Source organism: Salmo salar, chromosome ssa12 (assembly GCF_905237065.1).
Source record: "Salmo salar chromosome ssa12, Ssal_v3.1, whole genome shotgun sequence".
Classification (NCBI taxonomy): Eukaryota; Metazoa; Chordata; class Actinopteri; order Salmoniformes; family Salmonidae; genus Salmo; species Salmo salar.
The window spans coordinates 5688502-5810397 of NC_059453.1; the positions used below are offsets into that span (position 1 = coordinate 5688502).

General features: G+C 41.4%; 7 protein-coding genes, 1 long non-coding RNA gene and 1 other non-coding gene across 14 annotated transcripts; 2 read left to right on the forward strand and 7 right to left on the reverse strand.

Moving 5' to 3' along the window:
- Positions 1–14333: 14333 nt before the first annotated feature.
- Positions 14334–24911, reverse strand: LOC106564509 (zinc finger protein 2 homolog). Its single transcript, XM_045690543.1, has 2 exons — positions 24031–24911; positions 14334–16174 (listed from the first exon to the last, which is right to left on the reverse strand). Exons 1-2 carry the CDS (start codon positions 24668–24670, stop codon positions 15051–15053), a joined length of 1764 nt encoding a protein of 587 aa, XP_045546499.1. The 5' UTR covers positions 24671–24911; the 3' UTR covers positions 14334–15050.
- Positions 24912–26944: 2033 nt separating this feature from the next.
- On the reverse strand, positions 26945–38559 carry LOC106564490 (gastrula zinc finger protein XlCGF57.1). The gene is made up of 3 exons (XM_014130609.2): positions 38334–38559; positions 29917–30070; positions 26945–29593 (listed from the first exon to the last, which is right to left on the reverse strand). Exons 1-3 carry the CDS (start codon positions 38340–38342, stop codon positions 27774–27776), a joined length of 1983 nt encoding a protein of 660 aa, XP_013986084.1. The 5' UTR covers positions 38343–38559; the 3' UTR covers positions 26945–27773.
- A 1070-nt stretch (positions 38560–39629) lies between these two features.
- LOC106564495 (uncharacterized) lies at positions 39630–40275 on the forward strand. Its single transcript, XR_001319494.2, has 2 exons — positions 39630–39892; positions 40212–40275. It is a non-coding gene; the product is annotated as an uncharacterized lncRNA (long non-coding RNA).
- Positions 40276–42031: 1756 nt separating this feature from the next.
- On the forward strand, positions 42032–50998 carry LOC123725386 (uncharacterized). Of its 5 annotated transcripts, XR_006757835.1 has the most exons (9): positions 42058–42828; positions 43113–43184; positions 46955–47056; positions 47145–47272; positions 47811–48040; positions 48213–48317; positions 48436–48595; positions 48732–48905; positions 49018–50998. XR_006757835.1 is itself a non-coding variant. In XM_045690574.1 (7 exons), exons 1-6 carry the CDS (start codon positions 42191–42193, stop codon positions 47999–48001), a joined length of 570 nt encoding a protein of 189 aa, XP_045546530.1. In that variant the 5' UTR covers positions 42032–42190; the 3' UTR covers positions 48002–48040; positions 48213–48317. The 5 variants fall into 5 exon arrangements, 1 of the variants encoding a protein (XP_045546530.1); XR_006757836.1 differs by lacking the exons at positions 42058–42828; positions 43113–43184 and adding an exon at positions 45115–46865; XM_045690574.1 differs by lacking the exons at positions 48436–48595; positions 48732–48905; positions 49018–50998 and having other exon boundaries at positions 42032–42274; positions 42717–42828; positions 47930–48040.
- A 10976-nt stretch (positions 50999–61974) lies between these two features.
- Positions 61975–62056, reverse strand: trnal-aag (transfer RNA leucine (anticodon AAG)). Its single transcript has one exon. It is a non-coding gene; the product is annotated as a tRNA-Leu (tRNA).
- Positions 62057–68748: 6692 nt separating this feature from the next.
- Positions 68749–75113, reverse strand: LOC123725385 (zinc finger protein 239-like). Its single transcript, XM_045690573.1, has 2 exons — positions 74784–75113; positions 68749–70679 (listed from the first exon to the last, which is right to left on the reverse strand). The coding sequence occupies exons 1-2, from the start codon at positions 74851–74853 to the stop codon at positions 69847–69849; spliced, it is 903 nt and encodes a 300-aa protein (XP_045546529.1). The 5' UTR covers positions 74854–75113; the 3' UTR covers positions 68749–69846.
- An 849-nt stretch (positions 75114–75962) lies between these two features.
- LOC106593114 (zinc finger protein 79-like) lies at positions 75963–78092 on the reverse strand (the record flags this gene model as incomplete). Its single annotated transcript, XM_045690576.1, has 1 exon — positions 75963–78092. A coding segment is annotated over one exon (1089 nt), but the record flags the coding sequence as incomplete, so codon positions are not given.
- An 11190-nt stretch (positions 78093–89282) lies between these two features.
- On the reverse strand, positions 89283–94418 carry LOC106563997 (zinc finger protein 501-like). The gene is made up of 2 exons (XM_014129958.2): positions 93680–94418; positions 89283–91038 (listed from the first exon to the last, which is right to left on the reverse strand). Exons 1-2 carry the CDS (start codon positions 94182–94184, stop codon positions 90116–90118), a joined length of 1428 nt encoding a protein of 475 aa, XP_013985433.2. The 5' UTR covers positions 94185–94418; the 3' UTR covers positions 89283–90115.
- Positions 94419–102410: 7992 nt separating this feature from the next.
- Positions 102411–121016, reverse strand: LOC106564017 (oocyte zinc finger protein XlCOF6-like). 2 transcript variants are annotated; one of them, XM_045690541.1, is made up of 2 exons: positions 119707–121006; positions 102411–104423 (listed from the first exon to the last, which is right to left on the reverse strand). In XM_045690541.1, exons 1-2 carry the CDS (start codon positions 120323–120325, stop codon positions 102997–102999), a joined length of 2046 nt encoding a protein of 681 aa, XP_045546497.1. In that variant the 5' UTR covers positions 120326–121006; the 3' UTR covers positions 102411–102996. The 2 variants fall into 2 exon arrangements, with proteins under 2 accessions (XP_045546497.1, XP_045546498.1); XM_045690542.1 differs by lacking the exon at positions 102411–104423 and adding an exon at positions 116684–116953 and having other exon boundaries at positions 119707–121016.
- Between the last annotated feature and the right edge of the window lie 880 nt (positions 121017–121896).

Below are 121896 nucleotides of genomic sequence, written 5' to 3' on the forward strand. Positions count from 1 at the left end.
TGCAGAGATGGTTGTCCATCTGGAAGGTTCTCCCATCTCCACAGAGAACTCTGGAGCTCTGTCAGAGTGACCATCGGGTTCTTGGTCACCTCCCCTGACCAAGGCCCTTCTCCCCTGATTCTCAGTTTGGCCGGGCGGCCAGCTCAGGAAGAGTCTTGGTGGTTCCAAACTTCTTCCATTTAAGAATGATGGAGGCCACTGTGTTCTTGGGGACATTCAATGCCGCATATTTTTTTTTTTACCCTTCCTCAGATCTGTGCCTCGACACAATCCTGTCTCGGAGCTCTACGGACAATTCCTTCGACCTCATGGCTTGGTTTTTGCTCTGACATGCACTGTCAACTGTGTGACCTTATATAGACAGGTGTGTGCCTTTCCAAATCATGTCCAATCAATTTAATTTACTACAGGTGGACTCCAATCAAGTTGTAGAAACATCACAAGGATGATCAATGGAAACAGGATGCACCTGAGCTCAATTTCAAGTCTCATAGCAAAGGGTCTGAATACTTATATAAATAAAGTATTTCTGTTTTTTATTTTTAATACATTTGCTAACGTTTCTAAAAAACAGTTTTTGTTTTGTCATTATGGGGTATTGTGATTTCATTATGGGGTATTGTGATGTCAATATGGGGTATTGTGTGTAGATTGATGAGGCGGGAAAAAATTTGATTTAATCCATTTTAGAATAAGGCTGTAACGTAACAAAATGTGGAAAAGGTCAAAGGGTCTGAATACTTACCGAAGACACTGTATATTGTGTTTATGAATTATTAAGTGATTAATCTGTATCAGTATAAGGATCTCCATCATGCAGCAGCTTCCTGGAGTCCAGCAACATTAAGGCTGTTATATACAATTTAAAATATTTCATGACATTACATTTGATAAAACTTTACCCAATACATATTTTTTTAACCTTTATTTAACTAGGCAAGTCAGTTAAGAACAAATTCTTATTTTCAATGACTGCCTAGGAACAGTGGGTAACCTCTAGAGGACCCCTTCCCGCTCTGATCCCGGTACCAGGATTTATTGACAAGATACCATGGCGGGAAATTCAAAACTGCAAGAATCTAATAATTTCAATTTCTCAAACAATCAACTATTTTTCACCATTTGAAAGATAAACATCTCCTAAATCCAACCACATTGTCCGATTTCAAAGAGGCTTTACGGCGAAAGCATAAAGTTAGGTGAGTACATTGAAAATAGCTGTGTGTAATGTTTTGTCAATTCAAAGACAGGCGTCACCAAAAGCAGAAAACCAGCTAAAATGATGCACTAACCTTTGACAATCTTCATCAGATGACACTCCTAGGACATTATGTTATACAATACATGCCTTTTTTGTTCCATCAAGTTCATATTTATATCCAAAAACAGCATTTTACAGTGGCGGTGAAATTCAGAATTTTTTTTCCCCCTCAAATGCTTCCGGTGAATCAGCGTTACAATTTACAAAATTACTATTCGAAAACATTGGTAAATTATAATATTGTCATTCAAAGAATTATAGATTAACATCTCGTAAATGCTACCGCATTGCCAGATTTCAAAATAACTTTACTGGGAAATCACACTCTGCAATAAACGGGGTGCTATGCTAAGAACAATAGGCTAGGATATACAGGTTAGCACCATCTTGTAACCATCTAATATCAATAATACTATTGTAAATAATCCCTTACCTTTGATTATCTTCATCAGAAGGCACTTCCAGGAATCCCAGGTCCACAACAAATGTGGTTTCTTTCGACAAAGTTCATAATTTATGTCCAAATAACTCCAAGTTGTTCCATGTTGTTAGCGCGTTCAGTAGGCTCCTCAAAATGTAGAGCGGGGGGGGGGGGAAAGTCACGACGAAAAGTAAAAAAAAAAAATCTATTTACGTTTGTTCAAACATGTCAAACGTTGTTTAGCATTAATCTTTAGGGCCATTTTTAACGTGAAACATCAGTAATATTTCAACCCGACCTCTCCTGTGTCTTGAAAAACGTTTTGAAAAATGTCTCACCTCACATGAACGTGCAGGTGCGCAGAATAATGAAGTGACGACATCCCAGGGACGTCAACTTCTCTTCCTTCTCATTCGTTCTCTGTTCATCATAGACGCTTCAAACAACTTTATAAAGATCGTTGACATCTAGTGGAAGCCGTAGGAAGTGCGAAATGAATCCTTTGTCACTGTGTGATCTATTAGCAATGACTTGAAAATAGTACAGCCACAAAATTCTCATTTCCTGCTTGTATCTTTCTCAGGTTTTTGCCTGCCATATGAGTTTTGTTATACTTACAGACACCATTCAAACAGTTTTAGAAAATTCAGAGTGTTTTCTATCCAAATCTGTTAATAACATGCATATCCTAGCTTCTGAGTTGGTGTAGGAGGCAGTTAAAAATGGGCACATATTTTTTTCAAAATTCTCAATACTGCCCCCTAGTCCCAACAGGTTGTTAACTTCCTTGTTCAGGGGTAGAATGACAGATGTTTACCTTGTCAGCTCGGGGATTTGATTTTGCAACCTTTCGGTTACTAGTCCAACGCTTTAACCACTAGTCTACCTGCCACCCCAGGTAGCCTAGTACATTTAATGTGTTCCCTCAGGCCACTACTCCACTATCACATATTTACAATACAACATCCATGTGTACGTGTGTGTAGAGTGTGTGTCTTATCATGTGTATATGTGTGTCTGAGTGAGTGTCTCTTCACAGTCCCCGCTGTTCCATAAGGTGTATTTTATACCTGCAAGCAGATTCTACTGCTTGCATCAATTACCTGATGTGGAATAGAGTTCCATGTAGTCATGGTTCTATGTAGTACTGTGCACCTCCCATAGTCTGTTCTGGACTTGGGGACTGTGAAGAGACCTTTAGTGGCATGTCTTGTGGGGTATGCATGGGTGACTAAGCTGTGTGCTAGTCGTTTAAAACAGACACCTCGGTGCATTCAGCTTGTTAACATTTCTTACAAAAACAAGCAGTGATGAAGTCAAATCTCTCTTCCACTTTGAGCCAGGAGAGATTGACATGCATATTATTAATGTTAGCTCTCCGGGTACATTTAAGGGTCAGCCGTGCTGCCCTGTTCTGAGCAAATTGCAATTTTCCTAAGTCCCTCTTGGTGGTTCCTGACCACACGACTGAACAGTAGTCCAGGTGCGACAAAACTAGGGCCTGTAGGACCTGCCTTGTTGATAGTGTTGTTAAGAAGGCAGAGCATTATTATGGACAGACTTCTCCCCATCTTAGCTACTGTTGTATCAATATGTTTTGACCATGACAGTTTACAATCCAGGGTTACTCCAAGCAGTTTAGTCACCTCAACCTGCTCAATTTCCACATTAGTAATTACAAGATTTCTTTGAGGTCTAGAGTTTAGTGAATGATTTGTCCAAAAATACAATTATTTTAGGTTTTGAAATATTTAGGACTAACTTCTTCCTTGCCACCCATTCTGAAGCAGTGATTTCACTCTCTGTAGTAGTTGACGTGTATAGTGTTGAGTCATCCGCATACATAGACACACTGGTTTTACTCAAGGCCAGTGGCATGTCATTAGTAAAGATTACTTTTTTCAATGTTGCCTAGACAGCTGCCCTGGGGAATTCCTGATTCTACCTGGATTATGTTGGAGAAGCTTCCATTAAAGAACACCCTCTGTGTTCTGTTAGACATGTAACTCTTTATCCACAATATAGCAGGGGGTGTAAAGCCATAACATGATGCTACCACCCCCGTGCTTCACGGTTGGGATGGTGTTCTTCGGCTAGCAAGTCTCCCCCTTTTTCCTCCAAACATGACTATGGTCATTATGGCCAAACAGTTCTATTTTTGTTTCATCAGACTAGAGGAAAATTTCTACAAAAAGTACAATCTTTGTCCCCATGTGCAGTTGCAAACCGTAGTCTGGCTTTTTTTATGGCGGTTTTGGAGCAGTGGCTTCTTTCTTGCTGAGCGGCCTTTCAGGTTATGTCGATATAGGACTCGTTTTACTGTGGATATAGATACTTTTGTACCTGTTTCCTCCAGCATTTTCACACAGTCCTTTGCCGTTGTTCTAGGATTGATTTGCACTTTCACTCCAAAGTACGTTCATCTCTAGGAGACAGAACGTGTCTCCTTCCTGAGCGGTATGACGGCTGCGTGTTCCCATGGTGTTTACACTTGCATAATATTGTTTGTACAGATGAGCGTGGTACCTTCAGGTGTTTGGAAATTGTTCCCAAGGATGAACCAGATTTGTAAAATTTTTGTTTCTGAGGTCTTGGCTGATTTCTTAACATTTTCCCATGATGTCAAGCAAAGAGGCACTGAGTTTGAAGGTAGGCCTTGAAATACATCCACAGGTACACCTCCAATTGACTCAAATGATGTCAAATAGCCTATCAGAAGCTTCTAAAGCCATGACATCATTTTCTGGAATTTTCCAAGCTGTTTAATGGCACCATCAACTTAGTGTATGTAAACTTCTGACCCACTGGAATTGTGATATAGTGAATTATAAGTGAAATAATCTGTCTGTAAACAATTGTTGGAAAGATTACTTGTGTCATGCACAAAGTAGATGTCCTAACCGACTTGCCAAAACTATAGTTTGTTAACAAGAAATGTGTGGAGTGGTTGAAAAACGAGTTTTAATGACGCCAACCTAAGTGTCTGTAAACTTCCGGCTTCAACTGTACGTCAGCAGACTATGATCGATAATGTCAAAAGCCGCTCTGAAGTCTAACAGCCCCCACAATCTTTTTATCATCAATTTCTCTCAGCCAATCATCAGTCATTTGTGTACATGCTGTGCTTGTTGAATGTTTTTCCCTATAAGCGTGCTGAAAGTCTGTTGTCAATTTGTTTACAGTAAAATAGCATTGTATCTGGTCAAACACCATTTTTTCCAAAACTTTACTAAGGGTTGGTAACAGGCTGATTGGTTGGCTATTCCAGCCAGTAAAGGGGGCTTTAATATTCTTAGGTAGGGTAATAAAGTTTGCATCCCTCCAGGCCTGAGGGAACACACTTTCTAGTAGGCTTAGACTGAATATATGGCAAATAGGAGTGGCAATATTGTCCGCTATTATCCTCAGTAATGTTCCATCCAAGTTGTCAGACCCCGGTGGCTTGTCATTGTGGACAGACAACAAAACATTTTTCAATTCTTCCACACTCACTTTACGGAATTCAAAATCCCATCGCTTGTCTTTCATAATCTGATCAGTTCAACTTGGATGTGTGGTGTCGGTGTCAGTTTCAGAATTACCCCTTTTACTTCCATTTACTGTAACCTCTCACCCACTGAGCACCGATAGACACCAGACGTCTGTGGACGTTGAAAAGTAGTTTAAGTACAATGCACTAGAGTAGAGTATCATTTACTGTATTGTACTGTACTATACAGTAATGAGCTATACAGTAATGAACTATACAGTACTGAACTATACAGTATTCTATTGTACTGAACTATACTGCACTCTACAGTCCTCTACTGTACTCTACTGAACTGAACTCTACTGTACTGTACTCTACTCTACTGTACTGGGCCATACTCTACTGTACTGGGCCATACTCTACTGTACTGGGCCATACTCTACTGTACTGAACTATGCTTTATTCTACTGAACAATACTTTACTATACTGAACTCTACTGTAGAGTAGAAGGTTGGTTATCTGTAAGAGGCTTTAAGACTATCTGGAAATGCAGCCAAATCGTTCATTTAAAAATAAAATAAAACATACGTACCAATGGCAGATTGAACCTTTAACAATTCCTACAGCACTGAACAACATATTCAATAGGATATCAAAGTGAAACAGTTCTCTAAAGACACAGGAGACAATAATACAAGAAACAACACTTCTGTAGCTTGTCACCTATGTGTCTGTCTATCCCTGTTCTCTCCTCTCTGCACAGGCCATACAAACGCTTCACACCGCGTGGCCGCTGCCACTCTAACCTGGTGGTCCCAGCGCGCACGACCCACGTGGAGTTCCAGGTCTCCGGCAGCCTCTGGAACTGCCGGTCTGCAGCCAACAAGGCTGAGTTCATCTCAGCCTATGCTACCCTCCAGTCCCTAGACTTCCTGGCGCTGACGGAAACATGGATTACCACAGATAACACTGCTACTCCTACTGCTCTCTCTTCGTCTGCCCACGTGTTCTCGCATACCCCTAGAGCATCGAGCCAGCGGGGTGGTGGCACTGGAATCCTCATCTCTCCCAAGTGGACATTCTCTCTTTCTCCCCTGACCCATCTGTCTATCTCCTCATTTGAATTCCATGCTGTCACAGTTACCAGCCCTTTCAAGCTTAACATCCTTATCATTTATCGCCCTCCAGGTTCCCTTGGAGAGTTCATCAATGAGCTTGACGCCTTGATAAGTTCCTTTCCTGAGGATGGCTCACCTCTCACAGTTCTGGGTGACTTTAACCTCCCCACGTCTACCTTTGACTCATTCCTCTCTGCCTCCTTCTTTCCACTCCTCTCCTCTTTTGACCTCACCCTCTCACCTTCCCCCCCTACTCACAAGGCAGGCAATACGCTTGACCTCATCTTTACTAGATGCTGTTCTTCCACTAATCTCATTGCAACTCCCCTCCAAATCTCCGACCACTACCTTGTATCCTTTTCCCTCTTGCTCTCATCCAACACTTCTCACTCTGCCCCTACTCGGATGGTATTGCGCCGTCCCAACCTTCGCTCTCTCTCTCCCGCTACTCTCTCCTCTTCCATCCTATCATCTCTTCCCTCTGCTCAAACCTTCTCCAACCTATCTCCTGATTCTGCCTCCTCAACCCTCCTCTCCTCCCTTTCTGCATCCTTTGATTTTCTCTGTCCCCTATCCTCCAGGCCGGCTCGGTCCTCCCCTCCTGCTCCGTGGCTCGACGACTCACTACGAGCTCACAGAACAAGGCTCCGGGCAGCCGAGCGGAAATGGAGGAAAACTCGCCTCCCCTGCGGACCTGGCATCCTTTCACTCACTCCTCTCTACATTCTCCTCTTCTGTCTCTGCTGCTAAAGCCACTTTCTACCACTCTAAATTCCAAGCATCTGCCTCTAACCCTAGGAAGCTCTTTGCTACCTTCTCCTCCCTCCTGAATCCTCCTCCCCCTCCCCCCCTCCTCCCTCTCTGCGGATGACTTCGTCAACCATTTTGAAAAGAAGGTTGACGATATCCGATCCTCGTTTGCTAAGTCAAACGACACCGCTGGTCCTGCTCACACTGCCCTACCCTGTGCTTTGACCTCTTTCTCCCCTCTCTCTCCAGATGAAATCTCGTGTCTTGTGACGGCCGGCCGCCCAACAACCTGCCCACTTGACCCTATCCCCTCCTCTCTTCTCCAGACCATTTCCGGAGACCTTCTCCCCTTCCTCACCTCGCTCATCAACTCATCCTTGACCGCTGGCTACGTCCCTTCCGTCTTCAAGAGAGCGAGAGTTGCACCCCTTCTGAAAAAACCTACACTCGATCCCTCCGATGTCAACAACTACAGACCAGTATCCCTTCTTTCTTTTCTCTCCAAAACTCTTGAACGTGCCGTCCTTGGCCAGCTCTCCTGCTATCTCTCTCAGAATGACCTTCTTGATCCTAATCAGTCAGGTTTCAAGACTGGGCATTCAACTGAGACTGCTCTTCTCTGTGTCACGGAGGCTCTCCGCACTGCTAAAGCTAACTCTCTCTCCTCTGCTCTCATCCTTCTAGACCTATCTGCTGCCTTTGATACTGTGAACCATCAGATCCTCCTCTCCACCCTCTCCGAGTTGGGCATCTCCGGCGCGGCCCACGCTTGGATTGCGTCCTACCTGACAGGTCGCTCCTACCAGGTGGCATGGCGAGAATCTGTCTCCGCACCATGCGCTCTCACCACTGGTGTCCCCCAGGGCTCTGTTCTAGGCCCTCTCCTATTCTCGCTATACACCAAGTCACTTGGCTCTGTCATATCCTCACATGGTCTCTCCTATCATTGCTATGCAGACGACACACAATTAATCTTCTCCTTTCCCCCTTCTGATAACCAGGCGGCGAATCGCATCTCTGCATGTCTGTCAGACATATCAGTGTGGATGACGGATCACCAGCTCAAGCTGAACCTCGGCAAGACGGAGCTGCTCTTCCTCCCGGGGAAGGACTGCCCCTTCCATGATCTCGCCATCACGGTTGACAACTCCCTTGTGTCCTCCTCCCAGAGTGCTAAGAACCTTGGCGTGATCCTGGACAACACCCTGTCGTTCTCCACTAACATCAAGGCGGTGACCCGATCCTGTAGGTTCATGCTCTACAACATTCGCAGAGTACGACCCTGCCTCACACAGGAAGCGGCGCAGGTCCTAATCCAGGCACTTGTCATCTCCCGTCTGGATTACTGCAACTCGCTGTTGGCTGGGCTCCCTGCCTGTGCCATTAAACCCCTACAACTCATCCAGAACGCCGCAGCCCGTCTGGTGTTCAACCTTCCCAAGTTCTCTCACGTCACCCCGCTCCTCCGCTCTCTCCACTGGCTTCCAGTTGAAGCTCGCATCCGCTACAAGACCATGGTGATTGCCTACGGAGCTGTGAAGGGAACGGCACCTCCATACCTTCAGGCTCTGATCAGGCCCTACACCCAAACAAGGGCACTGCGTTCATCCACCACTGGCCTGCTGGCCCCCCTACCTCTGAGGAAGCACAGTTCCCGCTCAGCCCATTCAAAACTGTTTGCTGCTCTGGCACCCCAATGGTGGAACAAGCTCCCTCACGACGCCAGGACAGCGGAGTCAATCACCACCTTCCGGAGACACCTGAAACCCCACCTCTTTAAGGAATACCTAGGATAGGATAAAGTAATCCTTCTACCCCCCCCTTAAAAGATTTAGATGCACTATTGTAAAGTGGTTGTTCCACTGGATATCATAAGGTGAATGCACCATTTTGTAAGTCGCTCTGGATAAGAGCGTCTGCTAAATGACTTAAATGTAATGTAAATGTAATATTCAAGTGTTGAACTTCAGTAGAATGCCCCTTTAAAACCACACATTAGTTCAACAACTGCAGAGTTGTGCCCTTGTTTTTTAAGACAATACTCACTGTAGCTGCTTTTAGCAATGCTGGTGTATTTACACTAGTGTTGCAAAACAAAACTCAACCGTCTGCAGGAAGCCAGAAATGAAATGAAATTATATTTTAACTTACTGAGTTGGTGAGCTGGACTGTTAGTCCTTAAAATGGGAGGAATTTGAGACAAAAATATCTAAAGGAACATATTATTAGACAGACCTACTTTCTCTCTGCTTACCTCATGTCAAAATAAAATCCCCCACAAGTTATTCCTTTTTTGTGCACATATGGCACATGTGCAGGACTTTTATTTTAACAAAAGCAGCTGTACTCACTGGTGTTAATCAGATCTTATTCAGTCTCCTCCTCCTTCACTCCCAAAACGTCTTTCTCCTTCTCTTTTATTGAGATACCCTCCTCTTCCTCTTTCACTCTAGAAGGTTCTTTTTTCACTATATCATCCTCCTCCTTGATTCTCAAAGCTTCTACTTTGTCCTCTTCCACTGTGACAGCCTCTAACCTTTCTTCCTCTTTAACTCCAAAAGTTTCGTTATCTTCGATATCCTCCTCTTCCTCCTTTTTAATTCGGAAAGCTTCTACCTCCTCCTCTTCCTCCTTTTTCATTCTGAAAGCTTCTACCTCCTCTTCCACTGTGACAGCCTCTATCCCCTCTTCCACTTTCACTCCAAAAGGTTCTTTCTCTTCTTTCACTGTATCATCCTCTTCTTCTTCTTTCAGTGTGATAGCCTCCTCTTCCACTTTTATCATTCTGAAAGCTTCTTCTTCTTCTTTCACCCTGAGCTTCTTTCTCCGTCTAGCAGGGGGGGAGTATCTTAGTGAGTTCATAGTGCGTCTGGGCGCATGGCTAGCGAGTTAACGTCAGTTAGTTAGCGACTAGCTTAGTGCTAGGCTGAGTACCAATCTCAACTAAATACATTCGGTTTAAGTTAACTAGTAGACACGTAAACAGAATTGTGTTGAAAACACTGAGATTAATCAACCCTAAAGGATCAAAAGAGCTTCAATGTTTCGGTTTTATGTTGGCTGGCAAACTTCCCGAAGTGGTTGAAAAAGTAGCTTTGTTGTTGTTGAAGAAGTGTCCAGTCCCGTCCCGTCCACTACATATATACGTCACGCAAGACGCTCCAACTGAAAATACTCACATTGCCATCTACTGACCGGAGTGGGTTTCACAGTTTATAAAGAAATATTATATTCACAATGTCATAAAGAAAAGAACATTTCAAAATGTGCACTGTTATGTCTGACTTCTTAGAGCCAATACTTTCCTCTATGCAGACGTATTCCTGTGAATATGTATATTATGTTTAAATACTGGAATAGTAATTGTTAAAGCAGTTCTCTGTTCTTTTCCCATCTAGATCAGATCACATCACAATGTATTTAACAAAGTCACAACGCTTTACAGAGGTAGAGACAGATCAATCAAATCAAAATACAGTGAAAACAGAGAAATCAACAACACAGAGACAGCATTCAGACAGACAGTCAAACATATCACATTGTATTTAACAAAGTCACAACACTTTACAGAGGTAGAGACAGATCAATCAAATCAAAATACAGTGAAAACAGAGAAATCAACAACACAGAGACAGCATTCAGACAGACAGTCAAACATATCACATTGTATTTAACAAAGTCACAACGCTTTACAGAGGTCGGACAGATCAAATAAAATCACAATGCATTTAACATTTAAATAAACTGTTTATTTACCTTTAACAAAGTCACAAAACGCTTTACAGAGAAACAATAAGACAGAAAGCTATAGTAATAAACCCAATCAAAATACAGCGAAGACAGAGAAATCAACAATACAGCAACAGCATGCAGACAGACAGTATGGACATACTGTACTGCACTATACTTTACTCTACTGAACTATACTTTACTGTACTGAACTACACTATTCTGAACTCTACTATACTGAACTACACTTTACTGTACTGAACGATACTATTCTGAACTCTACTATACTGAACTACACTTTACTGAACTATACTATTCTGAACTCTACTATACTGAACTACACTTTACTCTACTGAACTATACTATTCTGAACTCTACTATACTGAACTACACTTTACTCTACCGAACTATACTTTACTGTACTGAACTATACTTTACTGTACTGAACTATACTGAACTATACTTTACTGTACTGAACTACACTGTTCTGAACTCTACTGTACTGATCTATACTTTACTGTACTGAACTATACTTTATTGTACTCTACTGTAGTGAACTATACTTTACTGTACTGAACTACACTTTACTCTACTGAACTATACTTTACTGTACTGAACTATACTTTATTGTACTCTACTGTAGTGAACTATACTTTACTGGACTGAACTACACTGTTCTGAACTCTACTGATCTATACTTTACTCTACTGAACTATACTTTATTGTACTCTACTGTAGTGAACTATACTTTACTGAATTCTACTTTAGAGTAGAAGCAGGTGGTTTGGTTGTTTAGCTATCTGTAACGTCTAGCAACCCAAAGATAGCGTGTAGGAATCTCATTATGGACAACTTTAGCATTTGAACTAATTAGCAACTTTGCAACTACTTACTACATTTTAGCTACTTTGCAACTACTTAGCATGCTAGCTAACCTTTCCCCTACCCCTTTAACCTAACTCCTAACCCCTAATCTGAACCCATAGCCTAGCTAATGTTAGCCACAACAAATACAAAATTCGTAACATATCATACGAAATGGATGATGGACATCCACAAATTAATACATACCATACAATTGGTAACATATCATATTAAATGGAGTGTCTCGGATTTACACGTAATTTCAATGAAAATTACATTGAACCAAAGTGGAATAGACGTTGAATTGACGTCTGTGCCCAGTGGGTTGCTAGTTATAAATATCTTTGATAGTCTAGTGTCAGGCTACCTAAGCAAGCCAGCTAGCTACTAGCAAAGTAAATATGACATTAAATGGGACAACTAGCCATATCCGAGAGAAGTGTGTTTAAAACACAGCGGCAAATATACACAGAAAGCGCTGTAGCCATTTCCTGCAGTCAATTACCAATTACCAATATCAATTACTTAAGGGTGGAATTTATTTCAGAATTTCATTGTAAATAAAGGTTAATTCAAACATCCCGACAAAAATCTGGTGTTTCTATTTCAAACAGTTTTGTTATATTTTTTCTGTGATGTACATAAAGTGTAATAAACAAACCCAAAACAACACGTCTTCTTTTTTTTTTTGCCCATAAACCATGTGTGTGAGATGTATACTTTTCTTTCAAATGTAGATTTGTTTAAGACTACCAAGAATCACTCTGTGTGACCCTGATTTAGCCCACTGCAGAAAAAGGTTAAGAGCTTCAATGTTTCGGCTATGTTCGTTACCAAGGTGACTGACTAGCTGTTGTTGAAGAAGCGTCCCGTCCACTAGATTATATGTCACACTTGCCACATCACTTCTACCGACTGAAGTTGGTAATGCACTGAACTAGGAAACTCAAACATTTCTGACTTGCTGAACGCAAGTTTCCTAGTTCCGACTATCACGTGAATGTGGTAAAATCTTTCTTTTTATTTTCAGACAAAACTTTTATTTTTAATACATTTTTATTAAAAATGATATGGATACGTACAAAGAGAAGCATGTGTTGATCAGAACAGATTTTTAATGAGCACGCTTTTAAAACATAGGCTACTATACTGCACATCTGCATTTAGGAAATCAATCAAACAGAATCTCACAATACGCAGCTAGGTCTATATTGTGATTAAACAGTGAAATAAGACGTGTACATGTGAAGTTGTTTGTTACCTCAAATGAAACTACAAAGTACAGTCGTGGCCAAAAGTTGAGAATGACGCAAATATTAATTTTCACAAAGTCTGCTGCCTCAGTTTGTATGATGGCAATTTGCATATACTCCAGAATGTTATGAAGAGTGATTAATTGCAAAGTCCCTCTTTGCCATGAAAATGAACTGATTCCCCCCAAAAACATTTCCACTGCATTTCAGCCCTGCCACAAAAGGAACAGCTGACATCACGTCAGTGATTCTCTTATTAACACAGGTGTGAGTGTTGACGAAGACAAGGCTGGAGATTACACTGTCATGCTGATTGAGTTCGAATAACAGACTGGAAGCTTCAAAAGGAGGGTGGTGATTGGAATCATTGTTCTTCCTCTGTCAACCATGGTTACCTGCAAGGAAACACGTGCCGTCATCATTGCTTTGCACAAAAAGGGTTTCACAGGCAAGGATATTGCTGCCAGTAAGATTGCACCTAAATCAACCATTTATCGGATCATCAAGAACTTCAAGGAGAGCGGTTCAATTGTTGTGAAGAAGGCTTCAGGGTGCCCAAAAAAGTCCAGCAAGCGCCAGGACCGTCTCCTAAAGTTGATTCAGTTGCGGGATCGGGGCACCACCAGTACAGAGCTTGCTCAGGAATGGCAGCAGGCAGGTGTGAGTGCATCTGCACGCACAGTGAGGCAAAGACTTTTGGAGGATGGCCTGGTGTCAAGAAGGGCAGCAAAGAAGCCACTTCTCTCCAGGAAAAACATCAGAGACAGACTGATATTCTGCAAAAGGTACAGGAATTGGACTGCTGAGGACTGGGATAAAGTCATTTTCTCTGATGAATCCCCTTTCCGATTGTTTGAGGCATCCGGAAAAAAGCTTGTCCGGAGAAGACAAGGTGAGTGCTATCATCAGTCCTGTGTCACGCCAACAGTAAAGCATCCTGAGACCATTCATGTGTGGGTTTGCTTCTCAGCTAAGGGAGTGGGCTCACTCACAATTTTGCCTAAGAACACAGCCATGAATGAAGAATGGTACCAACACATCCTCCGAGAGCAACTTCTCCCAACCATCCAGGAACAGTTTGGTGACGAACAATGCCATCTGCAGCATGATGGAGCACCTTGCCATAAGGCAAAAGTGATAACTAAGTGGCTCGGGGAACAAAACATCGATATTTTGGGTCCATGGACAGGAAACTCCCCAGACCTTAATCTCATTGAGAACTTGTGGTCAATCCTCAAGAGGCGGGTGGACAAACAAAAACCCACAAATTCTGACAAACTCCAAGCATTGATTATGCAAGAATGGGCTGCCATCAGTCAGGATGTGGCCCAGAAGTTAATTGACAGCATGCCAGGGCGGATTGCAGAGGTCTTGAAAAAGAAGGGTCAACACTGTAAATATTGACACTTTGCATCAACTTCATGTAATTGTCAATAAAAGCCTTTGACACTTATGAAATGCTTGTAATTATGCTTCAGTATTCCATAGTAACATCTGACAAAAATATCTAAAGACACTGAGGCAGCAAACTTTGTGGAAATTAATATTTGTGTCATTCTCAAAACCTTTGGCCATGACTGTACATTCACAACTATTTTAAATAAATCCAAATTATTCTAATATTTATTATACTGTCTTTCAAATTCATAATATGATATGTAGTTGAAGTAATTGTAAATACATGCCAATACTTTCCAAATGGTATTTTCAAATACATTCCAATATTCAACTCGTTATTTTTTCATATAAAGGTGATGTAAATACTGGTTTTGAATTGAATGAAGCCCTGCTCCTATGGCGTCTTCTACTGTGTGTAATCTCTCATGGTCTTTCAGGCCCCTTAACTGAAGAAAACCCTTTCCACACTGGGAGCACAGGTGAGGCTACACTCCTGTGTGTGTCCTCTCGTGTGTTTTTAGGTGCACTAACTGAACAAAACCATTTCCACACTGGGAACAGAGGTGAGGCTTCTCTCCTGAGTGTGTCCTCTCGTGCATTTTCAGATTCCTTAAATGGGTAAAACTTTTTCCACACTGGGAGCAGTGGAAAGGCTTCTCTCCTGTGTGTGTCATTTTATGTGTTTTTAAGTTCCCTAACCGGGTAAAACTTTTTCCACATTGAGAGCATTGGAAAGGCTTCTCTCTCATGTGTGTCATCTCATGTATTTTCAGGCTCGCTACCCAGTTAAACCCCTTTCCACACTGAAAGCACTGGAATGGTCGTTCTCATGTGTATTCTCTTATGCTCTTTCAGATGCCATGAGTGAATAAATCTCTTTCCACACTGAGAGCATTGGAAAGGCCTCTCTACTAAGTGCGTTCTCTCATGTGATTTCAGGTCCCCTGATGAGAAAAATTTCTTTTCACATTGGGAGCATTGATATGGCTTCTCTCCAGTGTGTGTTCTTTCATGCACTTTTAGATGCCCTGACTGTCCAAAACCCTTTCCACACTGAGAGCAGTGATGAGGCTTCTCCCCTGTATGTGTTCTTTCATGATCTTTCAGCTTCCCTCTCTGGGTAAAACTCTTTCCACACTGGGAGCATTGGAATGGCTTCTCTCCTGTGTGTATTCTTTCATGCTCTTTCAGATGTGATGACTGGATAAATCTCTTTCCACACTGAGAGCATTGGAAAGGCCTCTCTACTAAGTGTGTTCTCTCATGTGATTTCAGGTCCCCTGATGAGAAATATTTATTTTCACACTGGGAGCATTGATACGGCTTCTCTCCAGTGTGTGTTCTTTCATGCACTTTTAGATGCCCTGACTGTCCAAAACCCTTTCCACACTGAGAGCAGTGATGAGGCTTCTCCCCTGTATGTGTTCTTTCATGATCTTTCAGCTTCCCTCTCTGGGTAAAACTCTTTCCACACTGGGAACATTGGAATGGCTTCTCTCCTGTGTGTATTCTTTCATGCTCTTTCAGATGCGATGACTGGATAAATCTCTTTCCACACTGAGAGCATTGGAAAGGCCTCTCTACTAAGTGTGTTCTCTCATGTGATTTCAGGTCCCCTGATGAGAAACATTTATTTTCACACTGGGAGCATTGATACAGCTTCTCTCCAGTGTGTGTTCTTTCATGCACTTTTAGATGCCCTGACTGTCCAAAACCCTTTCCACACTGAGAGCAGTGATGAGGCTTCTCCCCTGTATGTGTTCTCTTATGTTCTTTCAGGTGCCCTAACCGGATAAATCTTTTTCCACACTGGGAACAGTGGTGGGGTCTTGCTGGTTTGGATGTCACTGGGTCTGATTCCCCTGTAGGACTCTTCCTGGTGTCAGAAGAGTGATAGTCTGGTCTCTCTCCTGTCAAAGACAAACACAGTATTTGGTTAAAACAGAGACCTGAATGAAACCTACACATGATAAAAATGTCTTCTTATGAGGTTTAATCAAGTCTAGATCCCTCATTATAAAATGGGTAGTTTGGATCCTGAATGCTGATTGATTGATAGGCGTTACCCATTTGCAATAATCCACTGGTAATACCTGTTAACCTGTTAGGGCTAGGGGGCAGTATTTGCACGGCTGGATAAAAAAAATGTACCCGATTTAATCTGGTTACTAATCCTACCCAGTAACTAGAATATGCATATACTTATTATATATGGGTAGAAAACACTCTAAAGTTTCTAAAACTGTTTGAATGGTGTCTGTGAGTATAACAGAACTCATTTGGCAGGCAAAACCCTGAGACATTTTCTGACAGGAAGTGGATACCTGATGTGTTGTATTACCTTTAAACCTATCCCATTGAAAAACACAGGGGCTGAGGAATATTTTGGCACTTCCTATTGCTTCCACTAGATGTCACCAGCCTTTACAAAGTGTTTTGAGTCTTCTGGAGGGAGATCTGACCGAACAAGAGCCATGGAACGATGATGGCCCATTAGACACCTGGCGCGCGAGTTCATGTTGGGTACCCTCGTTCCAATACGTTATAAAAGAGTATGCATTCGTCCACCTTGAATATTATTCATGTTCTGGTTAAAAAGGCCCTAATGATTTATGCTATACAACGTTTGACATGTTTGAACGAACGTAAATATATTTTTTCCCCCTCGTTCATGACGAGAAGTCCGGCTGGCTTAGATCATGTGCTAACAAGACGGAGATTTTTGGACATAAATGATGAGCTTTTTTGAACAAAACTACATTCGTTATGGACCTGTGATACCTGGAAGTGACATCTGATGAAGAGAATCAAAGGTAATGGATTATTTACATAGTATTTTCGATTTTAGATCTCCCCAACATGACGCTCTAGTCTGTATCGCAACGCGTATTTTTCTGGGCGCAGTGCTCAGATTATTGCAAAGTGTGATTTCCCAGTAAGGTTATTTTTAAATCTGGCAAGTTGATTGCGTTCAAGAGATGTAAATCTATAATTCTTTAAATGACAATATAATATTTTACCAATGTTTTCTAATTTTAATTATTTAATTTGTGGTGTTGACTTGACTGCCGGTTATTGGAGGGAAACGATTTCCTCAACATCAATGCCATAGTAAAACGCTGTTTTTGGATATAAATATGAACTTGATAGAACTAAAAATGCATGCATTGTCTAACATAATGTCCTAGGAGTGTCATCTGATGGAGATTGTAAAAGGTTAGTGCATCATTTTAGCTGGTTTTATGGTTTTGGTGACCCTGTCTTTGAATTGACAAAACATTACACACAACTCTTGTAAATGTACTGTCCTAACATACTCTAAATTTATGCTTTCGAAGTAAAACCTTTTTGAAATCGTAAAACGTGGTTAGATTAAGGAGATGTTTATCTTTCAAAGGGTGTAAAATAGTTGTATGTTTGAAAAATTTGAATTTTGACATTTATTTGGATTCAAATTTGCCGCTCTTGAAATGCACCTGCTGTTGATGGAGTGCACCACGGGGGGGACGCTAGCGTCCCACCTAGCCCATAGAGGTTAACAGTTCCATTTGAATTATCCCTAAACATCCACTGTCCCACAGCTCAGCCAGGAAAGTCATAAAATAATCTCCACTGTCCCACAGCCCAGCCAGGAAAGTCATAAAATAATCGCCACTGTCCCACAGCCCAGCCAGGTAATGCATCAACTAATCTCCACTGTCCCACAGCCCAGCCAGGCTATTTATAAACTAATCTCCACTGTCCCACAGCCCTGCCAGGCCATTTATAAACCAATCTCCACTGTCCCACAGCCCTGCCAGGCCATTTATAAACTAATCTCCACTGGAAGAAAAGCATATCAGCATACGGACATATTTAACCCATGGCTACTAGCCTAACATTTGGTTAGGAACAGAGGGACATCATTAACCCATGGCTACTAGCCTAACATTTGGTTAGGAACAGAGGGACATCATTAACCCATGGCTACTAGCCTAACATTTGGTTAGGAACAGAGGGACATCATTAACCCATGGCTACTAGCCTAACATTTGGTTAGGAACAGAGGTACATCATTAACCCATGGCTACTAGCCTAACATTTGGTTTGTAACAGAGGGACATCATTAACCCATGGCTACTAGCCTAACATTTGGTTTGGAACAGAGGGACATCATTAACCCATGGCTACTAGCCTAACATTTGGTTAGGAACAGAGGGACATCATTAACCCATGGCTACTAGCCTAACATTTGGTTTGGAACAGAGGAACATCATTAACCCATGGCTACTAGCCTAACATTTAGTTAGGAACAGAGGGACATCATTAACCCATGGCTACTAGCCTAACATTTGGTTTAGAACAGAGGGACATCATTAACCCATGGCTACTAGCCTAACATTTGGTTTGGAACAGAGGGACATCATTAACCCATGGCTACTAGCCTAACATTTAGTTAGGAACAGAGGGACATCAGTAACCCATGGCTACTAGCCTAACATTTGGTTTAGAACAGAGGTACATCATTAACCCATGGCTACTAGCCTAACATTTGGTTTAGAACAGAGGTACATCATTAACCCATGGCTACTAGCCTAACATTTGGTTAGGAACAGAGGTACATCATTAACCCATGGCTACTAGCCTAACATTTGGTTAGGAACAGAGGTACATCATTAACCCATGGCTACTAGCCTAACATTTGGTTAGGAACAGAGGTACATCATTAACCCATGGCTACTAGCCTAACATTTGGTTTGTAACAGAGGGACATCATTAACCCATGGCTACTAGCCTAACATTTGGTTTGGAACAGAGGGACATCATTAACCCATGGCTACTAGCCTAACATTTGGTTTGGAACAGAGGAACATCATTAACCCATGGCTACTAGCCTAACATTTAGTTAGGAACAGAGGGACATCATTAACCCATGGCTACTAGCCTAACATTTGGTTAGGAACAGAGGGACATCATTAACCCATGGCTACTAGCCTAACATTTGGTTAGGAACAGAGGGACATCATTAACCCATGGCTACTAGCCTAACATTTGGTTAGGAACAGAGGGACATCATTAACCCATGGCTACTAGCCTAACATTTGGTTTGTAACAGAGGTACATCATTAACCCATGGCTACTAGCCTAACATTTGGTTAGGAACAGAGGGACATCATTAACCCATGGCTACTAGCCTAACATTTGGTTAGGAACAGAGGGACATCATTAACCCATGGCTACTAGCCTAACATTTGGTTAGGAACAGAGGTACATCATTAACCCATGGCTACTAGCCTAACATTTGGTTTGGAACAGAGGGACATCATTAACCCATGGCTACTAGCCTAACATTTAGTTAGGAACAGAGGGACATCATTAACCCATGGCTACTAGCCTAACATTTGGTTTGTAACAGAGGGACATCATTAACCCATGGCTACTAGCCTAACATTTGGTTAGGAACAGAGGGACATCATTAACCCATGGCTACTAGCCTAACATTTGGTTTGGAACAGAGGGACATCATTAACCCATGGCTACTAGCCTAACATTTGGTTAGGAACAGAGGGACATCATTAACCCATGGCTACTAGCCTAACATTTGGTTAGGAACAGAGGGACATCATTAACCCATGGCTACTAGCCTAACATTTAGTTAGGAACAGAGGGACATCATTAACCCATGGCTACTAGCCTAACATTTGGTTTGGAACAGAGGGACATCATTAACCCATGGCTACTAGCCTAACATTTAGTTAGGAACAGAGGGACATCAGTAACCCATGGCTACTAGTCTAACATTTGGTTTGTAACAGAGGGACATCATTAACCCATGGCTACTAGCCTAACATTTGGTTAGGAACAGAGGGACATCATTAACCCATGGCTACTAGCCTAACATTTGGTTTGGAACAGAGGGACATCATTAACCCATGGCTACTAGCCTAACATTTGGTTAGGAACAGAGGTACATCATTAACCCATGGCTACTAGCCTAACATTTGGTTAGGAACAGAGGGACATCATTAACCCATGGCTACTAGCCTAACATTTAGTTAGGAACAGAGGGACATCATTAACCCATGGCTACTAGCCTAACATTTGGTTAGGAACAGAGGGACATCATTAACCCATGGCTACTAGCCTAACATTTGGTTTAGAACAGAGGGACATCATTAACCCATGGCTACTAGCCTAACATTTGGTTAGGAACAGAGGGACATCATTAACCCATGGCTACTAGCCTAACATTTGGTTAGGAACAGAGGGACATCATTAACCCATGGCTACTAGCCTAACATTTGGTTAGGAACAGAGGTACATCATTAACCCATGGCTACTAGCCTAACATTTGGTTAGGAACAGAGGGACATCATTAACCCATGGCTACTAGCCTAACATTTGGTTTAGAACAGAGGGACATCATTAACCCATGGCTACTAGCCTAACATTTAGTTAGGAACAGAGGGACATCATTAACCCATGGCTACTAGCCTAACATTTGGTTTAGAACAGAGGGACATCATTAACCCATGGCTACTAGCCTAACATTTGGTTTGGAACAGAGGGACATCATTAACCCATGGCTACTAGCCTAACATTTGGTTAGGAACAGAGGGACATCATTAACCCATGGCTACTAGCCTAACATTTGGTTTAGAACAGAGGGACATCATTAACCCATGGCTACTAGCCTAACATTTGGTTAGGAACAGAGGGACATCATTAACCCATGGCTACTAGCCTAACATTTGGTTTAGAACAGAGGTACATCATTAACCCATGGCTACTAGCCTAACATTTGGTTAGGAACAGAGGGACATCATTAACCCATGGCTACTAGCCTAACATTTGGTTTGGAACAGAGGGACATCATTAACCCATGGCTACTAGCCTAACATTTGGTTAGGAACAGAGGGACATCATTAACCCATGGCTACTAGCCTAACATTTGGTTAGGAACAGAGGGACATCATTAACCCATGGCTACTAGCCTAACATTTGGTTAGGAACAGAGGGACATCATTAACCCATGGCTACTAGCCTAACATTTGGTTAGGAACAGAGGGACATCATTAACCCATGGCTACTAGCCTAACATTTGGTTTGGAACAGACGGACATCATTAACCCATGGCTACTAGCCTAACATTTGGTTAGGAACAGAGGGACATCATTAACCCATGGCTACTAGCCTAACATTTGGTTTGGAACAGAGGGGTGTTGTATAAACATACATTATTATCAACAACACACTATTTAGGACTGTTTCAACCCTGTGGATTGTTATCAATACACTATTAAGGACTGTTTCAACCCTGTGGATTGTTATCAACACACTATTAAGGACTGTTTCAACCCTGTGGATTGTTATCAATACACTATAAAGGACTGTTTCAACTAGAGGTCGACCGATTAATCGGAATGGCCGATTAATCGGAATGGCCGATTAATTGGGCCGATTTCAAGTTTTCATAACAATCGGTAATCGGTATTTTTGGACACCGATTTGCCAATTATTTTTTATTTTTTATACACCTTTATTTAACTAGGCAAGTCAGTTAAGAACACATTCTTATTTTCAATGACGGCCTAGGAACCCGTGGGTTAACTGCCTTGTTCAGGGGCAGAATGACAGATTTTTACCTTGTCAGCTCGGGGATTCGTTTTTGCAACCTTCCGGTTACTAGTCCAACGCTCTAACCACCTGCCTTACATTGCACTCCACGAGGAGCCTGCGTGGCAGGCTGACTACCTGTTACGCGAGGGCAGCAAGAAGCCAAGGTAAGTTGCTAGCTAAGAGCGTCTGCTAAATGACGTAAATGTAAATGCATTAAACTTATCTTACAAAAAACAATCAATCTTAACATAATCACTAGTTAAACTAGTAATATCATCAACCATGTGTAGTTATCTAGCGTGTCCTGCGTTGCATATAATCGATGCGGTGCCTGTTCATTTCTCATTGAATCACAGCCTACTTCGACAAACGGGTGATGATTTAACAAGCGCATTTGCGAAAATGTACCTAACCATAAACATCAATGCCTTTCTTTAAAATCAACACACAAGTATATATTTTTAAACCTGCATATTTAGTTAATATTGCCTGCTATCATGAATTTCTTATAACTACGGAAATTGTGTCACTTCTCTTGCATTTCGTGCAAGCAGTCAGGGTATATGCAGCAGTTTGGGCCACCTGGATCATTGCGAACTGTGTGAAGTCCATTTATTCCTAACAAAGGCCGTAATTAATTATGACATAACAATGAAGGTTGTGCAATGTAACAGGAATATTTAGACTTCGGGATGCCATCCGTTAGATAAAATACTGAACGGTTCCGTATTTCACTGAAAGAATAAACGTTTTGTTTTCGAAATTATAGTTTCCAGATTCGACCATTTTAATGACCAAAGGCTCGTATTTCTGTGTGTTATGTTATAATTAAGTCTATGATTTGATAGAGCAGTCTGACAGAGGTGGTAGGCAGCAGCAGGCTCGTAAGCATTCATTCAAACAGCACTTTCGTGCATTTGCCAGCAGCTCTTCGCAATGCTTCTACCATTGCACTGTTTATGACTTCAAGCCTATCAACTCCCGAGATTAGGCTGGTGTAACCGATGTGAAATGGCTAGCTAGTTAGCGGGGTGCGCGCTAATAGCGTTTCAAATGTCAGGCGCTCTGAGACTTGGAGTAGTTGTTCCCCTTGCTCTGCATGGGTAACGCTGCTTCGAGGGTGGCTGTTGTCGATGTGTTGTTCGAGCCCAGGTAAGAGCGAGGAGAGGGACGGAAGCTATACTGTTACACTGGCAATACTAAAGTGCCTATAAGAACATCCAATAGTCAAAGGTATATGAAATACAAATCGTATAGAGAGAAATAGTCCTATAATTCCTATAACTACAACCTAAAACTTCTTACCTGGGAATATTGAAGACTCATGTTAAAAGGAACCACCAGCTTTCATATTTTCTCATGTTCTGAGCAAGGAACTTAAACGTTAGCTTGCTTACATGGCACATATTGCACTTTTACTTTCTTCTCCAACACTTTGTTTTTGCATTATTTAAACCAAATTGAACATGTTTCATTATTTATTTGAGGCTAAATTGATTTTATTGATGTATTATATTAAGTTAAAATAAGTGTTGATTCAGTATTGTTGTAATTGTCATTATTACAAATAAATAAAAATAAACATTGGGCCGATTAATTGGTATCGTCTTTTTTTGGTCCTCCAATAATCGGTATCGGGGTTTGAAAAATCATAATCGATCGACCTCTAATTTCAACCCTGAGGATTATTATCAACAGACTATAAAGGATTGTTTCCCGCCGCTCCTCTTCACGTCATGTTAAAGAACAGCCTTTAGTTGTTCACAATAATCCACAGGGTTGAGTGCCTTGTTGTTTCAATTCAATAACGCCATAGAGATTTCAATCAGATCAGTCTGTTTTACCTCATAGGCTTAACTCAAATACTACGGACCTAATAACGACATAGAGATTTCAATCGGATCGGCCTGTCTTACCTTATAGGCCTAACTCAAATACTACGGACCTAAGGCCTTTTCTCCAATCTGGGCTTTCTTTCTCTCCCTATAGCGATGCTCTTTTTCAATGTTAACGTTTTGTTGACGGCCCTCAGAATTGTAGCTTTATCAATTCCTACAATACAGAATAAATTATTCAAGTGTAGAACTTCAATACAATGCCCCTTAAAAAAACACGTTTTTTTAAACAACTGCAGAGTTTGTGCCCCTGTTTTTAAGACAGTACTCACTGGTGTTAATCAGATCTCCAGTCTCCTCCTCTTCACCTTTCTTCTCCTCCTCTTTCACCGTGACAGTCATATCTTCCTCCTCTTTCACTCTAAAAACGTCCTCTTCCTCCCCTTTCCATGTGACAGTTATCTCCCCCTCCTCTTCCTCCTTCACTAACACAGCTTCTTCCTCCCCTTTCCCTGTGACAGTTATCTCCCCCTCCTCTTCCTCCTCCACTAACACAGCTTCTTCCTCCCCTTTCCCTGTGACAGTTATCTCCCCCTCCTCTTCCTCCTTCACTAACACAGCTTCTTCCTCCCCTTTCCCTGTGACAGTTATCTCCCCCTCCTCTTCCTCCTTCACTAACACAGCTTCTTCCTCCCCTTTCCCTGTGACAGTTATCTCCCCCTCCTCTTCCTCCTTCACTAACACAGCTTCTTCCTCCCCTTTCCCTGTGACAGTTATCTCCCCCTCCTCTTCCTCCTTCACTAACACAGCTTCTTCCTCCCCTTTCCCTGTGACAGTTATCTCCGGATCCTCGCCTTTCACGGTGATATCATCCTCCTCTTCCTCTTTCACGACAATGTTCAGCCCCAGAGCTTCTTTCTCCGACCAGCAGCCCTCTTCTTCAGCAGGGGGCGAGTAGCTTATTGAGTTCATGGTGGTGGATGTTAGTTGGCTAGCTAGTTAATTAGCGACTAGCGTAGTGCTAGGCTATCTTAACAAGCTAGCTGACTAACAACATATATATGACATTTAATAACTAGTAAGCAGACAGAATGTGTTTAAAACCCTGCTGTTAATATACATAAAATTGTGAAAAGAGCTCCGATGTTTGGTTTGTATGTTTGCTAGCAAGCTACCGAGGCGGTTGATGAGTCCGTGTTGTTGTTTAAAAAGCGTCCCGTCCCGTCCACTAGATTATACGTCACGCAAGAAACATTACTTGAAAGACTCACATCGCCATCTGTTGACTTGAGTGGGTAACGAAGTTTGGGAAAATACTCACTACACCGTGTTTATTCTGCCAAACAATATCATGTCATACCAAAATAACCAGATATTTGTTCCCTTAATTCTTACCACTCCCATATGAGGCCTCTTGCCAGGCCGTCATTATAAACAACAATGTTCTTATTTGACCTGCCTTGTACATTACATGTTTAAATTAAAGTAACAGCTAATACTCTCTCCTCTACGCAGATTCTGTCCGTACAACCAGGGTTCTAAAGTGCATACCAATATTTTGCCGCAACACGATTCTCAAAACTGCTCGAAACAAGACAGACTGAAGCAGAGCATTAGTAATTCTCTTCCATTTTCACATCTATTATGTTCAGTTGGTCCTCGATTCCGTTGACAGCGGCAATATGGAACACTGCGGCTTGTTCGTGTCTGCTTCCTGGTCACATGACCACCATGCATGGAGAGAGTGCGAGCGCAGATCAACATATTTCCTGCTGGACGAAGCCTTAGGCATCTTCTTAAAAATATATATATATATATATGTTTTTACTCTATAACCCAATGCAATTACTTTCTGTCCTTAGTCTTAGGGTTCCACAAATACAGGAAGTTACCTTTCACAGTATACAGGTGAGTTAAGTGGAAGCTGCTCCTACTCAGAATAATCAGTTATAACTTCTACTGACACTCCACTGCTCAGACTGTTAGTTTGTGTATCAACAGAGGCCTTGGACTTGATCAGGTGTTCATCTGTCTGGAGCTACTGCAGTGACTATTTCCTGTGATCAGGTCTGTCTGGAGCTACTGAAGTGACTATTTCCTGTGATCAGGTCTGTCTGGAGCTACTGCAGTGACTATTTCCTGTGATCAGGTCTGTCTGGAGCTACTGCAGTGACTATTTCCTGTGATCAGGTGTGCATCTGTCTGGGGCTACTGCAGTGACTATTCCCTGTGATCAGGTCTGTCTGGAGCTACTGCAGTGACTATTTCCTGTGATCAGGTCTGTCTGGAGCTACTGCAGTGACTATTTCCTGTGATCAGGTCTGTCTGGAGCTACTGCAGTGACTATTTCCTGTGATCAGGTGTGCATCTGTCTGGGGCTACTGCAGTGACTATTCCCTGTGATCAGGTCTGTCTGGAGCTACTGCAGTGACTATTTCCTGTGATCAGGTCTGTCTGAAGCTACTGCAGTGACTATTTCCTGTGATCAGGTCTGTCTGGAGCTACTGCAGTGACTATTTCCTGTGATCAGGTCTGTCTGGAGCTACTGCAGTGACTATTTCCTGTGATCAGGTGTTCATCTGTCTGGAGCTACTGCAGTGACTACTTCCTGTGATCAGGTGTTCATCTGTCTGAAACCACTGCAGTGACTACTTCCTGTGGACACAGCTACTGTATAAATGGCTGCTTGGAGGTTTCCTAGCGATCACCAGAGTTTCTGTCTGCTGTGTTAGATGGATGGACATGAAGGCCATGATACGGTCTCAACAGAATCGACTGAGAAACAGGTAAGGCTGAGAACTCCATTGACAGCTGTCACATTTATATTTCAACATATGACATGTCTTTACCCTCATATTGTCAATATGTCTCACATCAAATGGAAGTGTTTTTTTATGTTTAAGGTAGCTGGAAGAGTTAGAAAAATCTGCCAATGGCGAGAAATGTCAAACTACACAAACAATCTAAGATGACAGAAAAGTGAACAATCAAATATGATCACTTGTCTTAAAGGGATAGTTTTTCACTTGTCTTAAAGGGATAGTTTTATGGTTTTAGCTTTTCATCCAAACCAAGTTTTACTACGCTGGTTATTTAGCAACAACTCTAATCTCCTGGCTCTTTGTTGCAATATAGTTGAGATGGATGGAACCAGTTTGAGATGCATTTACAATGAGGAAGGAGCGAGAAGGGCAGACCTCTTGTCCCATACTTTAAAACATTCAATTAACCTTCTTTACACACACATGGTTATATCAAAGCTTTATTAGTTAGGCTGTCTCATACACATGGTTATATCAAAGCTTTATTAGTTAATCTGTCTCATACACATGGTTATATCAAAGCTTTATTAGTTAGGCTGTCTCATACACATGGTTATATCAAAGCTTTATTAGTTAGGCTGTCTCATACACATGGTTATATCAAAGCTTTATTAGTTAGGCTGTCTCATACACATGGTTATATCAAAGCTTTATTGTGATTGGTTAGGCTGTCTCATACACATGGCTATATCAAAGGCTGTCTCATTGACAGGTAAAATATGAACTGCAGTATACAGACAAGAGAAGGAAAGAAGAGAACATCTATTCTGATAGCAGCCAAGTTGGATGGTAGACAGGCTTGACCATGGTAGACAGGCTTGATCATGGTGAGTTGGATGGTAGACAGGGGTGATCATGGTGATGGTGAGTTGGATGGTAGACAGGGTTGAACATTTTAAAAACGGACCCATGCCTTATCCCAAAGGACAGACTTGCCTGAAACTTGCAGAGAGAGGGGGAGGAGCTACCTCCCTGCTTTCTCTGAGCTGACCAATCCACTGTTAACTTGTCATGAATCATTTTAATGACCGGTATACGCCCACACCATTCTGTTGTTGGGGTACGCCCACACCATTCAAACACAGACTATTTCACTCATATTGTAATTAATATAAATGTGGAATTAAATGGACAGTTATTTAAAGTTTCCTTGTTACACCAAGCATGGCCACATTTAAGAAAGCTCACCCTGCACAGCTACTCTCTGCCAGTCTACCATTAACTGTTTTGAGCTAAAAACAAAAATGGAAAGGTTACCCACCAGTGTGGTGTTTTCTCTTGTGTCCAGCCAGGGTTCCTGACTGACTGAACCTCTTCCCACACTGATCACAGCCAAAAGGCTTCTCTCCAGTGTGTGTTCTCTTGTGTCCAACCAGGCTTCCTGACTGAGCGAACCTCTTCCCACACTGATCACAGCCAAAAGGCTTCTCTCCAGTGTGTGTTCGCAGGTGCACTTTTAAATCCCCTGAAGTAGTACAACGCAGCCCACAGTCTGAGCAGTGGTAAGGCTTTTCGCCAGTGTGTATTCGCTGGTGTAAAATCAACTGCCCAGACTGAGCAAATCTTTTCCCACAGTCAGAGCAGTGGAATGGTTTCTCTCCTGTGTGTGTTCTCTTGTGTCTTTTAAGTCCGCCTGAAGTGGTTAAGCTCATTCCGCAGTCAGAGCAGGGGTAAGGCTTCTCTCCTGTGTGTGTTCTCTGGTGTAATTTTAAACCGCCTGACCCGGCAAAGCTTTTCCCACAGTCGGCACAATGGTAAGGCTTCTCTCCTGTGTGTGTTTTCTGGTGCGATTTTAAATGGTATGACCTGCCAAAGCTTGTCCCACAGTCGGTACAATGGTAAGGCCTCTCTCCAGTGTGGGTTCGAAGGTGTGAAGCCAGACTTCCTGATGTAACAAAACTTTTGCCACATACATCACAGTTATAAGGCTTCTCTCCTGTGTGTACTCTCTGATGTACCTTCAGGTGACTTGAATTAATAAAGCTCATTCCACAGTCTGAGCAATGGTATGGTTTCTCTCCAGTGTGTGTTCTCCGGTGTACAGTCAAGTGTGCTGACTGAGCAAATCTCTTCCCACACTGATCACAGCTAAAAGGCTTCTCGCCTGTGTGTGTCCGCTGGTGCACTATCAGTCCATCTAATCTAGCAAAACTCTTACTACAGCTGAAGCAGTAGTAAGGTTTCTCACCTGTGTGTGTTCGCTGGTGCAGCTCTAAACCCCTTGATGCTGAAAAGTTACTTCCACAATCTGAACAGTGGTGAAGCTTCTGGCCTAGGTGTCTGCGCTGGTGTGTTTTCAGGTTGCTTGCCTGAGTAAAATTCTTCCCGCAGTCCGAACAATGGTAAGGCTTCTCTCCAGTGTGTATTCTCTGGTGTTGTATCAGGGAGTCTAAGCTAGTAAATCTCTTCCCACATTGATCACAGCTGTACGGTTTCTCTCCTGTGTGTATGCGCTGGTGCTTTATCAGATTTCTTGAATGAGAAAAACTCTTCCCACAGTCAGAGCAGTGGTAAGGCTTCTCTCCGGTGTGTGTTCTCTGGTGCACCTTATTACCCTGTGATGTTGAAAAGCTCTTCTCACAGACAAAGCAGTGATAAGGCTTCTCTTGTGTGTGTGTCCGCAGATGAATTTTCAGGTTGCCTAATTGAACAAAACTCTTCCCACAGTCTGTGCAGTGAAACGGTTTTGCTCCTGTGTGTATTCGTTGGTGAATTGTCAGGGCTCCTGACTTTGTGAATCTCCCCCCACATTGATCACAGCTAAAAGGTTTCTCTCCTGTGTCGGTCAGCTGGTGTTTTGTTAGGTTTCCTACTTGCGAAATACTTATCCTGCAGTCTGAAGAGCTATAAGGTTTCTCTCCAGTATGAATTCTCTGGTGTGTTTTAAGTTTTGCTGAAGAGGTGAAACTCTTTCCACAGTCAGAGCAGTGGTAAGGTTTCTTCCCTGTAAATCTCTGCTGGTGTTTGAGGTGTTCTGATCTGGAGAGACTGTTCTCTGCCTCGTCAGCATCATGTTGGTTAGCCTCCCCAGATATGCCTCTTCTACTGAGAGAGCGACGGTTACGGCTGTCCCCTGTGAAACAACGACAGACAGTTAGGGTTCCTTCTTCATATCGAAGACAGACCAAGGCCCAGCTTTTCAAACTCTTGTGATCGGATTTTAGCATTTCGGATCGGTTAAAATCGTCAATGTAACCAATGGGGTAGAAGTGCTTCTAATGATTCTACATTTTAAGAAGGTTAGTGATTGTATTGAATGGTAATTAAGAACATCTAGGGAGTGTCCCAAAATAGAACATCTAGGGAGTGTCCCAAAATAGAACATCTAGGGAGTGTCCCAAAATAGAACATCTAGGGAGTGTCCCAAAATAAATGTATGTAAGAGCATAAACCCACTCAGCACTGTTCTTTTCCTGCAGTCCACCAGCAGCACAGACAACCTCTTCATACCCAGCAGTAAGGCGCTACCGGGAGAGGCACGACACGGGGACTCCAGGAGGGTGGAGGGGGAGGAGGGTTGGAGGGAGGAGGGGGGTGCGATAGGTGTTTCCTGTAAATCCAAAAAAAGAGGACAGTGAAGTTCTCATGTTAGTTCACTGAAGGGTAAAACACAATAATGATCTAATCTTAGATCTGACTGATCTTTGCTCAGTTTAGATTATATTGGTGGCGGCGCCATAGTATTAATACACACACACACACACACACACACACATATATATATATATACACACACATACATACATACATACATACATACATACATACATATACACATATATATATATATATATATACTGCTCAAAAAAATAAAGGGAACACTTAAACAACACATCCTAGATCTGAATGAAAGAAATAATCTTATTAAATACTTTTTTCTTTACATAGTTGAATGTGCTGACAACAAAATCACACAAAAATAATCAATGGAAATCCAATGTATCAACCCATGGAGGTCTGGATTTGGAGTCACACTCAAAATTAAAGTGGAAAACCACACTACAGCCTGATCCAACTTTGATGTAATGTCCTTAAAACAAGTCAAAATGAGGCTCAGTAGTGTGTGTGTGGCCTCCACGTGCCTGTATGACCTCCCTACAACGCCTGGGCATGCTCCTGATGAGGTGGCGGATGGTCTCCTGAGGGATCTCCTCCCAGACCTGGACTAAAGCATCCGCCAACTCCTGGACAGTCTGTGGTGCAACGTGGCGTTGGTGGATGGAGCGAGACATGATGTCCCAGATGTGCTCAATTGGATTCAGGTCTGGGGAACGGGCGGGCCAGTCCATAGCATCAATGCCTTCCTCTTGCAGGAACTGCTGACACACTCCAGCCACATGAGGTCTAGCATTGTCTTGCATTAGGAGGAACCCAGGGCCAACCGCACCAGCATATGGTCTCACAAGGGGTCTGAGGATCTCATCTCGGTACCTAATGGCAGTCAGGCTACCTCTGGCGAGCACATGGAGGGCTGTGCGGCCCCCCAAAGAAATGCCACCCCACACCATGACTGACCCAACGCCAAACCGGTCATGCTGGAGGATGTTGCAGGCAGCAGAACGTTCTCCACGGCATCTCCAGACTCTGTCACGTCTGTCACGTGCTCAGTGTGAACCTGCTTTCATCTGTGAAGAGCACAGGGCGCCAGTGGCGAATTTGCCAATCTTGGTGTTCTCTGGCAAATGCCAAACGTCTTGCACGGTGTTGGGCTGTAAGCACAACCCCCACCTGTGGACGTCGGGCCCTCATACCACCCTCATGGAGTCTGTTTCTGACCGTTTGAGCAGACACATGCACATTTGTGGCCTGCTGGAGGTCATTTTGCAGGGCTCTGGCAGTGCTCCTCCTGCTCCTCCTTGCACAAAGGCGGGGGTAGCGGTCCTGCTGCTGGGTTGTTGCCCTCCTACGGCCTCCTCCACGTCTCCTGATGTACTGGCCTGTCTCCTGGTAGCGCCTCCATGCTCTGGACACTACGCTGACAGACACAGCAAACCTTCTTGCCACAGCTCGCATTGATGTGCTATCCTGGATGAGCTGCACTACCTGAGCCACTTGTGTGGGTTGTAGACTCCGTCTCATGCTACCACTAGAGTGAAAGCACCGCCAGCATTCAAAAGTGACCAAAACATCAGCCAGGAAGCATAGGAACTGAGAAGTGGTCTGTGGTCTCCACCTGCAGAACCACTCCTTTATTGGGGGTGTCTTGCTTATTGACTATAATTTCCACCTGTTGTCTATTCCATTTGCACAACAGCATGTGAAATTTATTGTCAATCAGTGTTGCTTCCTAAGTGGACAGTTTGATTTCACAGAAGTGTGATTGACTTGGAGTTACATTGTGTTGTTTAAGTGTTCCCTTTATTTTTTTGAGCAGTGTATTTAGATAGATAGATAGATACACACAGACTTTCCTAATATAAGTGCTTTTATAATAATACTTGATTAGTACAAACACTTCTTATTACAGATACATGGCTTTTGGTGCCTATATTAATTTAACTAAAAAGGTACACATTTTCTGCTTACGTTCTGTTTTTACATGTCCAGTGATTAACTCCATGTTGACCCAGCTCTGTACACTCCCATGGATTCTGCTTACGTTCTGTTTTTACATGTCCAGTGATTAACTCCATGTTGACCCAGCTCTGTACACTCCCATGGATTCTGCTTACGTTCTGTTTTTACATGTCCAGTGATTAACTCCATGTTGACCCAGCTCTGTACACTCCCATGGATTCTGCTTACGTTCTGTTTTTACATGTCCAGTGATTAACTCCATGTTGACCCAGCTCTGTACACTCCCATGGATTCTGCTTACGTTCTGTTTTTACATGTCCAATGGTTAACTCTGTTGATCCAGCTCTGTACACTCCCATGGATTCTGCTTACGGTCTGTTTTTACATGTCCAATGGTTAACTCTGTTGATCCAGCTCTGTACATTCACCAGAGCTCAGCCTTTATTCTGCTTATACATGTCTATTAATTAACCCTATGTTGATTCTGCTCACTACTTCTGGGAGAACAGTCTAGATACTGGAAAATCCCCATAGTACTGGAAATTCTCCAACACTGTTCCCCTAGGTCAGGGATGCCAGAGACCAATTATAATATGCTTTACCCAGGCCACGTGCTGTTCCCCTAGGTCAGGGATGCCAGAGACAAATTATAATATGCTACAGTAGGCCTCTGCAACAAGTACCAAAATAAAATAGATTTTAAGCAAATGTCTGGTTCCAACAACTTGAGCCATCGGTTATAAAAACCCATTTGTCAGTCATGAATATAAGGAATCCGTAATGTGTTTGTTTACATTGATAATCATGCGTCAAATGAATCATCATTTTTATAAAAACATCACGATTAGTCATTTGATTATAAACCAATGTACTGACACTGCTAGCTTGCCTGCCCCGGTCTACTAACCCCGGTCTGCCAACTGCTTGCTTGCTAACCCGGTCTGCTAACTGCTAGCGCTAACTGCTAGTGCTAACTGCTAGCGCTAACTGCTAGCTTACCAGCCCCGTTCTGCTAACTGCTAGCTTGTTTAGCCCCGGCCTACTAACTGTTAGCTTGTTAGCATCGGCCTGCTAACTGTCTGAATCGCCATGTCCCCAGTCAGCCCAACCACTCACTGGACCCATATGTTCACTTGGCTACGCATGCGTCTCTCTAATATCAATATGCCTCGTCCATTACTGTCCTGGTTAGTGATTACTGTCTTATCTCACTGTAGAGCCTCTAGCCCTGCTCAATATGCCTTAAACAACCATGTTGTTCCACCTCCTACATATGCGATGACATCACCTGGTTTAAACGTCTCTAGAGACTATATCTCTCTCATCATTACTCAATGCCTAGGTTTACCTCCAATGTACTCACATCCTACCTTACCTTTGTCTGTACACCATGCCTTGAATCTATGCTATCGTGCCCAGAAACCTGCTCCTTTTACTCTCTGTTCCGAACGTGCTAGACGGCCAGTTCTTATAGCCTTTAGCCGTACCCCTTATCCTACTCCTCCTCTGTTCCTCTGGTGATGTGGAGGTTAATCCAGGTACTGCAGTGCCTAGCTCCACTCCCTCTCATTTGTTGACTTCTGTAACCATAAAAGCCTTGGTTTCATGCATGTTAACATTAGAAGCCTACTCCCTAAGTTTGTTTTACTCACTCCTTTAGCACACTCGTGTCTGAATCCTGGCTTAGGAAAACCACCAAAAACCCTGAAATCTCCATCGCTAACTATAACATTTTCCGCCAAGACAGAACTGCCAAAGGGGGCGGTGTTGCAATCTACTGCAAAGATAGCCTGCAGAGTTCTGTATTACTATCCGAGTCTGTACCCAAACAATTCGAGCTTCTACTTCTAAAAATTCACCTTTCCAGAAACAAGTCTCTCACTATTGCCGCTTGCTATAGACCTCCCTCTGCCCCCAGCTGTGCCCTCGATACCATATGTGAATTGATTGCCCCCCCATCTATCTTCTGAGCTCGTGCTATTAGGTGACCTAAACTGGGACATGCTTAACACCCCGGCCATCCTACAATCTAAGCTTGATACCCTCAATCTCACACAAATTATCAACGAACCTACCAGGTACAACCCCAAATGCGTAAACACGGGCACCCTTATAGATGTCATCCTAACTAACTCGCCCTCCAAATACACCTCTGCGATCATTGCCTCAATGCCTGCATCCATGCCTGCATCCGTAATGGGTCTGCGACCAAACGACCACACCTCATCACTGTCAAACGCTCCCTAAAACCCTTCTGCGAGCAGGCCTTTCTAATCGACCTGGCCGGGGTATCCTGGAATGACATTGACCTCATCCCGTCAGTAGATGATGCCTGGCTATTCTTTAAAAGTGCCTTCCTCACCATCTTAAATAAGCATGCCCCACTCAAAAAATGTAGAACTAGGAATATATATAGTCCTTGGTTCACTCCAGACCTGTCTGCCCTTGACCAGCACAAAAACATCCTGTGGCATTCTGCATTAGCATTGAATAGCCCCCGTGATATGCAACATTTCAGGGAAGTTAGGAACAAATATACACAGGCAGTTAGAAAAGCTAAGGCTAGCTTTTTCAAACAGAAATTTGCATCCTGTAGTACTAACTCAAAACAGTTCTGGGACACTGTAAAGTTCAGGAGAAGTTAGCCAGATGATAAGGTTTATGTCTAGTCTACTGACCTTGTAGATTAGGGAGGTAGAGGACCGAGACGTTACATTTCAACACGTTACTCTCTGCCTAACACCATGCCCAGACCGGACGCGCGTGCAAATAGATTTTGTCCCCACACACTAAAAGCAATCACGACATGCAGGTTGAAATATCAAAAACTCTGAACCAATTATAATAATTTGGGCGACAGGTCGAAAAGCATTAAACATTTATGGCAATTTAAATTAGCTAGCTTGCAGTTGCTAGCTAATTTGTCCTGGGATATACATTGAGTTATTTTATCTGAAATGCACAAGGTCCTCTACTCCGAATTAATCCACACACATAAACCGGTCAACCGAATAGTTTCTCGTCATCTCTCCTCCTTCCAGGCTTTTTCTTCCCGATCTCAGTTCATCTTTCAATCACCCACGTGGGTATAACCAATGAGATGGCACGTGGGTATCTGCTTCTATATACCAATGAGGAGATGGGAGAGGCAGGACTTGCACTGGCGTTCAGTGTCACAAATAGAACTGACTTCTATTTTGGCGCTTGGCAACGCAGACGCTCGTTGGCGCGAGCGAGCAGTGTGGGTGCAATGATTAAATAACATGCACGTTGTACATTTATTTTGCAACGCTCGCGTCAGTGTGGTCAGCAATGTAAAGTCACAAGAGAAAAATGGAGAATAGAGACGGACTCCACTTTCACTGCCGTTCGACTGAAAAATAGGACTTCGGCCAACATACAAATAATAGTCCAGCCGTAGGCTTCTGCTTAGCTCATTTTCAAAAGTTAACGTCCGATAGCATTTTAACATTCCTCCTTTGTTCCATCACGTTGTCTAGTCTTATACTCTGCACGGAGCGTCAAGTAAAGGGGGGCTATAATTCACAGAGCTGTTGTCTTGCGGCCTTGAAAGGGTCCTGCACTCCCCTGATAAAGATAGCTAACAGACCCGTAGTCCACTCCCACAGCAACAGGAATTTTGTGTTGTAGCAAATGTGTTTCATGAAATACATGCACCAGATGTTACAAGGCAGTACAACATGACGGTGCCAAAATCTTACCAATCCACGCATTATTCCACTAACTATGACTGAGTGTGAGACATGTTTTCCATCATGTATGTTTCATGCAGTGCATTCGGGAAGTATTCAGACCCCTTGACTTTATCCACATTTTGTTACATTACTGCCTTATTCTAAAATTGATTGAATTGTTTTTTTCTCTCATCAATCTACACACAATACTCCATAATGACAAAACAAAAACAGTTTAGAATTTTTTGCTCTGGCTGAGCAACTCAAGGACAATCAGAGACTTGTCCCGAAGCCACTCCTGCGTTGTCTTGGCTGTGTGATTAGGGTCATTGTCCTGTTGGAAGGTGAACCTTCGCCTCAGTCTGAGTTTAGGATATAACAGAGTGCTGTGGGGGGGTGGCTTTGATAGGATATAACAGAGTGCTGTGGGGGGCTTTGATAGGATATAACAGAGTGCTGTGGGGGGGCTTTGATAGGATATAACAGAGTGCTGTGGGGGGCTTTGATAGGATATAAGAGTGCTGTGGGGGGGGCTTTGATAGGATATAACAGAGTGCTGTGGGGGGGGCTTTGATAGGATATAACAGAGTGCTGTGCGGGGGGCTTTGATAGGATATAACAGAGTGCTGTGGGGGGGGCTTTGATAGGATATAACAGAGTGCTGTGGGGGGGGGCTTTGATAGGATATAACAGAGTGCTGTGGGGGGGGCTTTGATAGGATATAAGAGTTCTGTGGGGGGGCTTTGATAGGATATAAGAGTGTTGTGGGGGGGGCTTTGATAGGATATACCAGAGTGCTGTGGGGGGGGCTTTGATAGGATATAACAGAGTGCTGTGGGGGGGCTTTGATAGGATATAACAGAGTGCTGTGGGGGGGCTTTGATAGGATATAAGAGTGCTGTGGGGGGGGCTTTGATAGGATATAACAGAGTGCTGTGGGGGGGGCTTTGATAGGATATAACAGAGTGCTGTGCGGGGGGCTTTGATAGGATATAACAGAGTGCTGTGGGGGGGGGCTTTGATAGGATATAACAGAGTGCTGTGGGGGGGCTTTGATAGGATATAACAGAGTGCTGTGGGGGGGGCTTTGATAAGATATAACAGAGTGCTGTGGGGGGGGGCTTTGATAGGATATAAGAGTTCTGTGGGGGGGCTTTGATAGGATATAAGAGTGTTGTGGGGGGGGGCTTTGATAGGATATACCAGAGTGCTGTGGGGGGGGCTTTGATAGGATATAACAGAGTGCTGTGGGGGGGGGGCTTTGATAGGATATAACAGAGTGCTGTGGGGGGGGGGGCTTTGATATTATATAACAGAGTGCTGTGGGGGGGCTTTGATAGGATATAACAGAGTGCTGTGGGGGGGCTTTGATAGGATATAACAGAGTGCTGTGGGGGGGGCTTTGAAAGGATATAACAGAGAGCTGTGGGGGGGCTTTGATAGGATATAACAGAGTGCTGTGGGGGGGGCTTTGTTGGGATATAAGAGAGTGCTGTGGGGGGGGGCTTTGATAGGATATAAGAGAGTGCTGTGGGGGGGCTTTGATAGGATATAACAGAGTGCTGTGGGGGGGGCTTTGTTGGGATATAACAGAGTGCTGTGGGGGGAGGCTTTGATAGGATATAACAGAGTGCTGGGGGGGGCTTTGATAGGATATAACAGAGTGCTGTGGGGGGGGCTTTGATAGGATATAACAGAGTGCTGTGGGGGGGGCTTTGATAGGATATAACAGAGTGCTGTGGGGGGGAGCTTTGATAGGATATAACAGAGTGCTGTGGGGGGGCTTTGATAGGATATAACAGAGTGCTGTGGGGGGCTTTGATAGGATATAACAGAGTGCTGTGGGGGGGGGCTTTGATATTATATAACAGAGTGCTGTGGGGGGGGCTTTGATAGGATATAACAGAGTGCTGTGGGGGGGGGGGCTTTGATAGGATATAACAGAGTGCTGTGGGGGGGCTTTGATAGGATATAACAGAGTGCTGGGGGGGGGGGGGGCTTTGATAGCATTCCACAGATATGTGACCAACAGATGCATATCCATATTCCCAGTCATGTAAAAAGTATAGATTAGGGCCTAATGAATTGACAGATTTCCTCAAATGAACTGTAAAATGAACAGTAAAATCTATTAAATTGTTGCGTTTATATTTTTTGTTCTGTATACTTGGTTTTGTACACCAGCTTCAAAACACAATATTGTTGGTTATGTAAAATATATTTCACAGTGGTTTAGATGGTACAATGATTCTCTTACCCTATGCGTGCTTCTTTTGTCACATAAACTGAAATTAGGTAAAACTATTATAATTTTTACAACAAGGAAATGGCGGAGCGATTTATGCACATGGCCCCTTTAACTTTCAGCATGCGACTTCACAGTGAAATGGTTGCTTACGAACCTTCCCAACGAGTTTAAAATAATAAATACATCATTTTAATGTACAAAAACAGCACAAAGGTCAATAGCATTTCGCTACACCCGCAATAATGGTGTATGTGACCCATAGTATTTTTGACCGTTAAACGGGTGCTGTGTAAAAGCAGGAAGTAGGCTACAAAGACCCCTTGTCTTAAATGTTTCAATGTATATAAACTTACCTGATTCATTGTAGATTCTTCCGTTTATGGTCGATTGTAGAGTTCAGGCGAAGTTAACCATATGGGAATATTTATGTCTAGTCTACTGACCTTGTAGATTAGGGAGGTAGAGGACCGAGACCTTATATTTGAACATGTGGCTCTCTGCCAAAAATCACAAGACAAAAGAGCCGAAGCTTCGCCTTCACTTCCGGTGTTGTACAGAAAAGCCCCACCCCTGCCAGAATTCTACGCACTCAATTCTTCATTGCTGCGACTTGCTTGCAAGTTGACATTTCTGCTCTTCACTCCGTTGTCAGTTTAGCCTACATTTCACAGATCTTAGTAGCAAAAATATGTTTTTATTTGTGTCCTTCAAGGCAGCTGTCAATGTTAGGCTAGAGCATGGTGTTTGCAACGCCAGGGTTGTGGGTTCGTTTCCCACGGGGGACCAGGTGGACCAGTGCGGAGAAAAAAATGTATGATATGTATGCATTCACTACTGTAAGACGCTCTGGATAAGAGCGTCTGCTAAATGACTAAAATGTTTTAAAAATGTTTCATTTTTTTTAATTTTTTTTATGGCGGTTTGATCGCGGGGGACGCACTAGTAATGTCTGCAGTTTTCGGTTTGGCTTTTTGTTTCAAGTGTATTAGTCTATAAATACATCTCTTCGTCAAAAATCGTCATCTCTCCCATGTCTTATTCCAGCCCAGCCTCACATTCAATTATCGCATATATGTACAAAATGTATTTCAGCAGATTTTGTGCGTTTTTGTGCAATTTTGTGTGGTTCAATTCGTTCGAAAAGACACGAATTTGTGCTACTTAATTCGTGCGAAAAGACACGAATTTAACCAGTAGACGACACACAAGCCTTTGCAACAACCATAGACGCGATCACCTGTATTTCATATTTATTTATTTTACGTTATGAATATATAGATATTTTGTCTTTTTTTAATCCCTATTAAAACATTGTGGTTGTATGCCTATATGTACTGTTTTCGACTTTTCAGTATAGTATGAATGTAAGCAATGCATGATGGCTAATGGTGTTTTATTCGGTTGTAGTGCCTATTTCTTACAAAAAAACAAACGTGTAAACCATTTTTATTGACCAGAATGTAACTGAAAATACAATGGCAGCCTTATCATTGTCCATCAATACCAAAACATATTTTTTTTCGTATAACATTTGGGGAAACGTAAAATTACCAAAACGTTAACCCGTAATAAGGCTATGGTGGAATTGTACTATGAGCTGACTGATGGTAAATACATGGCTCTGAGTGTAAGCACCTTTTCACTAGAAACGTTCTTGTGTTCAAATTACCGTCAGTGCGAAATTGCTAGAAAGCTTTCGTATTTCCACTTGGCTGCACCTACGGTTATGAGAACGATAAATCAAGTGCAATACCTGCGTCGACCTGTGATGAGCAGCAAAACACCGGAAAGCTTCACGGCTACCGGAAAGTTACAAGAAGAACAAGAATGGTTACCTCATCCGGCCATGTGACATTTGTTGTTTATCGATTTTTCGCCCACACCAGACGTGTGGACCCTGGACAGATAACAGGTAGGTCGTCAGTTCGTCCCTTGTTGTCAGAAATACAGCATACATACACATTTGTTTTTTTGTTTGTTAAAGTGTTTGGTTTAACAAACGTGTTAAACCAGTAAGGAAGGTTACGTAACTAAGGTGAATAAAGAAAGTTGCATAGACAACATAGAATGTGTGGATATTTTTGTTGCATTACTTGCGTATATTTGGATATCACTTATTATTTTAGCCACCTATACATTAGGCTATATATTCCCATTTTTCCTCTTTTCATCTTGAAAGAAATACACATTGCCACTTAATCTGTATTCATCTTGTGACTTCTCCTTGGAAGGACAGAGGGACAATAGGAGGGACGTAAAGGAGTTGATGAAATCCTGCTAAGACAGACAATCAGGTGAGAGGAGGTCCTAACTAGTCTAAAATCTAAATTGATCGAAACCTGTAGACACTGTAGCGTTTAAGAAACGGAGTTGCAGACATGTCATAGAATAACATAAACAACGAAGTGACAGACTAATAGTGCATTGTTGGTAAATGGTGACAGAGTGACTGATCTGTAAGTAATAATAGATATGTATTTGTTATGCAAAGTGATTTGTAGATCAGTCAGTCTGCGTGTGGAGGAGGATGAAGACCTTTAGTGACGTGCAGGACATAGTAAAACACACGCTATCAATGACATGCAGCTTTTCTCATAGACAGGGGAGGTTACTACAGTCGTGGCCAAAAGTTTTGAGAATGACACAAATATTAATTTCCACAAAGTTTGCTGCTTCAGTGTCTTTAGATATTTTTGTCAGATGTTACTATGGAATACTGAAGTATAATTACAAGCATTTCATAAGTGTCAAAGGCTTTTATTGACAATTACATGAAGTTGATGCAAAGAGTCAATATTTGCAGTGTTGACCCTTCTTTTTCAAGACCTCTGCAATCCGCCCTGGCATGCTGTCAATTAACTTCTGGGCCACATCCTGACTGATGGCAGCCCATTCTTGCATAATCAATGCTTGGAGATTGTCAGAATTTGTGGGTTTTTGTTTGTCCACCTGTCTCTTGAGGATTGACCACAAGTTCTCAATGGGATTAAGGTCTTGGGAGTTTCCTGGTCATGGACCCAAAATATCTATGTTTTGTTCCCTGAGCCACTTAGTTATCACTTTTGCCTTATGGCAAGGTGCTCCATCATGCTGGAAAAGGCATTGTTCATCACCAAACTGTTCCTGGTTGGTTGGGAGAAGTTACTCTTGGAGGATGTGTTGGTACCATTCTTTATTCATGGCTGTGTTCTTAGGCAAAATTGTGAGTGAGCCCACTCCCTTGGCTGAGAAGCAACCCCACACATGAATGGTCTCAGGATGCTTTACTGTTGGCATGACACAGGACTGATGGTAGCGCTCACCTTGTCTTCTCCGGACAAGCTTTTTTCCAGATGCCCCAAACAATCGGAAAGGGGATTCATCAGAGAAAATGACTTTACCCCAGTCCTCAGCAGTCCAATCCCTGTACCTTTTACAGAATATCAGTCTGTCCCTGATGTTTTTCCTGGAGAGAAGTGGCTTCTTTGCTGCCCTTCTTGACACCAGGCCATCCTCCAAAAGTCTTTGCCTTACTGTGCGTGCAGATGCACTCACACCTGCCTGCTGCCATTCCTGAGCAAGCTCTGTACTGGTGGTGCCCCGATCCCGCAGCTGAATCAACTTTAGGAGACGGTCCTGGCGCTTGCTGGACTTTCTTGGGTGCCCTGAAGCCTTCTTCACAACAATTGAACCGCTCTCCGTGAAGTTCTTGATGATCCGATAAATGGTTGATTTAGGTGCAGTCTTACTGGCAGCAATATCCTTGCCTGTGAAGCCCTTTTTGTGCAAAGCAATGATGATGGCACGTGTTTCCTTGCAGGTAACCATGTTTGACAGAGGAAGAACAATGATTCCAAGCACCACCCTCCTTTTGAAGCTTCCAGTCTGTTATTCAAACTCAATCAGCATGACAGAGTGATCTCCAGCCTTGTCCTCGTCAACACTCACACCTGTGTTAACGAGAGAATCACTGACATGATGTCAGCTGGTCCTTTTGTGGCAGGGCTGAAATGCAGTGGAAATGTTTTTGGGGGATTCAAAGAGGGACTTTGCAATTAATTGCAATTCATCTGATCACTCTTCATAACATTCTGGAGTATATGCAAGTTGCCATCATACAGACCGAGGCAGCAGACTTTGTGAAAATTAATATTTGTGTCATTCTCAAAACTTTTGGCCACGACTGTATGTGAAGGAATGTGTTAGGATTGGAAGTTTCTTTTGAGATGGTATGCCCTCTGAGGACCCCCAAGACCAACTGGATGAGGCCATTAACGAGGCAAAAAGGCTGGCTGAGGAGCTCAACCCAGAACGGGTAATGTAACAAGTTGTACATTACCGGTAATATAACCCCTATAGCTCCCATACGTGCATAAATATTCCCAACACAACCCCAGCACCACAGCGTTATGATTTATCATTGCTTTTTGTTTGTCAAAGTAGACCCCACATGGCACAAATGTGAATTTAAACGTAGACTCTGTGATATGACCTGAATACGGGCATCAATGGTATTGCCCATTGAGCATTAGGCACAAGGGTGCACTTGTTAGCATCCTTGTGAACTTCTACACGTTAGCTGTGTGAGTGAGCCAGAACGTGGGTCCTACTGCAGGTGCCTTTCCTCAGCTGACAAATCACCTCCCCTTATGTGAAAATAACAGTATTGCTTGTGCTCCATATGTGCACAAGCAAGCCATGCTTGTGGGAGACTTTTATTAGTGGGCCAGCCATGATCATTGAAATGCACTTTTTAGGAAAATAAGAAGAAAAAGACAAAACAAGGGATTAGGTTCAGATGGAGACAAAGGGATGAGAGAGGACAGATTGTTCCTCAAACCAGGAAGGCAACTACATCCACTTCTGTTGGTAAGCTTCCTCCCGTCTAGGTGTTTCATTTTATTGGTCCCTGAGCTGACTTTTTCCTTTCAAACATACTGTATCACAGCATATCAAACGTTTGTTGCCGTGCCATAGGCTGGTCTAATGCCATCTACCCACAGCACATAATACATTACATGCAGGTCTGATCCCACCTTTCCCGGTCTCTAACCGTTGTCTGTCTCTGATGAAAATACCTATTTAACGAAAGGAGAGTCAGAATTCCAGCTAATCTTTTGAATGAAAAACCTTTTTATTTCCATTTTTCTCAGCTCCAAGGGCCAGTACATCGAGAGCCAGACTAGTGCAACATTTTGGGCCAGTCACCGAGGAGGAAGAATCAGGTATTGATTAGCGATTGAATATATTAATCTATACAATTCCTTGTTATTCAGTGGCCTTGTAATTCATTTAGTGTGTTTTTATTCAGTAGTTGAAACAATAACAAAGCACACTCTCCTCCCCTGTTTTGGTTTTTTTATTTATTTATTTATTTCACCTTTATTTAACCAGGTAGGCAAGTTGAGAACAAGTTCTCATTTACAATTGCGACCTGGCCAAGATAAAGCAAAGCAGTTCGACAACATACAAAAACACAGAGTTACACATGGAGTAAAACAACATACAATCAATGATGCAGTAGAAAAAAATAAGACTATATACAATGTGAGCAAATGAGGTGAGATAAGGGAGGTAAAGGCAAAAAAGGCCATGGTGGCAAAGTAAATAAAGTATAGCAAGTAAAACACTGGAATGGTAGATTTGTAGTTTGAAGAAAGTTCAGAGATAAAATATAAATAATATGGTGCAAAGGAGCAAAATAAATAAAATAAATAAATACAGTAGGGGAAGAGGTAGTAGTTTGGGCTAAATTATAGATGGGCTATGTACAGGTGCAGTGATCTGGGAGCTGCTCTGATAGCTGGTGCTTAAAGCTAGTGAGGGAGATAAGTGTTTCCAGTTTCAGAGATTTTTGTAGTTCGTTCCAGTCATTGGCAGCAGAGAACTGGAAGGAGAGACGACCAAAGGAGGAGTTGGCTTTAGGGGTGACCAGAGAGATATACCTGCTGGAGCGCGTGCTACAGTTAAAAGCTGAGTGATGGGGTTGGCGAAATGTAACCACTTTCAATTTATTGACAGAGTTATGGATGCAATAACTTACCATCAATGTAATTAAAATAATAGTTATAACCATGTTTTAGGGCTATACAGTGTTTTTTTTTTTACATTTACTTTGTTTGCAAACATTGACTAAAACAAGCTTCTAGTTTGGGTTCTGATGGGTTACGACAGTTGAATTAAACTAATGAGGCATTAATAAGTTATAATCTTCGAGAATCAATGGGTATATATCATTAATATAAATCCAAAAATGGCTTTATCAACTTCTGAAAGCCCCTTTAAGTCTAATCCTTTCCTTTTTTGCAGATCTTATTTTAGACACAAGGACCAGTGGATTGGAATCTGCTCCAGTTTTAAACATTGATGAAGAAATAGTTATGTTTAAATTGTTTTACTTTCAAAATTGGGGTCATCTTGGTGTTACTGAATTATACTGCACTACATCTTTATTTTGACAGTGATGCAACATTTTTAAATGTGGCTCAAGTCTCCAGAATTTCAGATTTGAGATCAAATGTTTGATATGAGGTTACAGTACAGAATGTCACCTTTTATTTCAGGGTATTTTCAGACTTTTCTGATTTACCGTTTCGAAATGAAAACACTTTATGTCTAGTTGCAAGTTTTATTAGTCGTATGTACAGGACACTGATGGTAACGCCATCCAACGAAATGCTTACTTGTAGGTAGCTTCTCGACAAAGCAATTCAAAATGCTGGAGTATAGAGACAAATTCAACATTTTAGCATCACTGTCCAAATACTTCTGTAGGGGAGGGCAATAACAACATCCTGGCAGAGCTTTTTCCTGCACATTTCCTTTAATATGAAGCAATCTGCCATTCCACATTATGGAATTAATCTTAGTTGAATTCACTCAAATCCACTATTGGAATGTTTACATAGTGTCTTTCCTTTAGCAACCACTGTCTGTAATTGTGGAAGCTGGAAGCATTTGCCTTTGAGGAGAGTTTACTCTGTGTACAAAATATTCCTAGTATTGAGTTGCACTCCCTTTTGCCCTCAGAACAGCCTCAATTCGTCAGGGCATGGACTCTACAAGGTGTCGAAAGCGTTCCACAGGGATGCTGGCCCATGTTGACTCAAATGCTTCCCACAGTTGTATCAAGTTGGCTGGATGTCCTTTGGGTGGTGGACCATTCTTGATACACACGGGTAAATGTGGATCGTGAAAAACCCAGCAGCGTTGCAGTTCTTGACACAAACCTTTGGACCTGGCACCTGGCACCCTTTCAAAGGCACTTAATTATTTTGTCTTGCCCAGTCACCCTCTGAATGGCACACACACACAATCCATGTCTCAATTGTCTCGAGGCTTAAACATCCTCCTTTAATCTGTCTCCTCCTCTTTATCGACACTGAAGTGGATTTAGCAGGTGACATCAATAAGGGATCATAGCTTTCACCTGGTCAGTTTGTCAGGGAAATGTTTTGTACACTCAGTGTGTTTTTGCTGTTTTAAGAACATTCAGAATTTCTATTCGACGATGGGATCAAGTTCTATTGTTTTGATATTCCAATTTAGACTTTACTCAATATTTTGGTCTGCCCTGTAATTGAATTTACTGTAGAATCAAAGCTGAGGTTTTTGGCTTGTCACACCATAGATTGTGCAGAGATATATTTGCTGTCACCTACTTACAGCGCTATGTGCGTTTTAATAGATTAATTATATAATATTCTTAATTTAATCCTTTTCCCATTTTTGTGTTTTCAAAAAAAGCAATACTTCATCGAGAAATTAACATCCTCCTAGCTGATTTAGAAGACCCCGAGTGTTCAAATCCTGTTGTGCCTGGTGCATCACACAGTTGGAGTGTGAGGAAGGAACTCTCACAGGATAGGTGGAGGGAGTCCAGGCCTGAGATTGTAGATTCTCTGCTGGCTGCAGAGCATGCTTCTCAGAAGATCTGTCAGTCATGCAATGTGAAAAGGGCTATTCTGCCATGTAGAGACTGTCTGCCGAAACAGCTTTATTGCGAAGACTGCGATGTCTCTACACATGCAAAGTTCCCCTGCACAACAGACAGTCCATGATGGAGGGGTTCTACACGCCCCTTCCTCCAACCACCTCCATATCTCTCCACACTGATGGAGGGGTTCTACACGCCCCTTCCTCCAACCACCTCCATATCTCTCCACACTGATGGAGGGGTTCTACACGCCCCTTCCTCCAACCACCTCCATATCTCTCCACACTGATGGAGGGGTTCTACACGCCCCTTCCTCCAACTACAGCCATATCTCTCCACACTGATGGAGGGGTTCTACACACCCCTTCCTCCAACTACAGCCATATCTCTCCACACTGATGGAGGGGTTCTACACGCCCCTTCCTCCAACCACCTCCATATCTCTCCACACTGATGGAGGGGTTCTACACGCCCCTTCCTCCAACCACCTCCATATCTCTCCACACTGATGGAGCCCCTTCCTCCAACTACAGCCATATCCCTCCACACTGATGGAGGGGTTCTACACACCCCTTCCTCCAACCACCTCCATATCTCTCCACACTGATGGAGGGGTTCTACACGCCCCTTCCTCCAACCACCTCCATATCTCTCCACACTGATGGAGCCCCTTCCTCCAACTACAGCCATATCCCTCCACACTGATGGAGGGGTTCTACACGCCCCTTCCTCCAACTACAGCCATATCTCTCCACACTGATGGAGGGGTTCTACACGCCCCTTCCTCCAACCACCTCCATATCTCTCCACACTGATGGAGCCCCTTCCTCCAACTACAGCCATATCTCTCCACACTGATGGAGCCCCTTCCTCCAACTACAGCCATATCTCTCCACACTGATGGAGCCCCTTCCTCCAACTACAGCCATATCTCTCCACACTGATGGCAAATATGCACTTCATGAACAGGGTGTGTTTTAATTATTTTGGCGGCTGAATGTATTATATCAAAGTTCAAATGTATTCTTGTTTATTGTTGTATATAAATATTGTCCCTAGATTGTTTCTTACCATTGGACGTACCAGAGGTGATATGTGGTTGCCTGACTAGCACCATCCATGTTGGCCCTGGGAAACGTATCATCCTCGTAGGAATAAATGGTATGTGCAATATCTACAAGAACCAAACAGTGATGTAGCAATGCAATGTAAAACAACATTAATTCAGACTACATTTCTTTCCCTAAAGGTCTCTACAATGTCACAGTGCCTGTGCTGACCTGCACAACCTGTCTCAGCACCTGGACAGCAAACTTGGCAGATCTGATAAAGAATGGGTACTGGCCAGCCACCGTCAACTGTGACAGCATATACCAGGTAGATCTGTTCAGCTCTTTTGAGGACCTGAAAGTGTCAGCCCCAGAAATATCCCGTCTGGCGTTTATGCGGATTTTGGAGCAGCGAACTGACTTCTTTGGCAGGGTAACAATAAATTATACTCAGCTTTACCAATGTGTGACTTCAGGTTAACTATGTTACATTTTGTTACAACACTTTGTGTAACATAATTTTATTTCCAGTACTACAACTACGTTAAAACTTCAGGTCTCTTGCTACAGGATGTGTTAGCCTTCTGCACCACTGTCCTGCCATGCCCCTTATCTGTGCCCCTTATCTGTGCCCCTTATCTGTGCCCCTTATCTGTGCCCCTCTTGCATCCAATATGTCCTGCTCTTTACAACATAAGTACTCATCCTACTTTTGCATTGGCTTTCACCTACTTTGCTGTCAACACTATGTACTGGCCCTGCTTTAACTCAAATCCAGTCAGCCATAGTGAATTATAGTATGTTTTGTTTATACTATTGTTGTAAGTTATTTCGTATATTTTCTATATGTATTTTTCCCTTACCAGAACGGAATGATCTGTGGGGACACTTTTCAAAAAAGCTTCTTTGAGTGGACGTACTGCCGCTCTGAAATTGATCAGGTCTGTGATATACAGTACTTTGACTGCCCAGCCTGTTCACCCAGCATGCTTGTCTCCTGGACTGTCACCTTGATGTAGTGGAGAGGCTTGCGTACTCCAGTGACCCTGAGAGCTAACCCCACCGGCAGGTGCAATCAAGCCGGACAGGTGGAAGGGTAGGAGGCAGACAAAACATTCCCTGGTTCTCCAGGTTGGGGCTCACTCACCCCCCACATAACAAATCATTTATTACAGAAACCTTCACAGGCCCTATGTTCCTCCAGGAAGTGAGTGCAACTACTCACCGTTGGAGATGCGTTGTTAATTTATAGATGTATTGTATTTCAGAGGAAACAGCTGAGAACATGGATGGTCCCCAGGTACGACAGAGAACAACTGAACTCCTGTTTCTGAGCATCAAACAAAGGAAACAGAACCTCTACTGTCAGACAGGTTTGTTACATTTCATGAATATTGAATTGCACACACTTCATTTCTCTTTCATTTCAAAGCCTTGCAATTTAACAAATAATTCCATTCTCCTTTTGTTTTGATGACTGATGGATGAAAGAAAAGACACCCTCTGCGCAGAAAGATATTGGAAGAAAAGGCCAAATTGACAGCTGCCATAGAGGAGTACAACACCCTTGTACCAAATTCAGCAATACCATCTGCAGATGAGATCTTTTCTGCAGACCTTCATGCATGGCCTTGGGAGCTGCATGGACAAAGTAAGTAGTATGTTTGTGTGTCACAATAACTATGTTTCTGTTTTGCTATCTGTGTTTGTTCAGTTGCGCAAACACAGACAGCACTGCCAGCACTGCCAAAGTTACAAATCCACATTGCATTCTTATGAATTTACAGCTGACCTACTCACAAAGAAAACAGCCTTTGACCGGGTGATGCTCCTGAGACGGCTGAAGGAGGAGGAGTTAATTGTCCTAAAGGAAGTCAAGCAGCACTGGGAAAGCCTAAAGAGGGAATCGGAGAATGTGCAAGGCCTTGCTTCACATGTGGCACCTGACCTAAGCAGGCAAAGTAGGGGAACTTTCATTAATATGTACAATTGATGTTGGCACCCTGTAACTGCTATTGTATTTAAGGAATACTTCATTGTATTTACCCTACACATTACGATTGTTGGTGTTAGGCTGGCAATTGAATCAGTCGGAAGCTGGGAGCAGAGGTCTCTTCTCCATGCTTCAGAGGAGAGTCAGCAGCCTCAGAAGACACCAGGACTCTGTCAAACTGATATACAGCAAAGCTATGGGCCAAGACACCTCCCTCCTAGAAAATAACTTGGGGGTTGTCCCATCCTGAACAGGCCAGTTGCAAGTGACATACTCTTAACGATAATATTAGCAACACCGTATTATTATTAAAATTTGATGGGAAAAAATGAAAGTTATGCAGGCAGGTCTGACATAGTGGGAGAATTGTGAACATGCACGTATATATCTGTGTTGTCACAGCGTTTGGCCACGTCGTCGGTTTGGTCGTTCGGTCAGAGTTTGTTTTGGTTATGTGCGTCGCAATGCCCGTGACGTAATAGACTATGTTTCTGAATTTTCTGATTACATTTTTAAACTATTCATAAATTATGCTTGCGCAATGTTACTTTCATTTGAATGTCGTAAACATTGTCGGATTCTATTAAATAATTGGTGTAACAGATAAATTCTTATGTTACAAAACCCGGAAAAGTTGTGAACTACAAATGTGGCGCCATTTTGTAGTTTATTTTACTAACGCTAACCGGTTTGTTTTTTATCAATATCTTCGCCAATATCATTCTAATTGATGTGTAGAATGATACGTACATTCATTAGGACATACATAACACCGTACTGCATCAGCACATGCCAATTCAATGTCTGAAGTAGTGCACTTTTTGAAATGTGTTTTTCGGCATAACTATTTAAGTTTGACATGTGTGATTCTTTTGATTTAATAAGGACCCCTTACTAAACCTTCACGTCAAATAACGTTTGGATATGTTCATCTATTCTTGATTAAATAAAATCATCAAAGTTTGGGGAAAGGTCAACTGTTGGTGGCGCTACTGAGCACCCCATGGCCACCAGGTATATGGGATTGCATAATTATGTTTAATTCATGCACAAAAAACCCAACAAAAACATATTTTTGGGGGACTCTATGACGAGAGATGAACTCTTACAAATGTTTCCTAGGGGTGTATAAAGGTTCATGGCAGAAAACAAGTGTATGTATAGAAATGCTTATATAAACATTGTTACATCGATATTGATGCTTCTAGAAGTTCAAAAATAGACACTCAACAGTCTATATGTGGCCTTTCAACCCCTATACCCATTACCCACAAGGCTGCATAACCCCACCTCTATTGCCATGGTCCCCGGCACATCATATTCCTAATAAGCAACAATTATGAAAATTAATTCTCACTGCCTATTAAAAAAAAAAACAGTTGTGAAATTATTTTGCTTTCACCTTCATTAAATATTTTCCGTGGACAGCCAGCCTGGAGACCAAGCAGATAGATAGACCAAGCAGATGCCTCTATGCGCTAAACATGTTGCATGCCAATATGACTCAGGGGTAGGCCTATATCCAACATATTTAATGCAGGTAAAGTAATATATGTAATAGCATTATATATACTGTATATACAATCCATATGTGTGTAAGCTATGCTGATACACATGTAGTCCTATGTATTATAATATACTTTGATATGAATTGTGAAGTTCAAGGTCAGTCGGCCAAAATGCTACATTCTCATCACTTTTGATGATTCTTGTCTCATTACTGAGACATTCACTAAGTACTACAGTTGATCAGCCCAATCCACTGCTCATATCTAATGTATGCACACTGTACTATGTGCCTAGTCCGCTTGTCAAAAGTAGTGCACTTTCCAAGGGAATAGGGTGGCATTTGGAAAGAAAGGATCCAGTTCCTTTATCCATTGAACTAACAGTCTTCCAGTAGAAAGACAGAAGGAAACAAGTGACCTTTAAGTCTCAGATTTGCATTAATTTGTTCCAAACAGAACGTTGTAGCTTTACTATATTGGAAAAGGCCCAGGTAAAATGAAGAACTGTGTATGTTAACCTGTGCGCCTTTTCTAATAGTGCGCCGGCGTTTTCTTTCAGGACCACGGACAGCTACTGTTAGCTAGTGCGGTGGAAATGCAGGGTATGCCGTGGCGAGTTCAGAACCACGGCAGTGGAGACTGGAGAGTGTCACTAACAACAAAAACGAAGACCACAAAATGATTTTTGCCTACTGTAAACATTGGCATTTCAAATCACGATATGAATCTGATTTTCAACCATCTGACCTACGACTGTCTGATTCATATAGCTTGATTTTTTTTTAATGTTTGTTCTTTATTATATCAACTGATTGCTTTTGTATGGGGTGCTTTGGCTGAAAGACCAACACGTTTGATCTGGAGAAAAATAGACTATTAAACTTACAATTATATTTACTAAAGACAGTTAATTTGCATCTACTCCATAAGATAATCAGCTATGTGCATTGTGTTATAGAAATAGGCATAGACTGAAGGTAAAACATGAGAGAGTGAAATGAAATGTATATATTTAATAACATAGTAAAATTAATCAATACAAACTTAAAAGACAAACATACTCAACTTCTGACTACTTTAATACACGTGAATTTATCACAATACCTTTGGTCCCCTAAAATGGGGGGGGGGGCTTATGTACAAAATGTGCTGTAATTTCTAAACGGTTCACCAGATATGGATGAAAATACACTCAAATTAAAGCTGACAGTCTGCACTTTAACCTCAGTCATTGTATAATTTCAAATACAAAGTTCTGGAGTACAGATCCAAAACAACAAAAAATGTGTCACTGTTGCAATACTTTTGTAGCTCACTTTATATGAAGAATATCTAAATGCATATTCTCATGAAACTGTTTGAGATGAAATGGTTGGCATGCTGATGCTCCATGAATGTTTCAATGGTAAATCATGGTGAATTTGGCCAACCATTTATGATTGACAGTGATACATGTGAAGGGAGAGTGAGGAATACATTTGTGCATAAAGTAGGTTAAACTGGAGAAACGCGGTCCTCGGCCTTGATCCAGTCATCGTCCCATTTCTTGCCACTGTAAGACAAGAAAGAAAACATAAGGAATGTCATGTTTTTATGCAGAAATAGAAAATAAATCATTCAATATGTAATCGTGAGCAAGGGTTGCACCTATTCCTTCCAAAGGGTTTTATGATTTTTGGTTAAACCTAATCTCACGTTGGTCAAGTGCCTTCTCCTCTCAAATATAATATTTCAACTACATAAAGTACCTTGAAAAAGTATTCATACCCCTTGGATTTCACCACATTTTATTGTGTTACAACGTTGGATTGAAATTGATTTAATTTAAAAAAAATTGTCAACAAGCAACTCAAAATGGTGTACTCTAATGTCAAAGTGGAAGAAAATTTAGATTTTTTATAAAGGCATGCCTAAATTAGTTCACAAGTTAAATTTGGCTTAACAAATCACATAATATGTTATATGGACTCAATAGGGGTTAACATTATTTTTGAATAACTACCCATACCTCTGTACCCCATACATAGAACATCTGTATGGTCCCTCAGTCAGGTATTGAATTTCAAGCAACAAAGACCAGGGAGCTTTTCGAAAGCCTCATAAAGAAGGGCAGTGATTGGTAGATGGGTAACAATAACAAATCAGACATTGAATATATACTTAAGCACGGTTAAGTTAATAATTATGGTGTGGATGATGTATTAAACCACCCAGACACATCAAAGATAGTCGTTCTTCTGAACTGAGCTGCAGGACATGAATGCAACTGCTCAGGGGTGTTACCATGAGGCCACTGGTGATTTTACAGTTACAGGCTGTCATGGTAGAAAACCTGAGGATGGATCAACATCATTGTAGTAACGCCACAATAATGACTTAAACTACAGTGAAAAGAAGAATACAAATATACAGAAGAGAAAAACAATCTAAGCATGCATCTTGTATGCAACAAGGCACTGGAGTTAATACTGAAAAAAAACTGCAAAGGAATATAGTTTTTGGCCTAAATGCAAAGCCTGTTTTCCACCAGACACTGGGAAAGGAATCCACCTTTCAGCAGTACAATAACCTACAACACAATGACAAATCTACACTGGAGTTGCTTACCAAGAAGACAGTGAATGTTCCTGAGTTGCCAAGTTCAAGTTTGGACTTAAATCTGATTGGAAATCTATTGCAATCTATTGCAATCTATTGTCTAGACATGATCCCCAACATATTGACAGAGCTTGAAGAATTATAAAAAGAATTTTGCACAATCCTGGTGTGTTAAGCTCTAAAAGACTTACCCAAGAAGACTCACAGCTGTAATCACTGTCAAAGGCGTTTCCAAGGGGTCTGACTACTTTTGCAAGGCACTGTAACGTCCAATACCAAGGTACAGCCAAAACCATATGTATTTGGAGAGTGAAGCTAAAATGTGAAATTTGGATCTATACTCCAGAATTTAGTATTTTAAATAAAAGGTTTCATTTACTATAACTTTAATACACTTTAATTGAATTTGTCCAAATACTTATGGCTTCTTAAAATTGGGGGGGACTATAGTCATAAAGTGATTTCCTTTCTAAATTGTGAAAGGGTGACCTGTACTCTCCTCATATGAAACATTTGATTTCAAATCCAAAATTCTGGAGTTTAGAGTCAAATTGTACATTTTAGCTTCACTGTCCAAATACATATGGTGTTGAGTGTACAGTATATCATCAATACATATGGTGTTGAGTGTACAGTATATCATCAATACATATGGTGTTGAGTGTTCAGTATATCATCAATACATATGGTGTTGAGTGTTCAGTATATCATCAATACATATGGTGTTGAGTGTACAGTATATCCTCAGTTCATTCTAGGAGATTAGTTGAAGTAAACTTACCATCCAGAGCATGGCTTCCACCTCACTTTCTGCTCCTGACCCTTTATTGTGCAACAAATACAAATGTCTGTTTTATTTTAAAGCTGCACTATGCTGAAATCGCTCCACAATGTCATGGTAGCTAATATCAGCTGTTTGAAGCTGTTGTACAAAACCAAAGTAAAAGGCTCAATAACAACACTTAAGAACGGGAAGCATAGAAATAACGCACACTGTAGAACAGATCTACCGCTTCTTAGATTTGCTTTCAAGTAAAATGATGATCTGTAACTAACATTTCTATGTGAATTTGGTCGGGCTCCCCAAAAAGTTACATACAGTGGGGCAAAAAAGTATTTAGTCAGCCACCAATTGTGCAAGTTCTCCCACTTAAAAAGATGAGAGAGGCCTGGAATTTCCATCATAGGTACACGTCAACTATGACGGACAAAATGAGAAAAAAAATCCAGAAAATCACATTGTAGGATTTTTTTATGAATTTATTTGCAAATTATGGTGGAAAATAAGTATTTGGTCACCAACAAACAAGCAAGATTTCTGGCTCCCACAGACCTGTAACTTCTTCTTTAAGAGGCTCCTCTGTCCTCCACTCGTTACCTGTATTAATGGCACCTGTTTGAACTTGTTATCAGTATAAAAGACACCTGTCCACAACCTCAAACAGTCACACTCCAAACTCCACTATGGCCAAGACCAAAGAGCTGTCAAAGGACACCAGAAACAGAATTGTAGACCTGCACCAGGCTGGGAAGACTGAATCTGCAATAGGTAAGCAGCTTGGTTTGAAGAAATCAACTGTGGGAGCAATTATTAGGAAATGGAAGACATACAAGACCACTGATAATCTCCCTCGATCTGGGGCTCCACGCAAGATCTCACCCCGTGGGGTCAAAATGATCATGAGAACGGTGAGCAAAAATCCCAGAAGCACACGGGGGGACCTAGTGAATGACCTGCAGAGAGCTGGGACCAAAGTAACAAAGCCTACCATCAGTAACACACTACGCCGCCAGGGACTCAAATCCTGCAGTGCCAGACGTGTCCCCCTGCTTAAGCCAGTACATGTCTAGGCCCGTCTGAAGTTTGCTAGAGAGCATTTGGATGATCCAGAAGAGGATTGGGAGAATGTCATATGGTCAGATGAAACCAAAATATAACTTTTTGGTAAAAACTCAACTCGTCGTGTTTGGAGGACAAAGAATGCTGAGTTGCATCCAAAGAACACCATACCTACTGTGAAGCATGGGGGTGGAAACATCATGCTTTGGGGCTGTTTTTCTGCAAAGGGACCAGGACGACTGATCCATGTAAAGGAAAGAATGAATGGGGCCATGTATCGTGAGATTTTGAGTGAAAACCTCATTCCATCAGCAAGGGCATTGAAGATGAAAGGTGGCTGGGTCTTTCAGCATGACAATGATTCCAAACACACCGCTCGGGCAACAAAGGAGTGGCTTCGTAAGAAGCATTTCAAGGTCCTGGAGTGGCCGAGCCAGTCTGCAGATCTCAACCCCATAGAAAATCTTTGGAGGGAGTTGAAAGTCCGTGTTGCCCAGCGACAGCCCCAAAACATCACTGCTCTAGAGGAGATCTGCATGGAGGAATGGGCCAAAATACCAGCAACAGTGTGTGAAAACCTTGTGAAGACTTACAGAAAACGTTTGACCTGTGTCATTGCCAACAAAGGGTATATTACAAAGTATTGAGAAACTTTTGTTATTGACCAAATACTTATTTTCCACCATAATTTGCAAATACAGTCATTAAAAATCCTACAATGTGATTTTCTGGATTTTTTTTCTCATTTTGTCTGTCATAGTTGAAGTGTACATATGATGAAAATTCCAGGCCTCTCTCATCTTTTTAAGTGGGAGAACTTGCACAATTGGTGGCTGACTAAATACTTTTTTGCCCCACTGTATTGCCACTTTAACTAAAAGGTCTATGCACTGCAAGTTAACTACAATTGGTGTTGCACTAGGATTAGCCTGTAAATACAGTCACAGGAATTTCAATGTTCTGCAGATTTACCTCCATTGAAGTTCTATTGGCGAGAATGTTGAGAATAGGGAAAATCGTTTGCCCCGGATGCACTGGACACTCTGAAACAATAAATGCATGTATTTATTTAATCACCACCCACCAGAACATGAATAAAGTTAGCAGGACAGTCAATTGCATTATTCATTTGACATCTATGCCTAGCCTTAGACTACACTCTTAGAAATGGTTATTTGGCTATCACCATAGGAGAACCCTTTTTGGTTCCGGGTAGAACCCTTTTGGTTCAATGTAAAACCCAATAGAGTTCTACCTGGAACCAAAAAGGGTTCTACCTAGAACCAAAAAGGCTTCTCCTTTGGGGACAGCCGAAGAACCCTTTTGGAACCCTTCTTTCTAAGAGTGTACAGTATGCCTACCTCCTGAAAAGTAGGGGACCATCAATCACTGGAATTGTTTTATACATTTATTAAAAGCATAATTGAAGTTATTGACATTAACATTTATGAATAAACAATATAAGTTAGATATTAATTTACCTTTTTGCATGTAGTCATATTTCCTCTTCCTTGGTCGGGGTAGGATGGGGTAGTGTGGGATGGGGTAAGATGGGGTTGGATGGGGTAGGATGGGGTAGGATGGGGTTGGATGGGATTGGATGGTGGTCTGAAGAGAAGGGTGGTAGGTCTGAGTGGTCTGAAGAGAAGGGTGGTAGGTCTGAGTGGTCTGAAGAGAAGGGTGGTAGGTGTAGGTCTGAGTGGTCTGAAGAGAAGGGCGGTAGGTGTAGGTCTGAGTGGTCTGAAGAGAAGGGTGGTAGGTGTGGGTCTGAGTGGTCTGAAGAGAAGGGTGGTAGGTGTAGGTCTGAGTGGTCTGAAGAGAAGGGTGGTAGGTGTAGGTCTGAGTGGTCTGAAGAGAAGGGTGGTAGGTGTAGGTCTGAGTGGTCTGAAGAGAAGGGTGGTAGGTGTGGGTCTGAGTGGTCTGAAGAGAAGGGTGGTAGGTGTAGGTCTGAGTGGTCTGAAGAGAAGGGTGGTAGGTGTGAAGGGTCTTTATTTGGAGCTGCAAAGTAAACAGAATAGATCAAGTTTAGAATTGTATTTCACAGCTGTATATGTAGGATACTTATTTTAATTTAAAAAAAATGTAACTGAGCATTAAAATGTACTTTAATTTGTAAGTGGATTACATCACAAAAACTACAGGTGGTGTACAAAAATGTAAAGAATGTGAATGATGGATAACAAGATGACCACTGGATAGATACACATTCACTGTGGATGGGAGCATTGCTGTCTGGTGGTCCCAATTCATCCATTGTTTGGAATTGTTTTCTCCACAGGATCTAAAACTGTCTTTAGAAAGGCTTTGCAAAGACAAGTTGAACTAGCTCTATTAGACAGGGGTGTCAAACTCATTCCACAGTGTTTGGAGTTTGGGCCTCTCCCTAAAATAAAATCTAATGTTTCAGCCAGACAGCCACCTCACAAACCGATCGCTGTCCATCGTGTTGAAATAACGACATGTCTAATCGGCTGCATGCCTAATTTATCGATGATAGGGTTTCTGGGTATGTACAGTTGAAGTCAGAAGTTTACATACACCTTAGCCAAATACATTTAAACTCAGTTTTTCACAATTCCTGACATTTAATCCTAGTAAAAGTTCCCTGTCTTAGGTCAGTTAGGATCACCACTTTATTTTAAGAATGTGAAACGTCAGAATAATAGTAGACAGAATGATTTATTTCAGTTTTTATTTCTTTCATCACATTCCCAGTGGGTCAGAAGTTTACATACATTCAATTAGTGTTTGGTAGCATTGCCTTTAAATTGTTTAACTTGGGTCAAATGTTTCGGGTAGCCGTCCACAAGCTTCCCACAATAAGTTGGCTGAATTTTGGCCCATTCCTCCTGACAGAGCTGGTGTAACTGAGTCAGGTTTGTAGGCCTCCTTGCTTACACACGCTTTTTCAGTTCTGCCCACACATTTTCTATAGGATTGAGGTCAGGGATTTGTGATGGCCACTCCAATACCTTGACTTTGTTGTCCTTAAGCCATTTTGCCACAACTTTGGAAGTATGCTTGGGGTCATTGTCCATTTGGAAGACCCATTTGCGACCAAGATTTAACTTCCTGACTGATGTCTTGAGATGTTGCTTTAATATATCCACATAATTTGCCTCCCTCATGATGCCATCTATTTTGTGAAGTGGACCAGTCCCTCCTGCAGCAAAGCGCCCCCACAACATGATGCTGCCACCCCTGTGCTTCACGTTTGGGATGGTCTTCTTCGGCTTGCAAGCCTCCCCCTTTTTCCTCCAAACATAACAATGGTCATTATGGCCAAACAGTTCTATTTTTGTTTCATCAGACCAGAGGACATTTCTCCAAAAAGTACGATCTTTGTCCCCATGTGCAGTTGCAAACCGTATTCTGGCTTTTTTATGGGGGTTTTGGAGCAGTGGCTTCTTCCTTGCTGAGCATCCTTTCAGGTTATGTCGATATAGGACTCGTTTTACTGTGGATATAGAGGTCTTGGCTGATTTCTTTTGATTTTCCCATGATGTCAAGCAAAGAGGCACTGAGTTTGAAGGTAGGTCCTGAAAATACATCCACAGGCACACCTCCAATTGACTCAAATTATGTCATTTAGCCTATCAGAAGCTTCTAAAGCCATGACATCATTTTCTGGAATTTTCCATGCTGTTTAAAGGAACAGTCAACTTATGTAAACTTCTGACCCACTGCAATTGTGATCCAGTGAATTATAAGTGAAATAATCTGTCTGTAAACAATTGTTGAAAAAATTACTTGTGTCATGCACAAAGTAGATGTCCTAACCGACTTGCCAAAACTATAGTTTGTTAACAAGAAATTTGTGGAGTGGTTGAAAAACGACTTTTATTGACTTCAACTTTATATCTTTGCTTTAGCTAATGAATAACGGTTTATTGGTAGGCCTCTATTTGGTCGTCATTTTCTCATGTTAAACCTAACATTTCACGAAGCTACACATGCTGCAATTGTTAGACTGCTGCCTGGTGGCAATAATGCCATTACTTGTTCAGTAATTAAAACTGGACATTCAAACATTGCAGATTTTGTCCATGCAACAGCATACTAATCAGCTACCAATTGATTACATTTTTTAATAATATACAATTGTCCTGTAGAGCAGGGGTGAAAATCTGATATCAACTTTGGAGGGGACAATTACATTAAATTTTCTCAAGAGCAATTCCTGAGGGGGACACCAAAAGTAGTGCTGTAACACATAGCCTACATTGTAATATGGTAAATGTATATTGAGGAACCAAAGAAATAAGGTGTTTGCCGTACTCCTAACTACCGGTACCCAAAACTACACAACTAATCACAACAGCAATACCATTGCCTTAAACTGGTGACTGAACTAAGATTTGTTAAAGTTGGGAGTGGGGGTATCCATGGCATTTTCCAATTATGTTCCTATTTTACAAGTAAAAAAAATTGAGAACCTTTCATAATGTTGCCAAACAAAGACTCAACAAACTTACCTGAGACTCCCTGTCTCTGCCAGTCTGTCCCTGCATATCTGTCCCCAACTCTGCTGTCTGTGTGCCATCTGTTGCCTGCTCTGCCTAATGACATCATTGTGAAACATTCCATTAGCATTTCACTTCTTTCTTATGAACATTTTATCAACTAGTTTGAGATATTAGGCTACTAGGGTTCTTACTTTGCGTTTTGGTGTACTGAAAAATACTCTGATGTCCGTATTTTTTCTGCCATTTTTCTGCCATTTTTCTACCTGGCTGGCTACACACACACACAGTATGTAGGTTATTTACAGTAGGAGATGGGCTTCTATCATCTTATCTTCTATCATTCTATATGGGCTTCGATCTAAAAGGTAGCTAGCAAATGTGAAACGGATTGCAGTGACAAGAGTTGACAGCTGTATGAGTTCACCATTTACACAACATATGCTGCAACCTTTTGTAATTTTAATCGTTTGTTTCATATTGGCTGGCTTCTAACAATAGCTGAATTTGCAAAGCTAGCGAGCACCAGTTCAGTGGTGTTTGCTATAATCTTTGCTACCCGGGTTAAATAAAGGTGAAATAAAATATATAAATAAAAGTTCCCTTGCGACAATTTAGCTTTTGCAACGAGACCATTATACCATTATATTTAAAACAATGGTAGAAGAGAGTGTAGTTCTGTTCAGTTTATCGCTAACCTTATCACAGGGACTTTGAAGCACTAACTTACATGCATGCTGATCTTGGAATAAATTGACGATAGCAACGATTCCATCTTTGACGACGCCACATAAATGGAATAGGTACTAGCTAGCTTAATAGTTAATATTTGCGCGCTAGCTCTGCATATTCAGCTAGTGTGTGTGCGCGATTGACTGGATTAACCTCACGTCAGTTACGTGCATTGAGTGCCTTTCAGACAGTAGATACGACCTCTACGTTACCTAGCAAGCTAAGGAACTGGCAGTGGATCAAACCATTGTGAGGCAAAGGGTGGGGGGGTCGCAATCTTTTGAAACTTAAAAACGCGCTATTAAGTATCTATAATCAGCACAATTGCTTTCATTGCGTATTATTAATATTATTTAAATTACATAGTTATGTTTCAGTGATATATTGGGGGGGACAAATCATATTTTTCCCAGGATGGGGGGGTCGTGTCCCCCCCGTCCCCCCCGGGATTTCCGCCCCTGCTGTAGAGGCTACCTGAACCTGCATGACGAGCCGTCCTCGTGCTCTCTCCTATGGAACGCCGTTTGGGTCTTTGAAGAAGCGTTCCATACTCTCCCAGCTGTGCGTAAAACCAGTCTATTAATGTCAAATAATACTGGCAGTATGCCCTCAAAACATTAGCTTACTAGGGATTGTTTCATTATTTAGTTATCATTATTTATCTATAGCTACGGTGCCTTCAGAATGTATTCATACCCCTTGACTTATTCCACATTTTGTTGTGATACAGCCTGAATTCAACATGGATGATATATATATATATATATATCTTCATCTACCAATAGGTGCCCTTTGCGAGGCATTGGACAACTTCCCTGGTCTTTGTGGTTGAATCTGTGTTTGAAATTCACTTCTCGACTGAGGGTCCTTAATTGTATGTGTGGGGTACGGAGATGAGGTAGTCATTTAAAAATTCTGTTAAACACTACTATTGCACACAGAGTGACTCCATTCAACTTATTATATGACGTGTTAAGCACATGTTTACTCCTGAACTTATTTACGCTTGTCATAACAAATGAGTTGAATACCTATAAACTCAAGACATTTCAACTTTTAATTTTTAATTAATTTGTAAAAGAATTTGAAAACATGATTCCACTTTGACATTTTGTGTTATTGTGTGTATGCAGTGGTGTAATGTACTCAAGTAAAAATTAAGTAGTTGTTTTGGGTATTTGTACTTTACTATTTATATTTTTGCCAACTTTTCATTTTACTTCACTACATTCCTAAAGGCAATAATGTACTTTTTACTCCATACATTTTCCCTGACACCCAAAAGTACTCGTCTCATTTTGACAGGAAAATGGTCCAATTCACACACTTATCAAGAGAACATCCCTGGTGATCCGTACTACCTCTGCTCTGGTGGACTCAACACAAATGCTTCATTTGTAAATGATGTCTGAGTGTTGGAGTGTGCCCCTTGCTAACCGTAAATTTAAAAAAAGAAAAAGAAAATTGTGCCGTCTGGTTTGCTTACTATATTAATTTGAAATTGTTTACACTTTTACTTTTACTGTTGATACTTAAGTACATTTAAAACCAAATACTTTTAGACTTTTACTCAAGTAGTATTTTACTGGGTGTCTTTCACTTTTACTTGAGTCATTTTCTATTAAGGTATCTTTACTTTTACTCAATTGTCATACTTGAGTACTTTTTGGTGTATGCCAGTGACCAAAAAATCTAAACGTAATCAATTTGACATTCAATATTTTTTTTAACCTTTATTTAACTAGTCAAGCCAAATTCTTATTTACAACAACGGCCTACCCTGGCCAAACCCGGACGAAGCTGGATCAATTGTGCGCCACTCTATGGGACCCAAACACAGCCTGGAATCGAACCTGAGTGCCTTAGACTGCTGCGACACTCGGGAGCCAAAACATTTGGCAGCGGCGGGATTCGAACCCGCGCCTCCGAAGAGACTGGAGCCTTAATCCAGCGCCTTAGACCGCTCGGCCACGCTACCGATAAATGACATTAGGTTGAAGGTAATCTATATCCATGAAAAACGGATGTTTCCGTTTTTTACTAATTCCGTAGAAGGTGATAGTGTGTATATATAATAAGTGTGGTAACAAACGTACTGAAATGATTTCTTATGATATTGTTTGACAGAACACTCTTTGCGTTACCCAATGCAGCCAGCAGATGGCGATGTGAGGTCTGCTGTACGGAGAAAGAAGCTCTGGGGCTGAACATTGTCGTAAAAGAGGAGCTTATTTCAGTTAAAGGGGAGAAAGAAGCTTTCAGAATGAAAAAGGAGGAAGAGGAGGCTATCACATTGAAAGAAGAGGAGGATGTTACAGTCACAGTGAAATATGAGAAATAACCTTTTGTAATGAAAGAGGGGATAGAGGCTGTCACAGTGGAAGAAGAGGAGGTAGAAGCTTTCAGAATGAAAAAGGAGGAAGAGGCGGCTATTTCAGTGAAAGACAAACCTTTTTGGGAGGAAGAGGAGTCTATCTCAATAAAAGAGAAGGTTGAAGACGTTCTGGGAGTGAAATAGGAGGAGACAGAAGATCTTAACACCAGTGAGTACTGTCTTAAACAGGGGCACAAACTATGCAGCTGTTGAACTAATGTGGGGTTTTAACCTGAAGTTCTACACTTGAATATGTTGTTCAGTACTGTAGGAATTGTTAAAGGGGCAATCTGCGATTGGTACATTATTTTTTAAAACTTTTAAATGATTGATACTTTATTGTCCATTTACATCTAAATGAATTTAGTTTAGTCAGCGGGTAAACATCTTTCCACACTGGGAGCTGTCTCCCAAGCTGGCCTCACTTTCTCAGAGGAAGAGAACAGTTATCATTTTTCTGGATAGGCCAGAAATTGTGACACGTTACTCCCTATGTAAATGTGGGGTGTGAAACCTGCCAGTTCAAGTCAGCTCCACTGAGAGAGTGGAAACAGAGAGCTGACAGATGGGGCTTTCTGCCATAATAAGGTACGGGAACTTATGAAATTCACTGAGCGCTCTGTACACCACAAATGTCACTCGGAACCTGTCCACAACTTCACATCTCACAGTTTAAAAGCAGAGGTCCAAGTCCAAGAAACTGATGACACGTAAGAGAGAGTTGTAGCCATTGATTCTTGAAGAATATATCTCCTAAATGCCCAACGACCTTAGTTCAACGGTCATACCCCATCTGAACCCAAAATATACTGAGTGTACAAAACATTATGAACACCTGCTCAACTTTAATTTCCCATCCGAACCCAACAGCCTGTTTAACTCTGAGGGGTGTACTATGTAGTGGGATAGAGGAGTTAGGGAGCTGACTTTGGTCAGTTCTGAATTCAACTCACTGAATTCAACTCACGATAAATGTTGAAGGTTATTTGTCACATGCGCTGAATAAAACAGGTCAAGATGCAGAACCACTCACCCCCTGAGCTGACTTCTCGCTTCTGTTAATTTCTCTTCTCCCTCCTCTACTCCCCCCCCTTCTAATTTTTTTGTTTGTTTTTACGTTGTTTTAAAACAAAGACCTTACCATGAAATGCTTACTTACAAGCCCTTAACCAACAATGCAATTCAAGAAATGGAGTTAAGAAAATATTAACAAAATAAACTAAAGTAAAAATGAAAACAAAAAGTTACACAATAAAATAAAAACAAGGCTATATACAGGGTACCTGTACCGAGTCAATGTGCGGGGTACAGGTTAGTCAGGTCATTTGTACATGTAGGTATATTTTAGTCAATGCCACTCCGACATTGCTCATCCCAATATTTATATATTTCTTAATTCCATTCTTTTACTTTTATATTTGTGTGTATTGTTGTGAATTGTTAGACACTAGTGCACAGTTGGAGCTAGGAACACAAGCATTTTCTCTACACCGGCAATAACATCTGCTTAATATGTGTATCTAAATACGTGTACGTGACCAATACATTTTGCAAAGTCGAATTTGAGTTTGTGCACATGCGCACTTCAGAGGAAAATATGCAAATGCACCAAATGGGATCTCGCTAGCTCCTGCTTGACTTTGTCCACCTCCTTGTTTGTTCTGCCCAATATGCTTCATTTGCTCCCACTGTAAACGACACAGATTAACTATTTTAGCTTGGTTCTATATACAGTTTCTTTGTTTATACCATAGATAGGGGTACTAGCCAGATGAGAGCTAATGTTGGCTAGCTAGCTAACCAACCAACTAGCTAGCTAATCAACTAGCTAGTTAACCAACTAGATAACTATATTTAGCCAAGGAAGTTTAAAAAAACATATCTATAAGGCTGAAGTCATCTGTGTAAACAAACAAAGTTAAGCACAAATAAGATAGCGAACGTCATTGCCTGTTATATCCAGTTAGCTAGCTAGCCAGTAACAACTGAATGTTGACAATAACCTTTCTAGTTCTAGACCATCTCAAGCTGGGGCCAGTTGTACAGTTAGAGGGGCCAGTTACATTAGACGTTATTGTTGTCATATCGTTTTCTTCACTGCATTGCAGGCAAAAGACCATGTTCCGCGTTGCCACTGTCTAATAACGGATGTAAAAAAAAGTACGATAGCAAAAATGTGTTATGTAAAAATGATTTCATATTCCACATTTAAGGGGGCCACAAGGGGTCCCAAAATTGTTGTCACAGGGGCGTTTGTTCCAGTGCAAAATATTGAAGAGTTAGTTTGATGGGATGTGCGTCAATTTGAAAGAATATATTGTTAATTGGCAGTGCACAGGGAAGAGATATCCCGCCTATGTCATGGCTCTGGATGGTAAGCTAACTAGCTAGCTAACAAGATATGGTTCATGTTATCAAACGTTAAACTTAGTTATAAAAAAGTAATACAGCCAAGACATTGGCTATAACAACTAAAGAAAAAGCCATATCTCTATCCAGTGTCTGTGTTCTTTTGCCCATCTTAATCTTTAATTTTTATTGTCCAGTCTGAGATATGGCTTTTTCGTTGCAACTCTGCATAGAAGGCCAGTATCCCGGAGTCGCCTCTTCACTGTTAACGTTGAGACTGGTGTTTTGCAGGTACTATTTAATAAAGCTGCCAGTTGGGGACTTGTGAGTCGTCTGTTTCTCAAACTAGACACTCTAATGTACTTGTCCTCCTGCTCAGTTGTGCACCGGGGCCTCCCACTCCTCTTTCTATTCTGGTTAGAGCCAGTTTGCGCTGTTCTATGAAAGGAGTAGTACACAGTGTTGTACGAGATCTTCAGTTTATTTGCAATTTCTCGCATGGAATAGCCTTAATTTCTCAGAACAAGAATAGACTGACGAGTTTCAGAAGAAAGTTCTTTGTTTCTGGCCATTTTGAGCCTGTAATTCAAACCCACAAATGCTAATGCTCCAGATACTCAACTAGTCTTAAGGAGGCCAGTTTTATTGCTTCTTTAAATCAGCACCACTGTTTTCAGCTGTGCTAACATAATTGAAAAAGGGTTTTCTAATGATCAATTAGCCTTTTAAAATTATAAACTTGGATTAGCTAACACAACGTGCCATTGGAACACAGGAGTGATGGTTGCTGATAATGGGCCTCAGTACGCCTATGTAAATAGTCCATAAAAAAATCAACTGTTTCCAGCTACAATGGTCATTTACAACATTAACAATGTCTACACTGTATTTCTGATCAATTTGATGTTATTTTAAATGGACAAATAAAATTGCTTTTCTTTTAAAAACAAGGATATTTCTAAGTGACCCCAAACTTTTGAACGGTAGTATATATACATACATAATTCCTCTTGCCATTTGTCATTATTGTTTTTTTTTTTTACTTTACTTCTATTGTTGTGTTGCAACATTATAGCACAACATAATACAGTGTATAATAACCTTCGGTTTAGAAACCATGGAAATTTAAAAAAAAACTACATTTTAAGTGAGAAGTAGGCATTGGTCTGAAGCCTAAAAAGAAAGGACATTCACATGAGTACCACAATGCCTACTGCACCCATGCTCTACCAAGGTTTTCCACTGATACAGCTTTGACCTACTACAGTAGCTATTGTTGTTCTATTGTCCTTCAAAACAATGTGTTGCTTAGGATTCACACCTTCTTCAGAGGGATAATGGACTTCACAGTGTCCTGCTATTAACATAATCTATATATCCTTAGGCTTTGTGTATTTTATTGTAAATTCTTCTTTATTCATTTTTATTGCAAACATAAATACAAACATAAACATACATTTTCATTTGACCGAGGTAATGATTCCATGAAATGGATAAAAACAGGACCATGTTTGCAAAAACAAGTGGATCTGAGCTTATGTCAATATTACACAGGTAAACTAAACGGTTACAGCAGGGCTGCCCAACCCTCTTCTTGGAGATCTAACGTCCTGTGGGTTTTCAGTCCAACCCTAATTTAACACACCTGATTCTACTAATTAGCTACTCAACAAGACCTTAACTAGCTGAATTAAATTAGGGTTGGACTGAAAACCTACAGGATCTCCAGGAAGAAAGTTGGGCAGCCCTCGGTTACACAAATCAGGAATGCAGACAGACTAGCTCATTATGTTGTTACTGACCAACAAAAAAATGATGTTATTATGAAATATATAAATAAATTGAATGACATGTATTGCTAAAATAAAGGTTTATGATAATACAGGCAGGCACAACATTGCTACAAGACAGAACAGCTCACTCAATCAAGCCTGATGGTCTTGTATGTATAAAAAGCAAAGCTTGTTTTCATGTAATAAAAAGAAGCTTGAAAAAAGGTAGTTGAAAGGGATAATGTCTTAATGTGGTGAATCCAATACTTTACCTTGTATGCTGTTGTCCCGGCAGGTAGCCTAGTGGTTAGAGCATTGGGCCAAGGTAGCCTAGCGGTTAGAGCGTTGGGCCAAGGTAGCCTAGCGGTTAGAGCGTTGGGCCAAGGTAGCCTAGCATTTAGAGCATTGGGCCAAGGTAGCCTAGCGGTTAGAGCGTTGGGCCAAGGTAGCCTAGCGGTTAGAGCGTTGGGCCAAGGTAGCCTAGCATTTAGAGCATTGGGCCAAGGTAGCCTAGCGGTTAGAGCGTTGGGCCAAGGTACCCTAGCATTTAGAGCATTGGGCCAAGGTAGCCTAGCATTTAGAGCATTGGGCCAAGGTAGCCTAGCGGTTAGAGCGTTGGGCCAAGGTAGCCTAGCGGTTAGAGCGTTGGGCCAAGGTAGCCTAGCGGTTAGAGCGTTGGGCCAAGGTAGCCTAGCATTTAGAGCATTGGGCCAAGGTAGCCTAGCATTTAGAGCATTGGGCCAAGGTAGCCTAGCGGTTAGAGCGTTGGGCCAAGGTAGCCTAGCATTTAGAGCATTGGGCCAAGGTAGCCTAGCATTTAGAGCATTGGGCCAAGGTAGCCTAGCATTTAGAGCATTGGGCCAAGGTAGCCTGGCGGTTAGAGCGTTGGGCCAAGGTAGCCTAGCGGTTAGAGCGTTGGGCCAAGGTAGCCTAGCGGTTAGAGCGTTGGGCCAAGGTAGCCTAGCGGTTAGAGCGTTGGGCCAAGGTAGCCTAGCGGTTAGAGCGTTGGGCCAAGGTAGCCTAGCGGTTAGAGCGTTGGGCCAAGGTAGCCTAGCGGTTAGAGCGTTGGGCCAAGGTAGCCTAGTGGTTAGAGCATTGGGCCAAGGTAGCCTAGTGATTAGAGCATTGGGCCAAGGTAGCCTAGTGGTTAGAGCATTGGGCCAAGGTAGCCTAGTGGTAAGAGCATTGGGCCAAGGTAGCCTAGTGGTTAGAGCGTTGGGCCAAGGCAGCCTAGTGGTTAGAGCATTGGGCCAAGGTAGCCTAGCATTTAGAGCATTGGGCCAAGGTAGCCTAGCATTTAGAGCATTGGGCCAAGGTAGCCTAGCGGTTAGAGCGTTGGGCCAAGGTAGCCTAGCGGTTAGAGCGTTGGGCCAAGGTAGCCTAGCGGTTAGAGCATTGGGCCAAGGTAGCCTAGCGGTTAGAGCGTTGGGCCAAGGTAGCCTAGCGGTTAGAGCGTTGGGCCAAGGTAGCCTAGCATTTAGAGCATTGGGCCAAGGTAGCCTAGCGGTTAGAGCGTTGGGCCAAGGTAGCCTAGCATTTAGAGCATTGGGCCAAGGTAGCCTAGCATTTAGAGCATTGGGCCAAGGTAGCCTAGCGGTTAGAGCGTTGGGCCAAGGTAGGCTAGCATTTAGAGCATTGGGCCAAGGTAGCCTAGCATTTAGAGCATTGGGCCAAGGTAGCCTAGCGGTTAGAGCGTTGGGCCAAGGTAGCCTAGCATTTAGAGCATTGGGCCAAGGTAGCCTAGCATTTAGAGCATTGGGCCAAGGTAGCCTAGCATTTAGAGCATTGGGCCAAGGTAGCCTAGCATTTAGAGCATTGGGCCAAGGTAGCCTAGCGGTTAGAGCGTTGGGCCAAGGTAGCCTAGCGGTTAGAGCGTTGGGCCAAGGTAGCCTAGCGGTTAGAGCGTTGGGCCAAGGTAGCCTAGCGGTTAGAGCGTTGGGCCAAGGTACCCTAGTGGTTAGAGCGTTGGGCCAAGGTAGCCTAGTGATTAGAGCATTGGGCCAAGGTAGCCTAGTGGTTAGAGCATTGGGCCAAGGTAGCCTAGTGGTAAGAGCATTGGGCCAAGGTAGCCTAGTGGTTAGAGCGTTGGGCCAAGGCAGCCTAGTGGTTAGAGCATTGGGCCAGTAACCAAAAGGTTGCTAGTTTGAATCCCTGAGCTGACAAGTTAAAAAATCTGTTGTTCTGCCCCTGAACAAGACAGTTAACCCACTGTTCCTAGACCGTCATTGTAAATAAGAAGTTGTTCTTAATATTTAAAAAAATTACATTAGTGTGGGAGCAAAGTCCTTTTCTTCTTGTACCAATTAAAAGTAATGTGAATACTTCCACGATTTAAATGCTATTATCTACAACTACAACGTTTGTGCCTGATCAGGAAGAGCCCGAAGCGTGGCGAACATAGGGATAGGGAAAGGGATTTTTATTTGCACCAACAAAGAAAAAGGGAAATAATATTGTAAAAATAATATTGTAAAAAGAACGATTTCCATATTTGAAAAAGTAACAAAATAATTGATTACTTAAATAAAATAAAAAAAACGTTAAATTACTCGTTAACACAACAAAGTTATCAGAGTAGTCTGAACCCAACACTGAATATGACAATTAGTTAGGGATTTAGTCCCGTCCACATTAGATAGAGCCTTTAAATGTGAAGTGTGCTTTCTGAGCCGACCTGTGCAGCGTTTACCGTGAAAGCAATCTCCGGGGAAAATGCCTTTAAAAAGTCACATTGTCGGCGTACCAGTGCTCTAATAGTGATATTAGTTATTAAATAAAGATAATGATACTAATAAATAGCATAGAGAGCTGTAGTTTATACTATCAAAAGAAAATCTCATATACATACATAATATTAATATACAATATACTTTTTTTGTTCATAAACCCCAAGCGTACAAATCATTTTCTGTTTTAATAGTTGTGTAAAGAACTCTTATCTTACTGTACACTAGGGATGTACATTTCGGTAAAATTTTCTGCCAACTAATCGATTAATGGTTCAATTTGTTCTGAACAGCAAAAATGAAGTGACCCACTGAAAATACAGATAGATACCTGTATCTTAGCCTATAGTTTAGAGCTACAAATTGAATCACCTATATTAAATTTGTCTTTAATTTTTTTTGTAGGCATTAAAAAAAGATGATTTCATGTGGCATAAACAAAAACAACTTCTCAGTCAACAACATAAGACAGAACATAGCGTCTTAATTCTCTCATGTTTTTTTAGGTTCCCTAACTCAGTAAAACTGTTCCACACCGGAAAGGTTTCTATCCAGAATGTATTTTTTCATGCGTTTTCCGGTTCACTAACCACCTAAAACTCTTTCCACAAAGGGAACAGTGGTGAGGCTTCTCTCCAGAGTGTATTCTCTCATGTTCTTTCAAGCTCCGAAACCGGATATACCTCTTTCCACATTGACAGCATTGAATATGTTTCTCTCCTGTATGTTTCCTGTTATGCCTTTTCAGGTTCTGTAAAAGGCTAAAACGTTTTTCACACTGGGAGCAATGGAACGGCTTCTCTCCTGTGTGTGTTCTCTTGTGTGATTTCAGTTCCACTGATGAGAGAAATCTTTTTCCACACTGGGAGCAGAGGTGAGGCTTATCTCCAGAGTGTTTTCTCTCATGTATTTTCATGTCCCCTGACTGGGTAAATCTCTTGTCACACTGGGAACATTGGAAAGGTTTTTCACATGTTTGTGTCCTCTCATGATTTTTCAGATTCTCTAACTGGTTAAAACCTTTTCTACACTGGGAGCATTGGTACGGCTTCTCTCCAGAGTGGATTCTCTCATGTTCTTTCAGGCTCTTTAACTGGGTAAAACTCTTTCCACATTTGGAGCAGTGATAAGGTTTTTTTGCTGTGTGTGTTATCTTATGTGTTTTCAGATTCCCTAACCAGGTAAAACTCTTTCCACATTGGAAACATTGGAAAGGCTTTTCTCCTGTGTGTGTCGTCTCATGCTCTTTCAGTCTCCCTAACTTGGTAAAACTCTTTCCACATTGGGAGCAGGGGTGTGGTCTCGCAGGTTTGAGTATCTCTGGGTCTGGTTCCATTGAAGGACTCTTGCCGAAGTCAAAAAAAGACTCAGGTCTCTCTCCTGCCAAAGACAACAGAGTATTTAGTTAAACCGGCAGACCTGAATGAGGTTTAATTATATAAAAAAATCCCCAATTTAAATGCCTGTTATGTGATTGCACTTCTTGACAACTACTTAAATATATAAATCTACAATATATTACTGTCATTTAATAATGATATTAGTTATTAAATAAAGATAATGACACTAATAAATAGCATAGAGAGCTGTAGTTTATAATATCAAAAGAAAATCTCCGATACACATACATAATATTAATATACTGCTTTGTTCACAACCCTAAGCTTACAAATAATTTTCTGTTTTAATAGCTGTGTAAAGAACTCTAATCTTATTTCGCCTATAGTTGTACACTAGGGATGTAAATTTAGGTCAATTTTGCTGCCAACTAACCGACCACCATTAAACGGTTCGTTCTGAACAGCCTATAGTTTAGAGCTCCACTGACTCTATACCTGTATCTTAACCTATAGTTTAGAGCTCCACTGACTCTATACCTGTATCTTAGCCTGTAGTTTAGAGCTCCACTGACTCTATACCTGTATCTTAACCTATAGTTTAGAGCTCCACTGACTCTATACCTGTATCTTAGCCTATAGTTTAGAGCTCCACTGACTCTATACCTGTATCTTAACCTATAGTTTAGAGCTCCACTGACTCTATACCTGTATCTTAGCCTATAGTTTAGAGCTCCACTGACTCTATACCTGTATCTTAGCCTATAGTTTAGAGCTCCACTGACTCTATACCTGTATCTTAGCCTATAGTTTAGAGCTCCACTGACTCTATACCTGTATCTTAGCCTATAGTTTTGCGTGGATGCCTTTAGGTGCCTGACCTTGAACATCTACAATCACTCAATAGCCAGAGATGTGGATGTCATTACGTGAGTCTGCCATATCTTTCTAAATGTTTCAGTAGCACCTCGGGTAGTGATCCTAGTGTTTCCGTAGCACCTCGGGTAGTGATCCTAGTGTTTCCGTAGCACCTCGGGTAGTGATCCTAATGTTTCCGTAGCACCTCGGGTAGTGATCCTAGTGTTTCAGTAGCACCTTGGGTAGTGATCCTAAATGTTTCCGTAGCACCTTGGGTAGTGATCCTAGTGTTTCAGTCGCACCTTGGGTAGTGATCCTAAATGTTTCAGTAGCACCGTGGGTAGTGATCCTAAATGTTTCAGTAGCACCTTGGGTAGTGATCCTAGTGTTTCAGTAGCACCTTGGGTAGTGATCCTAAATGTTTCAGTAGCACCTTGGGTAGTGTCCTAAATGTTTCCGTAGCACCTTGGGTAGTGATCCTAAATGTTTCAGTAGCACCTTGGGTAGTGATCCTAAATGTTTCCGTAGCACCTTGGGTAGTGATCCTAAATGTTTCAGTAGCACCTTGGGTAGTGTCCTAAATGTTTCAGTAGCACCTTGGGTAGTGTCCTAAATGTTTCCGTAGCACCTTGGGTAGTGATCCTAGTGTTTCAGTAGCACCTTGGGTAGTGATCCTAAATGTTTCCGTAGCACCTTGGGTAGTGATCCTAGTGTTTCAGTAGCACCTTGGGTAGTGATCCTAAATGTTTCAGTAGCACCTTGGGTAGTGATCCTAAATGTTTCAGTAGCACCGTGGGTAGTGATCCTAAATGTTCTCTAGTTTAAGGAGATATAAAACATCTCCAACCCATCTTGAATGGGAGGGTGGGGCAGTACATTTTCACTCAAATACACTATATACACAACAATTACATTCTAGACGATTCTCTGCTTCCAACTTTGTGGGAACAGTTTGGGAAAGGCCCTTTCCTGTTTCAGCATGACAATGCCCCCGTCCACAAAGCCAGGTCCATACAGAAATGGTTTGTCGAGATCGGTGTGGAAGAACTTGACTGGCCCACACAGAGCCTGACCTCGACCCCATCGAACACCTTTGGGATGAATTGGAATGCCAGGCCTAATCGCCAAACATGACTGCCCGACCTCACTAATGCTCTTGTGGCTGAATGGAAGCAAGTCCCTGCAGCAATATTCCAATATCTAGTGGAAAGCCTTTCCAGAAGAGCGGAGGCTGTTATAGCAGCAAAAGGGGGACCAAGTACATATTAACCCCCATTATTTTGGAATGAGATGTTCGACGAGGAGGTGAACACATTGATCATGTAGTGTAATGCAGCGAGCTAGTAGAGATCTGAATACTATCATGTCCGATGGATGTTTCATGACATTGTTCTTTGAGGTTACGCCGAATATGGCGGTGTATGGGTTGGGGTCAATATGGAGGTGTATGGGTTGGGGTCAATATGGAGGTGTATTGGTTGGGGTCAATATGGAGGTGTATGGGTTGGGGTCAATATGGAGGTGTATGGGTTGGGGTCAATATGGAGGTGTATGGGTTGGGTCAATATGGAGGTGTATGGGTTGGGGTCAATATGGAGGTGTGAAGGGTTTGGGGTCAATATGGCTGATCGCAGACCCTGGATAGGGTATATAAAACAAACCGTGGATAAGGTATTGAAAACAGATCGTGGATAAGGTATAGAAAACAGACCGTGGATAAGGTATAGAAAACAGACCGTGGATAAGGTATTGAAAACAGACCGTGGATAAGGTATAGAAAACAGACCGTGGATAAGGTATAGAAAACAGACCGTGGATAAGGTATTGAAAACAGACCGTGGATAAGGTATTGAAAACAGACCGTGGATAAGGTATTGAAAACAGACCCTGGATAAGGTATTGAAAACAGACCCTGGATAAGGTATTGAAAACAGACCGTGGATAAGGTATTGAAAACAGACCGTGGATAAGGTATTGAAAACAGACCGTGGATAAGGTATTGAAAACAGACCGTGGATAAGGTATAGAAAACAGACCGTGGATAAGGTATTGAAAACAGACCGTGGATAAGGTATTGAAAACAGACCCTGGATAAGGTATTGAAAACAGACCCTGGATAAGGTATTGAAAACAGACCCTGGATAAGGTATTGAAAACAGACCGTGGATAAGGTATTGAAAACAGACCGTGGATAAGGTATTGAAAACAGAATGAATTGTGGGAGGGGGCCTTTCAATTTTCAATAGCTCTTACACAAAGTGGGTCACAACAATGAAAATTAAATATTCTGAATCTGGGAAATCCGAAATCCACAGCTTTACTCCCTTGATGAAGAACACATCATTTTCCTAGTCATGGCACGCTTTGTGTAAGAGCTATTAAAGATTGAAAGGCCCCCCTCCCCCCAATAAATGATCCATCCACCCCTGATTTAGAATCAGTTCAATAGCTATTGTCGAGAGAACCGAATATCCAATATAAAACAAATTTTACTGAGGTGCATGGGACTAACTTCTTACACAGTGTGAACCCAATAGCGGAAAAAGCTCCTTGACGATATGGATAATTCATTTGGGTTTGAAAGATGATCGCCTTTAATGCTTTTGTCTTTCCAGCCATCCTTTGACGGATTCTTTATTTTAGCTATGGCACTAAAACTGAATTAAGACTCTCTTTACAAATAATGCATTTACATCCTTCGAAATCCTGAAAAAGCAAACATTAATGTTCCAAATGGATTTCTCTCCATACTTCCCCCAATTCAGAATATACCACCTTCATAGTCATGGCATGCCTGGTTCAATAGCTATTAACGAGAGAACCGAATATCCAATATAAAACGACTTTTATACAGGTGCCCTATGCTTGTTGGGGAGCGGAGGAGCAGAAGTAGAGAGATCAGAGAGCATGAGTCTTTACAACCTCCCTTTATTTTTTGGTTGTTCTAGAAATGATCTCCGAATTTTATGTTTCTGTTTTTCCAAATGAAACATTTCGTCAAGTGGTTTTAAAATAAATAAAATCTAATAATATTTGGTATCATCTGTTAAAAGATTCCCGAAATGTGGGCAGTGATGGAGTTAATGTGAGAGACATTGGCAGCGTGGACTGTAATAATAGACATTGAGGACTACAGTATTTCAATCAATGTCATTGGATGAATTTGATCCATTGTTATCTTACAGTACTGAACATAATCAGGTGTAGAACTTCAGTAGCATGCTCCTTTGAAACCCCACTTTAGTTCAACAGCTGCAGAGTTTCTTCACCTGTTTTCAACTGTACTCACTTGTGTTAATCAGATCTCCTGTCTCCTCTTCCTTCTCCTCTTTCACGACAATGTTCAGACAGACCCTCATCCTCTTCTTTAACAGAAGGCAAGCAGCGTATCGAACTAATCATGGCCGGGGATGTAGTTAGCATTAGCGACTAGCCTAGTGCTAACTTTGTAAGCCAGCTAACGTTAGCAGACTAACAACAACGTAAATATGAAATTAAATACATTAACAAGTAGATACGACAGAAGTTGGGTTAAAACACAGTGACTTAGAGCTTGAATGTGTTGGCAATTTTGGCTAGCAAGCGACTGAGGTGGCTGACTAGCTGTTGCTGTTGTCGAAGAGTCCCGTCCACTAGATTATACGTCACACTGGCAGCATTGCCTGAAAGACGCACATCATCACCTGCTGACTGGAGTTGAGGAAAATATATGTTATTAAGACAAAAATATTTCAACAAACACATCTGCATTTAGGGAATCAGTCATACAAACAGATATCAAAATAAGCGGTGTAACAATACATAACATATATAATGAACAGACTAGGTGCTACTAGACTGCTCCTACGTGGTGTGGATGTCTTTTATTTAACTAGGCAAGTCAGTTAAGAACAAATTCTTATTTTTAATGACGGCCTAGGATCAGTGCCGAACGACAGATTTTTTTTACCTTGTCAGCAACCTTTCGGTCCAACGCTCTAACCACAAGGCTACCTGTCGCCCCATGTAGATGTATAAAATGAACAGACTAGGTCCATACTGCTCCTACACGGTGTAACAATACATCATGTAGATGTATATAATGAACAGACTAGGTCTATACTGCTCCTACATGGTGTAACAATACATCATGTAGATGTATATAATGAACAGACTAGGTCTATATTGCTCCTACATGGTGTAACAATACATCATGTAGATGTATATAATGAACAGACTAGGTCTATACTGCTCCTACATGGTGTAACAATACATCATGTAGATGTATATAATGAACAGACTTGGTCTATACTGCTCCTACATGGTGTAACAATACATCATGTAGATGTATATAATGAACAGACTTGGTCCATACTGCTCCTACATGGCAAAAATATACAAAAATATTTTTGCATTAATCAAAATCTTTTTACAAATCAGCACCTGTTTTTTCTCTGATATGGTGGAATAATACTAAAGATAACATTCATGACCTTGTGAATGTTTTTAATGTAAAAAAAACGTATCAATGTTTTCAAAACGTTGTCACATTTTCATACATCTTCATTATTTAAATGAAACAAAACAAAAACATTTAACAGGTTTCAAAGTTAGAATCAAGAAAATGCCATTAATCTATTTAGTAGTTTACAATTTGCAATATCCAAATCATTTAATGAACAGCTGGCAGTTCATACTTGTATGCAATCAATCAGTTACAATCAATCTGTTATTAATTAAAATAAAAAGCAAATTAGAACATTGTAAAACAAAAGTAGCCATTTTGTTGTATGATTTCATTCACACAATTTGATTTCATGCGGCATAAACAAAAACACAAATTCTCAGTCAAAAAAACATGAGAGAACATAGCTTCTTTATTCTCTCATGTGCAACGAACCTTGGCAAGACTGTCATTTTCTGCAAACATCAAAGCAATGACTCACTTCTGCAGGCTCATACTCTGCAACATCCGTAGATTACAACCCTACCTCACACAGGAAGCAGTGCAGGTCCTAATCCAGGCATTTGTCTCTCTGTTGGCTGGGCTCCCCTACAATTTATCCAGAACGCCGCAGCCCGCCTGGTGTTCAACCTCCCCAAGATCTCCCATGTCTCCCCGCTCCTCTACATACTCCACTGGCTTCCTGTCAAAGCTCGCATCCACTTCAAGACCCTGGTGCATACAAGGGAACTGCCCCTCCCTACCCTACCCAACCACTCCGTTATGCCATCTCTGGTCTCTTGGCCCTCTCACCAACTCCCAATCATCCCAGTCAAAGTTCTTCTCTGTCCTGGTACCCCAATAACGGAACCCTAATGTCAGGACAGCAGAGTCCCAGCCTATCTTCCCGAAAACCACGATGACCATACCTCTTCAAAGAGAATCTTCAATAAATCTGACCTGAACTTGTCTTTTCCTACTAGCACTGACTTAGCTGAGAACTACTTTATGAAGGGAAAACGTACTTACTATGCCTGTGATATGTGGTTGTCTCACCTAGCTACCTTAAGGTGAATTCACCAATTGTTATTGTCTCTGGATAAGAGTGTGTGAAATGTAATGGGATTTCAGTTCCCTTAATCGGGAAAAGGTCTTTCCACAATGAGAGCAGTGGTAGGGCTTCTCTCCTGTGTGTATCCTCTCATGCTCTTTTAGGTTCCATAACCGAGCAAAACTCTTCCCACACTGGGAACATTGGAAGGGCTTTTCTCCTGTGTGTGTTTTCTCATGCTCTTTGAGATGGCATGACCGGATAAAGCTTTTTCCACACTGAGAGCAGTGGTAAGGCTTATCTCCGGAGTGAATTATTTTATGTAAATTCAGGTTCCCTAACTGGGTAAAACGCTTTCCACATTGGGAGCATTGGAAAGGCCTTTCTCCTCTGTGTGTAGAGTGAATTCTCTCATGCATTTTCACACCCCATAACTCAGTAAAACTCTTTCCAGACTGAGAGCAATGGAAGGTCTTCCTTCCTTCTTTGTGTATTCCTTGATGCCTAATTAGGGTCCTTAACCTGGTAAAACTCTTTCCACACTGGGAACATTGGAAAGGCTTTTCTCCTGTGTGTGTCCTCTCATGTGATTTCAGGTGTGCCAACAGGGTAAAACTATTTCCACACTGGGAGCATTGAAAAGGCTTTTCTCCTGTGTGTGTCCTCTCATGCCTTTTGAGGGCCTGTGATCGTGAAAAACTCATTACACAACAGGAGCATTGGTAAGGCTTCTCTCCAGAGTGGATTCTCTCATGCATTTTCAGGCTGTCTAACCGGCTAAAACTCTTTCCACACTGGGAACATTGGAAAGGCTTTTCTCCTGTGTGTGTCCTCTCGTGCTCTTTTAGGTTGTATAACTTGGTAAATCTCCTTCCACAGTGGGAGCAGCAGTGTCGTCCTACTGGTTTGGCCGTCTCTGGGTCTGGTTCCCCCGAAGGACTCTTCCCTGGGTCTGGTTCCCCCGAAGGACTCTTCCCTGGGTCTGGTTCCCCCGAAGGACTCTTCCCTGGGTCTGGTTCCCCCGAAGGACTGTTCCCTGGGTCTGGTTCCCCTGAAGGACTCTTCCCTGGGTCTGGTTCCCCTGAAGGACTCTTGTCAGAGTGAGAGTCTGGTCTCTCTCCAGTCAAAGACAGAGTATTTTGTTAAACAGAGAGACCTGAATGAAACCACTACATGATAAAACAGTTTTCAGAACATTTCCTTAAAATAAAAAAATACTTATGAGCAGGTTGAAAGAGACAGTTTCATGGAAGCATTATACATCCTCCTTTGTGTACACTTGACAGTTGAAAAAGCTTCATGTGCTAGTCATGCGAAGAGAAGTGAAGTTACTAAGGTCCCAGGATTCTGTTTTTTTTCACTACTTTCATTTATCTGCATGTCCAGATCATTCACATTTAGCCTCACAATTAAGTATTTTACCATTTTCTTTTCAGGACACAAGTAAAATGAGAAATGGTTTGACTTAAAAAGTTGCATTCATGAGTGTTATTGACTAATGTCAAGAAAATAAATGAGTTAAGTACAGACATTGTTTGCTTAGTCGGAAATGAATATCAAATAAGAATGTATTGGTCACATACACATATTTAGCAGATGTTATTGCGGGTGTAGCTTAACGCTTGTGTTCCTAGCTCCAACAGTGCAGTAGTATCTAACGATTTACAACAATACACACACATCTAAAAGTAAAATAATGGAATTAAGAAATGTATAAATATTAGGACGAGCAATGTCGGAGTGGCATTGACAAATATAATATAGTATATACATATGTAGTGAGTAAAACAGTATGCAAACATTATTAAAGTGACCAGTGATTCCATGTCTATGTACATAGGGCAGCAGCCTCTAAGGTGCAGGGTTGAGTAACCGGGTGGTACCCGGCTAGTGATGGCTATTGAGATAGAAGCTGTTTTTCAGTCTGTCAGTCCCAGCTTTGATGCACCTGTACTGACCTCTGCTTCTGGATGAGAGCGGGGTGAACAGGCAGTGGCTCAGGTGGTTGACTGCCTACAAACAGACTTGAAATCATTGGCCACTTTAATAAATCCATCACTAGTCACTTTAATAATGCCACTTTAAAAATGTTTACATATCTTGCATTACTCATCTCATATGTATATACCGGTACTGTATTCTATACCATCTATTGCATCTTGCCTATGCTGCTCTGTCATTGCTCATCCATATATTTAAATGTATATGTTTTTATTCCATTCCTTTACTCATATTTGTGTCTATTAGGTAGTTATTGTGGAATTGTTAGATTATATGTTAGATACTGCTGCACTGTCGGAACTAGAAACACAAGCATTTCGCTACACTCAAAATAACATCTGCTAACCATGTGTATGTGACCAATAACATCTGCTAACCATGTGTATGTGACCAATAACAGCTGCTAACCATGTGTATGTGATCAATAACATCTGCTAACCATGTGTATGTGACCAATAACATCTGCTAACCATGTGTATGTGACCAATAACAGCTGCTAACCATGTGTATGTGACCAATAACATCTGCTAACCATGTGTATGTGACCAATAACAGCTGCTAACCATGTGTATGTGATCAATAACATCTGCTAACCATGTGTATGTGACCAATAACATTTGATTTGATTCTGTATCGTTCAATCACACAGACTAATGGTTGGTATCGGCGGATGCAGAAGAAACGGACCAATCCAATGGGGGACTGTAGCAGTCTGTAGCTCAAACACAGAATGTTTCAAACGGTTTGGAATAGGGCTGGGACGATACCAGTATCGCAATACTCGTTAGTATCGTGGCAAAACACCAAACGGATGTAACTATTTTTTAGGAAAACAGCCCTAATGATGGCTATAGCACACAATGTTTTACAAAGAGCAGGTTTTTAAAGGACCGAAGAATTTAGTCTGCTTCTTGTTTTCATTTTTGCCATGGAAAACAATATTGTGAAAAGCCCTAGTTTGTAAGCACTAAATCAAAACTGAACATGTTATTACTCATTATTAACTCATGAAAGTGACAAACTGATACCTTTTCATTTTTTGTCAAAAACAACTTTATATCGAAGGAGCGCCTTTGATTTGACGGCCTGTACATGCGCACACAAACAGAAAAATAATATATAGAAATATATAAAAATGTAGTGAAAATTTATGTATCATATATATATATATATATATATATATATATATAAAATCAAATATATGTAAATACACAGTATCATTCAAGGGCTTTTATTTATACAATTTTCTACATTGTAGAATAATAGTGAAGACATCAAAACTATGAAATAACACATATGGAATCATGTAGTAACCAAAACAAGGGTTAAACAAATCAAAATGTATTTAATATTTGAGATTCAAAGTAGCCACCCTTTGCCTTGACAGCTTTGCACACTCTTGGCATTCTCTCAACCAGCTTCATGAGGTAGTCACCTGGAATGCATTTCAATGAACTGGTGTGCCTTGTTAAAAGTTCATTTGTGGAATTTCTTTCCTTCTTAATGCGTTTGAGTCAATCAGTTGTGTTGTGACAAGGTAGGGGGGTATACAGAAGATAGCCCTATTTTGTAAAAGACCAAGTCCATATTATGGCAAGAATAGCTAAAATAAGCAAAGAGAAATGACAGTTCATCATTACTTTAAGACATGAAGGTCAGTCAATGCGGAAAATTTCAAGAACTTCTTTAAGTGCAGTCGCTAAAAATATCAAGCGCCATGATGAAACTGGCTCTCATGAGCACCGCCACAGGAAAGGAAGACCCAGAGTTACCTCTGCTGCAGAGGATAAGTTCATTAGAGTTACCAGCCTCAGATTGCAGACCAAATACATGTTTCACAGAGTTCAAGTAACAGACACATCTCAACATCAACTGTTCAGAGGAGACATGCATGAATCACTGCAAAGAAACCACTACTACAGGACACCAATAATAAGAAGAGACTTGCTTGGGCCAAGAAACACGAGTAGCGGACATTAGACCGGTGGAAATCTGTCCTTTGGTCTGATGAGTTCAAATGTAAGATTTTTGGTTGCAACCACCGTGTCTTTGTGAGGCGTAGAATAGGTGAACAGATGAATTCCACATGTGTGGTTCCCACCGTGAAGCATGGAGGAGGTGTGATGGTGTGGGGGTGCTTCGCTGGTGACACTGTGATTTATTTACAATTCAAGGCACATTTAAACAGCATGGCTACCACCGTATTCTGCAGTGACACGCCATCCCATCTGGTTTGTGTTTAGCGGAACTAGATGACCTGGCCTCCACAATCACCCGACCTCTACCCAATTGAGATGGTTTGGACCGCAGAGTAAAGGAAAAGCAGCCAACAAGTGCTCAGCACGTGGGAACTCCTTCAAGACTGTTGGAAAAGCATTCCAGGTGACTACCTCATGAAGCTGGTTGAGAGAATGCAAAGATGTCATCAAGGCAAAGGCTGGCTACTTTTAAGAATCTCAAAGATATTTTCATTTGATTAACAGTTTTTAGGTTACTACATGATTCCATGTGTTATTTCATAGTTTTGATGTCTTTACTATTATTCTACAATGTAGAATAACTAACAGAACTGTCTACTGTGGTGGAAATATACCAGTGTATCTTCATGTCAATTAACATAACTCTGCTGGTTGTCCTGGTAACAGATACCAGTGGGCAGATCTATTTTATTTGTTCAAACTAAACTACAGCACTTACTTTGATGAGTCAAATCTGCTCCTTTCATCTCTTCTCCTAACTTTTATAAGTTATATTCTCCAAGAATCAATGTCTAGGTATGTGCACATCCTCATCCTAGACTTGTCGTCGTCGTCCCTTTCTCTTCTTTCACTGTAACAGCCTCCTCCTCTTTCAATGTGATATACTCCTCTTCCATTTTGAAAGCTTCTACCACCTCCTCTTCCACTGTGACAGCCTCTACCCTCTCTTCCACTCCAAATGGTTCTTTCTCTTCAACATCCTCCTCTTCCTCCTTTTTAATTCTGAAAGCTTCTACCTCCTCCTCTTCCACTGTTACATACTCTATTCCCTCTTCCTCTTTCATTCCAAACGGTTCTTTCTCTTCTTTCACTGTAACATACTCCTCTTCCTCCTTTTTAATTCTGAAATGTTCTTTCTCTCCTTTCACTGTAACATCCTCCTCTTCTTCTTCTTTCACGGCAATGTTCAGCCCCAGAGCTTCTCTCTCTGTCCAGCAGACCTCTTCTTTAGCAGAGGGGGAGTATTTTAGCGAGCTCATTGTCAGGGATGTTAGCTAGCTAGCATTAGTGACTAGCTTAGTCTAAGCTCAGTATCAATCTTAACAATGTAGTACATTTAACAAGCAAATTACGTTTTAAGTTAACTAAGAGACAAGTTGTGTTAAAAACACAGATTAATATACAAATTATCAAAGGAGCTTCAATGCATCAGTTTAATGTTGGCTCGTAAGCTACCGGGGTGGCTGAATTAGTTGCCATTTTGTTTTTAGGAAGAGTCCCGTCCACTAGATTATACGTCACGTAAAAAGCATCAACTGAAAGACTCACATCGCCATCTGCTGACTGGAGTTGGAAAAGCAGTTATTCACGACATTGTTTATTCTGGCAAAAAAAAAATATATATAATAATTTAAAAATGAGCAAATACATTTCAAATGAGAAAATACATTTTCTCTAACACCTTAGCCAATACTTTCCTCATCACAAGATAAGATAATTACTTTTTCCATCCCGATGGGGAAATGTTGTTTGCGGCTCTGTGTATGTACAAACATATCAAACATACAAAGGACATCAAGACAACTGCAGACAATAAATATGACAAAAGATGAGCTTCTACTTTAGTCAAATTTATTGTAAAACGCCTTTACATTTCTTACAAAATAATAAGGAGTTTGTTAGATTAATCATTTGTTGAATTAGATTAAACAAAGATGTAGGCCTACTCAATAACAAAAATAACTATTTTAGTGGTGACTCAAATATGTAGCCTATAGTAAGGTGAGTAGTCTAGATAGCTAATTTAGAAAAATGTGATATTATTTTTCTTCCCTTTTTAACATTACAAGTAATAATAGAAATCGACATCTCTGTCTGATTCCATCTCCATCTGTTTTTTTCTTGTAAGCCTTTTCCCATCCTGGAATCTGAGACCTTATGGGTATCTGTGGTAGGGAAGAAAAATGGATGACAATTTGGCATAGACACTATACATTACCCATAGTTTTCATCATCATGATTTCTATAGTTTAGGCATATAGCTAGTTACTTAGCTAGTGTTTGTGTTATCCAGCTAGCAATAACAGTGCTTGGTAACATTAATACGCTTGCTAGCGTTTAGTTACATCAAAAAGGGGCAAATGTTACTCATAGTGTGTAGCTAGCTAGCTAGCTAGCTAACGCTAACATGCTGGGTGTGTCTCACCTGGAGAATAAGGTTCAGGAAGGATAATACCATCGAGCCCAGCTAACGTTAGCCAGCTAGCTGGTAGCTACCATAGCATATTGCGAGCTTTAGCTAGCTAGCCAGTCAAGGATAGAATACAAAGTAATGTGTTCGAGTACTCAAATAACTTTGTGGTAATGGTTAACTTAACGGCTAGTTTTTCAATGTGCTTAATCAGATACTTAGTTACTTCTTCAAATAAGCAAATCATTACTTTTAAACATGATTGACTTTATTATTTTGCCCCCCAAAAAATGTAAATCCTTATATTGTGGGTAAACTTCCTGTGAAACTGGCAGATTTTCACAAGCAGGCTTTAATGTGCTGGGCTTTGTTGTATAAACACAACTTTTCACCTCATAAATGTTTTATATGGAACAATGGGTTGATATCATATAGAAACAAGATGTTATTTAACCATAAATGGTTCTCGAAAAACATTGTCCTTGTCAGCCAATTAGTTAATATTAGTGGGAATCTATTTACACGGAGAGAATTTATGGAAATATACAACTTTGAGGTTTCAAGCAAGGAATATGACACTGTTATTAAAGCTATACCTAGTGGGATAAAAACTTTACTTCAGAATAATGCATATTTTGGAATATCTCCGATTGTAAGCGATATTCAGGTGAATGGCATTGGTCTACTAGATACGAAATTCAACAATCGTTTATTAAGGGATATTTTCTACAGGAAGTCTATTCCCTCTGCGATATTTTGTTGGGCTTCATCGTTTGATGTAAACTGGCGCCGTGCTTGGCTCACTCCACACACATTTATGGTGACCAATAAAGTAAAGGAGATCTCCTTTAAGATAATCCATAGATTCTATCCATGTAATAGTTTGATTTCTAAATATATACTTGATGTTACCAGTGAATGCAGTTTTTGTGAACTAGAAACTGAATCTATTGAACACTTATTCTGTAATTGTTTATATAGTGAAGTGTTCTGGACTGATGTAAAAATACATCTTGGCCTCAAATTGCATACAACCATTGAAATTTCTAAGTTTGACATTTTATTTTACTACACTGATTCCACAATTGAACGTGAGTATGTCATAAATCTCTTTATTTTATTAGGAAAATATTTCATACACAAATCAAAATTTATGAAGAAAAAGCCCCTTTTCTTAATTTGTTTATCTGATTTGGAAAACTATTTAGAGTCTTTAAAACAAAATGTCCAAAAAATGTATTCGCTATATGTCTGTATTTGATTTGATATAATGTGGAATAGTTTTTTTTCATTTTTTTCACTTCTTTGGAATCCCTCTGGATGTTATGTTTATGTTTTGCATGTTACTGTTAAAAAAAGAATAATAATAAAAAAAATGTAAATCCCTTCCCCTAAATTCATGCTCTTCCTGTTTCTTCAAGAACGTTGTGGCGGGAAGCTTGCAAGATGGCAGCATTTTCCTCATGGAAGTAATCACATTATTTTGAATTGGTAAAAGAAAAGGATAAAAACATATTAATAACATGCAAACTGTGCCCCGGGGCTAAGCGCCTGTCAACTGCTAAGAACACAACTTCAAATATCAAGAAGCACCTTCAGGCCAAGCACAGCTCCACAAGACTGGTGGAGAAAGACCCAGGCCAGCAGATAGCCGTTGATGCTTAGAATGACCGTCCTTCTGCTCAAAAACAACAAAAGCTAGATTTCTGTTCACCCGGAGAGAACTAAATGAACATGTATGCGTCTTTGGTGATTGTAATTTATTCATTTGATTGCGTGCCATTTATTTCAATGTATTATGTTTAGGATTTAACTGACAGTTTGCGTTTGTTGTCAGCAGTTTAATGCCCAGGTAATTGTAATGTTCATGTCGGGCTTGTTGTGACTTAATAGCCTGTATTTAGTGGCGTTAATATGTTCAGTGCATTCGGAAATTGTGAAGTTGCTGGAGGAAACGGGTACAAAAGTATCTATAGCCACAGTAAAACGAGTCCTATATCGACATAACCTGAAAGGCCGCTCAGCAAGGAAGAAGCCACTGCTCCAAAACCACCATAAAAAAGCTAGACTACGGTTAGCAACTGCACATGGGGACAAAGATCGTACTTTATGGAGAAATGTCCTCTGGTCTGATGAAACAAAAATAGAACTGTTTGGCCATAATGACCCCCTTTGATGCCATGGAAACCATAAGCATTACCACACATGATATATCTGAGGAGTTCTCAGACAGAATTTAAAACCCTCTGGTTTCTGGGAAGTTGGCATTTTACACAGAAAGGGGTGGTCTTAATGTAACTCCTGAAAGGGAATTTAATAATAATAATAATAATCTGGGGAAAGGGGAGATTGATCTGAATGGCAATCTGGATCACCAATAAAGGAGGAGACAGTGGCGAGATCCTTCAGGTCATTTAACTTGACCTCTGTGGTCATATGACCATCTGGTGGGGAGGAGATACTGCTGTTTCACACAATCTCCTCACCAAGGCCGTCAGGCATGAGAACAGACCACAATCTCCTCACCAAGGCCGTCAGGCATGAGAACAGACCACAATCTCCTCAGCAAGGCCGTCAGGCATGAGAACGGACCACAATCTCCTCACCAAGGCCGTCAGGCATGAGAACGGACCACAATCTCCTCACCAAGGCCGTCAGGCATGAGAACGGACCACAATCTCCTCACCAAGGCCGTCAGGCATGAGAACAGACCACAATCTCCTCACCAAGGCCGTCAGGCATGAGAACAGACCACAATCTCCTCAGCAAGGCCGTCAGGCATGAGAACGGACCACAATCTCCTCACCAAGGCCGTCAGGCATGAGAACAGACCACAATCTCCTCACCAAGGCCGTCAGGCATGAGAACGGACCACAATCTCCTCACCAAGGCCGTCAGGCATGAGAACGGACCACAATCTCCTCACCAAGGCCGTCAGGCATGAGAACGGACCACAATCTCCTCACCAAGGCCGTCAGGCATGAGAACGGACCACAATCTCCTCAGCAAGGCCGTCAGGCATGAAAACAGAGCTATACAGTACTTCATCATAGTGTCATCCAACAGATGCATATCAGGGACTGCAGCTGGTGGTGACGCGGAGGTCCTCATGGGACGGGCCATCACTGCATTATTATGGGAACGAGCACCTGCAACAGATGTAAATAGAGGAATCATTGCCATATTTGGTCCAGATAATGCTGAACTTTGGAATTGTGTTATCAATTCAACACAAGACAATAATGAGTTAATTTGACAAAAAAAAAAAAGACAAGTCAGTTGAAATCGCACTGTGAATATATTAGACTTTTAGAATTGCATTGTGGGCATTCTAATATTTCACTGCACAGCCTTGACTATGGAATTGTGGATCAGTGAAATGGGGTATCAGCCTACGCAGTGACACCCACAGAACACAACTGTGAAGAGTGTACACAAATATTACCGTTGTAGCTCATATTGCAGGACTTTTTGACTGTAGGAAATCACCTCCCCAGTCAGTCTAGTGTGCGTATTGGACATTCATATTGCCATGTGCAGCCTTACCTATGGAATTGTGAAGTGATTTCCCACAGTCAAAGTCCTGCAATAAGAGCAACGACGCTAATATTTGTGTAAACTCTTCACATTTCATGGACCTAAGATCCATAGATATCAGCCTACTCAGTGACCGTTACAGAACACAACTGTGAAAAGTTCACACAACTATTAGCGTCGTAGCTCTTATTGCAGGACTTTGACTGTGGGAAATCGCCTCAGTTGTGAACATTTCATGGACCTAAGATCCATAGGCAAGGCTGTACAATGTTCTATGAAATCTAATACATCCACAGTGCGATGTCAACTGATTAAAATGAACAAATAAAAATGAACAAATGTTTGTCTTTTGTTGTATTTATACAACATTCCAAACATGATCTGGTCCAAATATGGCGTGATTCCACTATATGAATCTGTTTGCTTCAGTTTCAAATGCAGGACTTTTATTTTGAAGGCAAACCGCAAATTCTACTATTGTGCAAAAGCAAACAATCGAGCAAAGCGCTGTGACATTGATCAACCAACGGTGTGTTAGATACCACAGACAGACATTGGCTTGACACCCCCTCATTATCATATTGGAGGAAGAAATACAGACATAAATAAATATATAAGATGAATAACATTTTTTGGAGATTGAAGAATTAGATAATAGATAATTACGGCAGGTTTTGTCCTCGTGATTGACAAATTTATTATTTTGATTCACATGATTTGATTCACCAGAATCCTAACTAATACAATGGCGAAGTGAATCATTTGTTTGCAACAAAAAAAAAAGACAGTTTAAATGAATGGTCCAAAAAAAGTTAATAAACTTTGCATGGCCTTTACTCGCAAGTGTCGGTGGAAAGATATTGGGACATGATGAAAACATGAATAAATGCTAACAGCTACAGTGAGGGAAAAAAGTATTTGATCCCCTGCTGATTTTGTACGTTTGCCCACTGACAAAGAAATGATCAGTCTATAATTTTAATGGTAGGTTTATTTGAACAGTGAGAGACAGACATAATAACAAAAATCCATAAAAACGCATGTCAAAAATGTTATAAATTGATTTGCATTTTAATGAGGGAAATAAGTATTTGACCCCCTCTCAATCAGAAAGATTTCTGGCTCCCAGGTGTCTTTTATACAGGTAACGAGCTGAGATTAGGAGCACACTCTTAAAGGGAGTGCTCCTAATCTCAGCGTTTTACCTGTATAAAAGACACCTGTCCACAGAAGCAATCAATCAATCAGATTCCAAACTCTCCACCATGGCCAAGACCAAAGAGCTCTCCAAGGATGTCAGGGACAAGATTGTAGACCTACACAATGCTGGAATGGGTTACAAGACCATCACCAAGCAGCTTGGTGAGAAGGTGACAACAGTTGGTGCGATTATTCGCAAATGGAAGAAACACAAAAGAACTATCAATCTCCCTCGGCCTGGGGCTCCATGCAAGATCTCACCTTGTGGAGTTGCAATGATCATGAGAACGGTGAGGAATCAGCCCAGAACTACACGGGAGGATCTTGTCAATGATCTCAAGGCAGCTGGGACCATAGTCACCAAGAAAACAATTGGTAACACACTACGCCGTGAAGGACTGAAATCCTGCAGCGCCCGCAAGGTCCCCCTGCTCAAGAAAGCACATATACATGCCCGTCTGAAGTTTGCCAATGAACATCTGAATGATTCAGAGGACAACTGGGTGAAAGTGTTGTGGTCAGATGAGACCAAAATGGAGCTCTTTGGCATCAACTCAACTCGCCGTGTTTGGAGGAGGAATGCTGCCTATGAGGAGGAATGCTGCCTTTTCTGCTAAGGGGACAGGACAACTTCACCGCATCAAAGGGACGATGGACGGGGCCATGTACCGTCAAATCTTGGGTGAGAACCTCCTTCCCTCAGCCAGGGCATTGAAAACGGGTCGTTGATTGGTATACCAGCATGACAATGACCCAAAACACACGGCCAAGGCAACAGAGGAGTGGCTCAAGAAGAAGCACATTAAGGTCCTGTAGTGGCCTAGCCAGTCTCCAGACCTTAATCCCATAGAAAATCTGTGGAGGGAGCTGAAGGTTTGAGTTGCCAAACGTCAGCCTCGAAACCTTAATGACTTGGAGAAGATCTGAAAAGAGGAGTGGGACAAAATCCCTCCTGAGATGTGTGCAAACCTGGTGGCCAACTACAAGAAACGTCTGACCTCTGTGATTGCCAACAAGGGTTTTGCCACCAAGTACTAAGTCATGTTTTGCACAGGGGTCAAATACTTATTTCCCTCATTAAAATGCAAATCATTTTATAACATTTTTGGCATGCGTTTTTCTGGATTTGTTTGTTGTTATTCTGTCTCTCACTGTTCAAATAAACCTACCATTAAAATTATAGACTGATCATTTCTTTGTCAGTGGGCAAATGTACAAAATCAGCAGGGGATCAAATACTTTTTTCCCCTCACTGTAAACAGTTAACTAGCATGAATAAATGTGAATAGCTAAACAGTTAACCAGATAGATAACTAGCCAGGCTACAATATATGTTTTGAATGAATTGGCTACCTAGTTAGTCTGTTCTCTCCTATTCTATAGGCCTACCTGCTGCTGCAACGTGCTACTGTTTCTCTCCCCTTGAGGCCCACTCCACAGTGCACGTGCAGGTGATGCGGTCACACAGCATTAAAGCATTCTGATCCTGGTTGATATGGTGATTTGTATGTGATTAATAAAATATTTACAAACTATGCCTAAATAAATGGCTAACAGAAGTTATTAAATTAATTTCCATTGACTTTTTGAAAACTTATCAGACTTGATCCTTTTCCAAAACTTTCCCTGGAAAACAACAACAACAACAACAAACAAATCCAAATCCATCCCCGAAAAAAGCGTGGGAGCACTGTGGGTGTCATCAGATGTGAAAAATCTCTTTCCACACTTGCAGCAGTGGTAAGGCATCTGTTCCCTCGTGGTCTTTCAGGTTCCCTAACTAGGCAAATACCCTTCCACACTGGGAAGAAGATATATTTATCTTGTGTCTTGTCTGTATTGAGTTTATTCCATCGAGGACCACGTTGGAAACAAGTGATTTTCACTTTAACGCGTTATCCCCTGGGTTGTACTCCTACTCAGTGCATCCTTTTCCCCCAATAAATCCATCAATAGTTGTTAATGGATGCATTTTCAGGTGTACTAACCGTTTTTTTCACACTGGGAGCATTGGAAATGCTTATCTCCTGTGTGTATTCTTATGTGTTTTTAGTGTGCTTAACCTGGTAAAACCCTTTCCACACTGAGAGCATTGGAATGGTTTTTCTCCTGTGTGTGTTGTCGTGTGATCTTTCAGATGTGATGACTGGATGAATCTCTTTCCACACTGAGAGCATTGGAAAGGCCTCTGCCTCTCTACTAAGTGGGTTCTTTCATGTGATTTCAGGTCCCTTAATGCAGAAAAAGTATTTTGACACTGGGAGCAGTGATATGGCTTCTCTCCATTGTGTGTCCTCTCATGTGTTTTCATGGACCCTAACTGGGTAAAAGTCTTTCCACACAGGGAGCAGTGGAAATGCTTCTCTCTTGTATGTGTCCTCTCGTGTTTTTTCAGGGCGCCTAACTGGGTAAAACTCTTTCTACACAGGGAGCAGTGGAAATTCTTCTCTCCAGTGTGTGTTCTCTCATGTGTTTTCAGGGCCCCTAACTGGGTAAAACTCTTTCCACACAGGGAGCAGTGGAAAGGCTTCTCTCCTGTGTGTATTCGCTCATGCGTTTTCAGGGACCCTATCCGGGTAAAACTCTTTCCACACAGGTTGCAGTGGAAATGCTTCTCTCCTGTGTGCGTCCTCTCATGTGTTTTCAGAGCAGCTAACTGGGTAAAACTCTTTCCACACAGGGAGCAGTGGAAAGGCTTCTCTCCTGTGTGTATTCTCTCATGCATTTTCAGGTTCCCTAACTGAGTAAAACTCTTTCCACACTGCGAGCAGTTGTAAGGCTTTTCTCCTGTGTGTACTCTTTCATGAACTTTTAGGCTCCTTAAATTAATAAAACTCTTTCCACAATGGGAGCAGTGGTGTGGTCTCGCTGGTTTGGCCATTTTTGGGTCTGGTTGCCCTGAAGTACTCTTTCCGCTGTCCGAGTGAGAGTCTGGTCTCGCTCCTGCCAAAGAGAAAAAAAGTTTAATACTAAACATGGATGTTTTTTGACTATACAGTGTTTGTTTACAATTACAAGCTTATATTTGGGGTTCTGAGGGGTATACTACGACACTAGAGAGATCTTGTCAGGGTTTTCTAAAGCTAGCCTGCTTCAGTTAGCTTCACATTCCAGCTCAGGCTTCATCCTATATTACAAAGGTGAATATTGATCCTGCAGCTGCCATGCACAAAGACCATAACACAAACAACTTTTAATGAATTATCTGAAAGCTGATTAACATTTCCAATTGTTGTTAATTAGACAACTTGTCTTTCTAAAGCCTGTCTAAAGACCGTTTCTAATCTCCCACTCTACTCTTGTATTAGAAAGGTACAGGTGGTGAAACCCCCCAAAAAACAGAATCACCTGGATGCCGTAAGGACAACAATATGACAATGCCCCAGCCCTAACTGCATGAGTAGTCGGCCAGTAGTCATCTTCTTGTCCTTCATTTGTTTGCCCACCACTTGTAGATCTTCTATCCCCCCGATATCCTTCAACCCTGATCATCTTCTTCTTTCTCTGCATCAACAACTACCTGTCTACTCTAAACGTGTTGCAGAGAGTACAGAGGTTGTTCTTAATGATTTCATCTTGGTAAAGGCCACTATGAATAATAACTGTAGTTTGAGTACTTTAATCAACTTAAATCTGAAGAAAAAGAATAATCTATGCTCAGGTTGATTGAATATTAGGTGATAAAACACTCCATGTGTTTCAATGCAAACTGGGCTTAATAGGAGCATACTGGGCTTAATTGGAACAGCAATGATTTATGGTATAAAAAAAATACAGAATAACAAAATGTACTTAAAATATTTGGAAACCATTGTTCTGGGGTATAAATATACACTACATATTACAACGTTATGCAAAGTTAGTATTGATCATATTGAACAATATTTATTTATTTTGATTTCCATTTTGTATAGAAGGTGCTTTTGTGCTACTGTACCCTTTAAGCCCACCTGAGATACATGTCAAATTTACACACAATACCCCACAATGACAAAGCAAAAACAGGTTTTTAGAAATGATTGTACATTTATTTAAAAATACCAAAAAAATACAGAAATATTGTATTTACATAAGTATTCAGACCCTTTGCTATGAGACTTGATATTGAGCTCAGTTGCATCTTGTTTCCAAGGATCATCCTTGAGATGTTTCTACAACTTGATTGGAGTCCACCTGTGGTAAATTCAATTGATTGGACGTGATTTGGAAAGACACACACCTGTCTATATAAGGTCTCACAGTTGACATTGCATGTCAGAGCAAAAGCTGATGCATGAGGTCGAAGGAATTGTCCGTAGCGCTCAGAGACAGGATTGTGTCAAAGCACAGATCTATGGAAGGGTAGCAAAACATTTCTTCATTCTGAAATGGAAGAGGTTAATAACCACTAAGACTCTTCCTAGAGCTGGCCACACTAAGCAATCGGGGGAGAAGGGCCTTGATCAGGCAGGTGTCCAAGAACCCGATGGTCATTCTGACATGGGATGGGAGAACCTTCCAGAAGGACAACCATCTCTGCAGCACTACACCGATTAGGCCTTTATGGTAGAGTGGCCAGACGGAAGCCGCTCCTCAGTAAAAAGGCACATGACAGCCCACTTGGAGTTTGCCAAAAGGCACCTAAAGACTCTTAGACCATGAGAAACAAGATTCTCTGGTCTGATGAAACCAAGATTGAACTCTTTGGCCTGAATGCCAAGCTTCACATCTGGAGGAAATCTGGCACTATCCCTACGGTGAAGCATGGTGGTGGAAGCATCATGCGGTGGGGATGTTTTTCAGCAGAAGGGACTGGGAGATTGAGGGAAAGATGAACGGAGCAAAGTTCAGAGAGACCCTTGACGAAAACCTGCTCCAGAGTGCTCAGGACCTCAGACTGGGGCGAAGGTTCACCTTCCAACAGGACAACGACCCTAAGCACACAGCCAAGACCACGCAGGAGTGGCTTTGGGACAAGTCTCTGAATGTCCTTGAGTGGCCCAGCCAGAGCCTGGACTTGAACCCGATCGAACATCTCTGAAGAGACCTGAAAATAGCTGTGCAGCAATGCTCCCCATCCAACCTGACAGAGCTTGAGAGGATCTGCAGAGAAGAATGGGAGAAACTCCCCAAATACAGGTGTGCCAAGCTTGTAGCGTCATACCCAAGAAGACTCGAGGCTGTAATCGCTGCCAAAGGTGCTTCAACAAAGTACTGAGTAAAGGGTCTGAAAACGTATGTAAATGTCATATTTCCAGCTTCTTTTTTTAAATACATTTACTAAAATAAAAATAACCGTTTTTGCTTTGTCATTATTGGGTATTGTGTGTAGATTGATGAAGGAAACAAATAATTTAATCAATTTTATAACAAGGCTGTAATAGTTAGTTGATCTAAGCTCATTGGGCATTTATCAGTTATATTCTCCAATAATCAATAGCTAGGCCTATATATTATTAATTAAAAAGTCCAAAAATGAATATACCAATGGCAGATTGCCCTTGAACAATATCTACAGTACTGAATAACCTATTCAAGTATAGCACTTCAGTAGAATGCCTCTTTAAAAAGCGCAGAGTTCGTGCCCGTTTAAGACAATACTCACTGGTGCTAATCCGATCTTCAGTCTCCTCTTCCTCTCCTTCCACTTCCTCCTCTTTTACTGAGATAGCCTCCTCTTTCACTCTAAAAGGTTCTTCCTCTTCTTTCATTATAATATCCTCCTCTTCTTCTTTCAATGTGATATCCTCTTCCTCCTTTTTCATTATCAAAGCTTCTACCTCCTCCGCTTCCACTGTGACAGCCTCTATCATTTCTTCCTCCTTCACTCCAATGGGTTCTTTCTCTTCTTTCACTGTATCATCCTCCTCTTTTAATATGATAGCCTCCTCTTCCACTCCAAAATGTTCTTTCTCTTCTTTCACATCTTCCTCTTTCAATGTGATGCTGATAGACTCCTCTTCCTCCTGTTTTATTCTGAAAGCTTCTTCCTCTCCTTTCACTGAGATATTCTCTTTTTCTTTTATGACAATGTTCAGTTTGAGAGATTCTTTCTCCGTCCAACATCTCGCCTCTTCTTTAGCTGGGGGTGAGTAGCTTAGAGAGCTCATGGTTGTGGATGCTAGTTAGCATTAGCGACTAGCCTAGTGCTAGGCTCAGTATCAATCTGAACAAGTTTGCAAATGTAACAAGTACATTACGTTAAAGTTAACCAGTAGATACCTCAACAGAATTGTTTTTAAACAATGAGATTAATATCCACAAAAATGGTCTAAAGCGCTTCAGTGTTTCGGTTGTATGTTGGCTAGCAAACTACCGAGGTGTTTTAAACAGTAGCCGTGTTGTGGTTCTTGAGCGTCCTGTCCACTAGATTATACGTCACGCAAGAAGCATCACCTGAAAGACTCACATCGCCATCTGCTGCCTGGAGTTTAATTAGGCAATTTGGCAGCGATTATGGCTTTGAGTCTTTCTGGGAAAATCTCTAAGAGCTCATTGTCCATTGTTTTTTTTTATTATTCAAGCTCTGTCAAATTGGTTGTTGATCATTGCTAATGAACCATTTCCATGTCTTGCCATAGATTTTCAAGTAGATTTATGTCAAAACTGTAATCGGCCAATCAGGAACACTCACTGTCTTCTTAGTAAGCAACCCTAGCGTAGATTTGGCCTTGTGTTTTAGGTTGTTGTCCTGTTGAAATGTGAATTAATCTCCCAGTATCAGGTGGAAAGCAGACTGAACCAGGTTATCCTCTAGGATTTTGCCTGTGTTTAGCTCCATTCTGTTAACTTTTTTATTCTGAAAAACTCCCCAGTCCTTAACGCTTACAAGCATACCCATAACATGATGCAGCCACCACTATGATTGAAAATATGGAGAGTGGTACTCAGATTTGCCTCGAACATAACCCTTTGTATTCAGGACAAAAAGTGAATTGCTTTGCCACATGTTTTGCAGTATTACTTTAGTGGCTTGTTGCAAATAGGCTGTGGATTTGGAATATTTATAAATATTTGTATTCTGTACAGACTTCCTTCTTTTCACTCTGCCGATTAGGTGAGTATTGTAGAGCAACTACAATGTTGTTGATCCATCCTCAGTTCTCCTATCACAGCTATAAAACAGTTACAGAGTTTTAAAGTCACCATTGGCCTCATGATGAAATCCCTGAGCAGTTTCCTTCCACTCCGGCAACGGAATTAGGAAGGACGCCGGTATCCTAGTGACTGGGTGTATTGATACACCATCCAAAGTGTAATTAATAACTTCACTATGCTCAAAGGGATATTCAATCTCAGATGTTAGATTTTTTTTCTACCAATAGGTGTCCTTCTTTGTGAGGCATTGGTTGAATCTGTGTTTGAAATTCACTGCTTGACTGAGGGACCTTGCAGATAATTGTATGTGTGGGGTAGAGAGATGAAGTAGTCATTCAAAAATCATGTTAAACACTATTATTGCACACAGTGAGTCCATGCAACTTCGTTTGTGACTTGTTAAGCACATGTTTACTCCTGAACTTATTTAGGCCATAACAAAGGGGTTGAATACTTATTGACTCAAGACATTTCAGATTTTCATAATTTTTTATTTTAGTTCGATTTTTTTTAAATTATTGAATATCCAAAACATACAATATACTTGCAGTGAAGCCGCTCAACAACTACACCACACCAGTCATCCAACAGATTCCCATTCAGAGCGACACACAGAAGCATCCAGGGTCAATGCCCTGCTCAAGGGCACGTTGACAGATCTACCACCAGGCCAAAAAACGTGAACCCGAACCCTCCAAGATCCCCCCACAGTTCCCCAATAGCTGTCCCTCAACCATTCGAGACCCCTCCCACAGTCCCCCCCAAGAAGAAAAATACATGTAAAAAATACAATGAATTCTATTCCCCACCCCCCAAGAACCCCCCAATGCACCAACAACCATAACAGCAATGCCAACTGTATGTGTTTGTGTGCATGTCTGGCACTATTACATGTATGTGTGTGTTCTTGTATGTGTTTATTTAAATGAGAGTGTGTGTATATGCATGTGTACCAACACCTGCACGGCATCAGCCTCAGGCAAACTGGCATTAGTTATAAAAACACTGCCCCTGTTTTATTTTGACTTTATTTTTTGACTTTTTTCTTTGACCATCGTTCGACTTCCCGCACAACAACTCCCTCAGCTTCCCTCAGCCCATCCCAACCATCTCTGCTGGCCACCCTCTTCGGATTTCTACGCAACATATATCTTTCAACTATGCTGTGATGTTTAACGTACAATTTCAATCTATCTAATCGAATAGAATTCACAGATTGCGAGTTGAAGATAAATACTTTTACTAAGAGTATTAGTATATTAGAAATTGACTGACCCGGTCTCTCCAGATCTCCTAACAGTACTATTTTTAGGGTAAATTTTAGATCAATGCTATGCATTTTCAGCCATTCCTTAACCTGAGACCAGAAACAGGCTACCAGAGGGCAATGCCAAAAATAAATGGTCTATTGATTCTGTATCCTCACAACAAAATCTGCAGAGCTTCGATGATTTTATGCCACAAATATTCCACATTTTGTTGTTGGCAAGAATTCTATATAATAATTTTAGCTGAAAAGCATGAAGTCTTGAATCTTGCGTTGTTTTATATATCAGCCCATGGAATCGGTACATCAAAAATCTCTTCCCAACTATTTTACAATCTGTATGGAACAGTTGTCAACATCCTGGTCCTTAAATGAAACTGGTATACTTTCCTATTTATGCTATTTTTATTCCTCCGCCAGTTTTGAGCCTTTATATTGGGCAGACATACCAGTTCCCTACCTCCTCCAGCTGCCACCTGCCTCCTCCATTTTGGGGGTAATGCTGTAATCAATTGGTTGTACTCTTGGACTGAAAAGACCTTCCCGTACAATTCTGATAACTCCATGAAGGACATAACTGTACCATTCCAATTTACAATATAATTTAAAAACAAAATACCCTTTTCAAACATCTTTCTAATCTTCATTCTGTGGGAGAGGATGGGATGGTAAAGAGAACATCTGCCTAAAATAAGTAGCTGTGTTATAGTCTGTTAGCTGTGTTATAGTCTCCTACCATAATGATATGATCATTTGTTGCGTGTAAATTCAATAAATTGGTATAAATGTTTTCGAAGAAGTATGGATCATCCTGATTTGGACCACAGGTTAATGAGCCAAATCTCTTTTTCGTCCACTTTCATAATCAAAAAGATCCACCTTCCTTGTGAATCATTCCTGACTATTTGCATATTCAGATTGACATTTTTGTTCATTAATATCACACCTTTTGAATTTCTTTGTCCATGACAGAAAATTATTTCCCCACCCCATTCCCTTTTCCACACAACTTCATCTCAGGATGTAGAATGAGTTTCCTGTAAACAGTATATGTTATATTCCTTTTCCTTTAGCCATGTAAAGCTTCTCATTCTTAATTAATTCATTGGATGTAACCCGCTGTGGGCGGTACTTGAAATGTTACATAATGTAAACAACTTGAACCTGACATGACTGTCTCCCTTGTGCTTTTCATGTCATTGTGTCAGAAGTCAAAACGGCAGAAAAGGGGAGAAATAATTTACAAGAAAGTGAATACTGAGCTTCGTTAGGTGGGGAAAATACTGACGAGAGTTAACGATGACAAAGTTCCCACCACCAGAGGGGTTTGTATTCTAAAAGTCGAGTGAATGGTCTGAGTGGAAACAGCGTTTCATGCTATCATTAGCAACTAAGCTAACACAAGAGGACAGTGACGTGCAGATCAGCTCGTTGATAAACGTCATGGGCAAAGAGGCAAAAAAAATATCGGATTTCGGGGCGAGGATGATGAACCAACAATACGGGGAGTCTATTGAAGCTTTTATAAGGGGACTCTACGAACTGTCTAAACACATATTTTGAGGGAACTAAGGAAGAATACATCCGTGACAAAATTGTCATAGCACAGAGATAAATCAGTAAGAAAATAGGGAATCTAACACTGACCAGAGCAATTGAAATGGCATGTAACCACCAGCTAATTTAGAGTCTGAACACAGAGCAGTCATGTGACAAGCAAGTGAAAGAGGTGAAGTTTTCTCACAGGGAAAAAGGCAAGAGGTTTTAAGAAAGGGACATTCAAACAAAAACAGGCACGGGGCAATGATGATTAGAAGAGATGTAGTGAAGAGCACAGTCAGAAGAAATCCTGTCTAGCTAAAAATGATGAATGTCGGAAATACAAAAGAAATGGGGCATTTTGCTTCTGTTTGCATACAAAAGTGAAGCAGGAAGTGACAGCTGTCCAGACAACTAAGAACATTTTAAAGCAACAAGATTCCTTTGTGTGGTGTGCTCCAAATGGTGCCGCTTGTCAATAAAAATGTCTACATCCGCATCGGTGTGGGCCTACATCTGCTAAATGAGGCCGCGGTGTGAGGAAATACGTACTGCTAACGTTGGATGACATCATTCAAGAGCTGACAGGAGCCAAAGTGTTTTCTGGCTGGGTTCTGTGGGTTCTGGCTTCCCCCTGGATGAAACTAGCAAGAAGCTAAAAACCTTCATAAAACTATTTTAAGGAGATACTGCTTTCACATACTTCTCTTTTGGAATAAATCGGTGCACCTGCAATATTCCAAAAGAAGACAATGGGAGCTGTTGATTGGCCTGGACGGAGTGAAATGCTACATGGACGACATTTTAGTTTATGGACGCTCAAAAGGAGGAGCACAACCCATAGGCTAGTAGAAGCCTTCAGAGTGATAAAAGCTTCAGGACTGAAGTTGAACAAGGAGAAATGCCGTCTAAAACCAAAGTGAGCTCACCATTGTCGGGCACCGGATCAGCAAGGTTTGTTTGTCAGCCCTGACCCAGAGACAGTAAGGGCAATGCAAGAACTGGTAAAACCACAGAACGTTACAGAGCTGAAAACGGATACTAGGCAGGGTTAACTACCCATGCAGATACTTACCAAAAACAGTTCCACTGAGCTGCAGCCACTCAACAAACTTCTAAAGCAAGACGTCGTCTTGTCCTGGGGAAGAAGCCAAGACCATTTGAACAGTAAAAGGACATGTTAGTGTCAGCACTAGGGCTGCAAAATTCCAGGACCTTCCCCCAAAATTCCCTGGTTTTCCAGAAATCCTGGTTGGAGAATTCCAGATTTCCTGCTTATTCTGGGAAATCTCCAACCGGGATTTTGGGAAAACCAGGGAATTTATTGTAATTTTGCAACCTTAGTCATCACCAATACTAGGATGCTAAGATGTTTCGAGACCCACAGTAGTGAGCGCTGATGCCAGCAGTTATGACATTGGAAGAGTACTGTTACAAGAGCATGAAAGGAAAATGCTGCCTGTGGCCTTCTGCTCACGTACCCTCTCTTCTGCTGAGAGAAGGTATGCCTAGATAGAGAAGGTGTGCCTAGATAGAGAAGGTATGCCTAGATAGAGAAGGTATGCCTAGATAGAGAAGGTATGCCTAGATAGAGAAGGTATGCCTAGATAGAGAAGGTGTGCCTAGATAGAGAAGGTATGCCTAGATAGAGAAGGTATGCCTAGATAGAGAAGGTATGCCTAGATAGAGAAGGTGTGCTTGGCATCTGTTTGGGCTTGTGGTAAGTTCTCACGTTACCTGTGCGGCCTGGAGACTTTAAAACTGCTAACGGACCACAAACCGTTTGGTGCCATTGTTTAACTACAAAAACCTGGATGGGGTCCCTGTGCGCTGCCAGTGATTGCTTATCAGAATGATGAGGTTCAGCCACAAAGCTGAATATACCCCAGGCAAAACACTGCTCATTGCCGACACACTCTCAAGACAACCGTCGGTCCACCTAAAGAGCTCAGACCTGGAAGAAGTCGCAGCCTTCGTTGACGCAGGGAACGAGCACAGACCAGTTTCATCACATACGCTTCACCAGATTGCACACGCAAGTGGTGAAGATAAGGAAATACAGACGGCACTGAAGAAGTACACAAGGCACGGATGGCCAAAACACATCAAAACAATGCCCGAGACAGTCAAGACCTACTTTAGTGAGAAAGGGCTCCTAAGTGAATCAGATGGACTACTGCTCACGGAGAGAGAATTGTGATTCCAGCGAGCTTCTCAGCAAGATCCACGAGGGTTACCAAGGGACCTCAAAGTGCAGAGAAGGTGCTCAACGCTCAGTGTGGTGGCCGGGACTCAGCACATAGAGGACAAAGTGAGTCAGTGCAAGCAGTGTCAGACTACCAAGCCAACACAACGCAAACAACCGTTGATGACCACCAAGTTGCCAGACAGAGATCTTGGTCAACGCGTCGCAGCCGACCTATGTGAGGTTGACAGACAGCAGTACCTGGTTGTCGTCGGTTACTTCTCAAGATTCATAAAAGTGGTACACATGCCAGATGAAGCAGGTTGACGATGGTGTGGCCGGGAGAGCAGGCACGTGGCCTTCTTCTGCAGCATTTCGGAAATAGCTGAGGTCTCGGTGTCCGATAACACAAGGGCAGTTCACATCTTCCGAATTACAGTCCTTCAAGGAAGACTATGGCTTTAACCACATGACCTCCAGCCCTCACTTCCCCCAAGCTAATGGAGAAGCTGAGAGAGCTGTCCAGACGGCTAAGAACATTTTAAAGCAAGAAGATTCCTTTCTCGCTCTTCTTACCTACAGAGCGACACCGATTGTAGCCCAGCACAGCTACTCATGGGGCATCAGTTACAGACAAAGCTTCCAACCTTTGCGAAAAACCTAGAACCTAGGTGGCCAGACTTGAAGAAGGTTGCCAAGCAAGACTCTGAGGCAAAAGCATCCTATAGGACCTACTACCACAGGTGTCACGGAGCCAGACCACCTGCCACCGTTACAGCCAGGTGACTCCGTGCACATGAAGCTCGACCAAGACAAAGGCTGCACAACTACGGCAACAGTGAAAGGTCAAGCTGAACAGCCCAGATCGTACATTGTAGATACTGAGCGTGGCGAGTTCAGGAGAAACCCGGAGACACCTCCAAGCTACTCCTGAGGACCGACACAATGGAAACCCTACAAGGAGAATCTGATGTTCTAGTGGGCCGTCTGCAGAGACAGAGTTTTGAAGCGAACCACACTGGTTATCCTCCAACCAAACCAAACCAAAACTAGATCTACAGAGTCACCAAAAGTTACCACCTGGTATGGATGACCTGTGAAGAGACCCACCGGATAGCAGTAAAAAATAAATAAAAGGAACACTGACAATTAAATGGACAATTGAAGAAAAGTTGAATGTTGGGAGTTTCATTTGAGTTTGAAATGAATGCTCAGAAGTTAATGTTGTTGTTATTGAAACTATGAAGAGACTCACAGTTTTAGTTCAGCATCCTGACAAGTTAATAAGTGTCATTTGATGTAAAGAATGTCATTCATTGCCAAGAATGTGCAAAGCTGTCATCAAGGCAAAAGGGTGGCTACTTTGAAGAATCTAAAATATATTTTGATTTGTTTACCACTTTTTTTACCACTTGACTCCATATGTGTTATTTCATAATTTTGATGTCTTCACTATTATTCTACAATGTAGAAGACAGTAAAAATAAAAAACCCTTGAATGAGTAGGTGTCCAAACTTTTGACTGGTTCTGTATATAATGAACAGACTAGGTCTATACTGCTCCTACATGGTGTAACAATACATCATGTAGATGTATATAATGAACAGACTTGGTCTATACTGCTCCTACATGGTGTAACAATACATCATGTAGATGTATATAATGAACAGACTAGGTCTATACTGCTCCTACACGGTGTAACAATACATCATGTAGATGTATATAATGAACAGACTAGGTCTATACTGCTCCTACATGGTGTAACAATACATCATGTAGATGTATATAATGAAAAGACTAGGTCTATAGTGCTCCTACATGGTGTAACAATACATCATGTAGATGTATATAATGAAAAGACTAGGTCTATACTGCTCCTACATGGTGTAACAATACATCATGTAGATGTATATAATGAACAGACTAGGTCTATACTGCTCCTACATGGTGTAACAATACATCATGTAGATGTATATAATGAACAGACTAGGTCTATACTGCTCCTACATGGTGTAACAATACATCATGTAGATGTATATAATGAACAGACTAGGTCTATACTGCTCCTACATGGTGTAACAATACATCATGTAGATGTATATAATGAACAGACTAGGTCTATACTGCTCCTACATGGTGTAACAATACATCATGTAGATGTATATAATGAACAGACTAGGTCTATACTGCTCCTACATGGTGTAACAATACATCGATGTAGATGTATAAAATGAACATCCACACAGTTAAAAAAATATCCCTTTTACTTTTATTCAGATAAATGTTGAAATAGTCAAATCATTTTTACAAATCAGCACCTGTGTTTTATCTGATGGAACAGTACTGATGGACACTGAGGTAGTAAATGTTTTTTCATGTCAACAATTATCAGAACAATGTCATCTAATTATCACCTTTAGCTTGATAACTACTACACAAATGAACTCGATGAAAACACAATGACTAAATTCAAGAGGTTAAAGGTCAGAATCAAGAAAAGCACATTAATGATTAATTACATTTTTAAATAACAATATCCAAAACATATAATGAACACTAAGGGTACAATCAATCAAAATTCATAATCAAAATCAAATACATGCAAAATATATTCTAATTTTAGATGTGAACATGTTTTGAGAAAGAAATTAACTAAGAAAAAAAGTAAGGCTATCCTTTTTCTTACATACAATTTTATTTAATGTGGCATAAACCAAAGCACAAAAAGTTTGTCAAAATTATAAGTCAGAACACAGCCTCTATTCTCTTATGTGATTTCATGTCCTCTGACCGAGAAAATGTTTTTCCACACTGAGAACATTGGAAAGGATTCTATCCTGTGTGTGTTGCGTCATGCCTTTTCAGGTTCACTAACTGGGTAAAACTCTTTCCACATTGGGAGCATTGGAAAGGCTTCTCTCCTGTGTGTGTCATCTCATGCTTTTTCAGTGTCCCTAAAAAGGTAAAACTCTTTCCGCACAAGGAGCAGTGGAAAGGCTTCTCTCCTGTGTGTATTCTCTCATGCATTTTCAAGTTCCCTAACCAGGCAAAACTTTTTCCACACTGAGAGCATTGGAAAGGCTTATCTCCTGTGTGTGTCCGCTCATGTGATTTCAGGTCCCCTAGCTGGATAAATCTCTTTCCACAGTCTGAGCAGTGATATGGCTTCTCCCCTGTGTGTGTTCTCAAATGCATATTCAGATTCCCTAACCGGGTAAAACTCTTTCCACACTGAGAGCACTGGAAAGGCCTCTCTACAGTGTGTGTTCTCTCATGTGATTTCAGGTCCCCTGAAGAGAAAAATTTACTTTCACATTGGGAGCATTGATATGGCTTCTCTCCAGTGTGTGTTCTTTCATGCACTTTTAGATGCCCTGAGTGTCCAAAACCCTTTCCACACTGGGAACAGTGAAAAGGCTTATTTCCTGTGTGTGTCATCTCATGCATTTTCAGGTTCCCTAAATGGGTAAAACGTTTTCCACAGAAGGAGCAGTGGAAAGGCTTCTCTCCTGTGTGTGTCATCTCATGCGTTTTCAAGTTTCCTAAACGGGTAAAACTTTTTCCACAATGAGAGCATTGGAATGGTTGTTCGCCTGTGTGTATTCTCTTGTGTTTTTTCAGATGTGTTGACTGCATAAATCTCTTTCCACACTGAGAGCATTGGAAAGGCCTCTCTACTAAATGTGTTCTCTCATGTTTTTTCAGGTCCCCTGGTGAGAAAAAACCCTTTTGACACTGGGAGCATTGATACGGCTTCTCTCCAGTGTGTGTTCTTTCATGCACTTTTAAATGCCCTGAGTATCTAAAACCCTTTCCACACTGAGAGCATTGGAAAGGCTTCTCTCCTGTGTGTATTCTTTCATGCTCTTTCAGATGCGATGACTGGATAAATCTCTTTCCACACTGAGAGCATTGGAAATGCCTCTCTAAAGACTGTGTGTGTGTTCTCTCATGTGACTTCAGGTCACCTGGTGAGAAACATTTCTTTTCACACTGGGAGCATTGATATGGCTTCTCTCCAGTGTGTCTTCTTTCATGCACTTTTAGATGCCCTGACTGTCCAAAACCCTTTCCACACTGGGAGCAGTGATAAGGCTTCTCCCCTGTATGTGTTTTCATATGTTCTTTCAGGTGCCCTAACCGGATAAATCTCTTTCCACACTGGGAGCAGTGGTGTGCTCTTGCTGGTTTGGATGTCTCTGGGTCTGGTTCTTCTGAAGGACTCGTCCCGCTTTCAGAATGCGAGTCTGGTCTCTCTCCTGTCAAAGACAGAGTATTTGGTTAAACAGAGAGACCTGAATGAAACCACATGATAAAACTGTCTTCCTATGAGGTTTAATCTAGACTAGATCTCAATAAAAGGGCATCACAGAGTGGCTGTAGCACTTTGAGGCTAATATAAACACTATTAAACGTATTGTTGTAATGCATTTATTAGACCTACTGGATAAATAGACTAGTCAGTATAGGATACATGTATTAGACCTACTGGATAAATAGACTAGTCAGTATAGGATACATGTATTAGACCTAATGGATAAATAGACTAGTCAGTATAGGATACATGTATTAGACCTAATGGATAATAGACTAGTCAGTATAGGATACATGTATTAGACCTAATGGATAAATAGACTAGTCAGTATAGGATACATGTATTAGACCTAATGGATAAATAGACTAGTCAGTATAGGATACATGTATTAGACCTAATGGATAATAGACTAGTCAGTATAGGATACATGTATTAGACCTAATGGATAATAGACTAGTCAGTATAGGATACATGTATTAGACCTAATGGATAAATAGACTAGTCAGTATAGGATACATTATTGTTATTTGGCAGACTACTAGATCTAAAGGGGCAATCTGCAGTTCAAACAACATCCTGCCAGAAAGTGACCACCCTGCCACAGTTTTGGTATAAAGCTGAGGGATGGGGGTTAGAGAAATGTAACCGCTCAAATTCATTGACAGCGCTATGGATGCAAAATTATAGTTGTAACCATGTTGAGTGAATAACTCTTTGTTTACAATTAGGCCTACATTGTTTACAAATAATGGAGTAAAACAAGCTTAGGGTAAGTGTACCTATTAAGCCCACTTCCAACTTTGGATTCAAATAAATAAATAAAATTAACATTTTGTGCTATTTCACGTTTCAACCAGTTAATGTGGTTGCTGTATCCATACCATTTTTTATTCTAAGCCAATCAGATGTTTTATTATTAAGTTATTGACAGTTGTGTAAGTTTCTACTCGGTGACAATTTCAAAGCTGAAAAAAAAATTACCTGTGTTGAGGTGACACTCAAGATAAACACATTTTCCAGATATTTTTAGTACCTTGTTAGAAGAGTTATAATACTTAATGTAAAATGAAGAGATTAATGTGTTGATATATGCACATGATGGCATACTACTTCCTTTCACTTGGGAAATGACTATTTCCTGCTAATTGAACAGATGGGTTTTTCATGCTAGCAGTCATACCACATGTCAGTCAATACAGTAGCAACATAACTTGGTGAACCACAACAAGATAATAGATCTACTTCCTTCCCCTTCCATTTTTTTGTGGTAATGCTGAGAAAGCTTTTGCCTTGCTTGGATCAATTCGTTTCAACATTTACAATAATTATCATGATAGATTTTCGCTCTTCTCACTAACAGCTAAATGATTGCATCTTGTTATTATATTGATATATTATGGCTCTTGCCATTAGTTTGGCGTTTCTGATTTATTCTACAATTCAAACATGGCGATTATCCCAAACTCCCGTTCAACCTACACCGGAAGACGTGGATGTAAATCTTCCCTTTCATATTGTGAACTTCGGCTATGAACAACTTTACCTGATATCACCTTTCCTACGGGAACAGCTGAGCTGCTCGGGGGAATGTACACAGGAAATGCTGCAGCGATGCTGAGACCAGGTGTCAACTCCAACAAGCTGCTTGTTACCTTCAGCCTGCTACTCTGTGGCGATGTACACCCCCCCCCCGGCCCAAACACCACAAAGCAAGCTAAACAACTATGCCCAAACTGTGGTAAGACCATAAGGAAGAATTCAAAAGCGGTGGCTTGTGACATTTGTTTACATAAAGTGTGGAGATATCAACCCCTTGTCATGTGATGAAGCTGTAAAGTCTCAAAGTAACATTTTGCTTGTTTGCAATGTATGCTGGGTAAATGCGGTGCCAAACATTGGGATGCTGGACACAAGCAGGGATGATGAGTGTAATCAAGATGAGATAGTCGATGTATCAGTAGTGGGCACAGAAAATGACATGTTTGACTGTTTCAATTGGAGAGGACTTCATTTTATCCATGTGAACGCACGGAGCCTGCTGCCGAAATTAGAGAAATTAAAACTCCTTGCTTCTTACAGCCGGGCTGCAGTAGTTACTGTGACAGGGATCGATGGGTCAATTGAGGACGATGAGGTTGAGCTACCGGGTTATATCTTTCATAGAATTGACCCGAAACCGAAACAGTGGCGGCGTGTTTTTTATACTTCTTCCTAAATGTCATCCTATACTTGTTGGTGTTTCTGCTATCGGCCTTCTAAGCAGAATCACTTCTATGATTTACTTGAATCGAATTGCTGTGATCACAATGTATTGGCTGATAGGGAATGTATTCTGCTTGGCGATTTCAATACAAATGCGCAGTTACCACCTAGGAAAAGTACACTAGTAAATGCCCTGTATAACTTTAAATCAGTTATTTGGACTAAAACAACTGTTTGTTGAGCCAACCCGTGTGTGTATTGACAGTAAGTCAACTGGATTTGATTATTGTATCAGATCAAGAGAACATCTGTCAGTCAGGAGTCTTAAATATTGGTTTTAGTGATCATATGGTAACCTACTGTACCTGTAAGACATCCAAAATGCTACTAGAGACAGGTAATAAATACATGAAGGTACGGTCTATGAAACAATACTCAAAAGAACGTTTTCTAGAGGTCCGTGGAATTTTGGATTGGTCTCATGTACTAAACTGTGACGATGTTGATTAAGCTTGGTATCTTTTTAAAGATCTGTTTCTGTCTGCACTCGACTCTCTGGCTCCGATTAAACAAATTCGAATCAAACAGCGGTCAGGGAAATGGATCACTTCCCGAGATCTTAGACCTCATAAGGAAAAGGGATCGCTACCTGGCCAGATTCAGAAGGACAACATCTACAACAAGATTATGACAGTTATATTAACTGTAGAAACCAGGCAAGATAGAAAATGGATAAGGCCAAATCAAAAACACTATTTAGATGCCGTTAATGACAACTTACATCAGCCTTGTAAACTGTGGAACTTTTTAAAGGACATTGGCTCAAAAACTCCCCATTAGGTAAAATCCTGTAGTATTGGCTTGGATATTGATGATGTTTTATGTTATGACCAGGCAAAGGTTGCAAATAAATGTTTTTACCACTATAGCCTCATCTCTGGTTACCCATCTGCTCTGAACACTATGGCCAGTCTTTCATTAACAACTTTTACCATAGCAAAGGTATCACAAATCATTTGTTTGAGCTGTGCATGATAACAGAGGACAAACAATCTACTACGCTTAATAAATCCTCTTACGCGCACGGATCCCGATTACGGGATGAAAATCGACAACATCCGGTAAAAGTTGGAGCGCGCCAAATTCAAATTACAAAATCGTAATCTTTAATCAACTTCAGGGATACCTTCTTGAGCACCAAACTTCTTTATGGACAATCTGGCTTTAGAACAGCTTATTCCACTGATACTTGCCTTTTCCACCTTTTTGACCTCATTAAGCAGGAAAGTGAGAAGGGGGAACTATACAGGTATGGTCATGTTAGATTTTCAGAAAGCTTTTGACACTTTGGACATTGATATTCTCCTGATGAAACTGAAATGCATGGATCTAAATGATGTAGCAGTGAATTGGTTTAGATCTTATCTGACCAACAGAACACAAGTATGTAATGTTGGTGATGTTCTGTCAGAGGCCAAATAAATATCCTGTGGAGTACCGCAGGGATCCATTTTAGGGCCTCTCCTATTTCTTATATATGTTAATGATATGCCAGATACAGTAAAGGGCAAACTCCTGCTTTATGCTGATGATTCAGCCATACTGGTATCAGGGAAGGATACAGATTACATAGAGGAGACCCTGAGTAAGGAATTGCATTTTGTTAGAGATTGGTTGTCTGACAAATTGTCACTACATTTGGGAAAAACTGAATCGATATTGTTTGGAACAAAATGTAGATTGCTTAGGGCTGGGCTGACAAGATAACAGTAAACTGTGCAGGCAAGGAGTTTGAATCTAAAACAAGTGTATCTTATCTTGGTGTGTCCCTAGATCAATCCCTTTCTGGAGACCTAATTGCTGCTAAAATTCTTTCTAAAATGGCAAACAAATTGAAATGTTTATATTGTAACACTAGACATTTTAACATTAAAGTTAAGAAACTGCTTGTCTCAACCTTGACTCAGTGTCATTTTGATAATGCCTGCTCTGCTTGGTATAGTGGGCTATCAAAAAAGCAGAAAAAGAGAATGCAGGTCGTGCAAAATAATGTTATCAGGTACAGTTGAAGTCGGAAGTTTACATACACATTAGCCAAATACATTTAAACTCAGTTTTTCACAATTCCTGACATTTAATCCTAGTAAAAAATCCTGGTCTTAGGTCAGGATCACCACTTTATTTTAAGAATGTGAAATGTCAGAATAATAGCAGAGAATGATTTTTCAGTTTTTATTTCTTTCATCACATTCCCAGTAGGTCAGAAGTTTACATACACTCAATTAGTATTTGGTAGCATTGCCTTTAAATTGTTTAACTTGGGTCAAATGTTTTGGGTAGCCTTCCACAAGCTCCCCACAATAAGTTGGGTGAATTTTGGTCCATTCCTCCTGACAGAGCTGGTGTAACTGAGTCAGGTTTGTAGGCCTCCTTGCTCGCACACGGTTTTTCAGTTCTGCCCACAAATTTTCTAAGGGATTGAGGTCAGGGCTTTGTGATGGCCACTCCAATACCTTGACTTTGTTGTCCTTAAGCCATTTTGCCACAACTTCGGAAGTATGCTTGTGGTGATTGTCCATTTGGAAGACCCATTTGCGACCAAGCTTTAACTTCCTGACCGAAGTCTTGAGATGTTGCTTCAATATATCCACATAATTTTCTTTCTCATGATGCTATCTATTTTGTGAAGTGCACCAGTCCCTCCTGCAGCAAAGCACCCCCACAACATGATGCTGCCACCCCGGTGCTTCACGTTTGGGATGGTGTTCTTCGGCTTGCAAGCATCCCCCTTTATCCTCCAAACATAACAATGGTCATTATGGCCAAACAGTTCTATTTTTATTTCATCAGACCAGAGGACATTTCTCCAAAAAGTACAATATTTGTCCCCATGTGCAGTTGCAAACTGTAGTCTGGCTTTTTTATGGCGGTTTTGGAGCAGTGGCTTCTTCCTTGATGAAAGGCCTTTCGGGTTATGTCGATATAGGACTCGTTTTACTGTGGATATAGATACTTTTGTACCTGTTTCCTCCAGCATCTTCACAATGTCCTTTGCTGTTGTTCTGGGATTGATTTGCACTTTTCGCACCAAAGTACGTTCATCTCTAGGACACAGAACGTGTCTCCTCCTTGAGCGGTATGACGGCTGCGTGGTCCCATGGTGTTTATACTTGCGTACTATTGTTTGTACAGATGAATGTGGTACCTTCAGGCGTTTGGAAATTGCTCCCAAGGATGAACCAGACTTGTGGAAGTCTTGGCTGATTTCTTTCGATTTTCCCATGATGTCAAGCAAAGAGGCACTGAGTTTGAAGGTAGGCCTTGAAATACATCCACAGGTACACTTCCAATTGACTCAAATGTCAATTATCCTATCAGAAGCTTCTAAAGCCATGACATAATTTTCTGGAATTTTCCAAGCTGTTTAAACGCACAGTCAACTTAGTGTAAGTAAACTTCTGACCCACTGGAATTGTGATACAGTGAATTATAAGTGAAATAATCTGTCTGTAAACAATTGTTGGAACAATTACTTGTGTCATGCACAAAGTGGATGTCCTAACCGACTTGCCAAAACTATAGTTTGTTAACAAGAAATTTGTGGAGTGGTTGAAAAACGAGTTTTATTGACTCCAACCTAAGTGTATGTAAACTTCCGACTTCAACTGTATATGCTGAATGTCTCCCCTAGGACCCACATAATGTTATCTGGTATATGCTGAATGTCCCCACTAGGACCCACATAATGTTATCTGGTATATGCTGAATGTCCACCCTAGGACCCACATAATGTTATCTGGTATATGCTGAATGTCCCTCCTAGGACCACATAATGTTATCTGGTATATGATGAATGTCCCCCCTAGGACCCACATAATGTTATCTGGTATATGCTGAATGTCCCCCCTAGGACCCACATAATGTTATCTGGTATATGATGAATGTCCCCCCTAGGACCCACATAATGTTATCTGGTATATGATGAATGTCCCCCCTAGGACCACATAATGTTATCAGGTATATGATGAATGTCATTCCTAGGACCCACATAATGTTATCAGGTATATGCTGAATGTCATTCCTAGGACCCACATAATGTTATCTGGTATATGCTGAATGTCCCCCCTAGGACCCACATAATGTTATCTGGTATATGCTGAATGTCCCCCCTAGGACCCACATAATGTTATCTGGTATATGCTGAATGTCCCCCCTAGGACCCACATAGGGGTACAGGAGTTCCGGGAGGTGGGCTTGTTGCCTTTGGAGTCTAGAGTGGACCAACTTAAACTTAATCGTATGTTTGACATCTTAAATGATCGTGCCCCAGATTACATGGAAAAATAACATTGATATGGTCTATAACCAACACAGTCACAGTACCAGAGCTAGTGTTATGTCTTGTAAAATCCCAAGAGTAAACAGTACTGCGAGAAGAACGTTTTTTTCCATACAGGCATTTGTCTATGGAATAGCCTTCCCTTGGAGATCAAGCAAATAAAAAGTTAAAATAGCAGGCAAAGTTTTTCATTTGGACAAGGTTGTCTAAGTAAGAGAAACCACTCCACTGCCCCTTGTGCCCCTACTGCTGGTCAGGTGTATTATTTGAAGGATCGGTATGATGTGCAATTAATAGATTGTTTTAATGTGAAATGAAGATGGTTGATTTTTAAGGTTAGGAAGAAGTAAAGTGAATAGTCCACTTTTTAGGATGTCAATATAAATTAATGTATTTATGGTTGTTTGTAATTTTGTCTTGTCTTTTAATCATTATATGTTATTGTTTTTACCATTTAGGACCACTTTGGAAATAGGCGTTTTAATTAATACTTTCAAGTGCTATCCTCCGGGTCCACATTGTGCATTTTGTTGTATATGTCTATTGCCCAAAATAATTTCAATTCAATTACTATTTCTTGCCAATTGAACAGATGGGTTTTTCATGCTAGCAGTCGTACCACGTCAGTCAAATTTTTTACATTTTTTTATTTCACCTTTATTTAACTAGGCAAGAACAAATTCTTATTTACAATGACGGTCTACACAGGCCAAAACCGGACAACGCTGGGCCAATTGTACGCCGCCCTATGGGACTCCCAATCACGGCCGGTTGTGATACAGTCTGGATATAGATATACAGTAGCAACATAACTTGCTATTATACGTGAACCACAACAAGATAATAGATCTCAGGCTTTCACAGCTTAAATGGTTCTATGCATTTTGGCTTATTTTACTGTTAAATATACATAGATGCCTTTTTTGTAAATTTGACAATTATCTCAGGTGGGCTTAAAGGGTACAGAAGCACAAAAATCACTCTCTATACAGAATGTAAATGAAAATAAATAAATCATTGCCATTCCTATTAAGCCCAGTTTGCACTGAAACACATGGAGAACAACAAACAGGATGACATTAGGAATGGTAGCTCGGAACGGCTGAAACAGGATGACATTAGGAATGGTAGCTCGGAACGGCTGAAACAGGATGACATTAGGAATGGTAGCTCGGAACGCCTGAAACAGGATGACATTAGGAATGGTAGCTTGGAACGGCTGAAACAGGATGACATTAGGAATGGTAGCTTGGAACGGCTGAAACAGGATACATTAGGAATGGTAGCTCAGAACAGCTGAAACAGGATGCCATTAGGAATGGTAGCTTGGAACGCCTGAAACAGGATGACATTAGGAATGGTAGCTCGGAACGGCTGAAACAGGATGGGTAAGGAATGGTAGCTCGGGACGCCTGAAACAGGATGACATTAGGAATGGTAGCTCGGAACGGCTGAAACAGGATGACATTAGGAATGGTAGCTCGGAACGGCTGAAACAGGATGACATTAGGAATGGTAGCTCGGAACGGCTGAAACAGGATGCCATTAGGAATGGTAGCTCGGAACGGCTGAAACAGGATGACATTAGGAATGGTAGCTCGGAACGCCTGAAACAGGATGACATTAGGAATGGTAGCTCGGAACGCCTGAAACAGGATGACATTAGGAATGGTAGCTCGGGACGCCTGAAACAGGATGACATTAGGAATGGTAGCTCGGAACGCCTGAAACAGGATGACATTAGGAATGGTAGCTCGGGAACGGCTGAAACAGGATGACATTAGGAATGGTAGCTCAGAACAACAAAATGGATGACATTAGGAATGGTAGCTGGGGTTAAAGCTCCCTCTAATGGTCCATGTACATAAACACAGCCTGTTACCTGCCATTGCACTTTGACTAACCAATATGCAGACTGAATCCTACTGTAAACATAGGGTGGTATCTTTCCCCATGTGTTGAACTCTCCTCATTCTCACCGAGCCTAAATAAACTATATGAACCCTGAACCGGAACTATACTACACCAGAAAAATAAACATGTAAGGTTCCAAAAGGGGATTTCCCACTAGCTAACATGCAGGGGATTTCAACTCTCCAAAGTAGACTCTTAAGTCTGCATAACCACTCTATAGCCTTGTCGTTTATACATATGAAAATCAATGGGGCGGCAGGCAGCCTAGTGGTTAGAGCGATGGACTAGTAACCGGAAGGTTGCAAGATTGAATCCCCGAGCTGACAAGATAAAAATCTGTCATTCTGCCCCTGAACAAGGCATTTAACCCACTGTTCCTAGGCCGTCATTGAAAATAAGAATTTGTTCTTAACTGACTTCCCTAGTTAAATAAAGGTTCAAAAAATAATAATACAAAAAATAAAAAGAAGATTGGGGCTCCTCCACCAAGCCTGGGCACCAATATAGATTGACACAGATCTCAGTCTGAGCTATGGTGGCAGTTACTGTAGCAAGAAAAATAATACAAATGTTCCTGAACAAGAGCACCTGAGAACTCACATCACAGCTTCATGACCCACATCACAGCTTCATGACCCACATCACTGCTTCATGACCCACATCACTGCTTCATGACCCACATCACAGCTTCATGACCCACATCACAGCTTCATGACCCACATCACTGCTTCATGACCCACATCACTGCTTCATGACCCACATCACAGCTTCATGACCCACATCACTGCTTCATGACCCACATCACTGCTTCATGACCCACTTGAGAACTCGCATCACTGCTTCATGACTCACTCGAGAACTCGCATCACTGCCTCATGACCCACTCGAGAACTCGCATCACTGCTTCATGACCCACTTGAACTCGCATCACTGCCTCCTGACCCACTTGAACTCGCATCACTGCCTCATGACCCACTTGAACTCGCGTCACTGCCTCATGACCCACTTGAACTCGCGTCACTGCCTCATGACCCACTTGAACTCGCGTCACTGCCTCATGACCCACTTGAACTCGCATCACTGCTTCATGACCCACTTGAGAACTCGCATCACTGCCTCATGACCCTCTTGAACTCGCAGCACTGCTTCATGACCCACTTGAACTCGCATCACTGCCTCATGACCCACTTGAACTCGCGTCACTGCCTCATGACCCACTTGAACTCGCGTCACTGCCTCATGACCCACTTGAACTCGCGTCACTGCCTCATGACCCACTTGAACTCGCATCACTGCTTCATGACCCACTTGAGAACTCGCATCACTGCCTCATGACCCTCTTGAACTCGCAGCACTGCTTCATGACCCACTTGAACTCGCATCACTGCTTCATGACCCACTTGAACTCACATCACTGCTTCATGACCAGGTTTGAATAAAAAAAAGTTATCCAATGCTGCAAAGGTGCAGAGTAAAGTTATTTACCCGAGAGTCAATAAACGCAGCAGCCTCTTCAGGTGTGTAAAGCTTCTTAGGCGTTGACCATAATCTTAAATGTGGCCGGGTACAGCAGTGCGTAGTCCATCTTCATTCTCTTGAGTTGAGCCTTTACCTCATCAAATGCCTTGCGTCTTCGTACAACCGCTGCGGAGTAATCATTGAAGAATGAGACCCTTGGACCTTGGCGTTGAATATCGTCAGAACCGATGCATCTGGCCGCGTCCATGATGCGCTGCTTGTCGGTGAAGTTGTGGAACTTTCTAACCACTGGTCGTGGAAGTCATCAATGTTCGCAGGCCATTTTGCGCACCTGTTTCTCAAGTGCCTTTATCTTAGTGTCCATTGATGTAGTTGAAGTTTCCACAGTAGCAATTCTTCCGCCTCATCAACATGCTTGACAACTTTCTGTAGTTCGGCTGAATGGCCAGCTATTGCTTCCAAGACCGTTCCTATCTTGATATCGATCACTTTAGTAATGTTATCAGTCATCTTTTGAATCACCAGGTCCATTGTGCTTGGATCCGCAATGGTATTAGCTTCGCTAACGTTAGTTATCCCCTCCTGCACATCTACAGGGGTGGTGGTATTAGCTTCGCTACCTTTAGTTAGACCCTCCTGCATATCTACTTAGGTGGTGGTATTAGCTTCGCTAACGTTAGTTAGCTCCTCCTACACGGGGTATTGGTTTTGGTCGAGTTCTTAGTAGTTCTGCTGGGCATGTTGTCGGAAACTTTTGAGAAATAGCCATCAAGACACATTGTAGGGTAACTTATTTCGGATTAGGGTTTTCTACCACTTTTTCAAGCTAAAAGATGAATATAAAGAAAGAAAATTAACGAATGCCACGGGAGCTCTCTGAAACACAGTGTTTTCTTTACGGCACCATTTTGTCCTCCCCGTCCCAGGTGTAACTTTTGCAGGCAACTTTGACATCCTTTTGGAAGCAGAGGAGGCTCTATAAGGAGGGTGGGATCCACCATAATCATTTGGATGCCTGTATCTTGTCCAAAATAAAGTGGTGATCCTAACTGACCTAAAACAGGGAATTTTTACTAGGACTAAATGTCAGGAATTGTGAAAAACTGAGTTTAAATGTATTTGACTAAGGTGTATGTAAACTTCTGACTCCAACTGTATGTCATAGAGGTGTCTAGCTATAAGTTAAACCTGATCAATCAACTGGATGGGGGGGGTGAGAAAGAACGGATGAAAGTGAGACAGGTGGGAAGAGAGTGGAAGACAGAGATGGAGAGAGAGAAAGACAGCAGTGCAAATATACTTACACTTGAGTATTTCAACAACTCTTCTCTTCCAACTTGTTAGGCAATCATATCTACCTACCTGGGAATGGATGGCCAGCCACACAGGAGGGTGATTTTTACTAAGGAGGAGGAGGCCGTGCTGACCGAGATGCATGCTGGTAATTTCAGAGTGAAGCGCATGAATGCCAAAATCAACCTACGCTTCCTTCTGACAGGGAATTACCAAGGAGGTGGACAGCCGGGCAAGTGAAATAACCTTTTAGTTTATCAATCACATTCTATTATATCTGAAATTATTATGATTTCAATTAATGTCATATCAGAGAGCACACAATGTTTCAATTTGTCACTTTTTTTGCTTAAAAGGTCAGTACCTGTCTAGCCTGCCAGAAGTTTGAGAGGGCGAAGACTGTGGTGCCGGAGTTGAAGCCCATCAAACTTGTTTCACCATGGCACATGACCGGTAAGTGTCCCAATTCAAATTTTACCCTAATAAGTTGTTTTGTAATGGTTTCTTTTTACAGCAGAGCTCAATACTATAGAATGTGTGTGTGTGTGTGTGTGTGTCAGTATCCTTACAAATATGAACATCTGCATACTGTGTGACACAGATTCGGGTCAGAATAAAGTAATCTTCTCTCTAACAGTTTAAATGTTAGGGGTGGACCTCATCGGACCCTTCACTGAATCCAGGAATGGCAACCGCTGGTGTCTGACGGCGACCAATCACTTTACCAAGCGGGTGGAGGCAATACCCATTAAGGTCAGTACAGGAAGAGTATGTGCTGAACTCTAAATTCCCTTCTGTAACCCATTAAAAAGGGTGCTTGGAACCAAAAATAGATTTTTTTTGTTTTGTATGATACCCATCATGGACGAGACTGGCGAGGCCACCTCCAAGGCGATTGTGGACATCTTCAACACCCACGGTTCTCCTGAGGTCATCTTGAGTGACAGAGGTCATGAACGTGGATGTTATAGGTTATATTCTGTCACCAATGGTTTGTTTTATTCATTTTTTTACAATTTGTTTTTTTCATGGTACATAAAATCAGACATATTTCAATATCTTACATTGTCAATAGATATCCCTTTCCAACCCCCTCTTCCAGGTTTGACGAATGGACCAACCAGACCCTGAAGACTGCCATGGGCAAGTTCCTTGATTGGTACCAGGAACGGTGGGAGAACAACCTGAAGGTAATTCTCTTTGCACACAACAGCAGAATCCAGGCCGAGTACGGACGGGAGCCGCAGCTGTTGACCGAGGTAAACAATGCAATTGTACATACACTTATTACATATACTGTAGTCTTTCAAATGTGTGACTGACTTAGTGTTGTTGTTAGTCTTTTGCTATTTTTGTATAACGTACTTTCAGATCACTGAAACCCCACCGGATGTGGTGGAAGTTGTGGAACCAGATCAGAACACCTTCGAGTACTTTCTTCAGGCACGGACTGAGAAGAACATGGAGGATTTTCACCAGGTAAAAATGATTGCCCACTGTTAATTTATTTTATAACACTGCACTAATCCATCAAATTTTCTCACCAGTAAAGTGTAACCTGTGTGTTTGCTTGTTTACGTCTGTCTCCTACCCTGTTCCTTTTAACTCTGCTCCTGTTCTCCAGGACCTAGGGGTTCTGCCCAACACCCAGACATGGATCCACCTGATGTCCTCCATTACCAACCACCCTCCAACTTTTCATGACATCATCTATCAGCTACTGTTATTGTCATGTTGTCATTATCTGCTAAGAAAGTTCTCTTGCTCTGTCATACTGGGCACATACTATGTGAGATACACAGATGATCTAAAAACACTGCAAACACTCAGAGCAAACAGAGCAGCAATGCCTGGACTTTGCCGTCTCCCTCTTCAAGTCCCCCTTCTGAGAACAAAGTGACAGGCAGAATTCCACACTCCAGAATTTTAGTCTATGATTACCATATGAGTGCACCCCAAAAAAAAATCTGTGAAAATAAATGAATGACACAACAATACCAAAAACGATCAAAGTTTATGTATTCAAATCTTAAATATTGCCAGGTTGGTTTTCACAGGCACAGGGTGTTCATTAATGTAAGGTATCCTTATTTGTTCCACATTATTCATTGTTGTATCCAGGGACCTACAATAGATACATATATGAGCTATGCGAGATCTATTTGTTTCTATCATAATAGAGGACTAGTGAAATGATATTATTTCAGTGTTGATAAGGGAAGTTCAGGTTAAAATATAAACATGACAGCCAGACAAGCCAGTGTATGAATTAAATGGATTTCCATATGAATGGAGTGGAAATTAGCTCACTTCCTGGTCTGTGAGGTAAGTAACTTTAATGTGTCAAGCAGATTACACGTTTCCTTTGCCATTTACGAAACGTACCAACGTTTAAGACGTGGATTTCATGTTGAAATGTTAACAAGGTACCAATTTTTTTTTTGAATTAATGTTTTCATTTCATTAGCTAAACAAAACTTGTTTAAACAGCAAAATTGTATGCGAAAATCAGCCTTGTTTGCATAACGATGATGAAAAGAATGTCATTTAGGCTGTAATGATCTCCAAAATTCTAATCATTAGGTCCACACACCGTTGATATAGCAACGGACGCTAATAGTTTATCCAATCCCATTGTGACGTAGAGGGGGACACTGTTTGGCATGACGGGCCCTTAGGTTTATTACTGGTGATGGTTCTAGAACTCACCATTGTGTTTCGTATCAAAAATTGGGTTGGGCCTCTTTGTATGTAAGGAGAGCATTTTCTTGTGTTCATCTACAAAGCACTCATGTAGAAACTTCCTATGAATCTATCATCATTAATTCAATTTAGACTAACAAATGACCAACCCTGGAGGCTCCTTAGGTCTCAACAGAGTTGGGTAACGCTGATTTTAGGTTTTTTGCACCCTTCATGTGGAACAACTTCCCGAGCTCTCTGAAATTAGATGTTTTTATCCACAGAGGGCCGGTGCGGTGGTTCTTATCTACAGAGGGCCGGCGCGGTGGTTCTTATCCACAGAGGGCCGGTGCGGTTGCAGATTTTTGTTCTAACTAATCAAGTCTTGATTGGTTTATAAGTTGAATCAGGTATGTACTGGTTGGCAAGAACAAAAGCCTGGTCTCAAATTGATCTCTGCGGATATGATTGGACACCCCTTGTTATGAGTGCTACTTCCATGATGAATAGTAATAAATAAATGATTTCAATAACTTCAGTGGCGGTGATTATCATTCAAGATAACAAAATGTCTGTTTTTAACAGCTGGAAATGATTTCAAATGTATTATTTAATGGGTACATTCTGTACCTATTAAGCCCAGTCCGGACATTTCACATATTTTATTTATCAAACTAAACATGAACGATTCATCTTTAATTTTAGCTCCACTTTCTTTTAGGAACATTAGGGCTGTATACGTTAGAAATGTCTACATTTAGATTTTTGTGGGCTTAATGTACACTTAACCTATATTTTGGGTTCTGATGGGAACTATGACAGTTGAACTAAGCTCATAGGGCATTTATAAATGAGGATATATTTAAACATTAAGGCCCGAGGGTGTGTGGTGTATGGCCAATATACCACGGCTATGGGCTGTTCTTAAGCACGACGCAACACGGAGTGCCTGGATACAGCCCTTATCCGTGGTATATTGGCCATGTACCACAAACCCCCGAGGTGCCTTATTGCCATTATGAACTGGTTACCAACTTAATTAGAGCAGTAAAATGTATGTTTTGTCATACCCATGGTATACCACAGCTTTCAGCAAATCAGCATTCAGGGCTCCAACCACCCTGTTTATAATCTCCAAGAAAGAATCGCTAGGCCTATATATCACTAATTTAAATGTTTAAAAAAATGCAAGGACCAATCGCAGAATCCTTCAGTAAAGAACAACATTCATGTGTAGAACGTCAATAGAACGCCCTTTAAAAACAACACAGTTCAACAACTGCAGAGTTTGTGCCCCTGTTTTTAAGACAGTACTCACTGGTGTTAATCAGATCTTCTGTCTCCTCCTCCTCCTCTCCTTCTTCCTCACCATCCTCTTTCACTCCCAAAATGTCTTCCTCCTCCTCTTTTATTGAGATAGCCTCCTCTTCCTCTTTCACTCTAAAAGGTTCTTTCACTGTAACATCCTCCTCATCTTCTTTCAATGTGATAGCCTCCTCTTCCTCCTTTTTGATTCTGAAAGCTTCTACCTCCTCCTCTTCCACTGTGACAGCCTCTATCCCCTCTTCCTCTTTCATTCCAAAAGGTTCTTTCTCTTCTTTCACTCTAACATCCTCCTCCTCTTCTTTCAATGTGATATCTTCCTCTTCCTCCTTTTTGATTCTGAAAGCTTCTACCTCCTCCTCTTCCACTGTGACAGCCTCTATCCCCTCTTCTGGCCCAAAATGTTCTTTCTCTTCTTTCACTGTAACGTTCTCTTCTTCTTTCACTGTAATATCCTCTTCTTCCTCCTTTTTAATTCTGAAAGCGTCTTTCTCTCCCTTCACTGTAACACCCTCATCTTCTTCTTTCACGACAATGTTCATCCCCAGAGCTTCGGTCTCAGTGCAACAGACCTCCTCTTCTTTAGCAGGGGGGGAGTAATTTAATGAGCTCATGGTCAGGGATATTAGCTAGCTAGCATTAGCTACTATCCGAGTGCTAGGCTCAGTATCAATCTTAACAGGTTTGCAAATATATTAAGCAAATTGGGTTAAACTTATCCAGTAGATACGTAAACAGACGTGTGTTTAAAACACTAAGATTAGCTAATGTTCCCAAAAATGACCGTCAATGTTTCGGTTTAACGTTGGCTAGCAAGCTACTGAGGTGGTTGAAAGAATAGCTTTGTTGACCGCTGTGAGGCAGGCAAGAAGTCTAAGTACATCCGGGTTACAGATTTTTGGAATGCTTTAGGATAAGAGTCCCATCCTGTTTACTTTGAAATTGAATAATTAGATCGAAAATGATGGAAAATGTGCACAATTATGGATATGTTTTGTACTAGTTGTCATTAAAAGACTCAGTGTTGAGTTCGAGACTACCTAAAGCGAGACCGATTCAAGACCGGAGGAGGGCGAGACAGAGTCAAGACCGAGACTGGGAGGGGGGTAGAGTGGTCAGGGACCCGAAAAATGTGAGTCGAATTCAGGACCATGATTGTAATTTTGTCAAACCGCCACCATAATAAGAATTCAAAATGTCCAGTGTTTCTGTGTTCATATTTCAGAAGAACGTGAATTCTTTCGACGTTCAGAATGTTGAAAAAAAAAAAAGCATTCTGAAGGCGAATAGAGCCGCTCTACAAATTATTACTAACCCAAACACAGTGGCGAACAATGAGGGCCTTTTCCGCTTTCAGGGAAAGGCTAAGGATTTATAAAATACAATTACAAATAATAATAATATTATTTTCAATGATGTTCTGATTCTTCAGTTTTTTTGTTAGAAAGGAAAGGGTTAACGCTGAAGAGAAAAAATATCCAATCAGGATTTTCTTTGGTGGTCTCTGGGGAGATAAATTTAGCTAGCTAAGTCAGCCATTGGCTAGGCCTGTGGTTCCCAAACTGTTTATAGTCCCGTACCCCTTCAAACGTTCAACCTCCAGCTGCGTACCCCCTCTAGCACCAGGGTCAGCGCACTATCAAATGTTGTTTTTTGCCATCTTGTAAGCCTGCCACACACACACTATATGATACATTTATTAAACATAAGAGTGAGTGTGAGTTTTTGTTTCAACCCGGCTCGTGGGAAGTGACAAAGAGCAGGACCAGGGCACAAATAATAATAATCAATAATTTTGCTCTTTATTTAACCATCTTACATATAAAACCTTATTTGTTCATCTAAAATTGTGAATAACTCACCACAGGTTAATGAGAAGGGTGTGCTTGAAAGGATGCACATAACTCTGCAATGTTGGTTTGTATTGGAGAGAGTCTCAGTCTTAAATAATTTAAAATAAAATAAAATGTTAGTCACATGCGCCAAATACAACAGGTGTAGACCTTACAGTGAAATTGTTACTTACGAGCACATAACCAACAATTCAGTTTAAAAAAAATATTGATAAGAATAAAAGTAACAAGTAATTAAAAAGCAGCAGTAAAATAACAATAGTGAGACCATATACAGGGGGCACCGGTACAGAGTCAGGGTGCGGTGGCACCGGTTAGTTGAGGTAGTATGT

What these genes read in the sequence shown, in the direction of transcription:
- LOC106564509 (XM_045690543.1), bottom strand. Translation starts at nt 24,670, where the DNA reads ATGAACTCAATAAGCTACTCGCCCCCTGCTGAAGAAGAGGGCTGCTGG. An exon ending in TGGAGATCTGATTAACACCA is followed by an intron (nt 16,175 to 24,030) that starts GTGAGTACTGTC and finishes TGTCTTTGACAG; the next exon opens with GAGAGAGACCAGACTATCAC.
- LOC106564490 (XM_014130609.2), bottom strand. An exon ending in CAGGAAAAGAACAGTGCTGA is followed by an intron (nt 29,594 to 29,916) that starts GTGGGTTTATGC and finishes GTTGTTTCACAG; the next exon opens with GGGACAGCCGTAACCGTCGC.
- LOC123725386 (XM_045690574.1), top strand. Translation starts at nt 42,191, where the DNA reads ATGCCCTCTGAGGACCCCCAAGACCAACTGGATGAGGCCATTAACGAG. An exon ending in CACCGAGGAGGAAGAATCAG is followed by an intron (nt 43,185 to 46,954) that starts GTATTGATTAGC and finishes TATTGTCCCTAG; the next exon opens with ATTGTTTCTTACCATTGGAC. An exon ending in CATCCTCGTAGGAATAAATG is followed by an intron (nt 47,057 to 47,144) that starts GTATGTGCAATA and finishes CTTTCCCTAAAG; the next exon opens with GTCTCTACAATGTCACAGTG.
- LOC123725385 (XM_045690573.1), bottom strand. Translation starts at nt 74,853, where the DNA reads ATGAGGGTCTGTCTGAACATTGTCGTGAAAGAGGAGAAGGAAGAGGAG. An exon ending in AGGAGATCTGATTAACACAA is followed by an intron (nt 70,680 to 74,783) that starts GTGAGTACAGTT and finishes TGTCTTTGGCAG; the next exon opens with GAGAGAGACCTGAGTCTTTT.
- LOC106563997 (XM_014129958.2), bottom strand. Translation starts at nt 94,184, where the DNA reads ATGAGCTCTCTAAGCTACTCACCCCCAGCTAAAGAAGAGGCGAGATGT. An exon ending in TGAAGATCGGATTAGCACCA is followed by an intron (nt 91,039 to 93,679) that starts GTGAGTATTGTC and finishes TCTCTTTGGCAG; the next exon opens with GAGCGAGACCAGACTCTCAC.
- LOC106564017 (XM_045690541.1), bottom strand. Translation starts at nt 120,325, where the DNA reads ATGAGCTCATTAAATTACTCCCCCCCTGCTAAAGAAGAGGAGGTCTGT. An exon ending in AGAAGATCTGATTAACACCA is followed by an intron (nt 104,424 to 119,706) that starts GTGAGTACTGTC and finishes TGTCTTTGACAG; the next exon opens with GAGAGAGACCAGACTCGCAT.